The sequence below is a fragment of the Typopeltis vanoorti genome, chromosome 17 (genome assembly GCF_054136105.1).
Source record: "Typopeltis vanoorti isolate ZY-2024b chromosome 17, IOZ_Tvanoo_1.0, whole genome shotgun sequence".
NCBI classification, from domain to species: Eukaryota; Metazoa; Arthropoda; class Arachnida; order Uropygi; family Thelyphonidae; genus Typopeltis; species Typopeltis vanoorti.
The window spans coordinates 85,542,996-85,647,571 of NC_143565.1; the positions used below are offsets into that span (position 1 = coordinate 85,542,996).

The 104,576-nt window shown below is 35.5% G+C and overlaps 1 protein-coding gene across 2 annotated transcripts; it reads right to left on the reverse strand.

The window, feature by feature from the left end:
• Positions 1 to 15,373: 15,373 nt before the first annotated feature.
• On the reverse strand, positions 15,374 to 78,330 carry LOC150097592 (uncharacterized). 2 transcript variants are annotated; one of them, XM_090407510.1, is made up of 4 exons: positions 78,277 to 78,330; positions 67,915 to 67,990; positions 50,531 to 50,659; positions 15,374 to 15,579 (listed from the first exon to the last, which is right to left on the reverse strand). In XM_090407510.1, the coding sequence occupies exons 1-4, from the start codon at positions 78,294 to 78,296 to the stop codon at positions 15,463 to 15,465; spliced, it is 342 nt and encodes a 113-aa protein (XP_090263636.1). In that variant the 5' UTR covers positions 78,297 to 78,330; the 3' UTR covers positions 15,374 to 15,462. The 2 variants fall into 2 exon arrangements, with proteins under 2 accessions (XP_090263636.1, XP_090263637.1); XM_090407511.1 differs by having other exon boundaries at positions 78,219 to 78,280.
• Between the last annotated feature and the right edge of the window lie 26,246 nt (positions 78,331 to 104,576).

A 104,576-nucleotide genomic window follows, 5' to 3' on the forward strand; every position in this document is an offset into this window, starting at 1 on the left:
TCCTTAGTCCTGAAGATATTTTCAGGCACAAACTTTGTTTGCTCACACTTGGATAAAGGATTAAACTAAATTTATTTTATACCTCCATATTTGAGTACTTCTGGTTGAATATCATCTACTCCAACTGCCCTTCCACATTACAGGTTTTTGATGGCTTTCTACCTTGAGTATTAATGCATACTCCTCCTGACTACATTCCTCTTGAATACTTTCTACCACCATTCTGTCACTTCTTGTTTCATTTAGCATTCTTTCAAAGTATTGCTCCATGATATTTAGAGAATATCTTCAGTTTACATAGCATCTTGATCATTATGATTTCTTTTACAATACTTATCTTCCATTTCTAAGTTTTTGCAATAGTGTCCAGAACATTTTACTGCCTTCCCAACATCTATATTCTTACCAAAGTCTTCTCATGAATTTTATTTAGTTACTTTCAACAAAGAGCTTCACTTCCTTACATTTTTGACTGTATTCTCTCAGAGTATATGCTGACTTACTTGCTAGGAACTTTCTATATGCTTTCTTCTTTTTCAAAGAAGAAAGGTGTGCCACCAATTATATCTGACAACTCCAGGGAGTCCAAAGACTCATTGAGGAAGAACACCTACTATACATCTCTCTGTCTCCACCACTCAATCCACCAATTGCAACTTCACCAACGCCATCTACTGCCTGCCACCACCACCACCACCAGTAATTCTACAGATAATCACAAACATCCATGTCCACGGCAGGATTCGAACCCACAGCCTTTTGGCTGGAGAGTGGATACACTAACTGCTCAGTCAACCAGGCTGGCAATATATATATATATATATATATATATATATATTAAATCTCCTTGGTATCTTTAACATATTTATACCCAAGGTAAAAATACTTTCTACATTTATATCTCCTCCAGAGATTTTTATTTAATAAGGTTAAAACACCTTATGGTAACTTGTTTTGGTGAAATACTTACAAGCTCTGTATTACTAAATCTTGGTATTTCTAGCCTAGCTCCCACTGATGAGACCTCAATAAAGGTCGAAACCGGTCTGGGTAGTGGCCCCTTGCCTTTAATACAAAACATCATACATCCCCTTCTTGGAGATGTGTTTTGGCATTAAGGGTAAATATTAAGATTAGTGATCGGAGCTTGTTCCACCTTTGCCACGAGTTGCCCTGATCTTGCACTACCTGTGGGATCAGTTAGACTTGCATCAATTGCAGGCGCAAACTTGACTTTTGGTCTGTTTGCTTACTTGGAAAATGGAGAAAAAACAGGTTTAAAATTGCTTGGTATCTTTAACATATTTATACCCAAGGTAAAAATACTTTCTACATATATATATATATATACTTGCATTCTGAGCCAGATAAAGATATTATTATACGACACCTACAAAGACTCATTGAGAGGGCACTTACTCTACAGTTCTCAGCTCCACCAACTGCAGTGAACTGCATCAGCTACATCAATACCACTACTGTCCACCACAACCAGTATTTTCACAGATAATCACAAATATCCATGCCCACAGCAGGATTCAAACCCACAGCCCAAGAGCCATTTATACCCCTGGCATCTCTTGAATCCATTACTATGTGCATACATCTGATTTGCTTAAAATCTATATGAAACACATTAAGGAAGAATAATAAAAACATCAAAATAAGGAACCATAAACTTCTTTCACTCTCCATACAGATGTCATCCCCTTAAATAAATCCTTTACAAGTCTTCAAGACTTCTTAACATTGCAACAAATCAGATATTAAAATCAGAAATAAAAACACCAAACCATGAAATATCTCAGAATAAGCAAAATCAACTGAGAGTCATGAACCTATCTTATAAGACTCAAATTGTAAAATTAAGATATTGCAATAAACAATGACACAGCCAATGAGATTTATTTCTTGTGTTTTCTCCATGTGAATTTATGGACATCTTTATGTTGGAACCTGGCTAATCCACATTCAAATCTATCAGCTATTATCACCTCTTCTCTTGCAAATATGCTGCAGGATTTCAGCAACTCAAACCCATCACTAAGTGTTACAAAAAGATTTTTACAGCAAACCCAATCCATATTATCTGCACTCTGATGCATAGGAAAAAAATCACCCCAGATTCGCTTACGATTATCGCTTGGAACGCCAACGGTATCAAAAACAAAGTGTTGGAAATCCAGGAATTCAATAATAGATATAACCCAGATATATTTCTAATCAATGAAACTCACCTGAGGCCTGCTGACAACCTAAAAATCAGAGGGTATCAGATTTACAGAAACGACAGACTTGGGTATAGAGGTGGAGGTACAGCCACCCTTATCAAAAACTATATAAACCCATCATTCAATAACCAACCCTACAACCACCAACCTCGAAATCACAGGCATTAATGTCCTCACAAACTCAACTGGAAACCTAAAAATTTTTGCTGCTTACATCAAAAACATTGTTGACCTCAGATCTGGATGCCATCCTTGGAGTAAAAGGACTGGTCATCATCGCTGGAGACTTCAATGCAAAACATCCTGCCTGGAACAGTAAATCTACCAACAAAAATGGCTGCATACTGTTTAACTACTCAAGTTCCAATTGCATAGCTGTGGCTGGTCCTTCAATACCAACTCATCTCAGTCCAATTGGCTCCTCCTACGTTCTAGATATAGTTGTCCTCCAAAATATCAAATTGCAGTACAACTTGGATTCACTTGACGAGTTAACCTCTGACCACAACCCTATTCTGCTCCAATTAGGCAATCAGAAGGGATTGTCCCCCCCCCACTCACACCTTTGGAAAAATTATCCAATGTGCTCCCAAACTACTTTGGTCCTGTTCCTCATATTAACTCTAAAGAAGAAATTGATTCTGCAGTCAATAAATTTACTCAACAAATCAATGCAGCCTTATCATCTATCACCTCAAATATGCCTACTTCTAAGCTAAAAGACTTCCAGAAGATATTATGAACTTAATCAGAAAAAAATAAGGCAAGATAAAGATACTTTAATACCAGGGCTCCCCAGGATAAAAAGTTACTCAACCAGTTGAATAATGCAGTGAGAGATGCACTGAAGGCCCACAGAAACAAACTATGAGAAGATAAATTAGCTTCCATTTCACCCGGTGATCAAACCGTTTGGAAACTGTTAAGATAAGAAATATCAAAAATAAAAATAAAAATCTTCCTCCTCTCAAATCGGATTTAGGCATAGTTCACTCAGATGCTGAAAAAGCCGAAACTGTAGTCAAAAACTTAAGAAAAGCAGTGCAACCCTTCATATGATAACCTGAATTTCAATCATATTTATAAAATCCACCTGCACATCAGATACATACTAAAGCAGTGTGATACTTGTACCAGCCAACTCGCACCTAGTTTTCCAGCCGAAATCTACGACATCATACAAAATTTAAAAAATAAAAAAGCTCCTGGACCTGACGGCATCCCTAATAAAGTTATTATACTGCTACCCTGAAAGGCCATTGTACATCTTACAACAATAATAAATGCCATGCTTAGATTTAAATATACACTTTCCCTATGCTTGGAAGTTGGCAGATCTGGTCCCTATTTATAAGCCTGGTAAAGACCCACAGCTGCCGCAAAGTTATCGCCCCATCAGTCTGATTTCCAATTTGGGCAAAATCGCTGAAAAAGTCATCCTCTCAAAAATTCAAGTTTCTGTAAACAAGCTAAATATCCTACCTATAGAGCAGTTTGGTTTTTGCAAACTCCACAGCACTACTCAACAGATCCATAGATTAGTTGAATAGTCTATGGATCTGTTGAGTTGTTGTTGACATTACCACCTGTTGAGTAGTGTTGACATTACCACCAGCTTCAACTGGCATCAATACACCGGAGCAGTCTTTCTTGACTTAGAAAAAGCCTTCGACAAATTATGGCACCTTGGACTCCTATACAAGCTGATTTTAGCTGGCATTCCATTGAATCTGATCCACCTCATTAAGTCCTTTCTTTCTGGAAGACGCATGCAAGTTAAACTAAATGGAGCAGTATCTACCCAGCGGCAGATCTTGGCTGGAGTGCCTCAAGGATCCCTCCTGGCGCCGATACCTTTCTCGATTTACATGGCGGACATCCGCATAACCTGATGTCATCTATTATTGCTCTCTCTGCTGATGATACAGCAAAACTGGCCAGATCTCTTAAATCGCATCTTGTTACAAAGAAACTACAAGATAACCTGCTGAAACTGGAACACTGGTTCTCCATTTGGAGACTGCAAGTAAACACTCAAAAAAGCAGTGCTCTTCTGTTCACAAAAAATTCAACATCTCGCAAAGAAGACATCTTTCTATTTAACATCAGGATTCCCTGGAAAACAGAAGCCAAATATCTCGGCGTACTGCTAGATAGAAAACTAACCTTCAGCCCACATACAAAATCATTATGTGCAAGGCAGCAAGGTATCACTCAGCTCTATCCTCTTATCAATAGGAACAGCAAACTAGATATTAAAATCAAATTGCTCCTCTACCAGTTGATGATTCGTCCCATTATCACTTATGCATCCCCCGCCTGGAGCCATACTTCAAGCTCAAATATCCTTAGACTGCAAAACAAATGCTTACTTACGCATGATCTTAAATGCACCATGGTACATTAGAAATGTTCAACTTCGAGACATAAATATCCCTTATATCTACTCTTTCCTGCAATCTCTCGCAGTAAAGTACTTCTCAAAATCGTCCTCACATCCAAATGAATTAGTCCAACAAGCAGCAAATTATGCTGAATCAGAATTATGCAAATATAGATGACCTAAGGCCATCCTAGTTCCCTTTCAAGATCTATAACTTGTCCAACTTGGGCTGAGCACATAGCTCATAAATTTTTCCCTACACAGTAACCTATCAGATAGCAGGGATTAAAAGCATTATGCTTCACCCTTATAGACAGTAACATTCTGCGAACATGGGTGTTAGTAATAAGTCTGTGTCCTGAACAGAAATCCAGCAAGTATTTAACATTATTATTAGCACCAGTCTGGTTGGCTGATTGGTTAGCATATCCACTCTCCAACCAACAAATCACAGGTGTGACTGCATGGGCATGGATGTTTGTAAATGCCTTTAAATGGGAGATGAATTTTATCATCCAGTGTGAGATTATTGGAGACCCAAAGTGGCTTAAAAAAGTTCCATGTTTGGTCTCTAGAGCAGGGTTTCTGGATCTAGTAGAAAAATAAATAAAAAATACCAAAATTCATTTAAAAAAAAAAGCATTACTCTCCTCTAAATGTTCCTCAAACATTTCTATATATGTGTTATTTAATTCCTATTCTGCTGTTTAGATCTTCAACAAGAGTGAACTTTTTTTTTTTTTATTCCTCCATCTCTTCAGTGGGATCATAGGTACAAATAAGTCTCATTGTCGAATTCTCCATTTTTATGTTTGCTTGCATCACTCTACTTGGAATTGCCTGTGTCGTTCAAGAAGATTATGTTTGTATTTTGTGTTAAATGCTATAGCTATTCCTTTCTGTCATTATTATGACTAATATGTAATATCTTGCTATTTAGAAGAATCTCACTTCTTCTTTGTTTTGTAACACCAGTTATGTAATGTGGTACTACTCTAATGTTTCTGCTGGTTCCACTTATCCATCAGTTCATATACTTAAGGAGTCTATCTTGAAATCTGCTGAATTCAAGATAGACTCCATTGTGTCTGCTGCAAATAGCTAACCTTTTACTGTTTGTCCTGGTTCTCTGACTTTACATTTTGACTAATATGTAATATCTTATTTAGAAGAATCTCACTTCTTCTTTGTTTTGTAACACCAGTTATGTAATGTGGTACTACTCTAATGTTTCTGCTGGTTCCACTCAAAATAGCTTTTACTGTTTGTCCTGGTTCTCTGATGAAAACAATCAGGCTTCATTTAACCAGGCAATACCTCAGCTGACATGACATTTCATATCGTCATTGTCTTATTTAGTTTAAGCAAATACAGAATACAATCTGGTCAGCCAAACTGCATATTGCTAGCTCATCCTCATTTGTTCATTGTCCAAGTATATACCTATTATTGGGGTACACCTCCAGAAAGTGAGAATTTGACATTAAGTCAGAAGCTCTTGTTGGTTCTCTGCATTACTTAAGGCTATATAGAAGTCGCATCCCTAGCTTTGACATTTAAGTGATCCTAAACAAATAGCATGTTTTTAAATTTATATGCCAGGATATATATCTTGCTAAGGTAGGAGAAAAAAATTATATGTATATATATATATATTACTTTTTTAAATAGTCAGTAACCAAACGAAATACAGTAAGTTTGAAATGATTTTGCATTTAAATTGGTGAAACACTTAGTAGTATCCAGTAAAGTATGTAATTAATTGCCAGACTAACATTTCTTGATGTTAGTGTTTATCTTGTATAAATGTTAATATCAAGATATTACGAGCATCAGCAGTTTTTTTTATTATTACTCCCACATACAAAAGGTTGCAGAATGAACCTATGGCAAACTGATACTGTGTACAAGCAGGGATGAAGAAAGAAGAATGCTGCTGATGTTCTTTATGAATACTGAAAGTTGTAGTCACTGGGGAATAATTCTTGGGGAGGGCATTCTAGAGAACAAATGTAGAAGTAGCTCGTTTGGTGAGATAATAGCTGAATTGTAAATGGCTGTTAGACAAGTGTTGTTTGTGTTAATGTAGGTTTAGCAGAGATAGGGAGAATGATGGATGCCAGATTATTTTCAAACGCATACTATTTTAAGTTCTGTATTAAATACTATGCCATCCCAACCTTCAAAAAATTCAGGTATATCTAATTAGTACTCTAATATAATAAATTTTAATCAGTAACACTATTAATTTTTAGTGTATAGGTTGGAATACAGGGGAAGCTCCATTATCATAAAAGACTTGCTATTTTCAGTTGATTTAGAAAAAATTTGTGTTTTAAAACCATTAAAGGTGACTAGATTATCATCACCCCCCTCGTTTATAGGGGTGGTATAGTAAATCGATAAGTAAATTCACCGTAGTGAATTGCCGTTACCAGCAGTTGATATCAGACTCCACATCCCAAAATTGCACATTTGCTAAATGCAAATATATTTATTTTTCATTTGTACTATTCACAATGTAAGTTATATCAGTATTTCATGGTAATAAGTATGAGAGATAATAATAATGATGAAAATGGTGAAGCATTAACAAACTGGGCTGAGCAAAATAATCTTGGCTTAATACTTGATGCAAAGGAACCTTTAAGGCTGCAGCATGGAAGAGGGAATACAACCCAGACCTCTGCTTTGTTACCCAAAATTTGCAAAATCAACTGATAAACACAAGACAAGTCCTTGAAGATTTTCCACACAGCCAACATCGCCCAGTATTGGTAGAAGTAGGAATACAAATACCAATAATACGGTCTATTCCACGACCAAGATGGAATTTTAGAAAAGCGAACTGGCAGGATTTTTCACAAGAACTGGATAAAATAGTAAGATGGATACCTCCTGTAAGTGAAAACTACAACAGATTAATTGTAGCAGTCATATCAACAGCGAATTAAGCAAAATAAGAGTGGCCATGATTCCGAGTCAATGAGAAGATTATGCAGGAGAAGTGGTGTGCAGTTTATTGATGTATGGAGTGAATTTGATGGAGGAAAGGACTTATATGTGCCTGAAAGACTACATTTAAATGGTTTTGGAGTTAGATGTTTGGAGAAAGTGTTGTTTAGAGAGAGAGAGTTTGGAAGTGCAAAAGCAGGGAAACTAGAGATATTAGGGAGGATGCAATCAAGCACAGGTCTGGCCATCTCTTGTGATAAACGAGCATGTGTACAAAAATGATTATGCAATACTGAACGTCATTTCACAGGTTTCTAAATTGAACGGGTTGGTAATGACATTACACAAGAGTAATTGTGGGTGCAAGGAAATGTTGAAATGTATGCACATGAATGCAAGAAGTATCAGGAATAAGGAAGAGGAGTTTTTGGCATTGGTCAGCTCAACTTGGCCAGATATTATAGGCATCACTGAGACCTGGTTGACAGAAAATTATATAGTTACAAGGATGAAATATAAAGGGTACTGTATTTTAAGGGAGGATAGAGGGAATAGGACAGGAAGTGGGGATATTGCTGATGATAGCTGAAGAATTACAACCAACAAAATTAGAAGTTAAAGAGGATTTTAGGTTTGGGGGAGATGGTTCGTTCGAGGCTGTCTGGTGTGAGATAGAGATCAATAGGACAAAATATATTTTACTGGATGCTGCTGTAGACCGGGGAGGGGGGGGGGTCCAGAGGAAATGTAGATGCCATGTATGCAGGCCGAACAATTATTATGGCAGACTATGGAAACTTAGATTGGAGGGAAGAAAAGGGAAATGGCAAGATGGAAGTGGAAATTATACACTTGCTAAGGGATAATTACATGTTATAGAGGGGGACAAGGGGTTTTAGAGTGTTGGATCTGATAACAGCATCAGAAGATATATCCATAACCAAGATAGACACTTTGCCTCCAATTGAGGAAAGTGACCATGCAGTCTTGTTCTGGGAAGTTGCAAAACATGTGGAATTCTCTGTCAAAAAAGAGTTTATGTTCAACTATAAAGCTGGTAATTATGACAGACTTAAAAGTCATCTTGGAGCAGTGCCATGGCTTGAGAAGCTACAAGGAGAGAATGTCAGTAGTGCATGAGAAGTAGTCAACGATTGTTTGAGAGAAGCAGTATCAGACTGCATATCCAAGTTGAGGATAAACCAAGTGGGAATAGATTCATTCATCATCCGACTCTCTCTGGTCGCCGACTCTTATGGCTTGCAATCCCCCTCCCTCATCTCTATATCCCTTGCTTTCATGTCTTTCTGCAATTTCCTCTCTTCCACTGTTTCATCTATTCTATTATCTTTCTCTCTCTCTCTCTCTCTTGTTCTCTGATGCTGTTCTCTTACACATACTCTTGTACCTCACTAGCCAATCTCTCTATCCTCCCAAGATCTGCATTCACTCTGCTCAACTATCTTCATTCCTTCCATCTTTCTCAGCAGTTCTATTTCTTTCTCTCTCTAAATATTCTGCTTTCAATTGCCATTCATACACAAAATCATGGCCATAAGACAAACCATCTCTGTCCACTAAACTACCCAAGGCTAAATCTATATGCAGGCCTTGAACACTCTCCAGCACACTACTGGCATCTACAAACTGAAAATTACCTATATTCGAAGCATTATCTCCGCCGCCAAATCCTGAGATCGAAACATTCATGTCTCTCAGCACCTCTCACTGCCTGAATTTCATTGCACAAATACATTCCCATCTCACAGCTGCCACATTCTTAAACAATGGGACGTATATATACTGCATGCATAGCAAGCTACAAAATCTTCAACTAGGTTACAATTAACATAGTCTTTAAATGGGGAAGGGCCATAAGACAAACTTTAAATGGCCATAAGACAAACCATCTCTGTCCACTAAACTACCCAAGGCTAAATCTATATGTGGGCCTTGAACACTCTCTCCAGCACACTACTGGCATCTACAAACTGAAAATTACCTATTTACTGAAACTGGCAGCTGCAATGCTGAATATAATTGCTACACATGGATACAATACTGAGATTGTAAAGTCTAAATACCAAAACTAAACTAAATACCAAACAAATGTGCACAATGATATAAAACAAATCATCAATTCAAATAATGCAAACTTAAATAACAGTATTGTCATGAAATAAACACAATAACATCTTTCCTTTAATTTGTATATCAATGACATAGGGAAAGATTTAAAGGGAATATTCAGTTGTTTGCCAATGATGCAAAACTGGGGGAGAGCAATAGTTGATTAAGGTGATATCCTGCAGGATGATGTAAATAAATTGGCATTGTGGGCAAAGGATAATGATTGTCAATTTAATGTTGCAAAATGTAAGGTTATGCACCTTGTGGTTGCATAAGGTATATCATATTCATGGTATTGGATTGCAGGAAATTAATGGGGCTAGAGACATGGGGATATTGGTGGCCAAAGAGTTGAAGTTCAGAGTGCATATTGCAAAAGTTGATAAAATAGCTCAAAGGATTACTTGGATGTTGAAAAACATGCTAGCAAGTAAAGATAAGGAAGTCATCCCTCTTTATAAGGCTATGATTCGGCTACATTTTGACTACTGCACACAGATTTGGTCACCTGGATTTCTTGTGGACCAGGTGGTAGAGAGGATGCAGAGATGAGTGACCAAGATGGTGACAGGTCTGTGGAATAAACCTACGATCTTTGTGGGTTACAAAGTTTAGTTGATAGGCAGAAAAGATGGGACATGAAAGAAACTTTAAAGATATTAAAGTTCTCTTAGTTCTCTGTCATATCAATATATGACAGAGAACTAAGGGCCATCCATGGAAGTTGTGTAAGAGTGTGGTTAGTAAGGGGTGTGTGGACCAGATTTTTTGCATTGAGAGTGGTGAGTGAGTGGAATGGATTGCCAGAATTGGTTGCGAGTTCCCTGATGGTGAATGGGTTCAAGGAGAGTTATGATCGGATTTGTGTATATAATGGTTAATTTGGGTCTCCCAAGATGAGTCTCCATTATCCATGGAGATGCCGTAAAATAATAATCCCTTTCAATATATTAAAAAAAAATGCCACACTTTATTTTTACACATATTGCAAAATGACTAATTATTATCTAGCACTTCAATGGAGTTGCATTGACTCATAATAGGAGGCTATTTCACATACTAAATACATTTTATCTTTTCATTACGTCTTCTCTAGCCGTTTTGTGGGATGTAAAAAGTTCAAGTTTCTAAGAAAAAACTTTACTATCTCTATGAGAACGGCTAACCTACCTTCGATCAAATAATCCCATATATAAATGCAATTTGGTTTAAAATTGTTAACTATAAATATAGCACACTATAACACAGAGAGTCAGAGAAACTAAATTATGTCCATTATAAAAATTATAACCAGCAGGCTAGAATAGTCACAACTATTGTGCAAAAAGAAAAGTCTGAATATGAAAAGAAACTGGCTCTGCATGCTATAGACAACCCACAAGAATTCTATCAATATCGGAATTACAACTGAGTAGCTCTTCTAAACTGCAACAGGTTTTGTTTATGTGCCTCTCACCCATGAAAGGTGATAAACCTATAGTACATTAATACTATGGATGGACTGAATACTTCTATGTATTTTTTATGTGGTCTGGAAACCCTGCTCTAAAAACAAACTTCTTGAGGCCATTTCATGTTTCCAGTAAGTTGAGCAGTGTTTTCACATTGGATGATGAAATTTGTTTACTACCTTAAGGCAATCACAAACATCCTTAACCATGGCAGGATATAACCTACTGTCTGCTGGTTGGAGACCATGTATGTTAACAATCAGCTTATGAATTGTAGTAGTGGTTTTGATGACTTTTTTTTTTTGATTGATTTGTTAAATGCCATTATTCTTTTATAGTATATTTAAGAGCAATTATTATTACATGACACCTCCAAGGAGTCCAAAGACTCATTGAGGGAGGGCACCTACTCTACAGCTCTTGGTCTCCACCACTCAATCCACCAACTACAGTGAACTGCATCATCTACATCAATGCCATCTACTGCCTGCCACCACCACCACTAGCATTTTCACAGAAATCACAAACATCCATGCCCATGGCAGGATTCGAGCCCACAGCCTTTTGGCTGGAGAGTGGATATGCTAACCACTTGGCCAACCAGGTTGGCAATTATGACAAGATTTAAGAGGAAGCAATTTAGATGCAAAATCTAGATACATGCTACTTGGCAGCAAGAAATGAGCCCAAGAGCCATTTATGACCCCTGGCATTGAGGCCTAGCATCTCTATTACATCCATTACTATGTGCATACATCTGTTTTGCTTAAAATCTATATGGAAACACATTAAGGAAGAAGAATAAACCCGAGATCAAAATAAGGAACCATAAACTTCTTTCACTCTCCATACAGATGTCATCCCCTTAAATAAATCCCTTATTAATAAGTCTTCAAGACTTATTAACACTGCAACAAATCAGATATTAAAATCAGAAATAAAAACACCAAACCATGAAAATATTTCAGAATGAGCAAAATCAACTGAGACTGAGAGTCATGAACCTCTTATATTACTCAAATTGTAATTACTTATAACATCAAAGTAGATAGCACTTGTTTAGTCTATAATTTTTAGGGAAGGCTTGATGGAGCGCATCAGATTAATAAATTTACTATAACAGAAATTAGCCAAAAAAAAAAATTAGTTGTAGTTAAAGACAATATTAATTTTAATATATTAATCTAAAGTTGGGTTGAAATAAAATATGCACTTGATGTAAGACTGCAGATCACATGTGAGAATTCCAAAGAAAATCAGGTGAATGAATGCATAGCATCAATTGGCAGAATGCTAAAAAGTGGATAAAAGATAGTAGAAAGGAACTTGGAATTATCAATATAGACTGATACAATTAGCACTGTTGTAGAAAACATTTGTAAAAGATGATCTGTTAGATAATAGACCTAACAGAGATATCTGTTAGTGACCTAAAAACAACAAACCAATTTTGAAAAAAAAAAAAAAAAAAAAATGTTGACAGAAAACTAATGAAATTTTGTGTTGGGATAAAATAACAGAAAATGATAAATAGTTTTAAGATTATGAATTTAGTCTTGAATGTTTTATAAAATCCACAAAATAAGAAATTTACAACATCTATTATTTAAAACCATTTATTTTCTTTTTCCCCACTCGGCAAACAAGCTTGTCTCTTCAAAAACCAAAATATTCTTTCACTTATAAAATCTTTATGCCCTTTTAATTTCAAAATAATTATTTATATTGCACCTAGTAACTTTCTTGGAACTGTATTTCTGTGATATCCTATATTTAAATGATCTAGGATAACTGTTGTACTGGATTTCTGCAAATGGTCTATAAAGCCCACACATTAAGCATAAAAATTATAAAGCAAACCTGTTATCTTATATAATAAAGGCTTAACTTCAGAATTATAAAATCTCAAACTATTTTAATATAAAAGAACAATACCATACTATAAAGTTTCAAATATAAAATACTTAATAACAAATGAGCACAATTATCTTTGATTGTTACATCTGAAAATTCAAATTCAACACACACAAGTCATGACAATCCATGATTTCAAAAGTGGTTCATTTCATCAGTAAATAGGCTGAAATTAACTTTCATATTTCTTAAAAGACATACATATATAGCATTTAAAAACAAATATTAACAGTAGAAAACCATATAAAATTTAAAATAAAATCTTTAACAGGGAGTTTTCCAAAAAATAAATATCTCAATAAAACTATATAAAAGTGATGCTTAGAGCATGCATATCGTAACATGAGTGTCATACAAAAATCATATAACACACAGTGACTAGTTTTTATATTTACAGTATACATATATTCAAAATACAATAACAAACATAACCAATAGAGACAAAAAAGTATTCCAATGATATAAAAGAACACACACATTCATAATTGATTTTTTATTTTAAAATTACATTACCGAAATTTTGAATCTGCATTTATAATACCCATCTTTGGATAAACAAAAGGCATTGGTCAATGTGTTTTTTATTTCACTTCTTCAAGAGCAGTTGAATGCATACATACATATGCTGTGATTTTTTTGGATTTTGTAAAAGCATTTGACGTCTGCCATACAAATTCATATTTAAGCTTCAAGAAATAAATATCAGGCTAGTGGATTAGTGGGACGTAGCTGTCTGACAGATATCAAAGAATTGTGTATGGATGGCAGGAGGTAGGGAGGGAAGCAGTATCGTGGAAAAAGGGAGGTTACAAGAGGAATCTAAGAACTTAGTACTAGTCAGGACTATTACTGCCCATCCTTTATGTATTGAAGGGAAATATTCAGTTATCTGTGAAGGAAATGAAACTGGGAAGAGTTATCTGTAATGGTGGTGATGTTATAAAGGAGTGTATAAAGTGTTCATCATGTGCAAATAAATAAACAAATATCTCTTTACACACTATTTACATTAACGTATTATTTTTGCTATGTATTCATCAGAAATTTTTACCATAGCAACATTTTTTCGGCCAATATTTATTTTTTATATAACTATAACTGCTTAATTATTCTCTAGAATACCTAGGTATTTCATAAATTACTTAGATAAAGTATGAAATAAAATTATTTTTTTCATATAAAGTGACCCATTATTCTACAGAATACCTTTATTTTATAGAATAACTGAATTATACACTATAATGGCAACTCATATAAATACACACACATATGAATATGTTCTTCATACTGTAAATTATAATTTTTTTGCTTGTTGTTAATTATCTGGTTGCTAGCTGTTTTAAAGATTCACATTCTTATAATTAGTCCATTAATAAGAATTTACACTGATAAGATATTGATATCCAAGCTGAGATTTTGTGTTTTTTTAATAATTTATTTTAACCATCACACCACTTAATTAGGATTAAAGAAAAGAACTTAACATATACACTATCACTTTCAAAATTCTGGTTTCTAGTTTCATGGCTTAATAAAACTTCCAAGAAAGGAAGCCAAAATTTTGAGATCCTTGCTTCCAAATTCAGATTTTACATTTATCCATTTACAGAATTTAATGTTAACATTATAGGAATATCACTTTAATCTTTTTTTTTCATCAAAAATAATTCCACATTTAACTTATTAGAATGTGTATTGTGCTAAAATGCCTGAGTCACCTCAAATTGAACAAAATACATATATTTCCTTATTTTAAGGAAGACATAATAAGCAATTCATATTATTCTGCTTTATGCTGGCAAGATTTAGATAAATGCTGTTACTATTCTAAAGTTTTATTATTACACTGACTAGTTGATTCTCTTCTATACACAAACATAACTGGTAACTCTTTGGATAATTTCTCAATAATTCAAATTGATTTAATTTAAAGTTAATAATTTACAACTCCTTGATTAAAAATGAACTGAAATTTATTGTATTGTGTTTGTGTGTGAATAAACAAATATTTAAATTAAATATAAAAAATACATAGTTAGTTGCATGTACTGCATTAATTATCCCAGTTTTTTCTTTTTTGTTGTATTATGTTCAGATTGTTTATATTAAAGTAATTATATTATAATAATTCTAAATAAAATATGCAAATAAGTGTACATTTACATGTGCTTGAAAGTTTAAACGTTTTAAGCTCTAAATTAAAATATAAACATTACCAGCTAAGATGCCAAGTACTATCAGTGTAAATGCATTATATATATATATATATATATATATATATATATATATATACTGTCATATATGCTCAAAGCTGCAACTATAAATTTATGATTTTTTCCTCTCTCACAAGAGCACTACCACAACATACACAAATACTAAAAATCCTTTTTCATATGTACTACTGAATTTTCTCCACAAACAGTGATATTTGCTTTTCCACTTCATCCTGAATTTCTTTTTCAGTAGCATGTGGATGGCTGCTAACAAATTCTGCAATAGCCAAAATAGTTTCCATCTATAAATTAAATACAAATGAATTACTATCAATGATGTGCAAAATTTAATTAAGCTGACATGAATTTGTTTTATTTTTACTGGTTATTTACTCAATAAAAAATAAATAAAAGGGATTGTATAAAATTTATTAAACTGTGATCTCTGAATTATCCAATTTTTGGAGAACAGAATCTTCAATTAACCAACCCCTTTAATGAATAAGTGTATCAACTGACTTCTGGTACAACACTATGTAATAATTGTACCTTCAATTATCTGATCAGCAACCTGATTTCCTGCTGCAGTAAGATAACTGAAAGATTACTGTATTATATTATATTGTATATTACAGTGATCTCTTAATCATCAGATCATGTGGGAAAATAAGTATGCTAGCCAGCTGACTGAATATATGATTATTATTATTACAGGCATCTTCTTGCACTCTGAAAATTCAAGGGAAGCCCACATTAATGCTATTCACACAATTCCTATCATACCTCTTCTTAACTACATATGTACCAGATAGATGATTAAACTCATTCACTGACAAAGCACTTGCAACTCTCTATGATAACCCATTCTAGACATCACCACTCTTCAAGAAAAAATTCTAATCCTCACATCCTTGCTAACCGTACTCTTATGCAGTTTCCAGAGGTGATCCTTGTTCTCTTCCTTTCTGTCATGTATTGAAATTTCTTCTGTATCTATTCTATAACTCCTTGTAACCTTTCTATCAAATCCTTTCTTTTCTGATTATTAATCAAATTTGTACCTCAAAAATTCCAATCTATCTTTTGTAGTGAGCATCCTATAGACCTGCCATCTTGGCAGTCACCTCAGGATCCTTTCCACCACTGACTCCTAAGAAATGGCAAAAATTATCAGCTAGAGTAGGGAGTTATGGTGTCTGTGGGATGGCTTCAGAGAAAGTGAGATTGTTGTTCATATGTAATATGAGGAATTAAGGGAGCCAAGTTTGTTGCATTGACCTGAGTCAGTATGTCCAAAGATAACTGATGTAAGTGAAACTTGATTGTCTGAGGATGATGTACTGTCAGGAAGAGAAATATGAGGATAGGAGAGTGAAAAGAGGAGGAGGAAGTACTGTATCCACTTTGAGTGAAAATGATAATACATTTCAAGTTGAAAATGATAGTATGGTACATGTGATGATTTTGAACTTCTTCAGTGTGAAGTTGAAATTAACAGAACAGTATATGCAATAGGATGTTTGCTATAGACCAGAGAATGTAGAGAGCACTGATTCTGAAATGTTTATAAGAAAATTGATTGGGCATGTAAAAAGAAGGTGATCCTAATGAGAGGTTTTAATTACATGAATGTACTGGAAGGAGGAGATGGTGCACAAAGAGAGTAAATTTAAATTTCTGAGGGATAACTATCTTAAGCAGCATGTTGTGATGCTATGATGAAAATAACTCAAGATTTTAGTGTTGGATTTAGCAATATTCTCATAGGATGTGGTTGTTAATGAGGTTTCAACACTGATGCTAGTTTGGTGAAACGGGAAAAGGTTACACATATCAGAAAGGGATATATATATACATCTTTTCTGCACATGTTGATAAGCTTTGCAGAAAATACATTGACAGTACATGGGGAAATGATAAGACAGTATCTAACACAAGCAGTGCATAACTGAATACCAAATAAATTAGAGTTCAAAGAATAAATAGGGTGAGAGTGAAATAGGTGCAACCTTATTAAGTAGGAGATCATGTGGAAGGGATATCATGAAAATAAGAGAGAGAGAAGTTATTAAATAATATAAAGCACAGGCCAGAAAAGTAAAGAGTATTGTGCAGAAAACTAAATCAAAGTATGAAAAGAAATTGGCTATACAGGCTAAAGGCAATCCAAAAGAATTTTATCATTACGCCACAAGTAAAAAACATAATGAATTTGGAAGAATAACGTTACTGAATTCAGATGGCACTCTAATGTCAGGTGCTAATGAAATTGTGTTAATGAGTGTTTACTTTGCTAATAATATAAAGCACAGGTGTGTGTAACATGGTGCACAGTGCTACTACTATCTTGGCATGAAAATAAGGTTGAAGAGTTGTTGCATTACCTGCATAAGAATTCAGCAATAGGAACAGGTGGAATATCTACACATATGCTAACAAGTTGGCTAGGCCTTTGACATGTTTGTATAACTTGAGGTCTCAGCTCAGAAAAGATACCACAGGAATGGAAAGCATGCATGATAGTTCCATTGTACAATGGTGATGCAAAATTCAATATATCTAACTACCAACATATCAGTATCTCTGGAGTGGTGGTGAAAATTTTAGAGAAGTTGGTAAAAATTTGCATATAGAAATGGGTAGACAGACAAGCTATACTCTACAAAGAACAGCATGAGTTAACTAAAGGGAAGTCATGTTTCAGGAATTTGTTCATATTTTATAGCAATGTGATAGCCGGGTTGGATAAAGGGAATGGATACACTATGATACTGTTGGATTTTGCTAAAAAATATGATAGGATACTCCATGAAAGTTTGTTGCATAATCAGGAGAATATGGTTTTGGAATATAAACTCTTGACTTGGATAAGTGGATAGTTGACAGACAGGTATCAAAAAGTGGGTCTGAATCTACCAGATTTAAGGTGACCAGTGGTGTACCCCAGGGTTCAGTCTTTGGACCATTGCTGTTCAATCTATACATTATCATTAGGAAGGATCTAATGGGAGATGTTCATTTGTTCACTGATGATGCCAAGATAGGTAGGGTAATCAGCGATGCAACTGATATCCAGCACTTACAAAATGATTTGAAGAGGCTGGAAATCTAGGCAAATTAAAATGGCTATCAATTTAATGTTATTAAGTGTAAAATTATACACTTTGTCATAATGCCATTTCCAATGACATATTATATTAACAAGTTATGCTACATGAAATTGATGAGGCTAGGATCTTGATGTAATGGTGGGTAGAAATTTAAGTTCAAAGGTCACATAGCAAAAATTGCATTTACAACTCAGAGAATAATTGCAATGTTGAAGTGAACCTTGACATGTAAGGATGAGGAAGCCATTTCGCTTCTTTACAAGGCCTTGATAAGACTACACCTGGATTGCTGTGCATAGATTTGGTCTCCTGGGTTCCTTTCCACAACTTCATCAAGGAGATGAAGTTGTGGAAAGGGTGCAAAGAAGAGTTACAAAGATTATGTTGAGATTATGAATTTAGATTATGAGGGCAGATTCTGAGTATGTGGACTACAGACTCTGGTTAACATGGGGTGATATGATAGAGGTCTATAAACTTCTGAATGGTGTTATAAGATATTATTATGTGACACCTCCAGGGAGTCCAAAGACTCATCGAGGAAGCGCACTTACCCTACAACTCTGTCTCCACCATTCAAATCCACCGACTACAATGAACCTGAACTACCATTATTATCTACACCAATACCACTACTAGTATTTTCACAGACAATCACAAACATCTATGCCCATGGCAGGATTTGAACTCGCAGCCGTTTGGCTGGAGAGTGGATATGCTAACCACTCAGCCAACCAGGCTGGCTTTTCATTATATGGAAGATAGGGAGAGAACATGGGGGGCATCCATAGAAATTAAGTTTGTTTGCAGTTAAGAAAGGGGTAAGAGTTGAATTTTTCTCTCACATGAGAGTGAGTGGAACAGTTTGCCTCTTTAAGTAGTGAGTGCATCTAGTGTAAGTTTAAGAGAAGGTATGGCAGCTGGTTTGAATGACATAATCTTCCCTGAAGGTCTCAGATAATAATGATGATGATAATAATAATAATAATAATAATAATAATAATAATAATACAGAGTAGGAGTGAAATGGATGAATAATGAAACAAATTAAAGATTCCAAGAAATTATATACTTGGTTTAATCCTTTATCCAAGTATAAGCAAACAAGTTTGCACCTGAACTATTTTCAGGACTGGGGCAACTTGTATAAAGAAGCTAAGACTTCACATCTTACAATTAATTGCAGACCAATTAAGATGAGCACTGATTGCTATACACTTAAAACTTTCATACATTGATAAAAATGCAATCATACAGTCAAACTGATGTGAGTTTTGTAGAATGGGTTGCATAAGCCACAACAGCACATCCAACCAAAATGGGCATGTGACCCCACTGATATCATCATCATTAAATTTTTGACATTTATCATCAAGGGGTGTACAGGATATGATAGTACTACATGAAAAATTTACATCATTACTAACTTCCTATCTACAATTTTCCTCCAAATCAATCGGTTGCCTGTCAAGGCTCCAACATTGTCAGATCTTATATTTCTATCTTCTAAGGCACTTTTTACCATATCAATCCACCTCGTCTTTTTCCTGCCAACCTGGCAGAGAACACTTGTTTTGCTAATCTTTCCTCTCCCATTCTGTTTAAGTGACCATACCACCCAAGATTAGCTCTGCTAACACATTCCTGGATGCTAACAACGTCAAGTTCTTTCCTAATGACGTCGTTTTTAATACGATATTGCCATTGATGCCATCTTCATGCCCCTAATCTTTCTCGGGACTCTCATATCTGCAGTCTCTAGTCTTTGGTCAAGTGTTTTACTTCTGATGCAGCTCTCAGATCCATAAGTTAAATTGGTTTGAACAGTGTCTTGTATACAGCTAATTTAGTGTTTTGATTAATTTCTCTCTTATTCCATATAAATTTATTCAGTTGACTTCCTACCATACCAGCTTTGTTGATTCTGTTGTCTATTTCCATATTTAATTTACCATTTTTAGTGAAGATGATCATGAATAAGTAGCTGAAATGTTTTACTTGTTCTATAGGTTCTCCATTCAAAATACAGTTGATATTTTCAATGCTTCTGCCTATTTTCATTGTCTTTGTCTTGTTACTGCAGATATTCATACCATATCTTTACAACAGTTATTCAATTTAGTCAGGGAATCTTGCAGACTTGTAGTGGATTTATTTAGTAGTATAACATCATCTGCATAAAGCAAAGAGCTGACATTAACATCTCCAATTTCGATATTTTAGTGTTTTGATTAATTTCTCTCTTATTCCATATAAATTTATTCAGTTGACTTCCTACCATACCAGCTTTGTTGATTCTGTTGTCTATTTCCATATTTAATTTACCATTTTTAGTGAAGATGATCATGAATAAGTAGCTGAAATGTTTTACTTGTTCTATAGGTTCTCCATTCAAAATACAGTTGATATTTTCAATGCTTCTGCCTATTTTCATTGTCTTTGTCTTGTTACTGCAGATATTCATACCATATCTTTACAACAGTTATTCAATTTAGTCAGGGAATCTTGCAGACTTGTAGTGGATTTATTTAGCAGTATAACATCATCTGCATAAAGCAAAGAGCTGACATTAACATCTCCAATTTCGATATCAGGTTAATACCACTTTCTTTCATAATGTGAGTCATATAAATAATGAATAACAGAGGAGATAATGTACATCCTTGTCTGATACCAGATCGATTTAACCTTAAACCATCTTCCTGTACTTCTTTCAATTCTAACAGCTGACTTACAACTCAAATAAAGACTAAGTATTGCTTGATATAATGCCCCACTGACACCATACAACTGTAGCATTTTGAAGAGCTTCTCTCTTGGCACCTTGTCATATGCGTTTTCCAGATCTACAAAACTTAAATACAGATCTTTATTATATTCGCACGATTTCTCATCTTCTTCTTCTTGGCTTCCTGTATTAGGCAATTGTTTGCCTGTAATGTTTTCAAGGATTTGCAGGCCTGGTTGGCAGAGTGGTTAGCGTATCTGCTCTCCAGCCAAAAGGCTGTGGGTTCGAATCCCGCCATGGGCATGAATGTCTGTGAAAATAGTGGTGTGGTCAGCGGTAGATGGTGCTGGTGTAGATGATAAAGGTAGTTGCGATTAGTGGAGTGGTGGGGACAGAGAGTTGTAGAGCAGGTGCCCTCCCTCAATGAGTCTTTGGAGGTGTTATGTAATAATAATAATAATTATTATAATAAAAGTCTTCTGCCCATCTCCTCCTGGGTCTTCCTCTTGATCAGTGTCCCTTTGGTTTATATTTCCAAAGGACAGATGGCAACATTTGGTCATCTGTCCACATTCATTCTTTCTGTGCGGTTTTTCCAGTTCTCTTATGTTAATTATGGATAACTGTTTTCTTATTTCTTCATTTCTTATCTTGTCTATTCTTTGATAGCCTGGGAGTGGTCTTAGGAACTTCATTTCTGCAGCTTCCACTTGCTTTTATCTCGTTCTCCCCAAGTCCATGTTTCACTGCCATATTTCAGAATTGGTTTGGCTATTATTTTATATAGTTTTATTTGGGTTGTTCTGGACATTTGTTTACTGAAGTGTCTATTCAAAGTTCCAATGACTGCTAGGAATTTTTGCTTTTTATATGCAATGTCGATTTCTCCATTCGGGCTTATGTAATTTCCTAGATATTTAAATTTGTTCACATGTTCTATTACTTTGTTATGGATGACTAGTATGCATCTTTTAATTTCTTTACCTTGAAATGCTATTCATTTCGTTTTTTTTTTTTTTTTTTGAGATCTTCATGTTATACTGTTCTATGGTTTTGTTCAATACGCATAGAATTTTCTGTAATTGGTCTTCATTTTCAGCAAAATAACTTGATTGTCAGCATACAATAGGCTGGTTAATTCTTTATTTCCTATGATTTTGTTTTTCCTCCATTCTCTTGAAATTTTTTCAATATATATATTGAAGAGTATTGGTTTCTTGAATGAGACCTCTATAGGTTTTAATTTTTTCGGTTGTTTCATTATTAATTTTAATATAGCTTTCTTCCATTATATTTGCTATTGCTTTTGTGGTTTGAGGTGGAGCTTTCAATTCCTACAGTATACTGATTAATTTTGTTCTGTTGATTTGATGATATGCTTTCTCATAATCTAGGAAGGCCATATATGTTGGCAGATTAAATTCTATTCTTTTTTCTATAATTTGTTTGAGCATAAATGTGTGATCTGTGCAAGATCTTCCTTTCCTAAAGCCACAATGTTCTTCTCCAATAATTTCCTCGGCCCATGGTGTTAATTTACTTTTAATTATATCTAGATATAGCATGTATTTAATAAGGATATTCCTCTGTAGTTTCCACAATCCTTTCTGTTTCCTTTTTTAAATATGTTTATGACTATTGCCATCTTCCATTCTTGTGGGATATTTCCTTCTTCCCATATTCTCTTTAGAAATTTAATTAATCGTAATTGAAATGGTTTAGAGCTGTATTTGTGTAGTTCTGAATTTATTCCATCTTCTCCTGTAACTTTTCTATTTTTTTTTAGTTTTTCCAGTATTTTCTTTAGATCCTTTAACTGTATTGGTTCTTCATTTGTTTCTTGACTTTTTGATTATTTTGACTTCATAGATAATCCTTTGTTTCTTGAGTCATTTTTTTAATGGTTTTGTAGCTCTTTAGTTGAGGTCCATTTATGTCATGCTCTAATCTTGATACAAATATTTCCCAGTCTTGTCTTCTGATTTTCCTGGTTTCTCTTCTTGTTATTGCTCTGATTCTTTTATATTCTATTTCATTTCCTATGGTACTGTCATTTAACCATTTAAGGTAGATTTCTTTTTTTTTCCTTTCTTATTAAAGATTCTATTTCTGGGTTCCAAGTTCTTTCGTTTTTCTTCACAGTTTTGCGCCTATGGCTTCATATGCTGATTGTTTTACTATTTGTTTAATGTTTTGCCATTCATTTTCTATATCTAACTGGTAATTAATTTACGGAATTAACAACGCATATAAAGTATATTAATTAAAGATAACTTTAATTTCCTCAGCCCATGGTGTTAATTTACTTTTAATTATATCTAGATATAGCATGTATTTAATAAGGATATTCCTCTGTAGTTTCCACAATCCTTTCTGTTTCCTTTTTTAAATATGTTTATGACTATATCTTTTTTCTATATCTGTATCTTCATTTATTTTCTTTGTATGATTTGTAAGTCTTCTTTGATATAGTTCTCTGATACTATCTTGCTGTAACAGTTCTATCTTAAATTGCTCCTGCTTTGGTGTTCTTGTATTGTTTCTATTTCTCTGGTTTGGGATTATAATAGTGCTGATTAATAAATGGTGGTCTGAGTCAATATTGCATTCTCTGTACTCTGCAATTTCTTACCAACTTCTTTAATTTTTCACCCACTATTATATAGTCAATGATGCTTTTATATCCTCTGGCTTCCTATGTATATTTATGTATATCTTTATGTTTAAAAAAAGCTGTTGGCTGTTTCAAGCTATTATAGGCCACAAATTCCCCGAGTTCTCTTCCATTGTTATTTATGGTGTTTCTCATCGATTGCCTATTAAATATTTAAATGTATTTGATCCAATTTTACACTGAAATCGCCTACAATGATTAAGTAATCATGTTTATAAATTTCTTATTTATGTTTAAAGAAGCTGTTGGTGATTTTCAAGCTATTAGAGGCCACAAATTCCCTGAATTCTCTTCCATTGTTATTTATGGTGTTTCTCCTTGATTACCTATTAAATATTTAAAGATGTATTTGATCCAATTCTAGTACTGAAATTGCCTACAATGATTAAGTAATTTTGTTTATTTGTGTTCTGAATTAAATTTTGGAGATGTTTATAGAATTCTTCTGTTTCAGATTTTTTTTTCCTTCTTTGGGTGCATATATTCCTATGATTGTAATAAATTTCTTATTTAAGTCTAGCCGTTATTATTCTTTCAGAGATTCAAGTTATATGATTCAATTTTGTCTGCAGCTGCTTGCTTTTCATTGGGTACTCCACTGTATATTAAACTGTAGTTCTGAAGTTCTGTAGAGCCTTTCGATTTTTCTTTGTTTCTGAAATTACTGCTATTTCTATTTTTATTTCTGTTAGAGCTTTTTGTATTTCTTCGATCTTGTGATTGATGCCTCTTATGTTTATTGTTTCGATCTGTATTCAGTTCATAGTACTTTTATCCATTTCCATTTCGTTATCCGTCTGGGCTGTCCAGTTTTTATTCCCTTGATATTTCCGAGTAAAAGAATTTGTCAACTGGGCTGGTTGCCAACCATCCACAGCTTAGTCTGGTGATGGGGCTGCCATCTTAGGGCCTCCAAACATGCCGCTTTGGTCTGAGACCATTTTTGGGTATTCGCAACCAACCACCATTTCTGATGGCCATTCTCTTATGCGCCACCCAGGGACCCGAGTCGCGAAGAGTGGATTAGTTCTTTACTCTGCTTTTGCTGAAGCATTTTTGCTCTACACTATGAGGTGCGGCCATAGGGAGTGTGGTGATCAAGAAGCTTGACATTGCAGTCGATTTCTCAACTACTTGTCGTAAAGTGAAAATCTGATCCTGACAGCCTCTATTTTGCCTGAATCCAGCTTGTTCTTCACCAAGCTTCTCATCCACAATCCTTCTCAACTACACTAGCATAAATCTTACCAGGAACACTCAGTAGAGAAATACCTTTGTAATTCTCACATTCAGTTTTATTTCCCTTTTTATATATGAGTACTATGAGAGCTCTACTCCAATCATCTGGAATTTGTTCCTCTGTCTCTATGTGTCTCTGAACTATGCAGTGCAGTCACTGTAAGACTTTTATACCTCCATACTTGAGCATTTCTGATCAAATATCATCTACTCCTGCTGCCTTCCACATTTCAGGCCTTTGATATCTTTTTCTCCAGTTTTCATATCACCTTTATCATCTCTAATTCTTTTTACAGCATTCTTTCCTCCATTTACAATTAAGACAGGGTACATGTGGAATTACCGGGCTGGTAAGTATGACAAGCTTAGGTGTGTGCTTAGCTCAATGCCATGGCATGTAAAACTGCAAGGGCTGGATGTTGATAGTGCATGGGAGGTGGTTAAGAACTGTTTGCAGGAGGCAATGGTTGACTGTATACCAAGAGTCCGAATAATAAATCAATTAGGGGTTAAATGGATGAATAACACTATTAAGCTTGAGCTGCAAAAAAAGAAACAATTGTGGAGGAATTTTAAGGAGAAGGGTGACCATCAGGCGCAGGAACAGTATAAAGCTCAGGCCAGGATGGTAACAAGGGTGGTAAGAAAAGCAAAAGCAGATTACGAAAGGAAATTGGCCACGCAGGCTAAAGAGAATCCCAAACAGTTTTTTCAATATGTTGCAAGTAAAAGGAAAAATGCTCATGGTAGAATGATCTTAAAAAATGCTGAGGGTAGGGAGGTAACTGAATCAGTTGATATTGTGGAATTACTGAGCGAGCACTTTGCAAGAGTATATCACCCAGGTGGTGACTTTGCAGGAATGGAAGAACCAACAGCTTATACTGGAATTGTGATGAATGAAGTAGAGGTAACTAGTCTATTACAGAACCTCAATGTCAATACATCTGTGGGATTGGATGGTATACCAGCTCGTGTCGTACGTGAAGCGGCCAAAGAATTGTCAGTGCCCTTGACCATTTTGTTTAATTTGAGCCTGAGGACTGGGTCAGTCCCAAGGGGGTGGAAAGAGGGGAAAATAGTTCCACTGCACAAAGGTGGTTCCAAGGCTGCTGTTGAAAATTACCGGCCAATCAGCATAACAGGAGTCATTATCAAGGTCTTAGAGAAAATAGTCAAGAGGAAAATACAAGATTGGATAGAAGAAAATGGAATACTGTATCGGGGACAGCATGGTTTTGTGAAGGGTAGGTCATGCCTCAGTAACTTGCTCACGTATTATAACACAGTGACGGCTGAACTGGATAAGGGTAATGGGTTTACGGTGATTCTACTGGACCTTGCCAAGGCCTTTGACAGGATACCACATGGAATTCTAATCAGTAAATTGGGGCATATGGGGATGGACATAGGGTTGGTGAGATGGATAGGAGGGTGGTTGACGGAGAGATATCAGAGAGTGGTTTACTCAGGAGTAGAGTCCACAAGACGGCCTGTGACTAGTGGTGTGCCACAAGGATCTGTTCTTGGACCACTGCTGTTTAATTTGTTCATAAATGATATAGGAAAGGATCTGAGAGGAACAGTTCATTTGTTTGCGGATGATACGAAGTTGGGTAGGGCAATAGTGAATACAGATGACGTCAAATTTTTGCAGGATGATTTGGATAGATTGGAGGTCTGGGCTAAGGAGAATGGATGTCAGTTTAATGTGGCAAAATGTAAGGTTATGCATTTTGGGGTGAAAAGATTGGAGGCAGTTTACTGCATTGGTGGAACCGTGCTCCAGGAAATTGATGAGGCACGAGATTTAGGAGTGTTGGTAGATAAGGAATTGAAATTTAGGGGACACATTGCAAAAGTGGCCAAATCAGCTCATCAAATCACTTGGTTGCTGAAGAATACGTTGACAAGCAGAGACAAGCAGGTTATTGTTCCTCTGTATCGAGCCTTGATAAGACCCCATCTAGACTACTGTGCTCAGATTTGGTCACCTAGGTTTCTTCTTGATGGGGAGGAGGTGGAGAGGATCCAGAGGCGAGTGACCAAGATGATAGCAGGTCTGTGGAATGAACCGTATGAGAACAGGTTGAGGATTTGTGGGTTGCAAAAATTGGTTGATAGGCGGAGGAGGGGAGATATGATTGAGACATTCAAATTACTAAAGGGTTTCTATAAAATTAATTCAGAAGATATTTTTGAGAACAGGGCTGGTTGTGGGAGGACTAGGGGACATCCATGGAAACTGGGCAAAAGTGTGGTTAGTAAAGGTGTTAGAGCTGGGTTCTTTACTTTTAGAGTAGTGAATGAGTGGAATGCGCTCCCTGAGTCTGTGGTGGATGCTGTGACAGTGAATGAGTTTAAGGCGAGGTATGATAGGTACTGTATGAATGTCAAATAGTTGTGATGAATATGATTTGGGGCCTCCCTCGATGAGTCTAATGACTCCCTGGAGTTGCCCGTAATAATAGTAATAATAATAGTAATAGTAATTTCCGAGCTTCTTTAACAACCTCCATCATATCTTGCTACCTTCTTGATATTTATTTTCTATGTTCTTATGAAAGTCTTCCCATGACTTTTGTTTAGCTAGTTTTACATAGTGTTTAGCTTTCTTGCATTTGTCTATGTATTCTCTAAGAGCACAAGCTGACTTATTTGACAGGAACTTTTGATATGCTTTCTTCTTTTCCTTCCCTGCCTCTTTAACTTCCTGTGTCCACCATGGAGTTCTGATTTTTCTATTCTTGCAGACAACTTCACCACATGCCTCTCTGACTGGATCAATCAATGTTTTTTTCAGAGCTTGCCACTGAATCTCCAAGGTTTGGTTCCTGTTCTCGAACTCTTTCATTTTTATTTCAATAATGTTTATATATTTTAGTCTGCAGTTCCCATCTGAGAGCTGCTCAACTTTTATTCGCTTTAAAAGTTTCTTATATGTTCTCTTTTTCAATATGAAATTTCAGTTTTATCCTGCACAAGACTAAATGGTGATCACTTCCAATTTCAAATCCTCTGTACACTCTGGTGTCCTGCACCAGGGAGAAAACATCACTATCGACAATAACATAGTCAACGAGACTTTTCTTATTCCTTGCCTCTTCTCTCCATGTGAATTTGTGCATGTTTTTATGTTGGAACATGGTGTTAATAATAACTAGTCCATGTTCTGAGCAAAAATCCAACAAATATTTGCCATTATTAGTCTTGCTCTTTTCTCCAAATTTTCCCAAAATATTTTTGTATGTCTGACAATCACTTCCTACTCTGCTATTTAGATCCCCTACAAGGACCAACTGATATATACAGATAGAGAGAGAGGTTAAAGGAATGTTAAATTACAGATTAGTGTATAGGAGAAAAATAAGTGATATGATAGAGGCATTTAAATTAATGAAGGGATTTTATCAAATTAATACAGAGGGGATTATAAAAAGAGTAGAAGATGAGAGAGTAAGAACAAGAGGCCATCCCTAGAAGTTGCGTAAGGATGTTGTGGAGGGTGTCAGTGGTATATTTTTATGGGAGGGGAGGCTGCTGCTGTGTTAATAATAATAAATCCAAGTGACCAAATTTGTGCACAGTAATCACATCGTGACCATATCTAAGCATTTTAAAGAAGAATAATAACCTTATATAAATGTAATAAAAATGACTATATATTAATAGCAGGAGATCTTAATGGTCGAGTTGGAAATAATACGATCCCAAATGTCTTAAGAAAATATGGAAATCTGTCCATGAATAACAATGGTCAAGAACTATATTAGACTTCTGTATTTTAAATAATTTTAAAATAACTAATACTTTTTTTTCAAAAAAAAATATAAATATAATCGGAATAGCACAGGAAGAAGATCTATAATTGATTACATCATCACTAATCAGTAACTAGTTCCAAGTTTAAAGATGTACATGTTTATCTTCTTCTCTTCTGCTCATGGCAGGTTGAGTTCCTCAAAGATGAATTTTTGCGATTTCTTTCTGTCTGCTGTCTTTTTTATGAAATTCTATTATTTCTTTAATGTTGTCAATCCATAACTTTCTTGGTTTTCCTCTGCTGGGCTGTCCTTCAATTCTACCATTTAATAATATGTTTGGTAGTCTTTCTGGGTTCATTCTTGAAACATGTCCAAACCAGCTTAGTTGGCTCTTTTTTTTAAGTGCTGTAATTATTGTTTCTTTAAAGTTAAGTGCTTCTGGGATGTTTTCATTCGTTTTTCTTTCTGTCCAGTTTGTTCTACTGATTTTTCTTAGGCATTTCATTTCAAAAGCATTGAGTTTATCCATTTTTTTTCCTTAAGATCCAGCATTCTGAGCCATAGAGTACTGTGGGAATTATCATTGTTTTATATATCTTTAATTTGAGTTCTTTGCTTAATCTTTTATTGTTCCATATTTTTTGTGGTCTGCCCATTGTTATCCAGCCATTATTGATTCTGTGTTTGTTGGTTTTGAAATAGTCTAGATCTTCAGTGATCATTGATCCTAGGTAATTGAACTGCTTTACTTGTTCTATATTATTGTTTCTTATTTTCATTTGGATTGCTTCCCTTTTTCTTCCTACTTCCATTAGTTTTGTTTTACTAAAATTGATTTTCATATTATTTGTTACTTGTTTGATGCAGCTTGATCAGGATATTTTCTAATTTTTCTTGGCTGTCTGTAGTGATAAGTATGTCATCAGCATATTTTAAATGTTATATTTCTTCCTTTACAGTTATGCCTTCACAAATCTGTAGTCCTTCATCTACTACTAATTCTTTTAGGTACAGGTTGAATAAATATGGTGACAATGGACAGCCTTGCATAACTCCTATTTTCATTGTTTTTTGATCTGTTTTTCTATGTTTTTTGTAATTCACTATTGCTTGTGTTTCTGAATAGTAATTCTTGATACAATTTAATAGGTATTTGTCGAACCCTCTGTTTTCTAGAATTTTAATGAGTTTGCTTCTGTTTATTGAATCAAGAGCATGTTTGAAGTCGATAAAGCAGCAGTAGAGTTTTTTATTTTTGTCTCTCATAAGATCTGTTTAATGTGAAAATTGCATCTATTGTTCTTCTGCTATTTCTAAATCCCATTTGCTCTTTTTCCATCTGTTCTTCATAGGAATGTTTAACTCTGTTTTGAAGAAACTTGAGGAATATTTTATAGCAGTGGCTTGGAAGGGTGATAGGACTATAGTTAGTGTAGGATCTGACATCTTTTTTTTTTTTTTTTTTTTTTTTTGTGGATGGGTGTGATCTGGCCTGTTCTCTATTCTGTTGGTAATGGAGAGTAGGTAGTGGTTTCTAAAATAGAATACTAACTAATGAAGAAAGTAAATAAGAAAAAGAACAAGTTTACAAAGTATATCTATTACAAGAAGAAAGGAAGTTAGTAATGATATAATTTTTTCATGTAGTACTATCATATCCTGTACACCCCTTGTGGGTACATGGCAGGAATTTGATGATGATGATGAAGAAAGCCTTAGAATGCTATATCAATCAAGATTAACAGATTACCTAAAAGAAGCCAAAATCAATGAAGATATAGAAGAATGGAAAATGTTAATAAAGATAATTCATAAATCAGCCTCTGAAGTACTTCGAAAGAAAAATAAAATATTTAGCAGAAAAACATTAAAAATTTGGAATACAGATATAGAAAATGCAATAAAAGAAAAACAAATGGCACACAAATCATTCTTCAAAAACATACAAAAGAAATAGCAGAAATATTATTCTTATTATGTGACACCTCCAAGGAGTCATACAAAAACAAAAGAAAATAGCTAAAACCATAGTACAGAAAGCTCACCAAGATTCTTGGGATAGATTTATTAATAAAATAGAAGAAGACATACATGGAAGACAAGACATGGCCTACAAAATATTAAGGAAACTGAACAATGAAAATACAACAAATCAACATAATACAAGAGAAACAATGGATAGAACATTATAAGAATTTATGGTATGATTCAAATTTAATAACAGAAAATAATAATGAAGAAATCAGTACTGATTAGAGCTAATTAGATTAGAAGAACTAAAAGCACAATAAAGATATCAAAAAACAGAATCAATTGGATAAGATGGCATAAATGCAGAGCTTTGAAAATATGGTGGAGAATATTTACATCACAGATTCTTCAAGTTAACAAATAACTGTCAGAGGAAATGGGAGGTTATATCAGATTGGTCAAAAGCTAACATTATATCTGTATTTAAGAAAGGACACGGAGATGATTGTGGAAATTACAGAGAAATAAGTTTCTTAAATACAGGTTACAAAATTTACAGTAAAATCCTGAATAAAAGACTTAGAAATATGGCAAACAATCTATTCTCAGAAGAACAAAATGGTTTCAGACATAGAAGATATATTATAGAAGATTGTGTATAGACAATGTGTTAAAACAAATTATTGAAAAAAAGACAATAATTTAATTTAGAGACTCATCTGGTCTTTACACATTATGAGAAAGCTTTGATAAAATGCACAGAGAAAAATTATGGAATATAATGAAAAAACAAAGATATCCATTACATTTGGTACAAGCTATAAAAGTTTATGTAAAGATACAAAAATACATTTGGAGTTAGGTAATAAATTAACAGAAGAGAATGAAATTAATCAAGGTGTTAGACAGGGATGTAGCTTATCTCCAACTCTATTCAATATAAATATTGAATATGTATATATCAAATATATTGATCCAATTATTCAAATATGGAAAACAACAATAAAACAAGGTATCCAGTTAACCAGAACTGTTAACAATACAATGCTGTGTGCAAATCTGATTATATTACAAGACAATGAAGATGATCTTCAAAAATCAGTTTATGAATTAAACAAAATAAGCCAACAATTTAAAAATTTCACAAAAGAAAAAAGTCATGGCCAAAAAAAAAAAAAAAAAAAAATTCAGCATTGCCTTCAGTTTTGACTTGCTCATTCTTGCTTTTTTCATTCTCGGTGAATTGGGAGTTTCTCACGTCACTACTGAGCCCTAGCATGCTTTAAGCCATTAGTTTCTTTTCAATTACAAGTTGAGTTGTTTCTACAATGGTCTAATGAAGTAATATATGTCTACCATATCTGCAGTTTTGTGCTCTGAGGATGCTATCTTTCTCTGCATTTCCCAGCCCTCTTCAGATTCTCATGCTCTGTAGCAGTATCCAGTTATGAATTTTGTTTTATCCTCTGTTGTTGTTGTTATTATCATCATACAAGCATCATCATGGACACATTCTCTCTCCTCCAAAATCTTTTAACTTAATTTAATCCTCTATCTCTTCTCAGAAACCTAAAAAAAAATAAAAAGAGAAAAAAAAAAAGGGAGGGGGATTATTTTTCATCTTTTACCAAGCTGCCCACTAACAAAAGATGAACTTAATAGCCATAAGTTTGCCATTTCAACCAAACATATTTCCTTCGACTTCATGCACAACATTAAAAAGAACATCAGTCATCTCTCTAGTGATCAAGCTAGCAGATTTCGTTTTGAGGTAATTTTTATTTTTTACAAAAATAAAATACTCCATTCATTTTTTATAAAAATAAAATATTCCATTTATTTTTTACAAAAGATCAACAATATTTTGTAAATTTATTTTTACAAAATATTGTTGATATTTACAAAATCTACATCTGCTAATTAAATTCACATTAGAAAAAGAAACATCAAGTGTTATTTCCTTTCTGGACATTCATATCCAACATAACCCTGATGGATCACTTTCTACTTCCATCTATTGAAAACAGACCTTTACAGGATGCTACATTCACACTACATCTGCACACACCACCCATCTCAGAAATATGGCATCATAAATCCTTCATGACCAGAGCACACAGGATTTGTTCTTCTACAGGGTTGTTCAAATAGGAATTGGAAACCATTAAATAAACAGCTCTACTAAATGGATTCAACCCAAGAACACAAAAAATAGTTAACATCACTCGAAGATAATATCCAAGAGGAGAAGTAAAATTATACAGAACTTCCATACCTTACATGAAAAGTAACTCTGAATGAGTAGCAATGCTTATAAAAAAATACCACCTCATCACTACCTTAAAACTCATTAGCCAAATTCAAAATCTGTTAGCTCTCCAGAAGACAAACTCTCAATAATGATAATACCTGGAGTATACCAAGTCCAGTGTTCATACAATCTATCATACTATAGGCAAACAGGAAGATCAATCTATACAAGTATTTCTGGACATCAAGACTACATGTGGCTCACCAAACAGCAGAACTGGGTGTGGCACAACATGAAACTGAAAATGCAAACCATAGGATCCAATAGGGAAACACAAAGCTTTTACACAGATCTATGTACAGAAATGAATGGCTATTTAAAGAAGGTACTGAAGCTCTACTTCCAAACCTTAATCATAACAGCCTTATCATTCCAAAAGTTTGTGAAATCATTATACTCAATTGTGTTAAATAGATTGTATTATAATAATTAATTTAATTAACATTTCAGCCCAACAGTTTTAACTTAAGAAATGTGCAAATACTATGTTATGAAAGATAAAATATTTGTAAAATAAATATTTTTACTGTGGCATACATGTGAATGTTTAATTATGGAAATTACACAGGTATTGCTACACAAGAAAGAATACTTATGGAGCAAGTGTTTCCATATTCTTGGCATAAGTCAACTGACATTGTCATCCCAAAACTAAGAAAGGATCCAACACATGCAAACAATTATTGACCCATCACTCTGACCAGTTGTTTTTTTGAAAGATATTGGAGAAAATGATTAATGCTAGACTTCTCTGGTATTCAGAAAGCAATGATCTTCTCTACAATATGCAATGTGACTTTTGTACACATCGTTCAATGCTGGATTATTTGGTCTGTTTAGAAATATTATGTATGAGAGATGCATTCCTGAAATGTGAACATCTGGTTTCAGTGTTCACATGGAAAAAGCATACGACACAGCCTGGAGATATGGCATATATATATATATATATATATATATATATATTAAATTACCTCTCTAACCTAAATCTCAGGGACACCTTCATATATTTAATAATAATAATATTTATTAAAATATTTCTGTCCAGGAGAGCTTTTCAAGTCAGAATGGAAAGTATGCTATCTCAGCCATATCATCAAGAAAACGGTTGCCAAAGGCTGTCTTTAAGTGTGACACTTTTTGCTATCCAAGTTAATTCAATCACTGAACAGCTTCCTCCCACTGTAAGCAATGCTCTATATGTTGATGATTTATTTCACAATTTACTGTCACTCTCATAACATGAGGGTAACCGAAAGACAACCTCAACAAGCAATTGATCGCGTCTCTCTAAGGACTCTTAGTAATGGGTTCAAGTTTTCAGCAGAAAAAAGTGTCTATGTATGCTTCTGCCAAAAAATGCACTCTTCATCCAAATCCTGAGTTAAGAATAGGACACAGTGCTATTCCAATATTCAACAGAAGGTAAGTTCTTGGAACTTAACATTGACAAAAAAAAAAAGCTTACTTTCTTGCACCATCAATAAGAGCAAAGTTCAAGAGAACATTGAATTTCTTTCACACTCTATCTTCTACTGAATGGGGCATAGATCAATCTTCATTGCTTCATTTATATCATGTGCTTATACATTCAAAGCTGGATTATGGGTCTCAAGTATGTGATCTTGCAAGGCAGAATAATCTGTGATGATTTAATCCCATCCATTATCAAGGCAAGATCCAACCATTGCACGATATGCAAAAGATACCAGTAGCTATGGATAGTTATTAGTGTCTTTTGCACATTGTCCACTCAAAGTCTTTATGGTGAAGCAAATGAACCAGCTCTATCACTTAGATCAGGGGTCGCGGAACTTTTTTACCTATTACCCTAAAATATATTTATTTACGCTGACGTTACCCCCCTTGATTTGAAAGGGAGAAAATCATAGATTATTTAAATTCAAAAGGTTTATTGAATCTATTTATACGGAGAATACAATTATAAAGTATAAAATAAATGTGATAAAATAGATTAATATCCTCATTATGAAACAAAAGGATTTCTTTGAAAACTTTTTCACTTTAGGTTTTGGAGAAATGATGTTGTTTCATTTTTGATACAATAACATCAAAATTGGGGCATTTCGATGTCAGAGCAATTTGGATACTGTCTCCAGAGTCCAATCGATTTTTCTGCTTTGTTTTCATGTTCATTAGAGTGGAAAATCCTTGTTCGCAAAGGTAGGTTGTTGCAAAAGGCAGCAACTTTTTGACTGCCTCCTCATGTGCAATTTTGAAAGCCTTTGCAGCTATCGACATCCAAAAATACGACAGATCTGCTTTGTTTTCAAATTCAATACGTGCTTCATTAATGGATCAAAGTTCAAGAAGTGCCTCTGCCAACCCTTGAGGCTCTTCTGGTACATCAGCAATTTCACATTTAAAGGGATCTACAGCTCAACTGACAGTATGTGAATCAAGATCTGGAAAGTAATCAGAGAACTGCTCTTTGAGTTTGGTAAGATGCCTTATAACTGTATCCTTGATGTCGTCAAAAGTAATATTTCCACAATCTTCCAAAAACAAAACTAACTCTGAAAAGGCAGCTATCTTGTTTTTTTGTTCTGCTTTCTGTCTCCAATATAAAAGCTTTGATCCAAACACTGAAATCTTTTCTCTCGCTGAAATTATATTGATGTTTTTTCCTTGCAATTCTTTGTTCAATGCATTCACATACTCAAAAATATCTGCTGAATATGCGAGATGTGCAACCCACGAGGAGTTTGTAAACTTATCTGCAAGAACATGCTTTTGATCAACCATAAAAATTTCAAGTTCAGTTTTGAGAGCCCACACCCGATTCAGAACATTTCCACGTGAGAGCCACCTCACTTCTGTATGATAAAGTAGGTCTGTATATTCAGCCTCACCATCTTTACATAATTCACGAAATAGTTCAGCCTCACCATCTTTACATAATTCATGTCCTTCGACAACATTGACAACCTTGATACATCATGCATGACGGCTTCCAGTGCAGGTTCCATATGTTTCACAAGCAGTGACTGGCATTCATACAGTGGTTAACTTCAATTTTTGGATTATTCTCTCTCGCCAAAGCCGAAAAACCACTTACATTACCCAAGCTCCATCAACAGACACAGCAATACAGTCTTCCCACTTTAAATCAACGTTATTAAAGTATTCATTAACTTTATTGAAGACATCAATTCCACGAGATCGCAACTCGAGAGGAGAACAAAACAACAATTCCTCTTCAATTGCATGTAAACCTTAGTAGCGAACATACACCATCAGATGCGAATTACCAGGGCTGGCGGAAGCAGGCATGCAGGCGCTGCTACGAAGGGGGTGCCGCAGGCAGGGCACGGTTCATAAGTTCATTTTTAAGAAACAAAATTTTTATCATAAAAACAAAAAATTCTTAGAATGATCAATATTAAAATAAACAAGGCCGGATACACCGAATAAAAATTTTAAAAAATTGTATATTGCTGCCTCTTTGATCAGCCGGCTGTTTACAATTTTGTAGCGAGAGCTAAATGCTTGCCTGCAGAATGTTGTGTCTACTGCAGTCTATCTAAAGTGAAACGGTGGACGGTTTTTATGTGCAGAAACAAATTTTTGCACAAAACATTTGTTGCTAGTTAACCAGTCATATGGTAGCATCTCAGTAGGCTACTGACAGTAACGCAGTGCAGACTATTATTTCGTCTCAGTGTCGTGTTGTGTAATAATTTCTTGTGGGTATAAAATAGAAATGGTATCAAAAATTAAAAAAAGTTATCCGGTGCAAAAAATCGTAAGCATCATGCTGCGAAAGATGATATTAAGAAACAAACTGGGTCTCTTAATAAATGTTTTAAAATATGCTGATGCAGATTGTAACCAACTTGATACATCAGAAATCAGAGTTGAAGAACCGTGCACATCATCCAATTTGCATGATACTATTGCAACTATTGAACAAGATGCATGATTTAAGTGAAAAAGTTAGGAGAAGATTTAGTTGTAGTTGACCACGAAACTAACACATTCTTAGTCTCTGTAAATGTAGAAGATCCAGGTGAATGGGGAAATATTGATGAAATATTATCAGTTGTTTTAATTGAAATGGGGTCTATTCAAAAGAAAGGTATAATATATCCCAAAGATATATATGGTGGTAAATTTGGCAAAGCATATTATAATAGAAAAATGGAAAACGGGGAGCTGTGAACATAAACATGGCTCATTTATTCCGAAACTTTAAATTCTGTTTTTTGCTTTTGTTGCAAACTTTTCGCACCTACTGAATCAAGTAGTCTTGTAGAAGGTTATAACAAATGGAGAAATGTAAGTACAACTTTGCATAGACATGAGACTAGTTTAACTCATATGAAAATTTTCTTAAAATGGAAGGAACTTGATAAAAATTTAAAAAACAAAACTACTATTGATTGCCAGACTCAAAGCATGTATGAAATGGAAAAGAAACATTGGACGAGCATTTTAGAACTCTTGATTGAAATTATAAAATTCGTTGGTAGCCAAAATTTAGCTTTTCACAGATCATCTGATAACTTATATGAAAGGAATAACGGATAAATTTTTAAAAATTAGTCAAACTGTTTGCAAAGTTTGATCCCGTTATGGAAAATCATGTTGAAAGGGCCCTACAACATAAAGTTTCATTTTGACTGTCGTTAAGTAAAGACAGTCAAAATGAAATATTGGAACTTTAGGTAACGCAATCAGGGATACAATTTTATTATCAATTCGAAAATCTAAATACTATTCCATAATTTTAGACTGTACACCTGATGCAAGCAAAACAGAACAAATCACCATTATTATTCACTTTGTTTCCTGTGACAATGAAATTGTCAAAATCAGGGAAAACGTTTTAGGTTTTGCAGATATATCAGATTCCACAGGACGTGGTTTATGTGTAACAATAATGGAACAACTGGAAAAATGGAACATTCCCATTGAAGACATGCGAGGTCAAGGGTATGACAATGGGGCAAATATGAAAGGGAAAAAATATGGGCTCCAAAATTTGCTTTTGAACAAAAATCCTTGAGCTTTTTATGTGCCATGTGCTGCTCATACTCTAAATTTAATCATTAATGATGCAGCCAAAGTGAATGCAGATACAATTAGTTTCTTTGCAATTATTCAAGAAATATACAATTTCTTTTCATTCTCTTACAAACTTTGGGCAATCCTTTTAAAGTTCGTAAAAAATTTAACATTGAAACAGCCATCAGAAACGCGATGGGAAAGTAAAATTAATGCAATCTGCCCTCTATGATATCAATTAGGAGAAATTTATGATGCACCATTTGAAATTTTAAATAATGAAAATTTTAATAAAGAAACTCAGCATGAAGCACAAACATTATGTGCTAAAATAAAGGACTACAAATTTATTTGCTCTCTTATAACTTGGAATGATTTACTTAACAGATAAATCCTATGAATAAAATGCTTCAAGACAAAAATATGAACATTACGCTTGTTTTAGAATCTATCGAAAACTTAAAAATATTCTTACAAGAGTATCGATCAGATACAAATTTTAAAAACGGCAAAAGAACTGAGTGAAGAGGTGAATGGAGAACAATTTAAAATTAGTACGGAAGTTCGACGACGAAAGAAAACACGGCAATTTGACTACGACCATCATGACGAAACGCCACAATTGCCAGAAGATAAATTTAGAGTGAATGTGTTTTATACACTTCTAGACTTTGCAATGCGTTTGTTAATAGAATTTTGAACAACTAAAAACATATTATGATAATTTCAATTTCTTGTATAGTTTACTACAAATTAATAATGAAGATTAACGAAAAAATTGTGACGATTTAGAGATTCTCTTGAAAGACAGCGACAATAAAGACGTAAATGCAATAGAACTATATGACGAGTTATGTGCTCTCTGGGATATTTTTTGGAAGGATAATTTATATATTCAAAAGCCTTTAGATATTCTTAATTTTATCGTGTCCAATAATTTATCTTTCCCTAACTTTTCAATTGCTTTAAGAATACTATTAACTTTACCTGTTAGTGTAGCGAGTGGTGAACGTTCCTTTTCCAAGTTGAAATTGATTAAAACTACTTAAGAACAAGTATGTCACAAAAAATGCTTGTTAGTTTGGCATTAATAGCTATTGAAAATGACATATGTGCGGAATTAGACTTTAAGACTATTATTTCTAATTTTGTGAATATGAAATCAAAAACCCTAAAATTTTAACTTAAAAAATTTCAAGTATATTTATGTAATTTAATTTAATTTATTTTCTGTTATTCTGTAAAGATGTTTTTTTTGAATACTTATATTAAATGTTCCAATTATTTCTGAATTCTTTTCTTATTTTCTCATCTATCTTGAGTTTCTTTTATTTTCCTAAAAGAGAGTTCCACTTATAAAAATTAAAAAATTGTTACAAGTTACTAAGAATTTAGTAACTAACTTGTAAAATGCAAGAATTTTTTAAACTTTAGTTCAAATAAATTTTAACTTTAAAATTCATTTTAATTTTTTTAGTGATTCGGGTCGGTGAGAAGGCTATATATAATCCCTGTATCATTATATTCAATGATTAAAGTGAAGTGGCTTTATCAAAATTTGCTTTAGCTTTTGAGAATTTTTTGAATATTCGAGTTTTTAATGATTATCCTGCCTAGTCAATACTCCCAGTTCATCACATTTAGCGAACCAACGTGTGGCTGTTCTGTCAAAATTTATTTAAGAAATTTCAAATAATTTAAATTTTTATTATCGTAAAGAACCACACATGCCCGGATCATTACAGAGGCGCTTAGATAGAAATTGCATGCAGGTGGCAAGACTAGCGCCAGCTCTGCGAATTACTACTGACATCTGCAGCTTCATCAATCTGAATAGCAAAGCATTTACTCTCTTTTATTGAAGAAATAACTTGTTCCCTCACATTTTCTGCTAAAATAGAAATTCTTTCTTTCACAACTTTTGCAGACAAGGGCACTGAATTTAGTTTCATGGCTTCTTTCTGACCATACATAATCTCTGCCATTTTCAAAGCTGCTGGTTTAACCAATTCCTCACCAACAGTATATGGTTTCTTGTTTCGGGCAATCAACCAGGCCACTTCAAACCCAGCCCTTGATGCTGAACGTTGATCAAATGTACCTCTCAAGTTGCTGTCCAGTCTTTGTCTTTTGACAGACATGTTCAAATTTACAAAGTATTCCCACGGTTTGGAAGACAGATGTGGGTGCAAATTATCCAAGTGTTTCTTCAATTGACTCTTTTTGAAAGATTCTGCAGTCAGTACTTTCAAACAGACAACACACTGTGGTTTCATTATTCCTTTGTCTTCTATTTGTGTAAACCCATAATTGAGGAACTCTTCCTGGTATATTCTATTTCTAGTTGATGTCATCTGAAGGGTAAAAAAGACAGACAGTGATTGAATTTAAGTTTTTTTAAAGTTCATTTAAATTTACAATAATTTAATTGGTAAATGTGGCACTAAGACATGTCCTCAAGATGAAGGCAGTATTTAATTATTTCATTGACTATCAAAAATTAATCGAGCAAGGAGAAAATATATTAATCAAATTATCGAACTAACATAAAACTAAAATATGGTAAATAAAGGAAATTAAATAACTACTTAAAAATTAAGTTAATTAAATCACTCTACATATAACCAAAATCAAATGTGCTTGTATAAATTAATTCTTTTTAAAAAGTTAAAAACTTCATGCAATTTATCCGAGTCTAATAAAATCTGCCTGAGGGTGTATGGCTCAGGCAGATTAGTAAAAAAATTCATTCCTTTCTCTGGTGAAGTGCTCTCACTTCACCAAAACATGATGAATGGCGAAATGCATGTTGCACTGTTCACACCCAGGTGGGTCATAAGCCCACCTGGGTGTGAACAGTAAATATGAATGTGTAAGACAACTTTGAACCATGCAGATCCTAGCAAGAACAACTTCCTGTCTTCTGTTTCTATATTTAATCTTATAAACTGTCTGTAGTCTGTATATGGGACTGACAAACAGTATGGAGAAAAATTGTCAGTTCCATCTATATTCTCATTTCCAATGTGGCTGGGAATCCAGCATAGCTGAATATCAAAATTACAGACATTCAATTTGTACAACAGTTGTAGAACCTCACAAACCACTGGATGTGTATTGCACACAAGTTGATAAGATGGTTTATATAACCCAGTGAGTCTGTATAATTATACACTTTTGGTAGCAGGGTTTTTTTTTTTTTTTTTTGATATGCATAGGTGCAAGATAAATTGCATGCAATTTATCTTACACATGTCAAAAAATAAGGTTAAGGCAGGTAATAGACAACTGACAAATAATATCTGTTTAGCCACTTGACAACGCCTTAGCAACCAAATTGTTTGGAGTTCAACATGGCGTGACGTCTCCTAAACATGTACATTACATTGGCCAGATACAGTGTTGCCAGAAGAAAAATTTCTGTCGTAACAAGGAACACGCTTTTTATATAATGTTATTTATGTCTATTGAGTCCTCATTACTCCCAAGAATTTCATTTTTAACCCACTTGGGGTAATTTACCCTGGTTCGCCAACCCTTGACTTAGATGGAAACAGTTGTCTCTTGAACTATGCCTTAAAAATAAAGTCTCTTCCAGAGAATCCCACATGGACTAGTCTTTTCTCGACATTGGGAGGCTCAATAACACACAAGTCAGACTGCCATACATCCTTTAGGTATGTATGGCAAAATAAAGAGATTATGGAAGCTATTGGAATGGATGTTGACAATATTATCTACACTAAAAATAACAACATTCCTCCATGTTGGGTTTACACTCTATTCTGCAACCTCTCACTGTGTCAACTGTCTTGCACTTCATCATCCATCTATATGCAGTTATTTAATGCATGCAGAACAGAACACTTTGATTTTCTTCCCCTCTATAGTAATGGTTCAAAATCTGAGACCTCTGGTGTTTGTGCTATGTACTTCTTAACTTTATTAATCCAATACATCCCACTTGATTTCAGTGATTATACAGCAGAGTTGCATGCAATTTATCTTGCACCTATGCATAAAAAAAAAAAAAAAAAAAAAAAAACCTGCTACCAAAAGTGTATAATTATACAGACTCACTGGGTTATACAAACCATCTCATCAACTTGTGTGCAATGCACATCCAGTGGTTTGTGAGGTTCTACAACTGTTGTACAAATTGAATGTCTGTAATTTTGATATTCAGCTATGCTGGATTCCCAGCCACATTGGAAATGAGAATTATAGATGGAACTGACAATTTTTCTCCATACTGTTTGTCAGTCCCATATACAGACTACAGATAGTTTATAAGATTAAATATAGAAACAGAAGACAGGAAGTTGTTCTTGCTAGGATCTGCATAGTTCAAAGTTGTCTTGCACATTCATATTTACTGTTCACACACAGGTGGGCTTATGACCCACCTGGGTGTGAACAGTGCAACATGCATTTCGCCATTCATCATGTTTTGGTGAAGTGAGAGCACTTCACCAGAGAAAGGAATGAATTTTTTTACCAATCTGCCTGAGCCATATACCCTCAGGCAGATTTTATTAGACTCGGATAAATTGCATGAAGTTTTTAACTTTTTAAAAAGAATTAATTTATACAAGCACATTTGATTTTGGTTATATGTAGAGACTGATTTAATTAACTTAATTTTTTTAAATAAATTGCTTTTTGTATATAACATGCTAATTTATGCCAAGCAAGTTTACTGCTGTAAACTTTGGCTTGGCACAGTGTGACTTTTGCTGTCCTTGCACCAATAAATCCCTAATCAATCAACCAACCCACCCACTCACCACCACTGAGAAAACACAATTCAGAAAATTATTGAATGATGGGACTTACAAATTACAGGACTAAAAAATTACAAGACATCTGGAATACAATATGCCAGACATCACTGTAGGTGAACAACAACAACAACAACATGTGGTTTACTGATGTGGCAATACCAGTATACAGTTCAGTTGAAAAAGAAGTGCATGAAAAACTGACTACACAGATGTCTGAAGACTGAATTCAATAAATCTGGAACAAAAGACTAACAAGAATTCCAACTGTCATAACAGCACTAAGAGCAATACTAAGAGTATTTATGAAACATATGGAAAAGCTGATTCTAGCAGATATAACACCATCTCTATTCCAGAAAACAGAATTATCAGAAAGAGATCTCTCATTTTACTAGGCTTTTGGATGAGGCCTAAATTGGACACCTTTCTTTTAGTGTTACATGGTGATCAGCATTCATTTTAGAAATTATGGACTTTACAACCGTGTTATAAATAGCTATTTTAATTTCCCGACATTTCGACCTTCATATTAACGTCATCATCTGGAGTATATATAAATATACAAGGACAAGTTGAGTTACATTTCACACAGTGTGGATCTAGAAATGGAAGTGTGTTCTGTCTTTCAATCTCAATTGTGAACTGTATGCATTTATGTTGTTTGTTTAGGAGGCTAAGGAAAGTGTCTGGTGGCCATGGGATCAGATCGCGAAAACATTGTCAACATACCTAAGCCAGACTTTGGGTTTTAACGGAAAGGAATCTAGAGCATGTTGCTCAAAATGTTCCATATAAAAGTTAGCAGTAGGTGAGGGATAATGGCAAGCCCATGGCTGTGCCTTCTTTTTGTAGGTAGAAAGTGTTTTGCCATACAAAATAACCAGAATGTAATACATGCGCAAAGAGCGTCGTGATATCTGGAGGGAATTTGTTCTGTAAAAGAAGGATTGTGTCATTGATTGGGACATTCGTAAAGAGGGCAGAGACGTCAAAACTGAGTAATATATCATCTTTTTCTAATGTAATGTCTTTGATTATGTTATGAAGTGTTGTGTGTTTCTGATATAGGAGGGGGAATGACCTACCAACTCCTTTGAGTGTTGCCTCTAATTTCTTGGCTAGGTGATAATTCGGGCTGTCTATACCTTTGCCTATCGGCCGGAGTGGTGTGTTTTGTTTATGCATCTTTGGTAGACCATATATTCTTGGGGAACGAGCATAGTGCAGAAGTAATTTTTTAACTGTATCTTCAAGCCATCTAGTAATTGATTTAAGTAGTTTCTCTGTTTTCTTTTTTTATTCTATTGGTTGGGTCATAGTTAACAGGTTGGTATGTACTATTGTCTGAGACTAGCAATTTCATTTTTTCTAAATATGTGGCTCGGTTTAGAATAATGGTGGCACTTCCTTTATCGACTCTAGTTATTACGATGTTCAGATTTGATTTTAGGTGTTTTGTTAAGTTGCTTGTTATTGTTTTCTTATAATTTATATTTAAAATGTTGGCCATTTCTAAACGTATTTTATCTGCTAAGGTATTTGGGATGAATCTTAAGCCTCTTTCAATATTACAAATAAAAGTTTGTTCATCGATCTGGGTGCTACGACAAAGTTTAGACCTTTGCTGAGTAGCAAAAGTTCATCTTTGTTTAAGGCGAGGTTGGATAGGTTAACTACGTTACTGTTACCTGCAGGTGATTGGTGGCTCCTGTTGTTTCTTGCTTCTGGTTGGTTGTTAACGTTCACTGTGGAGAAATTCAAACATTCCTTTGATTTTGTCAATTTTTTAGTCTATGAAATTTGGATATGAGATTTTCTTTCTTAGTTTGAAGGATATGGTTTGCCGTGTTTTCCGCAATCTTTTCGAGGATTATCCAAAATATCTGCGTTCAAGTAACTTGAAAGTTCAGATTTTAAATTTTGTACCTGGTTTTGAGGAGTAATGGCCAAGTTTTTTCTAGTAGCCTGGATCTGTTCTCTGAGTAATGCTTTCTCCATCGGTGGTATATTCATTGCGCTTTGTTGAGGTAAATTTTCTCTTTAGTTTGATGCAATTCGGAATGATATTGCTGTCCCTACAATGTTTTAAAAATGCCAGTCGATTGATCAAACTAGAAATATGAATGTTGAACTTATTAAATAGATTGCATCGCTTGTGGGTCGAATCTCCATGAATTATCACAATCCTTTCTTTTAGTGTTACATGGTTATAGACAGCCCAAATTATCACCTAGCCAAGAAATTAGCGGCAATACTCAAAGAGTTGGTAGGTCATTCCCCTTCCTATATCAGAAACACACAACACTTCATAAACATAATCAAAGACATTACATTAGAAAAAGATGATTTATTACTCAGTTTTGACATCTCTGCCCTCTGTATGAATGTCAAAATTCTCTACAAGACCTTAATAAAAAACAAAGATAAACCAGACTACAATAAAACTATAACCATTTCCTACATTAAAGGGACATCAGATAAAATAAACAGAATACTACAGAAATACAACCTCAAAGTCACCTTTAAACCTCCTGCAAAATTAAAAAGCTTACTCAACTCATCCAAAGACCCACTCCCTCTGCTGGCCCACCCTGAAGTATACCGTATTTATTGCACGTGTAATCTACCATATATAGGAGAAAGAGGACGCACAATTTCTATCAGACAAAAGGAACATAAACGACACATTAAATATAATAACTAAGGTGAAGCTGGCCTTTCTGATCATGCCCTCCTGAACACTTGACATAGAATTGACTGGAAAAACACCAGTTGTTTACATCACACCAAAACATGGTATCAACATAAATTTAAGGAAGCCTGTGAGATTCTTATCAACCACCCCAATCTAAACAATAATGATGGCCTAAAAATCCCAAGCATATGGAAGGCACATATTCTAACAATGGAACCTTTCTCCCTAACAATTAACTATAAACAGGACTGAAGATAATCCAGAATTTAAATCTAATATAACAATTGTCATGTTAAAAATAGGACATCATTGTTACTGTAAGAAAACTATCTATATGAAAGAATGTTTCTCTTATGTTATCCTAAATAGAATTTAGCTTTGATGTAGTTTCTAAATAATTAATTAATTTTTAATTTTATCTGTATTTTTTTTTTTTCACTAGAGGTCATGCCAGTAGAATAACCGTTGATCAAATTATTGTTTCTTTAACATACTGTGTGAAATGTAACTCAGCTTGTCCTTGTATATACTCCAGATGATGACCTTAATATGAAGGTCGCAACGTAAGGAAATTAAAATAGTTATTTATAACAGTCATTTATTTATTTATAAAGTTCATAATTTCTAAAATGAAGCCCAAATTGGACATGTTTGCCAGTCAAAGATTTAATCGTGTAGTTACATGTTTCTTGTTGCTCTCTGACTGTGAACTCTAAGTGACTATAGAAATGACAATTTCTTCAAGAATTTTTGTCACTCTCCCTCACTTTTGATAACATTCCAAGAAAAGTAACCAAGATCAGTTTTCTCCTCTTGCATTGACTTTCAGATCTAGCCTTCCTGACATAAACAAATGTCCAAAAAACTCAGTACTAACTGTTAATACTTTATAAATTCCAAACCTGTCCAACAGTAGAATACTGTTCTCGCATTAGGGGTAGTACACCAACCCCCTTCCCTTAGAATGCTCGACTGTATCAAGAATAGAGCTATTTACTTGATAAATGACTCCTCTCTCACTGACTCCTTCCATTCGCTTTCACATAGTTGCTCTGTTTCTGCATAAACTATCCCATCTGAAAGAAACAAGTAAGATAGTTTATCCACTTATTTTTCCTGATGATGTGAAATACAAGAATTTTCATGAATCTAGTTGAGTAGTTAATAAATTATTCTACCCATCTTTTATTTCATGTGGAAAAATACCAGCAAAATATTTCTGATATATGTCTTCACTTCACAGAACCCTATGCAACAATATCACCAAACCAACTTTTCATCCTTTTCCTTCATTCCATATACCTCTGTCCTTTGGAAGAGTTTTCCCTATACCATTTTTTACAATGATACAACTATTAGATCTTGAATGAAGACTCTTTCAACAAAAGAATCATTCATTCAAGATTTAACAAGAACACAATAATAAGTAATAAACTACTTGTACTATTAGCAAAGTAAGCATATTATATGAGAACATGTCACATTTTTACCTTTGTAAGAAGTAAAAATAGAAGAAAGATTGTATGTCTAAACATAAATATATTGTTTAAAACATTAATGTTAAATTGTGCTCTATACAAGAATGTGTATCTAAATGCTAACAAAAGTCCATAGGTTGCTAGCTGGCCACCACCGATAACATAAACCCTGAGGCAGAGGCGTTCGTGGAAAACAAATGGAAACTCACATTCTACGAAAAGAGTGCTCATCAAGGAGAGAGGTATGACACCACTTTGTAAGAGCAAATAGGAAGGCGCCGTGAATAAGATTCAAATGTGGTGACATTCGAATCGCTGTGACAGAGGATAAATACAAGTTCCTGCGTGTTTGCACTGCCTGTTTTTTCTGTTCCTGTTTTCTCGTGTGGATCAGCGATGCTATTGACTGGAAGGAAGCTTGACGACAGCGAGCTGCAACCTTTTTCCCATTGCTGACTAACGCAAGATGATGGCAGTTCTCCAAACTGAGCCATTGGTAAAGCTTTTGCCGATGTGAGACAGCTAAGGATTCCTTTTGATGAAGGTCGAGCTAGCGACAGCAACCCATGAGATGAGTGAGTGTCCAGCAAAGAAAAGTGGCCATTTCGAAATGAACACGTGACGTCCACGTGGCAGCAATCTGCCATAACAGAAAGATATCCCCTCAAAAAGGATGGACGAAAGAACCACGACATCTTCACGTCAAGGTGGTAAAGTACCGAAACTTTTTTTACCTATATAATAATTAACTTTAGAGAAAAGAAGGAACAAGATTCTGACTAGGAAGAAAAAGAACTTTAAAGTAACTTTGTACTCAGTGACCGTGTTGGACTGGTAGTCTGAGAACTTAAGATTGTGCAGTTCCTAATTTAATGTAAAGGGGTCAAAATGACAGAAAGTTTAGTTTAGAAATTGATCTTATCTTTTGTGTGCTATGTGTGAACCTAATTCATCCATGGAATGTGAATAGTATACTTGTCAGTTTGAATAATTCTTATTTGCTTAACTAGTGAGTTAGTAATGATTTCAATGATTTGTCTTTGACATGTTAAACTTAACTGTAATCTCTTTAGCCATTTAATAAACATGTTTTTTACGTAAGCTTGAGTTTTGTCTGAGCATGAGACTGATTTTACCACTCATAAAATTACAGACCTGTGAATAAGGGGAATATAAGGGGAGTTAAGAGTAATTTGGCCATGACTGTATGCTGAGATGTCTAAAGCTACTTAATTCCTTTAACAAGGTTAGGTAACACTTAAATTCTGGGAAACTTTCTTAGGACAAGAAATTTCTGTCCTCAGGCTCTGACTGGCACAGCTGAAACAAACAAATATCGTCAGAGTCCAAAAAGGGGAACGGGCCCCAGAGAATTAGTTTAGATATATTCTTAGTAGACACAAGAGAAATAATAGTAGTGAAAACATAGAAAAACAACGATGTAACACAACCATCAACTCATCGAGAAACATATTAACAGATTTGCTTCTCTTCTTGCTCTCTCTTTAATCAAATGCCCACACACAGTCCTGTCATATCCTAGGTCTTGAGAATTCTTGTGTGCAGGGTTGATATATATATATATATCTATAAAAGGGCTGTGTACACCTATAAAATAGTACTGTACTTTTAAATAGTATTAAAAAAATATTCCTTATAATAATACTGTACTTTTATTTAATCTAGTTTTTCATTTATTTACAATCATTTACTTACAATTAAACTGAAATTATATAATATACATTTTGATTATCTGGAAATTAAAATAAGACAAATTACAGTATGTACATTAATTATATGCTTTTTTTTTTTTTGCCTAAACTGATTTTCAAAGTTTTACTCAAGACAAAATTAAAAGTCAAATGAATATTAAAGAAATAAGCAATAGGCAGTGAACAGTTAATTTTAAACAACCTTATTTTAACTTTAATAAATTTATTTGAATCCTTTATCCAAGTGTTAGTAAACAAAGTTTGCGCCTGAAGTATCTTCAGGACTGAGGCAACTTGTGGTAAAGGTGGACCAAGTTCTCATCACTCCTTGTCTTAATATCTCCCATAATGCAAAGCACATCTCCTTGCGGACATGTATAATGCTATGCATTAAGGGAAGGGCCACTATCCAGACCAGTTTCGACCTTTATTGAGGTCTCATCAGTGGGAGCCAGACCCAGAAGTGGTGATACTAAGGCAGAAGCAATGGAGAAGTCATATTTACCTATAGGAGTTGCCAAAAGGTATGCCACCTTATTATTAAATTACTCTGGATTTAGAGAAAGATGTTGAAAGTTTTTTTTCCTCCACTTGGTTAGACTATAATAAATTTATTTTAATCCTTTATCCAAGTGTTAGCAAACAAAGTTTGCACCTGAAGTATCTTCAGGACTTCAGGCGCAAACTTTGTTTGCTAACATTTGGATAAAGGACTAAAATAAATTTATTATAGTCCTTTATCCAAGTGGGAAAAAACTTCCAACTTATTTTAACTTTCTTGATCGCTATGCAGTTGACCCTTGAACAACACGGGGGGATGTTAGGGTGCCGAACCCTTGTGTTGTTCAAAAGTCCATGTATAACATTTGACTTCCCAAACTACTAACAGCCTACTGCTGACCGGAAGCCTTACCGATAACAAACAGTCGATTAACATATATTTTGTATGCTATATGTATTTATATACTGTATTCTTAAAATAAAGTAAGCTAGCAAAAAGAAGATGTTATTAAGAAAATAATAAGGAAGAGAAATTACATTTACAGTACGGTATTTATCGATACTGTAAGTTGATATTGCCTGTTTACAAAATGAATTGTCTGTCTGTCTGTCAGTACCTACATCAATATTGTCTTATATGATGTAAAAACACTGTAGATTTCATACGTATTACTAACACTAGACATCAAAAATGAAAAGATAACATGAAAAAGAAATTATTCATATTTATTTATTTACAGGTAATAAAATTTTTATTTTATGCTGATTAATTAAACTAATTAATAATAGTTAATTTATGCAGTTATGATTTAACATTGCATCTTTATGTTTGTTTACATTCCTGTTGACTGCAAATGGCCATGTACAGACTAAATGTTTGTATGCGTAAGTTTTGATAAATTTTAACTTTTTATAATAGATGTGTATATTTTATGGTAGTAAATGAGAAACTAGACTAGCATCTACATATATTTTATGCATTCATGACATACCTAACTTTTTCTTAATTTTTTCGGTATTTCTAGGCTATACGGTTCGTCTGCGAGTTTTTTCATATTGTTGTAAAATCTCCAAAAAATTTTCCATATATTTATTCAAAAAAATCCACATATAAGTGAATCCATACAATTGAAACCCACATTCAAGGGCCAACTGTATATTTTGTCTATTTTTTATTTTAACTAAATAATTGTGATAACATTTAAAGAATTCACACTTGCAATCAATAGGAGTGAAAATCTTTATGTAGCATGCTTACTCTATGCTGTTTAATATCAGTCTTATGGGTTAAATGTTTCCAGAGATCACTAATAACTCTTGCTCCTATTACAGTCTTATACAAATCTTTTGATCCTTCTCCTCGGTGGACATAACATAATAGTGCAACCTGAAATAATTCATGAACTGGAATGTAAAATTTAGTAATGTACATCCATATTTCGCACAAAAACAAGAAATAATTAATACTATTTCAAAATCCTTAATTATGTAAATTTTCGAGTTAAATTGAAAAGAGCATATCTTTCATGTGAGTTCAGTAAGTTCTAAATTTAATGATTAATTAAAAATTATAAAAATACAGTAATGTACAAATATAAACACATAATATAAAAATTAGTAATAATACCAAACGTAATAATATATTAACATAAGTGTATCATTCACTTGAAATAACAGGTAACGATGCCTTAAATTCTCTTATATTCAACCAATAACTTGCGAATTTTCCCTATGCTCTTTCTCTTATACATCAATGACCACTCACTACTATCTAATCCTATTCTAACTTTGCTGATGACAGTATGCTCCATCCCTCTTCATCATCATAAAACCTTATAGTGTTCAGATGACTCAGGATTTGCAATCTTCAGTGGTCAATGCCTTAAACACAGATCTAACAATTTTCAAATAGGATGAGAATAGTTAAGTAAATTTTAATGCTATTAAAACATAACCCTGTCTTGTTTCCTGGTAGCAAGACCATGATTAACTCTCTCTCACTTTTAATAACATTCCATTCACTAACCAAGATCAGCTTAATCTTCTTGGACTGACTTTCAACATCTGGCCTGTCATGGCACAGGCACATTTTGTCCAAAACTTCTCCAGCCTCCGAGGAGATTGGTATGCTTTTCCATTCTAGACCCCTCTCTGTGGAGCACCTGTTTGAGGTACAGAAGACATTCAAGTAATGGTCCTGGCCCTTTTCATTCTTCCTCTTTTTCTTTGCTTTTCTTCCCATATTCTTCACTCTACTTCTCATGAGTCTTTTTTACTATCCTTTCTTCCAGACCACCATTGCTGGGATCTAATGCCCTGCTGCCATGTAGTGTGACCCATAAACATTCAGATATGGGAACCTGAAAGTCTTGCACTACTTTAGCCTCTGCTGGACGAGCAGTCCCAGATGGCTCAGCCATGATCAATCGGCTAGTGAGCTTGCCTGCAAGGGTTAATGATGTTGCAGTAAGTCTCTCACCCCATGATCTGGGATCAGGACCCAAGGCTTGTTGTGGTGTGGGTATAGTGTCTGGGGTAGCCCTGGCATTCAACTCAGACATTGCTTGTCAGTTAGTGGGCATCCATGTTTGGCCCCATGGTGGATGGGAAGCTCTGGCACTGAACCAGAAACCCCTTGAGCATGAATTCTTCATCCTCAAATGTTTCAGTGGCCCTAACAAGGTCCCAAAGAAGTACTGATACTGTAGATATAGCACTGGGTAACAGAAGTAAAAGACAAATGATGTGTGTACCAGTATAAATGTACCAGTGTTTCTGATCATCCATGCAACAGGTGAAAAGCCAGTAAAGAAAATGTCACCTTTCCTTATTCAAAAGGGTTAAGAAGGACTGGTAACATCTCTCAAAATTGTTAAGAAACTAAGTTCTGGTGATATCCTTGTGCAAACATCATGTCAGCAACATTCAAACTGCACAAAGTAACATTGATGGATAGAATACCAATCCTTCCAGAAACATCATCCTTACTTTTGATACACCTATATCTCTCCAACATCTGTGAAAGCAAGGCATCTCAATTGTCCTGTTAGACTATACATCCCTAATCCACAAAGATACTTAAAATGTCAGGAATATGGTCATGCCCAAATGTGGTTCTACTGTGTATGTGTGCCCAATGTGGTTGTAAAGAGCATGATAAACAAATCTTGCTTTGCAAAGAAAGCTAAATATGTCAACTGTCATGGAGATCATCTGGCTTACTCCCATGCATGTCAAAAGTGGAAAGATGAAAAAGAAATACAAAAATTTACAACAGAACAAAATATACAGGATGCAAAAAGTCAGCCACCACAACTTTTCTGACATCCTCTTATGCTGAGAATGTTTTTATCTTGGAAAATGTAAACAGCATCTCAAACACGTATGTCTGCTCCATCTGATAATTTCACCATAGCTGAACTTTATGACTATGAGTGTTTCTCTGTTGAGTGCATCAATTGCATGACCTACATTCTCATTCCAGAAACAACTCTGACATATACTTTGCCTGCTAGATGGACTCGTGGTGTGTAGTGTTTGTTGAGAGCTCCTGATAAGATAAGTGTTATTTTAAGTTATCACTGACAAATTTTGATTGAATATTATGTAGTTTTGTTTGCTTTTCGTATCTTAGTGTGTCTGTTTGTGTATTTTTGGTGTTGTTTCAATTATTAATTCAATAAGATACGATAGCACATGGCTATGGTAAGAAGAAAAATGGCGGCTAGTAATAATGGTTCGCCATCTTTGTTCAATAACGGTAACATAAAGGAGATTATTCAGTGTACTATCTGCGAAATGTATGCATTGCAGAGAGCGGTTGGAGTATGGTTAGAAAATGATAGTGGAGTGGATGTGTGCAGAAAATGTAAGGAAAATGAGGAATTAAAGTGTGTTTCAGGTCGTGAGTGTGATATTTTTGTCAAATTTCAGAAAATAGCGATATGATAAGAAATTGCAAGGTTGTACCAGAGAGCTGTGAGGGCGTGAATGTAGAAAGTGTGAATGAAGGTATTAATACAGAGCAAATTAATGGTTTATCAGATAATTAGATGCAAGGAGTGAGATGGCGCTATTGAGCAGTGCTATACATAGAGCAAAGCAGCAGCTGGAGCGTATGCACAAATGTCTACCGAGTGTACCAGCCAATAAAAAAAAGTATGATAAGAAAAATAAGAGTATGATTGTGAACGTAAACAAAATGAAGGAGCGAGTGCTGTATGGAGATTCGTTAGCATGAGGTGTGATAGTAGAGAATTTGACAAAATCGTACCAACCTGGTGCGACCATTAAGGACGTAAGTGAGTCTATTAGGGAGCAAAAGCAAAGGGTGAAAGAAATGATAGTGGTGGCAGGTATGAATGATTTGAAAGGAGATAAAATGGAAATGATAGAGGACCTGAATGAATTGTTTGAGGTAGCAAAAGAAAAGAGTGAGAGAGTTAGGATGATTAGTCTTTTGCTGCAGTATGACAGTAAAGAGTTTAGGAGGGCCATAATTGCAAATGAATTTATGCGTGGGTTATGCATGACGAGTGGTGTGGAATTTGTGGATGTGTGGAGTGAGTTCGATGGGCGAAAGGATCTATATAAGATGGATGGTTTGCATTTGAATGGATTCGGTGTAAGGAGACTTGAAAAAGTGTTGTTGAATTAAGTGGATGTGCAGAATCAGGGAAACTAGATTTATTAAGGGGTGGGGGAAGTAGATATGCAGACCTTAGGAAGGCAGTTGAGTGTATGAATGAGTATAATATGCCCAAGCGAATAAGGACAACAAATCAGAATGGGATAGTTAGTATAAGGCATCAAGGTTGGGATGGGGCTAACAGAGGTCTGCAATTCATGTATACTAATGCTAGGACCATGCTAATACTATAGACCAGGTGATGGAAAAGATGGTGGAGATAGTATGCATAAGCAAATAGAAGAAATGAGTGGAAGGAGGGTAATTATTTTGGGAGATTTCGACTATGGTAGCATTGATTGGAGGGAGGAGAGGACACGTGGGAGGAAGGAATTGGATTTTATGCAGTTATTAAGAGATAACCATCTGCGACAACATGCAATGGAAAATACTAGGGATCAGAGAGTGCTTGACCTAGTAATTACATCTGAGGATTTGACTGTAATGAACATGACCACATTGCCACCAATTGGTGAGAGTGATCATAGGGTCTTAACTTGGGAGGTGGCTAAAGGTGTGGAATTTACAATTAAGACAGGGTACATGTGGAATTATTGGGCTGGTAAGTATGACAAGCTTAGGAGTTTGATTGGTTCAGTGCCATGGCATGTAAAACTGTAAGGGCTGGATGTTGATAGTGCATGGGAGGCAGTTAAGAAGTGTTTGCAGGAGGCAATGGCTGACTGTATACCTAGAGTTTGAATAATAAATCAAGTAGGGATTAAATGGATGAATAACACCATTAAGCTTGAGCTGCAAAAAAAGAAACAACTGTGGAGGTAATTTAAGGAGAAAGGTGACCTGCAGGCACATGAACGGTATAAAGCCCAGGCCAGAAGGGTAACAAGTCTGGTAAGAAAAGCAAAAGCAGATTATGAAAGAACATTAGCCATGCAGGCTAAAGAGAATCCCAAACAGTTTTTTCGATATGTTGCAAGTAAAAGAAAAAATGTACATGGCAAAAAAATGTATATGATTTTAAAGAATGCTGATGGTAGGAAGGTAACCGAATCAGTTGATATAGTAGAATTACTGAGTGAGCACTTTGCAAGAGTATATCATCCTGGTGGTGACATTGCAGAAATGGAAGAACCAACAGCTTATATGGGAACTGTGGTGAATGAAGTGAAGGTGAATAGTCTATTACAAAACCTCAATGTCACTTCATCTGCAGGATTGGATGGTATACCAGCTCGTGTTGTACGAGAAGCAGCTAAAGAATTGTCAGTGCCTTTGACCATTTTGTTTACTTTGAGTCTCGGGTCTGGGTTAGTCTCAAGGGGAGGAAAGAGGGGAAAATAGTTTCACTGCATAAAGGAGGTTCCAAGACTGCTGTTGAAAATTACCTGCCGATCAGCATATTAGGAATTGTTGTCAAGGTCTTGGAGAAAATAGTCAAGAGAAAAATACAGGATTGGAAAGATGAAAATGGGAAACTGTATGGGGGACAACATCGTTTTGTGAAGGGTAGATCATGCCTCAGTAACTTGCTCACATTTTATAACACAGTGACTGCTGAACTGGATAAGGGTAATGGGTTTACAGTGATTCTACTAGACCTTGCTAAGGCCTTTGACAGGATTCCACATGAAATTCTAATCAGTAAACTGCAGCATATGGGAATGGATATAAGGTTGGTGAGATTTCTAGGAGGGTGGTTGATGAAGAGATATCATAGAGTGGTTTATTCAGGAGTAGAGTGAGTGCACAGGATGTCAAAATTTTGCAGGATGATTTGGGTAGATCAGAGGACTGGGCTAAGGAGAGTGGATGTCAATTTAATGTGGCAAAGTGTAGGGTATGAATTTTGGGGTGAAAAGATTAGCAGCAGTATACCAAATTGGTGGAACTGTACTTCAGGAGATTGACGAGGCCAGGAATTTGGGAGTGTTGGTGGGTAGGAAGTTGAAGTTTAGGGGGCACATTGCAGAAGTGGCTAAATCAGCTCATCAAATCACTTGGTTGCTGAAAAATACCTTAACAAGCAGAGACAAACAGGTTATTGTTCCTCTGTATCGTGCCTTGATAAGACCCCATCTAGACTACTGTGCCCAGATATGGGTGCCAGGGTTTCTTCTCGATGGGGAGGAGGTGGAGAGGATCCAGAAATGAGTGACCAAGATAATAGCAGGACTATGGAATGAACCTTATGAGAACAGGTTGAAGATTTGTGGGCTGCAGAAATTGGTTGATAGGCAAAAAAGGGGTGATATGATTGAGACATTCAAATTACTGAAGGGTTTCTATAAGATTAATTCAGAAGATATTTTTGAGAATAGGACTGGTAGTGGGAGGACTAGGGGCCATCCATGGAAGCTTGGTAAGAGTGTGGTTAGCAAGGGTGTTAGAGCTAGGTTTTTTACTTGGAGAGTGGTAAATGAGTGAAATAAGCTGCCAGAGTCTGTTGTGGGTGCCATGACTGTAAATGAGTTCAAGGTGAAGTATGATAGATACTGTGTGAATGTTGAATAGTTGTTCTTGACATGATGTTGGGCCTCCCTCGATGAGTCTAAGGTCTCCTTGGAGCTGCCCATAATAATAATAATATCAGATGTAGTAAATATTTTACCAGAGGAAGAGATGGACACTGGCTGTCCATACTTCCCAAAATCAACTGATAATTATAGACCTGACAAATGTAAGTTGACTATTTAGACTTACATGTTGGTTTGAATTCATTGTGGGTAACAAAGGTAAGTCTTCGATCTTCCAAAAACTGAACAAGTCTACAAAGCCAAAATAATAGGAAAATTTTTACAATGGAACTGTCATGGGTTTTGCCAGAATATCAATGATGTCAAGATTTTGCTACAGAAGCACAAACCTTCCTGTTTCTGTCTGCAAGAAACACATTTAAGACCCAATGAGCACGCTACCTTAAGGAAATTCTGTTGCAGAACTGCAGGTGGTCCTACTCATGGATGAGTAACTATCCTAGTCATCAGTCATAATCTTTTTCCATCACGTCCAGCTTAATACTGCTCTGGAAGCAGAAGCGATTCACCTATCCATGGGGTTTCTTACTATAGCATGTTCAATTTATTTTACCACCAGTGCTGAATTAAATAAAAGTGATTTTCTTAACCTTATCTTGCAACTGCCTAGCCCATACTTCTCATGAGTGACTTTAATGAATACAACACTCTGTGGAGTAGTGACAACACAAATAGAATCCTTGAATGAATTGTTGACAATAATGACCTCTCTCCATTTTGAATAATAGACTCAATACTTTCTTCCATATGCATACTCAATCATATTCTGAAATTGATCTTACAATCTGCTTCCCTGCCATTTTTCCACTGAAGACAACATCTATGGAAGTGATCATTTTCCTGTTTCTATGGAAGTGATCATTTTCATGGTTTGTGTAAAGACATTATTTGCATAATGTCTTTACACAAACCATGTTTTCCTACATGTATGCCCAATGAAAAATGGACCAGGCTGGCTGGCTGGAAAACTTTTCATCATGCAAAATTTAATGCTCAGTCAGTTAATCACCTATCAGTGAGGCAGTAAAATATGTAACATACTACATTATTCATGCAGCAACAGCCATAATTAGCCATAAGAGCAGATACACTAACCACTCAGCCAGCCAGGCTGGCTGAGTGGTTAGCATAGCTGCTCTCCAGCCAAAAGGCTGCAGGTTCGAATTCTGCCATGGGAATGGATGTTTGTGATTGTCTGTGGAAATACTAGTGGCGGTGGTGGTTGGTGGTAGATAGTGTTGGTGGAATCAGCTGGTGAATTGAGTGGCAGAGACAGAGTTGTAGAGCACGTGCTCTCTCTCTTGATGAGTCTTTGGACTCCCTGGAGGTGTCAAATAATAATAATAATTCCAGAAGCATCATCTCAATTTCCACTCTATCCAAAGTCTTGGTGGAAGCCAGAGTGCCAGGCAAGAAAATCAACACAGAGCATGGAGTATATTTCATAGATACCCCACCATATCACATTTAATAACTTTTAAGTGTGCACAGACCAAAGCACATTATGCGGAATTCGAAAACAATCTTGTATCCAAATTAACTCAACGGTTAATCAAACAACCAGTGCAAAAATGTATGGGATATAATTCAGAAAATGAAAGGTAGATACAGAACAAATTCTTTGTCTATCTTAGGACTATAACGGGTGTGTTTGCTGATCCCAAAGCTATTGCAGACACTTGGGGAGAAAGTCTTGCCAGAATCTCAGCAACAGCTTCATATCCTCCTGAATTTTTAACATCAAAAGAGCAATAACAAAAACAGCAGCTAAATTTTTCTACCAATAGGCTTGAGCTGTACAATCAGCCATTTGTTAATGAACAAATTTTACAGCCATTTTACAGTATCACTATAGTGCAGTGCATGACATCCATTATGAAATGATAAAACATCTTCCATCATCTTCTGATCTCCTTCTCTTAATATACAACAGAATACTGATGGGAAGAGTTTCTGGATTCTTTGCATAAGTTAGTTATTGCCATCCCAAAACTAGGAAAGAATTCAACACAAGCAATTAATTATTGACCTACTGATCTAACCAACTGCCTTTGTAAAATATTAGAGAAAATGGCTAATGCCAAACTAATCTGGTATTTAGAAAGCAATGATTTACTCTCCAGCACACAATGTGGCTTTTGTAGACATAGTTCAACTTTGGACCATTTGGTCCATTTAGAAACTTGTATAAGAGATGCATATTCTGAAGCAAGAACATTTGGTTTCAGTATTCTTTGACATGGAAAAAGCTTATTACACAGCGTGGAAATATGGCATATTAAAAAACCTCTATAACCTAATTCTCACAGGACACCTTCCTGTATTTATTAAAAACTTTCTGTCCAGGCAACTTGAGGGTAATTGAAAGATAACATTGGCATGCAATTGATCATGTGTCTCTATAGACTCTTAGTAATGGGCTCAGGTTTTCAGCAGAAAAAAAAAGTGACTGTGTACACTTCTTGTCAAAAACACACTCTTCACCCAGATTCTGAATGAGACAATCTGTTATTCCACTAACAACAGAAGCCAAGTTCTTGAGACTCATCTTCAACAGAAAACTTGCATTCCTTGCACATATTCATGAACTAAGAGAAAAGTACATGAGAGCATTGAATCTCCTTTGCACTATATCCTCTATTGAATGGAAAGCAGGTCTTCACCAATTCATATTCATTGTGCACTTATACATTCAAAGCTGGATTATAGGTTTCAAGTCTATTGTTCTGCAAAGCAGAATAACTTGCAATGATTGGATCACATCCATCATCAGTGTGTACAGATAGCTACTGGTGCCTTTCACCCACTCAGAGTCTTTATGTTGAAGCAAATGGATTAGCTCTATCACTTAGGCAGAAACAGTTGTCTCTAACCATACCCTAAAAATAAAGTCTCTTCCAGAGCATCCTACGTGGACTAGTATTTTTTCTGTTTGGAAGCTCAATATCACACACACACACACACACGCACACCAAATTGCCATATGCTCTTTTGGTATGCATATTAAAGAGACTATACAAGCTGTTAGCATGAATGTTGACAATGCCTGCACCAAACATAACTGCATCCCATAATAAATTTAGTTTAATCCTTTATCCAAGTGTGAGCAAACAAAGTTTGCACCTGAAAGTATCTTCAGGACTGGGGTAAGGTGGTACAACACCGAGCAACTCGTTGCAAAGGTGGAGCAAGCTAACATCACCCCTATCTCAGTATCTCCCATAATACAAAACACATCTCCTTGTGGATATGTATAATGTTATGCATTAAGGGAAGGGCCACTACCCAGACTAGTTTCGACCTTTATTGAGGTCTCTTCAGTGGGAGCCAGGCCCAAGTGGAGATACCAGGCAGAAGCATTAGCAAGGTCATCTCTACCTATAGGAGTTGCCAAACGGTGTGCCACCTTTTTATTAAAATTTTTAATAGTTTGCATAGCAATTCTGGAGGCCAGTTTGGGACATTAAGTAAATCTTTAGTTTTCTCATGAGTTGACCAACTATGGTCATAATCCTAAATTTAAAATTAGGTGAAAGAAACAAAAAGAAGACTTGTAATTTTTTTTATAATCTTTAGTCAAATCTAGTGTTGTATTCCCTTTATCAGCTCTTAAGATGATGGTATTTCTGTTTTTTTCTAAGTGATAGTAAAGCTTTTCTTTTGAGATGGAGATATTAGATCTCAGGATATGTGGAGAAAGGGCAACACAGTGGTTAGGTCTAATAATATTGGAAGTATCTGTGGGAGGATATGAATACTTTTCAACATAGCATAAAATATCAACTTTTAGAACAAATTCCAGAGTTACAGTATAATTAAAACTATAGATTTAACTATAGATAAGAATATATTTCTCTGAAACTGATGGTCTGACAGGTTTAATACATCTTTATCTGAAGGTAGAGACAGCTCTCTATTTATCTGGGATCAGAGTAATGAATCAAATTTCCTCTTCATTCTATTGGTGCAAGAATTTTTTTTTTAAAAATGTTCATAAAAGCTATGGATCATATTGCTGATATTGTTCCAAGAAAATATATCTAACTTGCTGGTTAAAACAAAATATAATTCAAGATATATAGAATCTAGTTTGTTGATCTCATACCTGGTATAGCAAATATGTACATGCAAGAGAGCTAATGAAGCCTTTCGATAAATAAACCTTGGTTTAACTGACATCACACAAATTTAGAAATTACAGTATTGTCTTTACATCTTTAGAGAAATATTAACTGGTTTATCAGCAAAGCCTTTTTGCATTTTAGATTCTTGTTCCTCATTTCCTTCCTGTTAAGTGTTTTCTACCACCATGCTGTCACTTGTTTCATGTAGCAATCTTGCAATGTAATTACTCCTGACATGTCAATAGGTTTCTCGTTTTTGAACCCTTATCTACACCTCACACATGACACTGATGTGCTATAGATTCTTGTACCTCTCATGTGTGGGATAAATATATATATACTAGCTGAGCCCTCCTCGCCGTGGTGAAGTTATATTGCCAGCAGTTCACTTCAGGGTATTTACTAGAGTATTTGGTGCTGGTGCTTTTGTCATGGTGTAGAACTATGAACATTATAACACTTCTTTGCAAACAACATTAGAAGTTTCATCATCCTCGACAAAAATAATTAAATTTTCAGGACTGCTAACTCGAGAACATGCTGCATATAACTGTCCATGTCTGAAACATCCACGTCATAAATCTAAACTTGCATATCTAGGGGGGTCTGTCTGTCTGTCCTTGGGATTTATTAATCATCACTGCAAAACAAACTCTTATTGGAAATTGTAAGTGTTCGAATGCAAACGGACAGTCTGAAGGAATGAGGGTATCCGAGGAATGAAGACAATTTCTCAGATAGGACCTGTAAATATCACAGCTTCTATCATATTCGGTTGCAACGATTTTACTTGAATTATTAAAATAAAGAGCCAAAAGGCTTCAGTTCAGTGATGTAAAATTACATAAGCAAAGTTGATATTAGATCCAGCATTATTTCAAAGCCGAATGTATGAAAGTTTCGTAAGTTAACCAGAGAGCTTGTGGGAATACATTCCTTGGCATCCCCGAGTTGCCTCAGTGTGGACTACTTAAAAGACATAGGCAATAAATTATCAAAAATGGACTAATAAAAGGTATTTATATAGACACCTAGGCAGTATCTATGTCTTTTAGGTAGTCCACACTAAGGCAACTTGGGAATGCCAAGGAATGTATTCCTGCAAGGAATTAACTTACAAAACTTTCATAGATTCTACATTCAGCTTTGAAATAATGCTGGATCTAATATCCACTTTGCTTATGTAATTTTACCTGAAGCCTAGATCCATTGCAAAAATTTGGGGGGGGGGGGGATTTTGTAGCAACATAATGGAAACACTTATTTTCAACTTAATTTCATGACCCAGGAAATCCAGGTGGATTAAGAGAATTTAAAAATTCCATGGAAAAATGAATTGCATCATCTACATCTGCAGAAGTATCTACTGATTTTTAAATACTTACAGATCTATTAACCCTATTAAGAACCAACATTCATTATTGACATGGCATCATATCAAGGTGTGAGGATAGCGCTCTCTCTCTCTCTGAAATAAGAAGGTGACTTTTCTGTTATGTTCTCAATAGATGGGTAGACACTGCACAACAGTTCATCTGCAGTTCGTACAATTTTCCCAATATTTAGGTGTATTAATATAATTTTTCCCATCTCTCTGCTTCACTTCACCATTAGTTTTGAGAGAAAACTTCTCTAGATCATGTCATAGTGGCGATTTCTTAAGGCAGACATCACTTTGTCCACAGTGGTTCCGTGAGATATGATAGGCAGTGTTTGTCAAAAATCACTGGCAAATAAAACAGTTATTCTACCCATTCTTCGATCGTCTGATCTGATATCCCTGTATTCCACTTCAACAGATGTTTTATGGGGCATTATACATTCATCCCAAACAATCAAAGAAACCTTTTGTAATAATTTAGACAAATTACGTTGTTTTGATATATTGCACATAGGTGTATCACTAGTCACATTTGTAAGTGGTACTTTGAAAATAGAATGAACAGTTCGATCATACACAAATTACTTTGTTTTGATATACTGTACATAAGTGTATCATTTAATCACATTTGTAAGTGATACTTTGAAAGTAGAATGAGCAATTCAACTACCTTGCAATAGAGTAGCTGCTATACCTGAGGATGCCACAGCTAGAGCGATTTTAACTTAGCTTCTCAACTTAACTAATAACAAATTTAGTAAAAATGTTTTCCCGGTACCACCTGGAGCATCCAAGAAAAACAGTTTCCCTGATTGATTTTCACAGCTTGTTGAAACATTACAAAAAACTTCAGTTTCATCTGAAGTTAGTGACTGTTTGTATGAGGGTTCTTGGATTAAATCTGTATCTAGAGGCAAAGAATTGCTCGATATTAAAAGACTGAAATCTTTAACATTTTTGTCATTTATTGACTTAACAAATGATTCAAGTCTCAGTAATGCCTTATATATTGCTTCATTAAACTGAAAATGAGTAGAACATTCTTGGTTTTACCTTAGCTTCTCAACTTAACTAATAACAAATTTAGTAAAAATGTTTTTCCGGTACCACCTGGAGCATCCAAGAAAAACAGTTTCCCTGATTGATTTTCACAGCTTGTTGAAACATTACAAAAAACTTCAGCTTCATCTGAAGTTAGTGACTGTTTGTATGAGGGTTCTAGGATTAAATCTGTATCTAGAGGCAAAGAATTGCTTGATATTAAAAGACTGAAATCGTTAACATTTTTGTCATTTATTGACTTAACAAATGATTCAAGTCTCAGTAATGCCTTATTATATATTGCTTCATTAAACTGAAAATGAGTAGAACATTCTTGGTATAAGATATCCTCTGAAAAATGATTTTTGTAAGTTGACCACAGTGATAGAGGGTCAGTTATGTTGCAGTGAACCAACATTACAGTGAACAAAGATGATGGAGAGTTGGAAATTACTGCATCACTGAGACATTCAGACCTATGAGAATCATCTTATATCAAATTCAAAGCCTTACATGCATCCTTGTATGTCGGATGTGTTACACCATTTACTGTTCTTAGGTCACTGAATGATTTTGGTCCTTTCACATGCATCAAGAGCATTCAGCATTACTGGGATATACACTATAAGCACGACCTAGAGCATCACTCTTTTTTCACACCAGAATAACCATCCACATTGGCACCCTGTATTTTTCATTGAAATTTGTTTTGATGCCAGGTGTAGTATGTATGTACCACATTATAGGTCAGTGTTTGGGCAAAATTATCTTCGATACATAGCTTAAAAATTCTATTAATGTTGTATCCCTTGGTGACTCCACTATGCTGAGTGCATTACTTTCTGTGAAGTATACTCTTTGACCATTTTCAAGATGAACTGTGAAATGAACTACGGTTGGCTGGTGCTCATGAATATCAAAAGATAAAATCTACCAAATGGCTTCAGAGGTACTGATGTATCGTCCGGTTTGGTACAGATCTACTTCACTACATTCATTTTGCAAACAAAACATAGCTTGATATACTTGCATACATATTTCATGGGTTTCACAGAACTGCAAATTTCAACATTTATGTGTGCATTAAGGGCTTGCAACAAAACCATATTATAAAGGCAATATATGGAGATTATAAATTTTAAAAGTTCCTTGGTTAAAAGTTGTTATGATACAAACAGTTCTCTGTCACTCAGCACTTATAATGGAATCAATTTCATGACTCCTGATTTTATCTTCAAGCCAAATCAAGATGTGAGCATGTGGCAATCTTCTTTTTTTGCCATTCCACTGAATACATATAGCACCTCACTCCAAAAATCCTGTGCTTTATGATGAGATTTATCAATTTTATCAGCTTCCCATGAAAAACTCTTGTAACGATGTTGTGCCTGTCATAAGTCTTATTACCAGGTAGCAAATTTTCTAAAATCTCTGGTCAATTACTGTTGCACGTGAAGGTAATGAAAAGGACAGTGCCACCATATGCTCTAACATAGAACATTGCATCTTGAGTCTTTTCATGGAAATAACGGGGGCTTGCCATGAAAGAGGAAGGCAATATTTGAATTTGGCCAATGTTTGAAGCATTTTCATCAGCGCAGAGATGTATACAATTTTCTACCTGAAGTTTAATTTGGTTTAAACCCATGTATGTGAGACGCACAGACTCAATTTTAGCATATATGTCAACCCAGTATTGACTGATGAGTTGACCATATCTGTGTAGAGGATTTAAATTTTCCATCCATACCATCATGCAATATGCATAAAAATTCATTGCTGAAACAGTTTTTTTACTTGTAGGTTCTCCACTTCCTGAATTCATGTGGTAAATCAATGCAATATTCATCCTCTCCTCTGCAAAATAAAAGTGAATATTGGAGTGCATCATAGGTTCTATGCATCTTGCATATCCATTTCAGTCTATCGTTGTGACCATGTAAGATAATGTCTCTGTGTTAAATTCTTGCCCAGCAATGACAGTCACTACTTCATTAGCTGTGGGCATATTAAATCTGCCTGCATGATATCCTGTCTGTAATTGGTTTGCACGTATGGCCAGTTGCACGTTGTTAGCACTCTCTATAATCCACTTAAAAGTTTGTACATATATGTTATGCTGATGTAAAATTCCTTGTAAATCAAATAAATTTCTGAGTTCAACCCTGTGATCAGTCTACAATGGAAAGCTACTTGTTCGTGTCAGTTCGAAACAAAATAAATTTGTAAAAAATTATGATTATTAGGCTCAACTAGCAACAAGCTTCCAACCAAATGGCACACTTGACCTTGCACCTTGAAAGTAGGCATGAACCCCCTTTCAATTATTTGTTTGGCACTAAATGATGTCATTTGAAATGCAGAACTGTAAGCTCGAATAGTTTCAATAAATTGATGAGACTGTGTATGTTGCATTGTAATGAGTGATGGTCCAGGAGGAACTGTGATTTCATTTAGTTTCACCTTTCCATTCAAACAACACATTATGGGAGATTCATGTCTGTATTTAAGTGCTTTACAGTGCTGAGATATTACAGTCAGAATACCAATCACAACTGTTGGATCAGTGGAATATCTTATATTACAATTGTAAGAGAAAGCAGACCATTCCTTTTTATTCCAAGAAACTTCAATAATTTCACTCTGTCCATTTAGGCTCATACGCCTTGCCACATATGAGACTAGATAGTGGCCAGATATTGTTAAACTGCAGTGTGGACCGTGGAAGGGAGGTAAAAAAATTAATCACTGCTCCATAATCTGGAGGCGTATATCAATGAAAATGCACATAAAGCATCATCTTTGGAACATCCTCTATCTATTGGTGAAGAAATCATCAAAATCGGTCAATTCGTTCTTGAGTTATAAGTGAACACCAAAAACAGACTTTGCTTTAATATATATATATATATATAAAATCTAGAATATCTTTATCTTATGTTTTAATTGTTATTTTATCATCTACAGTACTCTTTCCTACATTTTGGAGCTTTTTCAATAACCTACAGAATATTTTACCACCTTCCTCATATTTATCTTCTATGTTTTCTTACCAGTCTTCTCCTGACTTTAGTTTAGCTAGTTTTACACAGTGCTTCACTTTCTTACATTTGTCTCTGTATTCTCTAAGAGCACAAGTTGACTTACTTGCCATTCAATATGCTTTCTTTTTTTCTTCACAGCCTCTTCAACTTCCTGAGTCTACCATGGAGTTCTGATTTTTCTATTCTTGCAGACAACCCCATCACGTGTCTCTCTAGCTGAATTAATCAATGTTTTCTTCAGAGTTTACCAATGAATCTCCAAAGTACAATCCCCTGTATATACTCTTGCATCCTGAACCAGTGTGAAAACATCTCTATCAACAATAACCATAATCAATGAGACTTTATGATTTCTTGCATCTTTTCTCGCACATGAATTTGCATGTATCTTTATATTGAAACATGGTGTTAGTGATAACTAGTCCATGTCCTGAATAGAAATCCAGCAGGTACTTACCATTATTCTTAGCTTGCTCTTTTCTCCAAATTTTCCCAAAACTAGTAATAATTTCCTACTCTGTTGTTTAGATCTCCAACAAGGACCAACTTTTTGTTGTTGTGTCCTTTCCTTCTCCAGTGCCTTGAAAATTCTTCCACTTCTTCCTTAGTAGAACCTTCTGTGGAGACCATTAAGTCTCAATGTCCAGTTCCCCATTCTGATATTTGCCCACATTACTCTACTTGATATTGCCTGCCATTCAAGAAGATATCCTCATTTAGTGAATATTATAGCCACTCCATTTTTCCCATGACTGTTATCGACTGAATATAACATCTTGTATTTGTTCTTAGAAAGATCTCACCTGTTTTTGTCTTCTTTGTTTTGGTAACACCTATTATGCTGATCTTGTTTATCTAGTTGTTCCATTGCTTTTCCATTGATACTCCTTATGTGCATCGTGCTAATCTTGAACTCTGCTGATATTTGTTCCAGTAGCTGATTTTTTGCTGTTTGCCCAGGTACAACCTGGGCAAACAACAAAAAGCTTCCCTGATGAAAACGAGAGAGCAATGTTTAACTGGGTGACGCCCCAGCTGGCATGAAATTCTGTCATGTTATACCATCATTTTGCCTTATGGTTTAAGACAATCAAAATACAATTTGATGAAGATGAGGATTGGACATTAGGTCAGAAGCCCTGGTAATTTCTCTGCATTCTTTAAAAGATGATGTGGAGGTCTTCCCCCCCAGTTATTCAGCTTTGACCCTTAGATTTGATAACCAAATCTGCACATAATAGTCCAGGAGTGGTTTCTTGGGAATAAAGTGCAAGAGAGAATCTGAAGCAAATGACAAAATGGTGACAGGTTTGTAGAGCTTCTATGGAGGCAATGCATGATGGATAGGTAGAAAAGAGAAAATATAAGTAACATATCAGTTATTAAATGTATTTTATAGGAGATATAAAAGAAATTTTTCAATTCATGGCACAAAGGGAAGAGAACAAAAGGTGATCTCTGGAAACCAAGTAAGAGTGTGATTAGCTTAGATGGAAAAGAGGGTATATGATAGAAAAATGCAAGTTTACTACAGGTGTTTTAAAGAATAGGTGCAGAAATTTACAATAAATGACAAGGAAGACCTCTGAATGTTGTGTTTTGTGCATGGTGTGTGTGGACCACATTTTTTCTTTTTTTTTTTTTTTTTGCTTAGAGAATAGTGAATAAGTGGAATGGATTGCCAGAGGACGTTGTAAAAACATGAATGAACGAGTTTAAGGGAGGGCATAATAGGTATTATGTAAATAATAAATAATCTCAAAAGACGTCTCACCAATGATTTCATTAAAGCCAGTTAAGTACAGTTCCTGAATACCATATATGAAAGAATGAAATGATATATATTTATGTATCATTTCTACATAAATACCTGCTGTATCAATTTCCAGCGATCATCTTTGGAGATAGACATTCTTGTTAGTGGGTTTGCAGTATCTCTAATTAATCTGAAATGGAGAGAAAGAGAAAATATTTTATGACTAAAGAACATGCAGAAATAACAAGAAAATTTAATTAGTAATTCAAATTTTAAACTTGCACCTACTAGTTTCACACACACCTACAAAGAATTGGGGGCTTCATTAGAGCTTAATAAACATCAAAATTATCTATTTATATATGTTTTTCCAAATGCTGAAAGGCTGTTACAAGAAAAATAATAAATGCATTACGTGTCTGCAGTTAATGACTGAAGGTGATCGCTGGCGAAGATGAAGTCTTATGATGTTAAAAAATTTAATAAGTGATTTCCATATATTGCTTAATATAAGTTCTTGGTTTTCATTCAGTGATTCACATGAATGGATAACTATAACCAATTCCTTTAGAAGTCTGGAATAAAAATGTTTCTTCTAAATAAGGTATAGTTGAAATATTCCAATCAACAGCATGGTTTAGTAACAGAAGTATGGTTGGTCAGCTAGATCTTTCTTTTATGTTTAACATCTGCAACGTTTATTTTTCTTGCATATTTTGATGTTTATTAAGCACTGGTGAAGCACCACCAATTCTTTGCAGATATGCAAAACTAGAGGAGTGTAAGTTTCAAATTTTAACAACTAATTAAATTTCCTTGTATTACTGAAGAGAAAGAGTTATAATTTTTTTTATGAGACAAATTAATAGAAAAAATATTTTGAATTTAGCGTAATTAAGGAATGTACATTGCAGACAGCTGGAACAGTACATAAAGTAGGATAACATCCATTCCAATTATTAAAAAAAAAATAAAAATTATATAGTAGAAGCTAAACTAGATGATTCTTATGTTTTTGAAAGTTATAAGTAATTTTATTTATTGAAGTTTATTATCATTGTCTTATCATGGGAGGTTTCACATATACATACACAAACACACAAGCTCATTAAATTGTGACTTAAACTCATTGTTTCTGTACTTACCACTTTCAGGCCATGAAATTCCAAAAAAAAATAGAATGAGTTCCATGCATTTGGCTCATTAACCATTCTAAAAATTAAAAAAAATAAAAAATTAAAAAAAATAAAAATAAATAAAAACCTTCTCCTCACACACCCTTTTTATAAAACTTCCAGGGAGTGCCTCTTGTTCTATCCCTGTTTGTCATTTTATGAAATATTTCTTCTACATTAACCTGGTAAAATTCAATTTCCAACTGATATGTTTCAATGATATCACCTCTCTTCCTATCTACACCCTCTATCCAAAAAGAAACCAAACTTTTGATAGAAAATAAAATACCAATTATAATTATTCAAATTATTTATTTCAATCAATATATTCTCCATCAGCTTCGATACAGGGTTTGGCATGGTCAATTAATTCATTAAATGAGTTTTTCATATTGGTTTTTGGGATACTGTTGAGGGTCGTGGTTACTGCTGCTCGAACGTTTTCAATAGTGTCATATTGCTTTCCTTTCATCGGCAAATGAAGTCGGGGGAAGAGAAAGAAGTCACAGGGTACTAAATCAGGTGAACACGGTGAGTGATCCAACACACAAACTTGGTTTTTACTCAAAAACTGTCTCACAAAGTTCAAACGATGAGATGGTGCATTATCATGCAAAAGTGACCAGCTGCCTGCATCACGATATTCATGCCGTACGCGACGAATTCTCGCTATCGATCGCTTCAAAACTTCGAGATAAAACTCTCCATTGATTGTTTGGACAGGTGGAACGAATTCGTTTTGGATAATGCCCTTGGAATCGTGGAAACAAATCAGCATTGTCTTTACTTTTGACTTCTCCGAGTGACTTTTTATCGGATGCCTCTCTTCTGGTGGTCACTCAGCACTCTAGTGCTTTGTTTCAGGCTCATACTCAAAACACCACGTTTCATCACCAGTAACAATCATTTCAAAGAAGTTTGAGTCCTTATGAGTGGTTTTAATGAGGTCCTTGCAGTGTTCAATTTGATACATTTTTGGTCGTCGGTCAACTTGTGGGGAACAAATCGCGAATTCAATTTACGAAGGCCTAAACTCTCGGTCAAAATGTTGTGCACAGTTGATTTTGGAATCCCCAATTCATCTTCAATCAATCCTACAGATGATTTCGCATTTTCTTTGAAGAAATTACGCACTTTTTGGATGTCAACTTTGCTCAGTCCAATTTTTGGATGGCCCAGCTTTTTGTCATCCTCAAACATCTCAATACTACTTTGAAATCACTTAAACCACTTGTAAACTTGAGTACGGGATAAGCATTCATCATCGTATGCTTTTTGAAGCATTTGATGCGTTTCGGTAAAACATTTACCAAGTTTAACACAAAAGTCAATCGCAGCTCTCTGCGATTGACTTTTGTGTTAAAAAGTCTTCTCTGTTTGAAACTCATTTTCTGACCGTTCGTCAAAACATACTGTCACTCTTGGTACTATAACTCGGCTTCTAATGAAACAAATGTCAAACAGTTGACACAACACTAATGAAGGTTGCCGCTTACGACAACAAAAGATACAACAGGTGGTGCCGCTAGTTTCTTCTATTATCGAAAAGTTTGGTTTCTTTTTGGACAGAGGGTGTACAGAATGTGCAACTGATGGTCTTTCAATTTATACTCATACCCAACATTCCAGCAGTATGACATCCCCTTAATTACTATTCTCTGGATTCTTTCAAAACTATCTTCATCTCCTTGTAAACTAGGTGACTAAATTGGTGCACAGTAATTCATATTGTTTGAACAAGGTCTTAAACAGTGGAACTACACCGGTGTCCAAAATCTAAGGGCAAACACTATTTCTGAAGTTTACAACTGCAAATTCATCTGAATTTGAAGTTGTAATCTTCAGAAATAAATGAGGTTGGGGCAATTTGTATAATTGACAATTTCAAGATAAAAGCAGGTACAGATTCAAATTTTCAAATCGCATGTAAAGGGGGTCACATGGTAACATTCAACAGGATAAAAGGCAAAAGGCTGTGCTAAGCAAATTGTGTTTGAAGGAAGCTCTTTTCATGAAGGAATAAAGTTGCAAACTTGAATGTCTTGTAATGTCTCAAAGACATCATCTAGATGATTTCACACAGGAAAGACTTATTGGAAAGCTTGAAGAAGGTTTGCAGAATTACTTACATTGCCAGAGAGTTTGGAATCTCACATAGCATTGTATCCAAGTTCTGCACAGAATTTCAAACTAATAGAATATGTTCCCGATGTTTGCTAAGAGATTGCCCATGCTCTAACATGGGGAAGAAGACAGATTTTTGGTTATAACAACAAAACGTAATTCACACCACAGCAAGTCAGCTCCTTTCAAACACAGGTATGCAGATATCTCGACAAACTGTGGCAAGATGTCTGCAACAAGCAGGCCTATATTCCTGAAGGACGTAATCTGCATCCCTTTATCCACAGCTTATCGTATAGCATGTTTTCAGTGGTGTTGTATCTATAAAAATTGGGCAAGATACCAATGGGCTAATATACTCTTTACAGGTGAGAGTTGTTTTAGTCTTTCCTCCAATTCTAAATGACAACTGATCTGACATGAAAGTGGTACTGCTTACCAATGTGAGAATGTTCTTGAAAGAGATGGATGCAGCACTGCTGGGGTCACGGTGTGGAGAGGCATTATGCTTAATGGACACACTGAGCTACAAGTGCTGGAAAAAGGGACTATGACTGATGAATGATATTACGACAAAGTTCAACAGGATACAGCAATGCTGGGGTCGTGGTGTGGAGAGGTATTATGTTTAATGGACACACTGAGCTACAAGTGCTGGAAAAGTTCTTCAACATCATATTCGATTGTTCCATGGTGCTATAGGTGAAGAATTCGTTTTTATGGATGGCAGTGGAGATACTTCTGGGGACTGAAGGTGTTAATCGAATCAAGTGGCCAGCACACTCCCCAGATCTTAATCCACAGAACACATTTAGGACACAGTAGGAGATGCACTGCTGCTTGAAATTCCCCTCCAGAAAACAAATAAGGCCTTGTTCTTGCTCTGAAGGAGGAGGAGGAGTGGGCCAGTTTGCCTCAAGAATCCTTGAATCTGGGTGGTGACCAAATCTGGGCACAGTAGTCGAGATGAGGTCTTGTCAAGGCTCGGTACAGAGGTACAATAACTTGCTTGTCTCTGCTCGTCAAGGTATTTTTCAACAACCAAGTGAGTTGATGAGCTGATTTAGCTACTTCTGCAATGTACCTCCTAAACTTCATCTCCCTATCCACCAACACTCCCAAGTCCCTGGCCTCATCAATCTCCTGGAGTACAGTTCCACCAATGTGGTAAACTGCTGCTAATCTTTTCACCCCAAAATGCATAACCTTACATTTTGTCACATTAAATTGACATCCATTCTCCTTAGCCCAGAACTCCAATCTATCCAATATGATTGAGACTTTTAAACTGTTGAGAGGTGGTTACAGGGTTGACACTGTGGAATTCTTTCGCTTGGTTGAACAGCGGGAAGGAGTCATGACAAGGGGCCATCCCTGGAAGTTACGAAAGGAAACTGTGAGAAAGAGGGTGAGGAGTGGTTTCTTTGCATGGAGTGTGGTTGAACCATGGAATGCATTGCCTGCTGGAGTGGTGAGAGCGAGAACGATCAATGCATTTAAGTAGTGGTATGATAGACTTTGTGTTTCCTACGAGGGACCTCCCTCAATGAGTCTTGATAGACTTGTTTCATAGAAAAGACTTCCCACGATGAGTCTTTTGACTCCATGGAGGCCTGAATAATGAGCAAAGAGGGCTGTGATACTGGGTGGAAATTTGTCTTGTAAAATAAGAACTGTGTCACTAACTGAGACATTTATTAAAAGGGCAAATACATCAAACTGACTAATAAATCATTTTGAGTGTAATATTCTTAATTTTGTTTATAAAGTGTTGTTTTTTTTATATAGAAAGGAAAATGCTCAAGCAACTCCTTGAGTATTAACACTGTCTTGGCTATGGCAAAGAAAGCATCGCTTTCAATTATTGGCCAAAGCTGTACATTCTTTTTTTGTGCATATTGGAAGAACCATAATATCTGAGGGATCAAGTATAGTGTGGAAGTAGTTTTTCAACTGTGTCTGACAGTCAAGAAGTGATTGACTTAAGTAATTCTGGGGAATTTTCTTTTTAATCTGCTTAGTTGGGTTATATCTGACAAGTTTTTGATAGGTGTTGTTATCTGAGACTGACTGATTCATTTTTTGTAGGTAAGTTGTTTGGTTTAAAATTACAGTATCATTACCTTTACTGGCTTGACCTTTATCAGCAAATATACTATGAAATTCTTCACAATACTGCATCGAAAAATAAAAATAAGTTAAATTGCAATAAAGTTAGTTATTCTGTACATTAAAGTTCAGAAAAAATAACCAGAATACTACAGAAATACAGTCTTAATGCCACCCTTAAACCTCCTGCAAAAGTAAAGACCTTATTCAACTCCTCCAAGAGTCTCCTTCCTCCCCTGGCACACAGTGGAGTGTACCATATTCAATGTACCTGTAACTTGCCTTATACAGGTGAAACTGGCATGATTTTTCCAGAAAAAGAAACAAAAACAACTCATTAAATTTAATAGCCATGATAAATCTGGTCTTGCAATCATGCCCTGGATACTCTACATAACAGAAATGACTGAAGTACTATTCCTTACATTACTCCAAACCCTGGTATGAATGCTATTTAAAGATGCCATGAAATTCTAATCCAATGCTCTAATCTCAACAATAATGATGGCCTAAAAATCTCTAAAATATGAATGGAACTTATATGAGCCACAGGTCTGAAGAAACCTGTTAAGATTTGTTAAGATCCCAGATCTCTTATTTTAAACACTTATAGGTTACCACTATTGCTGTATCATTAAAGGTTAATAGGAATTTGATCTCTGGCCACGTAAAAGAGAATGCAGTTTTAATGTAATGTTTTTTTTCACCTTTTTTCACTAGAGGTCAGGCTATATTGTAATGGTTGGCCAAATTAGTGATACTTAGGTTTGAATTGTAATTTAACTGGTTTCTCTGTATACATCCAGATGATGGAACTTAACATGAAGGTCAAAATGTTGGAAAATTCAAGTTATTACTCTTAACATGGCAGCAAAGTTCATAATTTTATCACAGTAAATGGAAGAGTTATTCCTTATCACTGTCTCCAACTTTGTTATTAGCTTTCCTCAACTCGCCCCAATAGGGACGGGGGAGAAAAGGAAGGAAACTCCATATGAATAAATAAATAAAAATAGTATCATTAATAAAAGTGCCTACATAGTGTAAAGGATAGAATGACTGGACCTTTCAGTGGAAAAGACCCAATTCAATTATCAGCATGAATAGAGGAATCTTTAGATGGACCTGTTTCAAATGAATATGAGTTAGCCAATCTCATATCGGGATAGTAGGGTTTTTCTCCCAGAACTACTCAAGTTTTTCATTCTATATGAAGTCGACATTCTATCAGCCAGAGAACACACACACAATGTACAGACAAAAAATACTATTAGTAGGCATCATTAGATTACATTTTAGGTAGACAGAGAATTAAGTAACATTGACTTTGAGTTGAGTGGAGTAGAGTACTCACCTGCAATAAGTCCTCAGACTCCTTGGAGGTGTCATGCTGTCATGTGGAATTGTTCCAATTTTTCTCATCCATCCCTTAGGACTGTCTGAACCCTCCCAATGCAGGATTTTAAGTATGTATTTTTGACTGTAGATCCATTTGTGTGTGTGTGTTCATGAGTCAGTTTGCCTGTTCTGAGGGATGAAAAACCCGAGTTTGTTTCTGGGTGAAAAAACCTTCTACCTCAGTATGAAACCGGCTAACTCACCTTTAGTCGAAAGAGACCAGATAAAGGTTCCTCACATCATGGACGGGAATCAAACCCGGGTCTTTCTGACCAAAGGACTTTGTCTGTACCAACTGAGCTAAAGAGGTGTCATATAACAATGTTGAATATATGCTGAACAGAATAAATGCTGAACAGTGAAATCCAAAGAACAGAATAGACAGTCATCATCTATCCAAATAATAAACTATCCATCTATTATCTAGTAAATTATACTTGACAAGAAATATATTTATTCTTGTTCATTCTTTCACCCAAGTGGTAATGGACCAGATGGCACACCCAAACCTTACACTTGGGTAAAGGCACAAACAAGAATATAATTTCTTGTTAAGTATAACTGACTTTGTAACTAAGTAACAAAACAAAACAAAGAAAACTTTCTACATCTATTATCTGTCCATCAACCTACTCTTCACTATTGTTATTAACATCAGACCTCCACTGTATCAGACTCATCATGGAAGCTACACACTGTCACACATAAAGCTCATCAAACCAAGCCTTAAACACATTCAATGTGTCTGCATTTACAACACACTCAGACAATGCATTCCACTTGTCTCACCAACCACTCTCCATGTCAAGAACTTTCTCACTCCATTGCTCACACTCCCCTCATGCAGTTTCCAGGGGCAGTCTCTTGTTCTACCTCCCTCTCCCATTCTATGAAAAATTTCTTCCATGTTAACCCATTAACAACTCCCTCACCAACTTAAATGTCACAATCGTATCTTGCCTCTCCTCCTCCTATGAAGCTTTGCAAATTACAATTCCTTAATCTTCATACTCCACATTCCAAAGATCTACCTTTGTGACTCCTCTGGACCCTTTCTAACATATCACCGTGAAAACTAGGTGACTAAATCTGTGCACAATAATCCATATGAGTCCTGATCAAGGCCTTATACAATGGAATCATAACCATTATTTAAATTAAGGGGATATTAAATCCCACGTTGTTTTAAAACCGAAAAAGAAACTCAAAGATTGGAATCAGAGAGTTTCATGCCGAATATAGTATAATAAACTATAAAAGTATCGGCAATTACTAGCGTGAGCTAATGCAAGTAGTCCTAGTACGTAGTACAAACTCGGGCAACTCACAGCAAGGGTGGTAAAGTTCTGATCGCTATTCTTGGTATTTTCCATAATGTAAAAACACATTTCCTAGGAAATGTATGCTGTTATTACATTATGGTGGGAGGTCACTACCCAGACCGGTTTCAGCCTTTATTGAGGCTTCATCAATGAGTAGCAAGACCAAATTAATACCAAAAGGTATTAATATAATGTAATAACAGCATACTTTTCCTAGGAGATGTGTTTTTACATTATGGAAAATACCAAGAATAGCAATCAGAACTTTACCACCCTTGCTGCGAGTTGCCCGAGTTTGTACTACGTACTAGGACTACTTGCATTAGCTCATGCTAGTAATTGCCAATACTTTTATAGTTTGTTATACTATATTCGGCATGAAACTCTCTGATTCCAATCTTCGAGTTTCTTTTTCAGTTTTAAAACAATGTGGGATTTAATATCTCCTTAATTTAAATAATGTTTATATCACCAAAATGAAGCCTATTGGCTCTTTATATTGAAGTAAAAAGGAATCATAACCTCTATTTCTGCACACCAAGATCCCCCCCACATCACTGACACTGCAATGTCACCCCTGAATTTCAGGCTCTTGTCCACTACCACTCTCAGATCTTTCATCTCCTCTACTTCCTTTTACACCAAGTGTATACTTTGCATCCCATCAATGCTTACCAAATGTCAAACCTTTACACTTTGCAACATTTAACTGACAGTTCCACTTATCTGCCCATTCATATCCAAGTCCTCCGGAATAAATTGAATCCACACTGTTCTCTCCAGTTTTGCATAATCTGCAAAGTTATATATCACCAATTACACCCATCCTAATATCATTAATATACAAGTTGAACAACAAAAGCCCGATACAGACTCTGTGGCACACCACTAATCACTTTCCTCTTTTGAGATACTGCAGCCTCATATACAATGTTCTAATATCTAAGAAATGCTTGTCTTATAAGGGATGTAGCATGTCTTATAAGGGATGTAGAACTGACAAAAGCTTTTATGGGGATCCAAAAATATTTATGTTGTGTTGGGGGGAGGGAGTGATATCAAAGTCATGACAGTAATGATAATTTATCATGGCTAGTTAATAATGTTTAGTCTTTATGTCTTCCTCAAGGCTCATTATTATATTATCATAGTATAGTTTTATCTTTCCCCTTCACAAGATATGCGATACATTTTGTGGCCTACATCTTTACACAGCTCACTATATATTAAGAACAGATATAGTAGAGGTTTAATCTATGTGAGAAATTTTTTTTAAGAAATGAAACGATAAATTAATCCTTATAATTTTTTATTCATTAATGTTGACATAGTAACAGATAGGTGGTTTACTAATTTGTTGACCAGCTGTTTAGTTTGACATATGTTTGAATTTGATTATGCATAAAGAACATTATTTACTTCTCATTGAGCTGGACAAAGGTTTCTATAAAACATGCATAATTAGTTTTAAAAAATTACAAGGCATAAAATTAGTTTTGTATTTTTAACAAGGGGATATTATTATTGTTACTGCATCCTCCATGGAGTCGGCAGACTCCTTGTATTAACAACACATTCTAGTAATGCGTTCCATTCACTGACAATTCTCCATGTAAAAAATCTACTCCTCACACCCTTCTTCACCACATTCATACATAACTTCCAGGGATGACCTCTTGTTTTTCTCTCTCACCTTCTACTCTTTTTATAATCTCAACTGAGGAGAAAAACCCTACTGTCCACATCCAAGATTAGCTAACTTGGCTATGGCTGAGGAAAAGCTCCTAACATCTCCGACAGGAATCGAACCTAGGACACTCCTTCCCCGGGCATATGGTTTTGAAGCGCACAGCCACTAGGGGGGATGCACTTTTTTTTTCTAAATTAAAATTGGAAATAGAAAAAAAAATACAGAATCATTTTATGCTTTCTAGTTGTTCCCCCCCCCCGGAATGCCTATTATATCCCGTAAACAAATATTAGTTTCATGTTTTTTTATTTTATGTCCACTTAATTTTTAATTCTGCATGTTTTATAGAAACTCCATCTCCTAGTCAACACAGTAGTAAATAATGTATTGCTTTCGCACAGTACAAAAAGTGCTAAATAATTATATTTTCAAAAATAAATTTTAAAAAAATGCCTCAAGCAGCATACTGTGTATATATACGCACACACATTAATTTCTGATTACTACAAATATATGTATAATTCTTTCACAATGTATGTAAATGTTAATGGTAATAAACCACTCTCTCTAGGAGAACTAATGTAATAATAATAATACGACCTTTACACCGAAATGAACTTGATTCAAGCTCGCAAAATTTGTATCTGAAATCACTCACTCACTTAACATCCCACCCATCAGAATGGTATCCGGGAAACGAATCGCCGGCAGCTCAACGTATGTACCTACTACTGAAGAGATCGCAGAGTCGAAGAATGAGTCAAAGTTCTCCATGACAATTCCCTATATTCAATTGAATTATCCCTATATTTTATTATGTTTTATTTTTGACTAGATAAATAAATAAATACAGTAATAATCAGGAAAATGTCCGTGGATCGTAAGGAGAGGAGCGTATGAAAAAATATTACAGAACAGAAAAGTATTTTAAAACAAATGGCCTGCCAGATGTATTTTCGTTTTAAGTTTTGCTGGGGACAGGGGCACTTCATGTTTTCTACTTTGAAACACAAGGGTACTAAAATCAAATACGTCATCTCAGGACGCGCCGGCCATATGTGTAATATGTGCGACATACACAGGCGCCAGGATAGTAAAGGCGCCAAAGAGGAGGAAATACTTTTTAAAAAAACGTTTTTTATAAAGTGATTTTTTTATTGGAGGGGGAGGGATAGGGGAGCCAACTAAAGTTTTGCACACAGGCGCTGGACACTACTGGCGCGCCCATGCGTCATCTCAAAGTATGACTAGAACAAGCCAACAAAAAGTGAACATTCATGCATTCTATTTCTACTCTAAAATAACATCTGTACTATAAGAACAGCATAAAGTAGTTTGATAATGTTCATATTTTAGGCATTAGTGAGACCTACTATCAGATGGAGACATGCTAACTGGTATCGAGTGTGAGGAGTATAATATTTTTAGGAAGGATTGCCAGGATAGGAGAGGAGGGTATGTGTCGTTAATCGTGCTAGATGATTCAATCCAGATAGAGATGAGAACTATGACTGCAGTACTAGTAACAGTTATTCATGTACCAGTGAGTGTGAACCCAACTGGTGTGAGGTGCAGTCTAACAAGATCAAATACATAGTGTGATGTTGTTACAGGCCTAGTGGATCGATTGATAGTGGCGAAGAAATGCATTACCTAATAAAGATGATGGGTAAGGAACGAGAAATCGTAATGCTGGACTTTAGTTATCTGAACAATGATCGGGTAGCAGAGAAAAATCATGAAATGAATGAAGATAAATTTACTGAGCTGTTGCGATACAACTTCCTAAAGCAGCATGTGAGAGAAGGAATATAAGATCAAAGAGTGTGAGATCTGATTATAGTGTTAGAAGGGAATTTAGTTAAAGATACAACTACTGTCTCTGCTCAGTGACAGAGAATCATGTAGTACTCACTTGGAAAGTGGCTACGTTTATGAATATTCCATTCAGAAAAGGTTACATGCCCAACTACAGAGCAGGATGACCACCAAAGAGAGTACTGGGACCATCGCCATGGTATCAGATATTGGATGGGAACGATATTCACTAATGGCCAGTTCCAGTTCCAGGCCATCATTTTCTTGGTCTTTCAAATCTTCTGTTTCTGTATATTTTATATCCCTATAGTGAATACGAATTTTCTTGAATTTACGGGACAAAAAACCCAAGTTTCTGGGAAAACCCTCTTGTCCATGTTCCTCTAGTCAGCGACTAGATTTGAACTTAGGTCTATCTCCAGGAGGTTGAAAGTTCATTTTGCACTTGGTTAGACTATAATAAATTTAGTTTAATCTTTTATCCAAGTGTGAGCAAACAAAGTTTGCACCTGAAAATATCTTCAGGACTGAGGAAAGGTAGTGCAACACCAGGCAACTCGGAGCAAAGGTGAACCAACTATTATCACTCCTATCTCAGTATCTCCCATAATGCAAAACACATCTCCTTGCGGATATGTATAATGTTATGCATTAAATAAAGGGCCACTATCCAGACCTGTTTCGACCTTTATTGAGGTTTCGTCAGTGAGAACCAGGCCCAGGCCCTTCAGGAGGTTTAGCACTGAGCAGCGCAAACACCACTTCCACTCAGCTATATTCTTATTATTAGTATTATTATTAGTAGTAGTAGTATTATACGAGCACCTCCATGGAGTCCAAAGACTCATTCCATGACATCAAGTCTATCCACACAAGTTATTACCTCTCCTTGAACCCATTAACAGAAAAAGTACTCAATACTGACTCTGGCAACACGTTCCACTCATTCACCACTCTCCAAACAGAAAAGAACCCATTAACAGAAAAAGTACATATCCATACTTGAAGTAGAAAAAGCTATCAAAGGCTTGAAATGTGGAAAGGCATCAGGAGTAGATATTCGACCAGAAATGCTGAAGTATGGTAGTATAAGAGTCTTACAGTGGCTGCACTGCATAGTTCAGAAAGCCTGGGCAGAGGGACGAATTCCCGATGATTGGAGTAGAGCTCTCATAGTACCCATATATAAAAAGGGAAATAAAACTGCATGTGAGAATTACAGAGTTATTTCCCTACTGAGTGTTCCTAGCAAGATCTATGCAAGTATACTTGAGAAACGGTTGAGAAAAATTGTGGAAGAAAAGCTTGGTGAAGAACAAGCTGGATTCAGGCCAAATAGAGGCTGTCAGGATCAGATCTTCACTTTACGACAAATCTTTATTCGAGAAAGCATGGGAATATAACAAAGATCTGTATTTAAGTTTTGTCGATCTGGAAAAGGCATATGACAAGGTCCCAAGAGAGAAGCTATTCAATACGCTGCAGTCATATGGTGTCAATGGGACATTATATCAAGCAATACTTAGTCTTTATTTGAGTTGAAAGTCAGCAGTTAGAATTGAAGGAAGTACAGGAAGATGGTTTAATGTTAAATGTGGTGTGAGACAAGGAGTTACATTATCCCCTCTGTTATTCATTATCTATATGGATCACATTATGAAGGAAAGTGGTATTAAACATGATATCAAAATTGGAGATGTTAATGTCAACTCTTTGCTTTATGCAGACGATGTTATACTTCTAAATAAATCCGCTACAAGTCTGCAAGATTCTCTGACTAAATTGAATAGCTCTTGTAATAGATATGGTATGAAGTTGAGCAATAAAAAGACAAAGACAATGAAAATAGGCAGAATCATTGAAAATGTCAACTGTGTTGTGAATGGAGAACCTGTGGAACAAGTAAAACATTTCAGCTACTTAGGCACGATTTTTACTGAAGATGGTAAATTAAATATAGAAATAGACAACAGAATCAGCAAAGCTGGTATGGTGAGAAGTCAATTGAATAAATTCATATGGAATAAGAGAGAAATTAGTCGGAACACTAAGTTAGCTGTATACAAGACAGTGTTCAAACCAGTTTTAACTTATGGATTTGAGAGCTGGGTCAGAAGTAAAACACTTGACCAAAGACTAGAGACTTCAGATATGAGAGTCCTGAGAAAGATTATAGGCGTGAACAGATGGCATCAATGGCAGTATCATATTAAAAACGAGGATATTAGGAAAGAACTTGACATTGTCAGCATCCAAGAATGCATTAGCAGAGCTAATCTCAGGTGATATGGTCACTTAAACAGAATGGGCGAGGAAAGATTAGCAAAACAAGTGTTCTCTGCCAGGCTGGCAGGAAAACGACCGAGAGGAAGACCAAGATATAGGTGGATTGATACAGTACAAAGTGCTTTAGACGATAGAAATATAAGATCTGATAATATTGGAGTGTTGACAAGTAACAGACTGATATGGAGGAAAATTGTAGATAGGAAATTAATAATGATGTAATTTTTTTCATGTAGTACTATCATATCCTGTACACCCCTTGAGGGTACATGCAGGAATTTGATGATGATAACGATGATGTAGTAGTAGTAGTATTATACGAGCACCTCCATGGAGTCCAAAGACTCATTCCATGACATCCAGTCTATCCACACAAGTTATTACCTCTCCTTGAACCCATTAACAGAAAAAGTACTCAATACTGACTCTGGCAACACGTTCCACTCATTCACCACTCTCCAAACAAAAAAATCTAACTCTCACACTCCTACTAACCACACCTTTATTCAACTTTAAGGAACGACCTCTTGTTCTGCTTTTCCCTCCAGCCAAGTTCAGAAACATTTCCCCTGCATATATCCTATAAAACCCTTTAAGCAACTTAAATGTTTCTCTATCATATCTCCCCTTTTCCTCCTATACACCTATCAACTTATACAATCCACACACTTTGAAACTACCCCCATAGGGAACATTCAAAAGGCTACTCACTATATTGGTCACTCACCTCTGAATTCTCTCCACCGCTTCCTCATCACCAAGAAACTCACGGGACAGACTTGAACACAATAATTTATATGGGCGTATAAAGGCCTTATAAAGGGGAATGATAACTTCCTTATCTCTACTTGCTAATGTGTTCATTACAACTGCCGGTGCCAGGTATATTGCGCCCTAGGCAATGTTTACAAGTGAGCCTCTTATTTCACAAGTTAGATATTTTTTTAAAATGAAATTTTAAATAAAAAAAATAAAAATCATTTTGGCATTCTTTATTAATAATGTACAAAGTCCGAGCCTGTGTAGCTCAGTGGATGTGGCGTTTGCATACCACGGCGCTTCGCCGCACGAAGGAAGACTTGGTTTCGGTTCTAGTCGGCGACTAGAGGATATTGTTCCTAAGTCTTTTTTCGACCGGTTCCCGAGTTAGTCGAAAAAGTCGGGCCCGGGTTTTTCTCACTTCCGGGAGGAAAAACCCGCTTGCCCATGTGTAAAACCCGTTAACCGGAAACTCGGGTTTTTCGTCCTGTGAACTCAAGAAAATCGACCGTAGAACCCACATTATTTCAGACATTAAATATATTGTGTTAGGGTTAGGGACCACGAGATGGCGGCACATTTGAGCAGTCTCTCTTCACTGTGTACCGTTTAATTAGTGATAGCCTTGGGCCATCTATCTCTGATTGGTACCAGTGGAGATTAAACTGCCCACTCAGTCTCCAAAAGTTAGATAGGGCTAAATGGCCTCTCCTACTCCCCGTATACTGGAATAAAAAGGCGTTAGCTGATTTTTTTTACAAAGTAATATACAATATGTATAATATATGAAAATTAAATTATAATTTTTCTTGACCTCAATTTTGCAAAATTTCTCTACCATTTCCTTTAAATCTAGTGTACAAGCTAGCTCGTGTTCACTTGAAATTGTTGCCAAATCTGTTAACCTGTTTTGCGACATTGTTGAGCTCAAGTATGTTTTAACAAGTTTTAACTTTGAGAAACTACGTTCTCCACTTGCTACTGAAACTGGAAGTGACAGGAGAATTCTTAGTGGAACAAAAACGTTGGGTATGCAGTCGAGAAGCTTTTGCTTTACTGTAAAGAATAGTACTTCTTGTGGTGGCATGGATTTTGCAAGTCGATACCTAAAATCATATATCACTATTTAATTTTAATATTTTAATAAAGTATGAATAAAGCATAGCTTGAAGTATTGCGCCCTAGGCGGTTACCTAGTTTACCTAAATGGTAACGCCGGCCCTGTTCATCACTAGCTCAGTAATCTTCTCGACTACCTTAGCAATATGTCCTCTAAACTGTCTACCACCTCATTTCTAAATCTCTAGCTTTATCCTGGAGTTCAGTGCCATCAATGTGATAAACGACTTGTAATCAACCTATCTCAAAGTGCATAACTTTACATTTCTTAACATTAAACTGACACCCATTAACTTTAACCCATACTGACAGCCTATTTAAATCGTCCTGCAAGCTCTCCACATAGCCTTGATTAACTAATACTCTACCTAAATTCCCATCATCAGCAAAAAACTGAATATTTCCTTTCTGGTCATTCCTATATCATTTATGTACAAATTAAACAGTAATGGTCCCAGCACTGAAGCTTCGGGCACACCACTAGTCGCCTGTTTTAGGCTCGATTCTTCCCCTCCACATACCACCTTTTGATATCTGTCCAGCAGCCACCCTCTTATCCACTTAACCAGTGTTATAGCCATCACTAATTGTTCTAGTTTGTGTAACAGAATTTCATTCTGTTACACAAAAGGCATTCTGTCAAATGCCTTTGCCAAATCATTGTTTAGCCATTTCCTTTATGCAACTCAGCTGTTACTCTATTATAAAAAGTTAGTAAACTACTAAGGCATGACCGACCCTTCACAAAGCCATAGTGACCCTGATACAGTATCAATGTTTTTATCTACACATTCTTGTATTCTCCTTTTGAGCAATTTTTCTAGTACTTCACCACACCAGATATACTGATTGATTTATTGTTTGCTACTATAGTCTTAGATCCTCCCTTATGCATAAGAATTATTTTGTCTTTGATTAATTTAGAGGGTTTATTTGGATGTGGATCAGTTACAATATATCCTTTTCTAGTTCAGATCTCTCTCTCCCTCTCTCTCTCACAAACACACACACACACACACTTTTTCCTAATTTCTCATTTTGCAATTACGAGGGTGGTCTGAAAGGTTCTCTGCCTAACAATGAAAAAACAAATTTGTAATTTCAAAATTATTTTTATTTTTCAACATAATCTAACTTTAAAGCTAAGATATTTATTCCAGCGATGCTCCAGTGCCATTATCCCGTCCCTGTAGTGGTTCTCAGTAAGATCTGCAAAATACCCAACTACAGCTGCAATCACTTCTTGATTCGAAGAAAAACGCTCACCAGCGAGGAAAGGTTTTAGTTTTGGGAAGAGAAAGAAGTCAGAGGGAGCCAAATTTGTTGAATACGGTAGATGTTCCAACAATTCATAGTGCAGATCCCTAAATTTTCTTATTGCCAAAATACTTTTGTGGCAGATGCATTGTCCTGATGAAAGATGATTTTTTTTCTTCTGAAAACAGTGTCTTTTGTCACGAATTTTTCTTCTAGTCTGGTTAAAAGATAGGAATAATATTCCCCGGTTACTGTTTTACCCTTTTCAAGATAATTAAAAAACAAAATGCCTTTAGCATCCCAAAACACCGATGCCATGACCTTTCCTGCTGATGGAACCAACTTTGTCTCCTTTGGTGCTGAAAACTGGCTTCTGTCCAATGTTTTCACTGCTGTTTGGATTCTGGTGTGTGACGGTGAATCCAAGTCTCATTTACAGTAACAAATCGACGCATAAAATCAGTTTTGTCCTTGTTAAAAAGCTTCAAGCACTATTCAGAGATTTTCAAGCGAGTGCGTTTTTGATCCACTGTGAGCAAGATCGGCAACCATCTTGTGCAAAGCTTTTTCATTTGCAATTCTTCATGCAAAATATATCCTACACATTATTTTGAAACGTCTATATTCTCAGCTATTTCACGCAATTTGACTCGCCGGTCGTCCAATATCATATCGTGCACTTGATCGATGATTTCAGTATTGCTACAATTTTTGGACGTCCTTCACGTGGATCATCTTCAAGGCTGGTACGGTCACGTTTAAACTCAGCGGCCCATTTGTTAATTATCGAAAATGATGGAGAAGAGCGCCCATGAACTTGGAATGTATTTCTTTTGCCGTTAAACCTTCTTTTACAAAGAATTTTTTAACTGCACGATACTTAATTTTATCCATTTCAAGGGATACGAACAACACGTTTGCTTCAGACAGCTGTATAAAACAAACTACTTTATAGAATGACTTGAACATTCTCACCGATTCTTATGACAGATGTACCAACTAAGATAAAAAAACATCTTGTCGATAGTGTTGCCATCTATGGAAGAGGCCGAGAACCTTTTAAACTACCCTCATATACGGTTTGTTTTGTGCTCTGTTTTTGCTTCATTGTCTTGGAATTCAGCGATTTCTGGTAACTTGTTTCTGTTTTTTTTGTTTGTTTTTATTATCTTTCATATTCATCCCCCCCCCCGTTTCGAGTCCTCTTTTTCTATTTCATATGCTTATTATTCCTATGCTTTCTGTTTCTGCTTTTGTGAGGATTTGCTTCCGATTTTCCCATTCCATTTTGGTTTAAATCGAATGTTTCCAGTTGTAGAAGATGATCGGTGTCAACAAGGAAATTTTTGAGCAATTATTATTATTATTATTATTATCATCATAATCATTATACGAGGACCTCTACGGAGTCCAGACTCTTCGCAGAACATCCAGTCTATCCACACACTAGTAATTCAAATCCTCTCTACTGTTACATCTAGGATTATCTCGACTTAATGGAATTTTGATAATATAGTCTATAACTGACTTGAATTCTATGACTGTCTACGCATATTTATGTATTTCTTTATGTTTATAAAAGGAGTTCATTATTCTCATATTATTATAAATGATAATATCTTACAGTTTGTGTCCATTTAATTACATATATCTTCATCAATTCTCCAGATGTTCGTTCTGTATTTCCTGTTTCCTATGCTGGCATTTAAATACCCTTTTAAAAGTAAATAATCTGTTTTATCTATGACTTACTTTAGTTCTTTGTAAAAGGTATTTATTTATAAATGAATTTAAAGAAAGACATCCGTTAACGCTTGTTATTCCCCTATAGCAACTAGTTGAATTCAGTTTAGTGCAATCTTTCTTCTGGAGACTGCATAGGAAGTTTATTCTCCAACGGTACTTGATCAGAAATAGCTGGCCCAAGACAATCACTAATAATACACGGCACTGGTGAAAAGAGGCAGCTAACAAATGCCTCCATCTCGTTGTCACTAATCCTAACACCATGTTTTATTGTTTGAATATACCGTGGTTCTACGGTTGATTTTGTAGAGTTCACGGGACGAAAAACCGGAATTTGCGAGAGAAAAAACACGCTTCCCGTGGCAAAGACGACTTTCTCGGGAATTATTTGAAAATAGACATTGACTGATCTAGAAAAATCTAGTCATCTACAAATTGAACTTTTCTATCTTTAAGAGGACTAACGCTATGGACGGGACACGCCGCTTTCACAGAGCTACACAGGCGCTTATGAAATATGTTAAAATTTTATTATTTATAACATGTTATTTGGGAGTATTTTGATGTCTTCTTCTGGTGGAGATGCCCCGATTATTGTTATATGACCTTTTACTGTTTTTAGTATTTCTGTTCGTCTTTCAATCAATTTACAATTTAAAAATTGTTATTCATAGATTTATGTATCATTATCATTATCTGCTTTTGCTCTTTCTTCTTTTTTTTTACTCTGCTATAGATTTTTATATAGTTACTAGAGGTATCTGGCGGCTACGGCGCTCAACCCCCCGAGTTTTGGGCTCATAAGCCGGTTCTCCTTCAATTCTGATGACTCGAGACATGAAATAACAATGTGACAACAATATGTTCGTTTCATGAAGGCAAACACACTGTTGGGCGTTTCAAAACAATGAAGAGACAAAAAACGTGACATAAAAACGTTTCAAATTTCGGCTTATCTTTATATATATATATATATATATATATATATAGAAAGAGAGAGAGAGAGAGAGAATAGATTTGTTTCTTTGGTTCCTTTTTGCTTTTGCTTTCTTTCTATTGTTATCCATACCTTTACATTGGCTTGGTTTAGTTGTTCACCAAGTTTCTCTTCTTTGTATGTGCTGTTCCTTACATTCCAAGTGGCGATTTTCAGTATATGTTCCTTCTATCGGTTTCCTTTACCTTTTCCTGAATGATGGTCTTTTCACACATAGCCCTTCCGAATTTTCTTTGGCTGAGACGTTAAGGTAAATTAAATTTCCTCAGTACAGGTTATTAGCCTTTCGCTGGGAAAGTTCAGTGGTAGGGCTGTTACCTAATGCCTATGGACGCTCAGTTCTAACAGTATTTGCCCTGTTAGTATGTTAGGATTATACAGCTCATACCTGTCACCAGTGCGTCGTTTGTACTTTTATAATACGGTGGACCACGAGCAGGTGAGGTTGGCATTTGAGTAGGATTGCGCTTCACCACCATTTCACACCCCTAAAAAAATACTTAAATGATGCAATATCAAAATGTATCCCTAGAGTTCAAAGAATAAATAATTAAGAGTAAAATGGATGTTTAATCTAATTAAGCAAGATATTCGTAAGAAAAAAGACTATGTGGAAGTAGTACCGTGAACGTAAAGATATTGTCAGTTATGAAAATTATAAGCATTTGGCTAGAAAAGTTACAACTGCTGTACATAAAGCTATCTGAGTGTGAATACAAACTTGGTCTGCAAACTAAACACAACCCCAAAAAATTATATCAGTATGCTGCAAGTAAACGAAAGAATGAATACGAAAGAATAACCTTACTGAATGCTAATGGTATGTGGGTGACTGCACAGAAGACATTGTTAAATTAATGAGTGGCCATTTTGCTAAAGGCTATCAACTTATTGTATGCAATATTGCCATCAATGCCACCATTTTACTGTATGATGAATGAAAATGAATTACACCATAAGATGAATTGAAGATATATGAAAAGGCGTTACGAGAGTAGTTGTACAAACTTAATAAAGATTCTGAAATAGGAATTGATGGGATATTAGCATGGATGGTAAGTTAGACGTTTTTTCACTTGGTTATACTGTAAATTAATACCAAGAAATTATATACTTGGTTTAATCCTTTATCCAAGTTTAAGCAAACAAGGTTTGCGCCTGAAGTATTTTCAGGACTAGAGCAACTCGTTTAAGGGAGCTAAGACTTCACATCACTTGCCTTGGAGTCCCATAATGCAAAACACATCTCCTTGCAGACATGTATAATGCTATGTATTATGGGAAGGGTCACTACCCACATCGGTTTCGACCTTTATTGAGGTCTCTTGATTGGGAACCAGACCCAGAGGTGATACCAAGGTTGAAGTAATGAAGTCATATTTTGACATCCGAGTTGACAAAAGGTGTCACACCTTATTATTAAATTATAAGGTGTGTGCAAACGTTGTTTGCTTACACTTGGATAAAGGATTAAACCAAATATATAATTTCGTGGTATCTTCAATTTACATTATAACCAATGAAGAAACTTCTAATATCTTTTTCTAATGCAGAGAGATTATGAGGTGTCACGTCTTAAAATTTAATAATAAGGTGTGACATCCTTTGACAACTCATATATGAAAAAAATATGACTTCTGCATTTCATCAACCTTGGTATCACCTCTAGTTTTGGCTCCCACGGAAGAGACCTAAATAAAGGTTGAAAAACCAGTCTGGGTAGTGATCCTTTCCATAATGCATGTCCGAAAAGAGATGTGCTTTGTATTATGGGATACCAAGGAAAGTGATGTGAAGTCTTAGCTTCCTAAGAGGTGCCCTAGTCCTGAAAAAAAAATACTTCCGGCGCAAACTTTGTTTACTTACGCTTGGATGAAGGATTAAACCAAGTATATAATTTCTTGGTATATTGAATTTATAGTATAACCAAGTGAAAAAACTTCTAACATCATTCTCTTATACAGAGCAATTTAATAACAATGATGGTAAGTGTTCAGCTGTAATGCCTATTCCTTTGACCAAGCTATGTAATTTCAGCTCAGAACAGGGAGGGTTTCATATGATTGGAATGAATATATGGTGATCCCATTGCACATGGGTGGTGCAAAGACTGATGTATCCAGCAATCTCCCTATTGCTATCTCAGTAAGTATGCAGCGGTGGAGAAGATTTTGGAAATATTGGCTACGGCTCGCACACAGAAATGGGTTGACAGAGAAACTATACTTTACAATGAATGAAAAGGTTTTCTATGATTTTTGTCATAGCAACCCTAGAATTGTTCTAGAACTTGCTGAGGTTAGGAAGTTTCTTGAGTTAGTAATCCTAGAATAGGCCTGTAAACTCAAGAAATTTGACAGTAGAAACTTCATTATTTCAGACAATATAGAGATAGTGTTTGGATTAGCGACCATGAGATAAAGGTACTTGTCAGTGTCTCTTCACTGGACGGTTTATCATTAGTGATAGTTTTAGGCCAGCTGTCCCTGATTGGCTACCGATGGAGGCTGAACGTCTCCCTCATTCTCCAAAAGTTAGGGTTAAAACGTCCTCGCTTGCTTCCTATAAGGGTTGAAAGGCTTTAGTGGATTTATTTTATTTATAGCTGCAGTCGCTTTATTATAGGCAATAACACGAGTGCCAGGTTTAAGGCCACAAGCCGGCATAAGCTGTTCGCTGTACTCTCTCCTGAAAAGTCTTGGTTTGATTCACTATCATCAAAGGCTGTAGGACGGAAACTGGTTACTTACTGTCTTCAAATAAATAGTTACGGATAAAGGCGTTCTGCCTACTTCCTTTGGGTATTAAAAACCTTCACTGGATTTATTTTTTATTATTTATTTGTTTATTTTTATTTTGCTATCTCTCGTGCGAGAAGTTGATTGAAAATAATAGGATGCTTTTATTAAATTCTCTCTTTCAGTAGTATAAACTTCATTACTTAAAGTAGAGCTAAAATAATATCAAATTTATATATATATATATATATATTAGGATGACCAAGTAATTTTATAAACTTGGTTATTTTAACTCCTAATCCCAAGTATGCAAACAATTAAGTTTGCGTATTTAAGTATATACGCAAACTTAAGCATACGACCGGTTTCAACCTTTTTTGAGGTCTCCTCAGTGAGTAGATACTCACTGAGGAGACCTCAAAAAAGGTTGAAACTGGTCTGGGTAGTGACCCCACCCATAATGCATTGCAGTATACATCTTCTAGTGAGATGTGCTTTACATTATGGGAAAATACTAAGAATAGTGATCAGATCTTTACCCACCTTTACAATGAGTTGCCCTGTTGTACCATCTTTAGACTTGAACTATGTTTCAGGTGCAAACTTAATTGTTTGCATACTTGGGATTAGGAATTAAAATAACGAAGTTTTTAAAATTACTTGGTTATCCTAATATACAATATCCCCAAGTTAAAACATTTATTGCATCTATATCTCCTCCAGAGATTTTTATTAAAAATAAAAACACCTTGTTGCAACTTCTATAAGTAAAGGTGATAAGGCTCCATATTACTAAACCCTTGGTATTTAGGGTCTAGCTATTCACTGAGGAGACCTCAAAATAGGTTTAAACCGGTCTGGGTAGTGACCCCATCCATAATGCATTGCAGTATACATCTTCTAGTGAGATTTGCTTTACATTATTGGAAAATACTAAGAACAGTGATCAGAGCTTTACCCACCTTTACAATGAGTTGCCCTGGTGTTGTAACATCTTTTGACTTGAAATTTGTTTCAGGCGCAAACTTAATTGCTTGCATACTTGGGATTAGGAGTAAAAATAACCAAGTTTATAAAATTACTTGGTTATCCTAATTTATACAATATCCCTAAGTTAAAAAATTTATTACATGTGTATATACACATGTAATAAATTTACACATGTAATATATACACATTATTACATGTGTATATATATATATATATAATAAATTTTTTAACTTGGGGATATTGTATATTAGGATAACCAAGTATTTATATATATATTAAGCAAAACAATTAAGTTTGTGCCTGAACGTAGTTCAAGTGTATAGGTAGCGCAACACCAGGGCAACTCGTGGTAAAGGTGGGTAAAGCTTTGATCACTATTCTTAGTATTTCCTATAATGTAATAATAATTCCTATAGATGTATAATGGGTGGGGGGTCATTACCCAGACCGGTTTCAACCTTTTTTGAGGTCTCCTCAGTAAGTAGCTAGACCCTGAAATACCAAGTTTTTTTTTACCATTAACCATTAACATTACTGACAGGATGGGTGAAGAACTAGGGCATTTCATATTCCCCTTTATCTGTAATGAGAGTTGTTTGGGAATGGGAGGTTTGTGAGCAGTTAAGCTCGCCCTCTGAGGGCAGTTGTGTTAGTTATGATCAGTTGAGAGAAGAATAGCCTTCAGTCTTTTGTGTTTGTAGTAATAATCAGTCTCATTGTATTTGACAGCTTGTACGATTAGCGGGTTTGAATTGAACTGGACTTCACGAAGAATTTTTCTGCAAGATCACGAAGCAGGGAGGAGATGTATGGAATGCCAGTTTCTCGGTGAATCTGTGAATTTCTGATGAGCCACGGTGCATCCAGGATCGTCCTAAGGCATTTGTTTGGATTCTCTGTAATTTGGAAATGTTTGATCTTGAAGTGTGACTCCATGCTGGTGAGGCATAGGTAATGACTGGGCGTATTACCATCCGGTAAAGAAGCAATTTGTTATGTAGGTTGAATTTGCTCTTGCAGTTGATTAGTGCGTAGAGCTGTGCTATTATTTTGGAAGATTAGGAGCCAATGAGATTGATGTGCTTGTCAAAAAGGAGTTTCTTATCCATTTATATCCCAAGATATTTGGTCTCTGATTGCCATGGGATCTTATTACCAGAGAGAAGGATGTCTTCTTTGTTGCAGACCTTTCTTCTTGAAAACAATATGGCTGAGCATTTGAGGGGGGGGGGTTCACTTGAATCCTCCAGTTGGTGAACCAGTTTGCTAGCTGATTGATACTTCCTTGGAGTCTAGTGATTGCTAGGCGAGGGCTAAGCGATCTAGGTAGAATAGCAGTGTCATCGGCATAAAGAGCCGTGTTAGTTGCTTTTGAACTGAGAGGAATATCTACCATGTAAGTTGTGAAAAATATTGGGGCCAGAAGAAAACCCTGAAGTACTCCCGCCAGGATTTTGCGCCTTGATGACACAATTCCGTTGAGTTTTACTTGCATGTATCTTTCATTAATATATGAATTTATGAGTTTCAGTAGTTTATTTGGGATATTGTTTTCAATTAGTTTGAGGATAAGGCCTTGATGGCCTTGGCGACATCCAAAAATACAGCAGCAGTGTGAAGGTGCCAGTTAAAACCATGAGTGATATGTTCTGTTGGTCGGTGAATTTGTTGCACCGTGTTGTGAGCTTTTGCTAAACCCAAATTGCTCATTTGGGATTATTTTCTGTTTGTCCACTGCTTATCGTAGTTTTCTTCATAGTATGACCTTTTCTATTACTTTTCCAAGACAGAAAAGAAGACTGATGGGCCTGTAGCTTTGGGGAAGTTACGGGTTATCACCAGGCTTTTTCAGAGGTATAATGTCCGCGATTTTCCAGTCTGTGCGAAAGTACTGGAATCTTAAAATGGAATTAGTAATATTAACTAGATGAATTATGGCTTTCCGTGGGAGTAGCTTTATTATTCTATTGGTAATGCTGTCAGGGCCGGGGACCATTTTATTCTTCAGATGGGAAATAATATTTATTATTTCTGTTGGAGATGTGGTGGTGATGGTTTCTGAATAATCCTTAGGCTGTGTTAGTGCATTTCTAACTTTACTATGAACTTTGTAAATAAGATTGATATTTAAGTTTACATAAGATGGGCTGCATTGATTTTCCAGATTGTCAATTAGGGCTTCTACTTTTTCTTCATCTGAGTGTGCAATTCCAAGATTAGTTTTCAAATGGGGAAGTGGTTGTCTTTTGGTATGAAGAGATTTTACAAACTTCACATGGAGTTATCTTCTGGGTTGATTTCCCTGAGTTTGGATTCCCGTTTGGAATTCCTGAGCATCTGGATGGCTTCTCGAACCTGTCTGTTCAAGGTGTTTAAGGTTGTTTTGTCCTGCCTGGCTCTGGTGTTGTGATATCGCTTTCTGGCTTTATTTTTGGCACTAATCAGGTCCATTATCTCTTCTGGGATCCAGTTGGGAGCGTGGGAGATAGTGGTTTGAGTGACTGATGTTATTGCTGTGTTGATTTAAATTGCTTACAGATTGGTATATTTCTTCTTTTTTACAGAGCTGTTAATATGGATTGGGTTTCTAGATAATCTCTTTCTGGAAGATGATTAGGCGCTTGCTTTGCTGAATTCATGCAGCATTGTTGCAAGTGACAAGGTTAAAGCTGATGTGAGATTAGTGGTTGTTCGGTATTGCGATGAAGGAGTCTGGGCTCTTACCACTTCCGCATATGATTTGGACATGGATAAAGGTCGAGTACCTTCCTGTGTTGCCGAATGTGATGTATTATGATCTGGCGGTCGACCTGTTTGGTTGTTTGTGTCATTGCTTGGAGGAGCGTGGTTCGTTCTTGTTGATCCACGTTTTTTTGGATGGAAAAGGCATCCCTTGAAATTAGAGGGATGTGGTCCTCTATAATTGGCACAGCAGGCAGGTGTGGATCTTGACTTGGTGCAGTAGATAGTTTTGTGACCCTCACCGCATTTTAACCATCTTTATGCAGCTCTGCACAGTTTTTGGGCATGCCCGAACCTCTCGCATCTGTGGCACTGCCCTGCCGATGCTTCCTTCCTTAGAGGTTCGGTTGTAATTTTAAGCTTACAAATGTCGGTAACTTCATAGATTCTTTTTTGTGTGTTGGAGATTTCGACCAACAACAATGGTATTGGTGTTTTATCTGACCTCAACATTCTACTGACTTTGATTGGGGTCAATCCTTGATTGATGAGTTCAGCTGTGATCTTATCAGTTGTGATGCCCTCAGCCACTCCTCTTTAAACTACTTTTAAGTTCTCTCTTGCTAGCGCAAAGGTGTGGAAGGGTCATTTAGAGTTTTCCAGCATTTTCGTCATCATGCGATAATCAGTGACAGTGGTTGGGTGAATCTTTACACCCTCTTCAGTATTTTTTGCCCAGGAGAAATTGATATTTTTTTCTCCTAGGAATCTTGAGACTGAGCTCCATTTATCTTTATCTCGAAGGATAACTGGAAGGACCTTTTCTTTTCTATCTTGGGTGATCTGATTTTGTTGAGTTGTTACATCATCTTCCATTCCACCTTTCGATGTTCTGCATCTTTTATTAGATTGTTCCTCTTGTGAACAATCGAATTGTCGGGGAGTCTTCGTAGGTGGAAGAGGTGTAATGTCCTCTTCGATTTCCAAGTCATCATCTTCAGTGTCATTTACTTGATTGAAGAGATTCAAGCAACCAGGATAATCTGTTTAAAATTTCTTTAGGATGAATTTGAAAATATCAAGTGACATATCTTTGTTTTACTGTTGAATGGCGTCCTTGATATCTTTTACCTTCTCCATCCTTGTGTACAATGAGAGAAGAAATATTTATAATGGCAAAGAGAACGGGCTAGGGCCGGAAAATTGCATCAAAAGTCAAAGTCTTACCTTGTATTCCGCTATCTAAGAAGATTCACAATATCTAAAACTCACTAATCAACACTGAAATCTAAAACATTCTTCGCAACAACAACCATCATGCCGGTATTCATCTTCATTTTGTAAGTTCTCAATTTTGACAATTGACATTTATGTGTTTAGGGGTGAAGCAAGATGCTTTTCATATTCCCCGCTATCTGTTGTGGTTACAGCGAGGATAAATTTATGAGCAGTTTCCTCGCCCTGAATGGGCATGGAGATTACGCATCGCTAAAGGAAGCTACTATAGTTTTGGTCTTCTATATTTGAATATGTCCGTTGCCTCTCATGCTGCAGCTTGCTGAACCAAATTGTTGGGGTGTGTGTGGACATCTTTACAAAAAACCTGGATGCTAAGGACTGTAGAAAAGAGAAAATATAAGGAATATTTGTATCTCTATGAAGTTTATTGTTTCTAACATACCACGGGGCGTCCAGAATCATTCCCAAGCACTTGTTCTGCACTCGATGTGTCTTGATAATGTTAGCATTAGAGGTGTGGCTCCAGGCTGGAGAGGCATAGACGATTATAGGACGAATCGTCATCTGGTATAGCTGCAATTTGATTCTGTTGCTGAGCTTGCTATTTCTATTAATTAGTGGATAGATCTGAGCTATGACTTTAGATGCCTTTGCGCATGTGGACTTGACATGTTGGTTGACAAATGACTTTTTGTCGAGAATTACACCCAGGTAATTTGTTTCTGTCTGTCAGGGAATTTTAGTATTGAATAGTAATACATCTCCTGCAGGGGACATTGGCCTTTTCGAGAAAACAATGGCTGAGCTTTTCTGGGGGGGGGGGGGGTTGACTTCCAATCTCCATTTGGAGAACTAATCCTCCAGCTTTAGAAGGTTTTCTTGCAGCTTTCTAGTAATGAAATGGAGTCGGAGAGATCTGGTTAGTATTGCTGTATCGTCCGTATAAAAGGCGAAAATCGAAGACATCGGATTGTTCGGGATGTCCGACATGTACACAGAAAACAGCAATGGAGCCAGTAGGGATCCCTGTGGCAGTCCAGCAAAGATATGGCGCTGGGACGATGTAGAACCGTTGATTTTTACTTGCATTGATTTATTCTGAAGATATGAATGGATTAGATGAACCATTTTTAGTGACGTGCCGGCTGAGATAAGTGCATGAGTCCAAAATGCCAGATTTTATCAAATGCTTTGGATAGGTCTAGGAAAACAGCTCCTATGTACCGCCACCAGTAACAACTGGTGTTGATGTATTCCACAATTCTGTGGATTTGGTGGGTAGTACTACGATGTTGCGAAAACCAAGCTGGTCTTTAGGGAGGGTGTTTAGGTCATTTACTGAGGTTTGGAGTCGTGAGAGGATGACCATTTCTGCAACCTTACCCAGATTAGAGATAAGACTGATTGGAAGATAATTTTGCGGTAGGTGTGGGTCTTTGCCTGGCATATGAATAGGAATTACATCAGCCAGTTTCCAGGTGGAAGGAAAACAGTGAAATTTTAAGATTGCATTTATTATACTGCTCAGGTGCAATACAGCTTTCCGAGGCAGCAGCTTGATCACCCTGTTTGAGAAGCCATCTAGTCCAGGAGCTTTATTGTTCTTAAGTTTTTTAATAATATCATATAATTCAACAGGTGATGTGGGTGCAATATGGTCAGCGCTGGTATCTGGGAGAGTTAAGCGTGTCTGACCTGTCTGTGGATTTTGTACAAGTGACTGAAATCTAAGTTGTTATAAGAGGGTTTGCACTGCTCCTCTAGAGTCTTTAGTATGGCTTCTGCCTTATCTACATCTGTGTGAACTAAGCCCTGGTTTGAGATTATGGGGGGAGGGAACTGTGTTTATTTCTGATGTTTCTCAGTAACCCCGAGATAGAGTGATCAATAGGAGAGATAGAGGCTAACTTTTTATCCCAACCTTGGTTTCTATGAGTTTTAAGTGCATCACTATCTGCCCCATTTATCCTGTTTAGAGTGTTTTATCTTGTGGTGCACGCGTGTTGCGGAATCTTTTCCTAGCTCTGTTTTTGTCTGTTATCAAGTTCATGATGTCATCAGGCAAACGATCTAGCTTGCAGGCAGATTTCTAGGAGGTATCTACCTTTATAGCAGAATTAATTTGTTGTTAGATATTTATAATTGCAGTTTCTACTTCTTCTTTTGTGTGTATGTGAGGAACAGGTCCAATATAAACCTTGAGTGCTGTTGACAGTCTTTCCCATGCAATGTAGGAGTGAGAAGGAGGACACAGGTTTTCTTGATTTTCCAGCTGTAGTAGAATTGATTGTGATCGGATGATAGTTCATCCATAGATGTGCAGATTGGACATTGTGGATCTTAAAGCTGTCCATTTCTGCTTTTCTCTAAGGATGATCGGAGGCACCTTTTCTTTGGGAGAAATAGCGGCTTCCGAACCCTGAGAATCCTGTTCCATTTTATTATTGTCATTGTGCGGGTCTTCTGTTGTTCTTCGCTTTTTGCGTGCTCGCACTTCTACAAAGTCTGAAGGCACTGAATCTGACTGACCTTCTGCGATAACATTTGTGACACTTTCCGGGGGAAACGTGTCGTAAAGTTTCACTTTTCCAGGCCAATTTTTGTTAAGTAGTTCACCTAGTCTTATAAATTCTTTATATACCTCCTCGAATATTGTTCATTTAGCTGTTTTTCCATGTTTATCAATGTGAAGTATCGATCTTAAAAAAAAAAAAAACACGCTTACTGTGCAGTTGTGGTCTTACCGGCACTGCTACAGGACACTATATTGTTTTGGCAAGAGCACTGAATCAAAAATTGGATGATATTCAAGACACATAATATAATAAACGCACCACAATTCTAAAACTGACCTAGCGGTGGACAACACTATCTTCTCCATTTAGACTACCCTCTACCAAGGTTTTTAGAAATACAGAGCCTTATCAAATTTACCTATACAAGTTGCTACAAGGTGCTTTTACATTGAATAAGAAACTCAGCATGAGTTAAAGTTTTGAAACGTTTTTTACCTTGGAGAGAATATATATTAAGGATACCAAGAAATTTTATAAACTTGGTTTTTTTTTACTGTTTTTCCCTTCTCTCTACGTTCAGAGGCAAAATTAACTGATTTGGTTGCTTGGTAGAAGGAACCAAGTTTATAAAATTACTTGGTATCCTTAATACACACACACACGCATATATATATATACACTTTTGTACTTTCCACGCCTGAAGAAGTCGAACAATCCGATGAAACATCTTGCGTTTGAATAAATTTAATTGTTATTCTAGTCTCGGTTATAGTCAGTATATATAAATATGAACATATCCCAGTACCGAGTTAATACTACAAATTGCTATATATGTGTGTGTGTGTGTGTGTGTGTGTGTGATAATCGGCTTTTACTCGGTTGTTGTGATACATTTTAAAAAATATAGATTTAATTACTTAAAACCATGATAACTTATAAAGATTTTAATGAGAATAATACTACTAGTTTTGGCTTATAACCGACTTCCTCAGATATTCATAAAGGAACAGAATAGTAATAAACATTGCGTATCTAAACAAACTGGAAATTACAGGTAAAAATTGCAACACATAATTGATACATAAAAAACGTTGTATTTTTTCAAGTTATACTAACAGGCGTGCCATTGTTTATTGCAAGTGTGCGTACAGACTCATGTGAACGCCAATATTGAATAACTGCAGCATGGCTATCTGGGATGTTATAACTCAAATTGTTGTTTAAGTGGACAGGTTTCAGCACGATTTCCCTTCATTCTACAATTTTTCTCTCAAACTCATCATCACAGCGAAATATATTTTCTGATCTATCCCAGCAAACGGAGTGGCTTTGTTGATCATTATTAGGATTATTTGAAAAAAAGAACATGAGTGGATAACGCAGTTGCATGACATCTTTTGTAAGAGATGTCTCTCTTATGCTGTTCTATACGTTGTTCAATAGATTTGCTAGTTTGTCCGAAATAAGGGATATTGAAATCGCACCATAATTTATATACACCTGGAAAATTAGGTTGTGATGAGTAGGTTTTGGATGGCTGATTAGAGAACGGATTTTAGGAAGGTGTGGTGAAGAATATCCTGATATTGTAGATCAGCAGTAAATTTAAATTAGGATGTTGGATGTTTAGATGACGAAGAAAATCTGTTAGAGATGTGTGCCCGTGATTCCAAATAATGAATATATCATCAACATATCGTTTCCAAACGTTTGTTTTAAATGAGAACGAAGATATGGCTTTCGTTTCAAATTCTTCAAGGAAGATGTCAGCTAGAACTGGTGACAAAGTATTACCCATTTCCAGGCCTTGTTTTTGTTGGTAAACGGAGTCCTGATATCTGAAGTAACCAGAATGAATGCAATATTTTAATAAAGTAAACATTTTTTTTGGATAATTTGTCCTTTAGTAATGTAAGTACCTCGTCCGTAGGAACGTTAGTAAATAAAGATATAATGTCAAAACTAGCTAGAATGTCATTTTCATTGATGAGAATATCTTTTATATGAGAAATAAAATCTGTGGTGTTTTTGATGAAAGATGAAGATTTATTGGAGAAACACTTGAGGTACTTTGCTAGATATTTGGAAAGTTTAACGTAGGTGAATCAATTCCTTCCCCAATTGGGCGAAGAGGGATGATTTCTTTATATATTTTGGGAACTCCACAGAGGCGTGGGATAAGCGGATGTAGAGAGCGTAAAGAGAGGCGAACATTATGAGGAAGTTCACTCGCAGTTTTTAACAAGTAGTTTGTACGGTTTTGAATTTCTCTTGTAGGATCTTCCTGAAGAATTCAATATGTCGAATTATCTTCAAGTAATTGAAGCATTTTGTTGTGGTAATCTTCAGAGTTGAGGATCCGCAGGTAAAATAATAATGCTACTGTTCAGTTTTAGATTTTTTAAGGCTTGTCTTTCAGCCAGAGAAATGTTATCTATTGGGAGTTTAGCATTATTGATAATGAAAATCGATTCAATAGGAAGAAGATTCGCCAAATGATTAGGAATGAGTGAAGTAGCCTTTTCTATTTTTGTAAGGAGAGATTCTTTATGAATACATTTTGGTGAGGGAATGAAATTGAGACCTTTCCTAAGAATATTCGTTTCCGCATCCGTTAAAATATGAGACGATTTGTTCACTATAACTTTTTCGGGATTAATACGGGCTTCATTATGACAAGAACTGTTTTGTATCCTTTTTAGATTATTAAATTTCCTGATAAGAGTATATTTATTCTTGTTTTGTATTCGTGTGGCTTGTGCTTCACTGTTAATGATAAAATCATGTAAGTTAACATTATCCATAATTTCTTCAAGTTTTTGAGTTAAAGATCTTTTAGTGCTGAACAAAAAACAAAACAACGTTTTATGTCTGAAATTCTTTCGCTGAGGAGATCCATCTTATCTTTACGATAAATTCTTTTTAGTGCATTCCGTTGTTATCTTTTCTTGAAAACAGATGAAATTGGGAAAAACAGTATGGAACTTACAATGTTTGAGGAAAACTAAGGCTATAGATGTGATAATCGGCTTTTACTCAGTTGTTGTGATACATTTTAAAAAATATAGATTTAAAGACTTCAAAAACCGAGATAACTTATAAATATTTTAATGAGAATATTACTACTAGGTTCGGCTTAGAACAGCGTTCCTCAGGTATTCATAAAGTAAAAGAATAGTAATAAACATTGAAGTATCTAAACAAACTGGAAATTACAGGTAAAAATTGCCACATATAATTGATACATAAAAAACGTTGTATTTTTTCAAGTTGTTCTAACAGGCATGACATTGCTTATTGCAAGTGTGCGTGCAGACTCATGTGAACGCCAATATTGAATAACTGCAGCATGGCTATCTGGGATGTTATAACTCAAATTATTGTTTAAGTGGACAGGTTTCAGCACGATTTCCCTTGATTCTAAAATTTTTCCCTCAAACTCATCTTCACAGCGAAAGATATTTTCTGATCTATCCCAGCAAACGGAGTGGCTTTGTTTATCATCATTAGGATTATTTGAAAAAAGAACATGAGTGGTTAACGCAGTTGCATGAGGTCTTTTGTAAGAGATGTCTCTCTTATGCTCTTCTATACGTTGTTCAATAGATTTGTTAGTTTGTCCAAAATAAGGGATATTGCAATCGCACCATAATTTATATACACCTGGAAAATTTATGCTGTGATGATAGGTTTCGGATGGCTGATATATTCATTGGATAGGAAGTGTGGTGAAGAACGTCCTGATATTGCATTTTTTATGGACTTTAGCTAATTTTTTAGAGACTGTGCTAATGTATGGAATGGAGATACTACCTTAAAATTAATAGTTTGTGTTGTGCACTGCCTAGAAGGATCCTGAAGAAATTTATTAATCATTTTCTCAGACTATCCATTTTGTTTAAAGATAACAGTGAGGCAATTTATTTCTTTTTGTAGTTCATCTGTTTCATTCAAGAGAGAGAGTGCTCTTTGTTCTAAGGTAGATATAGTTCCAAGTTTTTGTGGTGGAAAATGATGAGAAAGATTATGCAAATATCTATTGGTGTGAGTAGGTTTTCTGTACATAGAGATTTTTAATCTTTCAGAGCATCATGTAAGCATGACATCCAGGAAAGCTAAGGAGTTATTATTTTCTAGATCAGCAGTAAATTTTATATTAGGATGTTGCATGTTTAGATGATGAAGAAAATCTGTGAGAGATGTGTGCCCTTGATTCCAAATAATGAATATATCATCAACATATCGTTTCCAAACTTTTGGTTTAAATGAGAAGGAGATATGGCTTTCGTTTCAAAATCTTCAAGGAAGATGTCAGCTAAAACTGGGGACAAAGGATTGCCCATTGCCAGGCCTTGTTTTTATTGGTAAACGGAGTCCTGATATCTGAAGCAACCAGAATGAATGCAATGTTTTAATAAAGTAAACATTTTTTTTTGGATAATTTGCCTTTAGTAATGTAAGTACCTCGTCCGTTAGGAACATTAGTAAATAAAGATATAATGTCAAAACTAGCTGGAATGTCATTTTCGTTGACGGGAATATCTTTTATATGAGAAACAAAATCTGTGGTGTTTTTGATGAAAGATAATGATTCAAAACCGTACAAACAACTTTTTAAAGACTGCGAGTGAACTTCCTCATAATGGTCGCCTCTTTTTACGCTCTCTACATCCTCTCATCCCATGCATCAACGGAGTTCCCAAAATACATAAAGAAAACATCCTTCATCGCCCAATTGTGGAAGGAATTGACTCACCTACGTATAAACTTTCTAAATATCTATCAAAGTACCTCAAGTGTTTCTCCAATAAATCTTCACCTTTCATCAAAAACACCGCATATTTTGTTTCTCATATAAAAGATATTCACATCAATGAAAATGACATTCTAGCTAGTTTTGTCATTATATCTTTATTTACTAACGTTCCTACAGACGAGTTACTTACATTACTAAAGGACAAATTATCCAAAAAAAGTTACTTTATTAAAACATTGCATTCATTCTGGTTACTTCAGATATCAGGACTCCCTTTACCAACAAAAACAAGGCCTGGCAGTGGGCAATCCTTTGTCCCCAGTTCTATCTGACATCTTCCTTGAAGAATTTGAAACGAAAGCCATATCTTCGTTCTCATTTAAACCAAAAGTTTGGAAACAATATGTTGATGATATATTCATTATTTGGAATCACGGGCACACATCTCTCACAGATTTTCTTCATCATCTAAACATGCAAAATCCTAATATAAAATTTACTGCTGATCTAGAAAATAATAACTCCTTAGCTTTCCTGGATGTCATGCTTACATAATGCTCTGAAAGATTAAAAATCTCTATGTACAGAAAACCTACTCACACCAATAGATATTTGCAAAATCTTTCTCATCATTTTCCACCACAAAAACTTGGAACTATATCTACCTTAGGACACAGAGCACGCTCTCTCTTGAATGAACCAGATGAACTACAAAAATAAATAAATCACCTCTCTGTTATCTTTAAACAAAATGGATACTCTGCAAAAACGATTACGAAATTTCTTCAGGATCCTCCTAGGCAGTGCACAACAGAAACTATTAATTTTAAAGGTAGTATCTCCATTCCATACATTAGCACAGTCTCTAAAAAATTAGCTAAAGTCCTTAAAAAATACAATATCAGGACATTCTTCACCACACTTCCTAAAATCCATTCTCTAATCAGCCATTCAAAACCTACTCATCACAACCTAATTTTCCAGGTGTATATAAATTATGGTGCGATTGTAATATCCCTTATTTTTGACAAACTAACAAATCTATTGAACAACGTATAGAAGAGCATAATAGAGACATCTCTTATAAAAGATCTCATTCAACTGTGTTATCCACTCATGTTCTTTTTTCAAATAAACCTAATGATGATCAACACAGCGACTCCTTTTGCTGGGATAGATCAGAAAATATATTTTGCTGTGATGATGAGTTTGAGAGAAAAATTGTAGAATGAAGGGAAATCGTGCTGAACCCTGTCCACTTAAACAACAATTTGAGTTATAACATCCCAGATAGCCATGCTGCAGTTATTCAATATTGGCGTTCACGTGAGCCTGCACGCACACTTGCAATAAGCAATGTCATGCCTGTTAGAACAACTTGAAAAAATACAACGTTTTTTATGTATCAATTATATGTGGCAATTTTTACCTGTAATTTCCAGTTTGTTTAGATACTTCAATGTTTATTACTATTCTTTTACTTTATGAATACCTGAGGAACGCTGTTCTAAGCCGAACCTAGTAGTAATATTCTCATTAAAATATTTATAAGTTATCTCGGTTTTTGAAGTCATTAAATGTATATTTTTTAATATATATATATATATATATATATATGATACATTTTAATAAAAAGATTTAATTATTAAAACTAAGAATAATTGTAAGGCTTTATTGAAATAAAAACATAACTAGTTTAAATTTCGGCTTTTGGCAGCCTTTTTCAGGTGTCGTCTAAGAATTGGAAACAGTAATAAAAACACTGAAGTTTAAAACTGTGAAGCACAAGAAAATTGCACTACATAATTGACATGAAAAAACATTGTATTTACATTTAAGTTGTTCTTACAAACATGGCATTGTTTGTTGAGTACGTGCTTGCAGACTCTCTCGAACGCCAGTACCGGACAACAGCAGAGTGGCTGTCAGTGATGTTGTAGCTCAAATTGATACTTAAATGCTCACGATTAAGGATGATATCTCTGGACTCCATAATTTTTCTTTCAAACTCATCATGGCAACGAAAGATGTTTTCGGATCTATCCCAGCAGACTG

Excerpts from the sequence above, each read along its gene's own strand:
- LOC150097592 (XM_090407510.1), bottom strand. The coding sequence starts at position 78,296 with ATGGGTGGGATGTTAAGTGA. Across the intron at positions 50,660-67,914 it reads GCTGGAAATTGATACAGCAG|GTTGCACTATTATGTTATGT; the intron begins GTATTTATGTAG and ends GAATTATTTCAG. Across the intron at positions 15,580-50,530 it reads CTGATATTAAACAGCATAGA|ATGGAAACTATTTTGGCTAT; the intron begins GTAAGCATGCTA and ends TTTAATTTATAG.